Source organism: Hyla sarda, chromosome 1 (genome assembly GCF_029499605.1).
Source record: "Hyla sarda isolate aHylSar1 chromosome 1, aHylSar1.hap1, whole genome shotgun sequence".
NCBI classification, from domain to species: Eukaryota; Metazoa; Chordata; class Amphibia; order Anura; family Hylidae; genus Hyla; species Hyla sarda.
In genome coordinates, this window is record NC_079189.1 from 508,017,091 (window position 1) to 508,161,269 (window position 144,179).

Genomic DNA, 144,179 nt, shown 5'->3' on the forward strand with positions numbered 1-144,179 from the left:
AAAGAAAATGGTCCACATTTATGAAGCAAACAGTAGTTCAGGATGATCCTTTACAGATCAATTGGGTTATTACTGCCATGGAAAAAATGAATTAAGAAAAAAGCTTAACCCCTTAAGGACCAGGGGGGTTTCTGTTTTTGCATTTTAATTTTTTCCTCCTTACCTTTAAAAAATCATAACTCTTTAAATTTTGCACCTAAAAATCCATATGATGGCGTATTTTTGCGCCACCAATTCTACTTAGTAACGACATCAGTCATTTTACCCAAAAATCTATGGCGAAATGGGGAAAAAAATCGTGAGACAAAATTGAAAAAAAAATACCATTTTGTAAATTTTGGGGGCTTCTGTTTCTATGCAGTACATCTTTTTGCTAAAAATGACACTTTCTCTTTTTTCTGTAGGTCCATACGATTAAAATAATACCCTACTTATATAGGTTTGATTTTGTTGTACTTCTGAAAAAAATCATAACTGCATGCAGGAAAATGGATACGTTTAAAATTGTCATCTTCTGACCCCTATAACTTTTTATTTTTCTGCGTATGGGGGCTCTTTTTTGCACCGTGATCTGAAACTTTTAGCCTTACAATTTTTGTATTGATCGGACTTATTGATCGCTTTTTATTAATTTTTTCATGATCTAAAAAGAGACCAAAAATACACATATTTAGGACTTTGGAATTTTTTACGCGCACGCCATTGACCGTGTGGTTTAACCCCTTAAGGACGCAGCCCTTTTTCACCTTAAGGACTGAGCCCTTTTTCGCAATTCTGACCACCGTCGCTTTACGAATTAATAACTCAAACACTTTTACCGAATATTCTGATTCTGAGATTGTTTTTTCGTGACACATTCTACTTTATTTAGGTGGCAAATTTTTGGCATTAGTTTCATCCTTTTTTGGTGAAAAATCCCCAAATTTCATGAAAATTTAGAAAATTTTGAATTTTTCTAACTTTGAAGCTCTCTACTCATAAGGAAAATGGATATTCACAATACATTTTATTTTTATTCACAAATACAATATGTCCACTTTATGTTGGCATCATAAAATGGACATATTTTTGCTTTTTGAAAAAATTAGAGGGCTTCAAAGTAGAGCAGCAATTTTCAAAAATTTCACGAAAATTGCAAAATCTGAAGGGACAGATGTTACAGAACTACAACTCCCAGCATGCCTGGGCAGTCTAGGCATGCTGAGAGTTGTAGTTTGGCAACATCTGGAGGGCTACCGTTTGGGCACCACTGTAACAGGGGTCTCCAAACTGTGACCCTCCAGATGTTGCAAAACTACAACTCCCAGCATGCCCAGACAGCCTTTGGCTGTCTGGGCATGCTGGGAGTTGCAGTTTGGCCTTCCTAGTGGTTGCCACAGTAAAGATCACTTTATTTTCACTTTCATTACCCCCCCCCCCCCCCCCCCCCAACGTGGTTTCTCTACCTGCTCCTGTCTCAAGCGACGATCGTGGGTCCCCAGGCATCTTCTCCTCCAGGTACCGGCTTCCATCTTCTCCCCACAACGTCCAGGGGTGGGCAGAACGGGGGTTGCCATGGCAACCCACTGTCCTGCGCTGCCATTGGTCAGAATCAGTTCTGACCTATGGCAGGGGATAGGAGGAGATCGCAGCACTGCGACCTCGCTTCTAGCCCTCAGGATGATCGGGGCTGTCACTGACCACTCCGATCATCCCTATTTTCTGAGTGATCGGGTCACCAGAGACCCGATCAGCCCGTAATAGCAGAAAATCGCATGTCTGACCCCCCCCTGGGCGATGTGCTGGGATGCCTGCTGAATGATTTCAGCAGGCATCCCGGTCCGGTCCCCAACCGGCTAGCGGCGGGGACCGGAATTCCCACAGGCGTATGCATACGCCCCACATCCTTAAGGACTTGGGATGCAGTGCGTATGCATACGCCCTACGTCCTTAAGAGGTTGATTACTGATATATTTTTATTATTTGGACATTTACCACATATGTTTATTTTTATTTACACTTTTTTTTTATGGGAAAAGGGGAGTGATTCAAACTTTTATTAGGGGAGGGGTTAAATGATCTTTAACATTGCAAAAAAAAAGTGAATAAAGCCCCCTATGGGAGCAATAACACTGCACACACTGATCTTTTACATTGATCACTGGTTTCTCATAGGAAACCAGTGATCAATGATTCTGCTGCTTGACTGCTCATGCCTGGATCTCAGGCACTGAGCAGTCATTCGGCGATCAGACAGCATGGAGGCAGGTAGGGATCCTCTGGCTTTCTTGTAAGCTGTTCGGGATGCCGCGGCGATACCGAACAGCTCCCTGAGCTAACCAGTATTTTACTTTCACTTTAGACGCGGCGTTCAGCTTTGCGTGCTATTAGCCGCGGGCTATCACGGCGTGGCCCCACGTTATAGAAAGGGAAAGGACTCAGGATGTACCGGTACGTCCTTGGTCCTTGAGAGGTTAAAGGGGTACTCCGCCCCTAGCATCTTATCCCCTATCCAAAGGATAGGGGATAAGATGTCAGATCACGGGGGTCCCGCCACTGGGGACCCCCGGGATCTCCGCTGCAGCACCCCGCTATTATAACTGCACAGAGCAAACTCTCTCTGTGCGTAATGACCGGCGATAAAGGGGCCGGAGCATCGTGACATCACGAGGGGGCGGGCCGTCACAATGCTCCGGCCCCTTTATCGCCGGTCATTACGCACACAGCGAGTTTGCTCTGTGCAGTAATGATAGCGGGGTGCTGCAGCGGAGATCCCAGGGGTGCCCAGCTGCGGGATCCCAGTGATCAGACATCTTATCGCCTATCCTTTGGATAGGGGATAAGATACCAGGGGGCAGGGTACCCCTTTAAACCATTAAAATAAAAAAATAAAAAAAACACATCAGTATAGTGACAGCCACTGGAAACTTAGTGGTAAGCTAGTTAAATAACCTAAGCCGCTCCAGAATGAGTAACAAAACAATAATGCTATAAAAGTACAAAAATAATGACTAAAAGCGAACCTCTAAAACACAACTCTTAATGTGCTCATAAAAATACACAAAAATATGTAAAATGTTGGTCGCCATCATCCAGTCCACATACTCATATGTAGATATGTTACACAGAGGCCGCTCAGTCCATATACACACTGGGTATTTATCCTCTTATGAAATCACCAACAAATCCTTATATGCACCATTTGTCTCCTCTCTTCAAAAAGACGGTGACCTAACATTCTTCAAGGTGACATTCAAAACTTTGTCATGAGCTCCAGTCCATATAATATTGGCAAACATTGGTTAGGATGCATTAGGAGAATCTTTTATATTCTATGGATGGTAGCAATCGCTGGTTGGGATGTAGCACAAGATATTCAGTTGTGTCACAGTTCCCATATTATATATAGATGTATACGCAGTTAGTATATTCTGTCACAATTTACTGCAATATATCACTTTAAATCCAACAGTTCAAATCTCAGTTTTAGTTCAAGGCAAAAAAGTCTTGTGTTCGCGTAACAGATAACCCTATCAGTGATTCATAGTCCACCATTCACATTTGCAAGTATTGATATTGCGTTTTAAAACATATATACTCAGTGTGATGTTTGCAGTTGTGTATCGCCTTACTCCAGTGAGGATATAAAGCACATTATAGGTAGATGACTCGAGGACTATTCACAATCAAGGTGCTTTTATGCTTCAGTGACCGTTTCAGCACAGAGATGCTTGCACGATAATTCAACATAAAGTGATAGTCCGTTCCATAAGTCAGCAGTAATTTGGTGTAATTCACACTGGCAATGCGTTACTGTTTCCACAATTATATCAGCAAAAAAACACACTGCAGACCAGCACATAAATTAGTATGGCACACACGTTACTGTTTCCAAGGCTATACCGGCAAAACAATCTTGCATTAATTATTGGATGACTCCAGGACTAGTCACATTGTAAATGTCATTTTGCTTCAGTGACCGTTACAACACTGAGATATTTCACAGTAGTTAAAGGATTACTCCACTCCCCAGAGTCCGGAACATTGAGTTTCTAACGCTGTGTGCCGGCTTCCATGTTCACGCCCTCCCCCTCGTGATGTCACGCCCCGTCATGTGAGGTCACGTCCCGCCCCCTCAATGCAAGTCTATGGGAGGGGCGTGATGCCCCCTCCCATAGACTTGCATTGAGGGGACGGGGCGTGACGTCACGAGGGGGTGGGCATGAACACGGAAGTCCGCACACAGTGTTCGGAACTCAATGTTCTGGATGCTGGGTAGCAGAGTAAACCTTTAAAGGGGTACTCGGGCGCTTAGACATCTTATCCCCTATCCAAAGGATAGGGGATAAGATACCTGATCGCGGGGGTCCTGCCGCTGGGGACCCCCGTGATCTGTCACACTCCCTCCCATAGGCTTGCATTGAGGGGGGCGGAGTGTGACATCACACGGGGCGGAGCCTTGATGTCACAACGCTCCGGCCCCGTGATGGACAGTAATCGGACCCGGAGCAAACACGCTCCGGGGACTGATTTTAACGGGGTGCAGCGTGCAAGATCACGAAGGTCCCCAGTGGCGGGACCCCCGCGATCAGGCATCTTATCCCCTATCCTTTTGGATAGGGGATAAGATGTCTAAGGGCCGGAGTACCCCTTTAAACATGCAGTGATAGTCCAATCCACAAAAATCAGCAATTATTTGGTGTAGTTCACATTGGCAATGCGTTACTATTTCCACGATTGTATCGGCACAACAGTACTGCAGATCAGCCCATATATTCGTATGGCCCAAAGATTACTGTTATCAAGACTTTATCAGCAAAACAATCTTGCTTGTCGGCAGTATATATGTATTCACTTATGCTCTCCAGCATCCACTATAGTCCGTATTTCTATCCACTTTCTATCCATGTAGTTGCAGCAGGTGCATCCGGGTATTAGTGTATACAGCTCACAGACACTCCTCTGATATACAGACTGCAGTACTCTTAGGATGTAATCTTATGCTTCAGTGTCATCACTATTGTATCTATGCATTATCAATGTGACAAGTCCATATACAAGCATCCACATCCTGTAGTAATCTCTATATGCTGTGGTCACAGCTTTAATTCTTCCCAGTGCCGTCATCTGCGGCTTTTGGGGTCAGCGCTTCCAGTATGATGGCTCCATCTCTGAAGGGTCTAACGCATTTCATTAGCTCAATTCATCAGGGACCTGTTTTACAGCTTGGTCTCCAAATAAGTCTGACAGTGCAACGGCACTGATGGTGGCAGTCAGACCTATTAGGAAACTAAGAGTCATCTACCTATAATGTGCATTACTCACTGGAGTAAGGCGATACACAACTGCAAACAGCACACTGAGTATACATGTTTGAAACGCAATACCATTACTTGCAAATGTGAATGGTGGACTATGAATCACTGATAGGGTTATCTATTATGCGAACACAAGACTTTTTTTGCCTTGAACTAATCAACTGATATTTGAACTGTTGGATTTAAAGTGATATCTTGCAGTAAATTGTGACAAATCGTCCCTCAACATACGATGGTAATCCGTTCCAAATGAACCATCGTTTGTTGAAACCATCGTATGTTGAGGGATCCGTGCAATGTAAAGTATAGGAGGTAATACTCACCTGCCCCGCTGCTCCGGACCCATGACCGCTGCCCTAGATGTCGCCCTCCATCTCTGTCGCCGCATCCCCGGGGTGTCCCCGTCGCTCTGGAACGTCTCTGCTGCCCGGGATCCTCGCTCTCAGTCGCCGCCATCACGTTGCTATGCACGCCGCTCCTATTGGATGACGGGACAGTGTGCTTGACGACGCGATGACATTGAAGGAGAGTGCCGGCGTAGCAGGGGACCCAGAAGAGGACGTGCTGGACCCCCGAGGACATGTAAGTGATCGTCGGGGCACACGGCGCACCGTAAACGGCTATCCGGTGGCAGCTGAAGCTGTCTGCGCTGCCGGATAGCCGTTTATGCGATGGCTAATATAGATAAATGCAAAGATAATGCACCATGGGCATCAAAACACAAGGGTAGAGTATATAATTTGTGGTGGCTATCCCGCAGTGCTCTCACACTTACCCTCTGCTATGTGCACCAGGATCAGACAGTGCAGAGTTCAATGAGAGGTGATGTAATAGTTATTCCGCTGCTTTTACAGCAGCACTGCTTCAGTAAGGCTGCTGTATATGATTAGTGAGTGCTAAAAGAAGGCTAGACACATTTCGAAACCATCTAAAACCATATGTTTCTTTATTTTTCAAATCCAATTCTTTGAAAAAGAAACCTAGATGATTTTGAAACGCGTCTAGCCTTCTTTTAGGACTCCCTAATCATATACAGCAGCCTCACTGAAGCCGTGCTGCTGTAAAAGCAGCGGAATAACTATTACATCACCTCTCATTGAACTCTGCACTGTATGATCCTGGTGCACGAGCACGAGGACACTGCTTACAGCACAAGATTCAGATCCAGCACACAATGCCTAGTGCTGGCAAGTATATATATATATATATATATAATGTGTGTGTGTGCTTTGCCTCTAACAGGAACCCTGTTTAGATGATAAGCGGCATTGTATTTTGCAATCTATATATTTTTCAATGAGAACTTATATCACATCTGATATACCATAGTGCGTTTTATAGTAAGAAAGCATATACAAATGGTGACCTTATTCCTTTCGCTGCTATAGTGTGTATTATGTATATTTGAATTGCACTTTATTTATTTTATTTTTTTACTATTGTAACATTCTTTGAGAGTGACTGCAAGGACCCTGAAGTTGGCTCCATAACTATTTTATAGTAATCTTTTAACCCTATATAAATGGGAATCTAAATATATTCAGCAATTTAATAATAGTTTTATTTAAACTCTGTGATTGGACCTACATTCCATTATACCATCATACGATCACTCATGTTTCATTAGAGTCAGCAATAAGAAAACAATTAGATTGGTAAATTCCCCACTGTGGAAATCGAACAGGTCATAAGTTCACATAAACAGGATCATATCTTGAACCTCCAAGTGGAATGAACAGTGTACAAGAAAGAAAAGAGAGATCAGAAGGTATAATAACACTCGAAAGGGCCAAATGGTTCTTATCTGCTGACACATTCTATGTTTGAAAGATTTTCATGTACTAGTGTCACAGCAAAACCACTTCTCTTGTGGAATTTCTTATCCCCTCCACTACTGGCAGCAGAATTATCTACATTCTCATCCCTCCCTGATTTGACTGCAGCATTCTGTTCCTTCCCACACTTTCCCAACTAGCAGTTACATCAATGTGTACCTCCCTCCTTCACCGGCAGCATTATTTATTCCCTTGCCCTCAGACAGCAGTATTCTCTTCCTTCCCAGTTGCGCCCCACTGGCAACAGTGCAAGAATTATTACCCCTTCTCCCACGGCACATTTCCACTTGTGATTTTATCCCTAAATGACAGCAGCATTTTCATTTCACCCACATCTTCTTTACTAGCAACACATTTTCCGCCCAAGAACAGAGACTGCAGAAAGCAAAAATGGTGGTGATGGAGGTGAAGGGGAAAGTGTTTGGAGGGTTTATCTCACAGTCACATGTGCACTGACTCTGAAGTCGTCAGCCTGCCATTTTAGTAGAATCACACACTGGGTCCATGATCTCTACCCTCAATGTCATGTTACCCCCAATGTCACAGCTGATCTTCCACCCCTTCTATACATAGAACAGAATCCAGGGCTGGCATCACCTCCTACAGTCAAAGGTGTAAAGTGTCTGAAGTGCGCCCATGTTATTACTGATTGAGTCTATAACCATACAGCTATTTGGCTATACCTATACCCAGGTGATATGAATAATAACCATAACAAAGGAAAATAGGCAAGTGTAGGCATGGACTTGATTGACAGGTCCATCCCGATACATAAATAGGCTCCCTCATCAATGCACTATGGGTACTGCCTGTGTCTGCTTTATGGTGTTGGTGGTTCAGGTAGCATGAAACATTGATAGGTTCCCTTTAAAGGTGTTTTCTTGTCAAAGACAGCACCTATAATATGAAAGTTGAATAGCCATAAATATACTATCTGAGTTCCCTGGCAAACATTTTATTTTATTAGGAAAGGAGTAGCAGAGGGAATGTAGTATTGCACTCTGGACAATTAAAAGGGTACTCCGCCGCCCCAGCATTCGGAACATCTTTTTCCGAACGCTTGGAGCGTGCGGTGGGCTTTTGACGTCACGGGCACGCCACCGTGACATCAAACCACACCCCATCAATGAAATTCTATGGCAGCCCCTTTTTTTTTTTTTTTTTTTACCCATTTGTTCAAAAGAACATATCTGAGGTTGGACACTAGTATTGGACAGTTCTAGTTCATCCCAATGTTTAATGATATGAAGTTTCTTTGCCCATCAGTCAAATTGTTCTACCCCCAAACTCACCAACCATGCCTTTGTGCTGGAAAAAAAAGTGGCTTCCTCAAATTGTTCTGACATTGTTATCTTTGCGAAATACAGACCTAAGTAAGAAAATACCCTGCAAAGACAACTGCTGCCTAAGGAGAACTTATTTAATGTCCACATCAAAAATGAATAAAAAGCAGACATGTATGGATAAACGGATTTCCCTTTATGTCTTATGAGGTGGTTCCCTCTTCCTTGTTTTTGATTACAGAGAAAAGAGAACAGTTGGCCAACAAATCCCCACAAGCCTCAGACTATTTTCTTTCTTTTTTGTTGTTGTTGCACTTTTTGTTACCAGAGAAACCTTCATTAAAGGCTAAATATATTTCTGGAACTGATGTCATCTACTGCTGTTTGAAATTTTTCATTTTCATCATCCTCAAGAGCACTTCTGGAGAAAATGATTCTCTGGGGGGGGGGGGGGGGGAGAGGGGTCAAAGATACCAATAAAAACTCTTGAAGTGCATGGCATTTTTATGTGCATTTTAAAACGCAAAACATTGTGACTTGACGCACCATTCCCAAACGGCTTTAAAACTATGATTTCTATAAAAAAAATGCAGAGTGCTTCAAAGTAAGGGTGCATTCTCACTACATTTTGGGTATACAGCTGCTAGATCTGGCAAGGAGAATAAAAAAACGTCTGCTGCCGTATACCCGGCTGGACTGAAAACCAAGGCAGACCACTGTTTTTAGTCCGGCAACAAAACTGGATACAGTGCGGACACAGTGCAAAAATGAGCTGATCAGTGTCGCAATCTGACTCTGGCCGGCTCATTTAAATGAATGGGATGCGATGGGGATACGGCAGCGGATGGTTTTTAAATCCCCCCCCCCCCCCAAATCTGGCAACTGTATGCCCAAAATGTAGTGGGATTGTTGCCTTAAAGGGATACTCTGCCCCTAGACATCTTATCCCCTATCCAAAGTATAGGGGATAAGATGTCTGACCGTGGGGGTCCCACCACTGGGGACCCTCGCAATATCCCTGCTGCACCTGGCTTTTGTTTAGAGCGTTGGGTACAGTGCCAGAGGCTCGTGACGTCATGGCCCCGCTCGTGATGTCATGACCACACTCCCCTTAATGCAAGTCTATGGGAGGGAGCGTGACTGCCATCACGCCCCCTCCCATAGACTTGCATTGAGGGGACATGGCCATGACGTCATGAGCCTCCATCCAGCATCGCCAGTCATCCAACACAGAGTGAAGTTTGCTCTGTGCACCGGATGCCTGGGGTGGTGCAGCCAAGTTTCCGGGGGTCCCCAGCGGCGGGACCCCCATGATCAGACATTTTATCCTATCCTTTGGATAGAGGATAAGATGTCTAGGGGCGGGGTACCCTTTAATCATGGTTTATTAAAATAAAAGAGCCTGTCTCTGTTCCATGCCACTGTTGGTTCAGGCAACATGAAACAGGTTCCCCTTCATAATCTAAAAAAGTTTCATAACTTGTTATTCTTAAAGAAATTCTTTTACCTCTTTTCACCTTATCCTTGAAATGTCTAATCTTTAGATTCTGTGTAGAACCAAACCTACCCCTAGACTCCGTACTCCCACAGTACTTAAAAAGTGGGAAACTGAGGCCACTAATACCTCCATACGTTTCTTACAAATCTTATTAGAAGAAGAGAAAACCAATCTAGCTATAGCCGAAAATAAACTTAAAGATCAGAAAGATAAAGTATTAAAATTTAAGGACGATCCTGATTTTGCAGCCAAAGAAAGTATAGCTCAAGGAAACATAGAGAGATTCCAGTACCAGCTCAAAGAACGGAAACATTCCCAATTCGTCAGGGATCTGAACGAATTCAGGGAAAACCGGGCATATTCCGTTTTAGAAAAAAACTACACTACCAGAGATACAGAAACCGAGATTTCTTCCTCGGACACTGAGGCAGGTGAAAGTGACAGACCCCCAACTAGAGGAGGTAGAGGAAGAGGTCGAAGTAACTACAGAGGTAGGAGAAATAGGGGAGCAGGTAGAAACCGAGGTGACACCAGTAGGGGTCAATATAACAACACAGAATGGGCTCCAAATACCTCCTCTGTGCCACCCTCTTCTTCTTCCCCTTTTTTAGGGAACAGGGAGCCCTATCCGTTGCGACCAAAAGAGACACGACACAAATAGGATGCAATGAGAGAGGTGGCTCCCTTGAGGTCGTTAATTTATCCAAAGTGATACTTAGTGATACTCAGTTGAAGGTACTAAGTTGAGGTCTTTCCTATGTCCCAACTACTCCATTTGATGAATTTGTTTGGACAAAGGATTTACATCTATTTGTCAGGAAATTAAAATGGCACAAAATTTTCAAACAAAAAGATAGGAGGGAAGGCCTTGAGTTAGGTATTGGAATAGGCGAACTACCTGTGATTAGAGATCTTACTTCTCTTCTTGATGACAATGAACGTCCTCTGAATGAGGGTCCTTTCACTTCTCTCAAACCAAAAAGTAAACTATTTCCACCAGTATCAGACACATCTTGTATAGATGTATTTCTTGAGCTGACACTTCAGGAGCTAAGACATCTAAAAAATGATCCCCTTCCTTCCTCCACATTGAGGCACAATATGTCTAGGGTTGAAAGAACAGCTATTAAGCAACTACAGTCCAATGAGGAGCTTATTATTAAATGTGCTGATAAGGGGGGGAACATAGTATTGATGGATCGCCAACATTATATATCGATGTGCCGTCAATTATTGGATGATAAAACCACGTATGAGATTCTCTCTAGTGACCCTAATCAATACAAACAGGAACTTGTGCAGTTGATTATACAGGCAAAAAATGACAAACTTCTAGGTGAGGGTGAGGTTGAATTTCTAATTCCTAAGACACCGGTTTTGGCGACATTTTATGCCTTGCCGAAAATCCACAAAGGTACCACTCCCCTGAAGGGACGCCCTATAGTATCTGGGATAGGTAGTCTGGGACAAAACCTAGGTATATATGTGGATAAAATCTTACGGGAATTTGTACTAGCACTCCCCTCCTATACCAGAGACTCCATGGATCTACTACAAAAAATGGAGGGCATTACAATAGATGACACTACAACAATGACGAGTATAGACGTTGAAGCACTGTACTCATCTATCCCTCATCATGTAGGTCTACAGGCAGTAGAGTATTTTTTGTCTTTTCGGGGTACCCATATGGTGGCACATCATCGGCTGATTCTTAAACTCTTGGAATTCATACTCACAAGGAATTATTTTCTTTTCAATGGCAAGATCTTCCACCAGCTCAGGGGGACGGCAATGGGGAGCCCTTGTGCCCCCACATACGCCAATCTCCTCCTGGGCTGGTGGGAGACCACCATAGTTTTTGCCACTCCACGTGAAGAGTTCGGTGAGATGGCCCTTCTTTGGGCCAGATTCATCGACGATATCTTCATACTTTGGCAAGGGACCAAAGTAACCTTTGAGGCATTTGTGACATCTCTTAATTCCAACAATATCGGATTGCGTTTTACTTACGAGATTGGATTGAATCAACTGGCCTTTTTGGACATTTTGATTCGAAAAGAAACGGAAGGTACTTTAGCTACATCAATACATCGTAAGCCCACTTCCACCAATAGCCTCCTGAGGTGGGAAAGCTGCCACCCGGGCCCCCTTAAAAAGGGGATCCCGAGGGGGCAGTACCTCCGCCTCAGAAGGAATTGCTCAAGGCGAGATGAATTTGTAAGTGAGGCCAGGGACTTAAGGGCACGCTTCAGAGAGAGGGGATACCCCAATCATGTACTCAGCCATGCATACAAACAAGCTCTTGACACACCGAGGGAATCCCTTCTCACCCCGAGACCCCGAGAAATTGGACCAGACTGTACTAGAATTATAGCTACTTATGATCAATGTACAGACCAGATCAGAGGGATTCTTGATAAGTATTGGCCTATCCTCAAAATGGATCAAGACATTGGAATAACCTTCTCTGACAGACCACTTAGCACATTTAGAAGAGGACGTAACCTAGGTGATTTATTAATGCAAAGCCATCTGGGTCCCCCAAGGAGAATACAGCAGACCTGGTTGGGAAATATGTCTTAAATTCTTGGTAACTTCCCCTGTGGAAGATGCAAAGCCTGCCCACATCTACAAAAAAGTAATCAGTTCTACAACCCTATAACCTCCAAATGGATGAAAGTTCGTCATTTCATTAATTGTAATTCTAAATTTATCATCTACATGGCAACATGTGAATGCGACCTAACCTATATAGGCAAAACAAAGAGAGAACTGAAGAAGCGCATTCTTGAACATCTTGGTGACATCAGACACAAGCGAGACACTCCACTATCAAGACATGTCAATACGGTTCATGCAGGCAATACTAAGAATCTGAAATTTATTGGAATTGATAAGGTAATTCCTTCACCTAGAGGAGGGGACACTGATCGGTTATTGTTGCAGAGGGAGAGCCGTTGGATCCATCAGTTGAACACGGTATCCCCCTCTGGCCTCAATGAGCAACTAAATTTTGCTTGCTTCTTATAACCTGGCCTTATTCTGGTGACGGTTAGGTAGATAGTGGAGGTTGTAGCGGACCTCCTGAGGTAGTGTCACCACCCCTAGTTAGGGCATCTGTAGCCCCAGGAGGTTCGTGAGCGGGACCGCCCTTTTTAGGGCTGACCATTCCGCCTAGGAGTAGGGCTAAGAGCTAGAATAGGGTCGTATAGGTCCTTAGGCCCCGCTATCTCCACACTCATCTTCCCCTTTGGGACTCCCTCTTCACCACCCCTCACCTCAATATATATAGGGAGTCATCCCTATAGCCCTTTATCAGTGTCTCCTCCAGCTTGATTTCTTTGTCCCCTCTCCTCTGAGTGTGTCCTATTGAGAATTATCCTGTTCCTCATTTACTGACTAATAGAATATCTCCCTTGGGCAAAAGACTATCACTGATAGAAATATTTTAAGGATAAAATTTGGACAACCTCATCTGGTTATTATTTGCCACGATAAACAGTGGCCAAGTGTCCCATTTAGTGTAGGGATACGTTGCGATTCTAACCACCTCTTTGTATCCTTATATCAATACTTCTATTGGGCCCACTGAATAACTTTTTCCTCTTTGCTACCTAATTATTATTATTATTATTTATTTTTTCCAATCTGTATAAATCATCATATATACAATTTTTCTAACACCCTATCCACTTACCATTATGTTTATGACTGTGGGTTCGGTGCTTTGATACAATCAGATATGCTATGGGTGTTTCTAGTGACGGGACTCTATGTACTGAGTGCCAGAAATAACTGTTTTACTTTGCATCTTCTCTTGCTGGACCGAGTGCGGCTCGGAGCACAGAGCCACGCCCCTCCCTTACTGACGTCAGACGGGGGTGTGACCGCTCTGACGCGGCACAGCAAGGGAAGTGGATATTACATCAGACGCCGCTGACACGAGTTGACAGCGCTCTGAAGCCGAACAGTCCGGCTCCCTGCTAATGCAGGTACGCGCTGCACCGCATATGTGCCGAAAGATAGAGACCGTAAGTACCCCGCTGAGCGGTTTTCACCCCTATCCCTAGCCTTGCCTCCCCTACAGTAGGATCAATTGGCTGAATGGGATCTTTTTGCATTTTTTTTCCTTTTAGGTAATCTGACATGCCCATGGAAGGCTGTGAGTAAATGCATAAAATATGGGGAGGATTTTCTTTTGCAGGAACGAGTACTATGAAGTGCATACAATATATGTATCTTTCTTTTTCTCCTCTATAGGTTCCTGTGGTCTCGCGGCTGAAACATATATCCATCTGGCTGTTTTTTTTTTACCAAGATTTAAAAAGGCATGCCTGATATCATGGGCTGCCATCCCCCTTGGATATGCTATGATTGAGTAGTATTTTTCACATGTAATACTGAGTTCTTGGACCGAACATAAGTGTGCGGCTTTTTGCATTATAGCACCACACTAGTTCGGCCACTACATAAGCTTTACCCCTGATGACGTCACTACATTGTGACAGAAACGCGTTGGGAATTCTTATGTTGAGGTGTATAATTCTTGATACTATTTTTTAGAGTTATCAATGGCGAGGCTGGATCTATAGCCTCCGGATAACCATTGTCCACTAATTATATCCATGGAAGGACTGTTATAGCCTTCTTTTGAATATATTCGGCCATTTTAGACTTTGGTCTATACACTTGGTTACACTTGGTTTTGTTATTTGATTTTTTATCTATAATCAGTAAAAGCTAAGTTTTAGTCTCTCCCCATTCTTGCCTTATTATTAGTGCAAGACCTGTCTTTTCACTATTTTCTTTGGGAGTTTTGTTCACATTATTATTTTGGTCCTTACTGCTGGACCCATTATTGTAAAAGCAGCTATTAATATTATTCTACCCCCAAACTCACCAACCATGCCTTTGTGCTGGAAAAAAAAGTGGCTTCCTCAAATTGTTCTGACATTGTTATCTTTGCGAAATACAGACCTAAGTAAGAAAATACCCTGCAAAGACAACTGCTGCCTAAGGAGAACTTATTTAATGTCCACATCAAAAATGAATAAAAAGCAGACATGTATGGATAAACGGATTTCCCTTTATGTCTTACGAGGTGGTTCCCTCTTCCTTGTTTTTGATTACAGAGAAAAGAGAACAGTTGGCCAACAAATCCCCACAAGCCTCAGACTATTTTCTTTATTTTTTTTTTGTTGTTGCACTTTTTGTTACCAGAGAAACCATCATTAAAGGCTAAATATATTTCTGGAACTGATGTCATCTACTGCTGTTTGACATTTTTCAGTTTCATCATCCTCAAGAGCACTTCTGGAGAAAATTATTCTCTGGGGGGGGTGGGGGTCAAAGATACCAATAAAAACTCTTGAAGTGCATGGCATTTTTATGTGCATTTTAAAACGCAAAACATTGTGACTTGACGCACCATTCCCAAACGGCTTTAAAACTATGATTTCTATTAAAAAAAAATGCAGAGGTCTTCAAAGTAAGGGTGCATTCTCACTACATTTTGGGTATACAGCTGCTAGATCTGGCAAGGAGAATAAAAAAACGTCTGCTGCCGTATACCCGGCTGGACTGAAAACCAAGGCAGACCACTGTTTTTAGTCCGGCAACAAAACTGGATACAGTGCGGATACGGTGAAAAATGAGCTGATCAGTGTCGCAATCTGACTCTGGCCGGCTCATTTAAATGAATGGGATGCGATGGGGATACGGCAGCGGACGGTTTTTAAATCCCCCCCCCCCCCCAGATCTGGCAACTGTATGCCCAAAATGTAGTGGGATTGTTGCCTTAAAGGGATACTCTGCCCCTAGACATCTTATCCCCTATACAAAGTATAGGGGATAAAATGTCTGACCGTGGGGGTCCCACCACTGGGGACCCTCGCAATATCCCTGCTGCACCTGGCTTTTGTTTAGAGCGTTGGGTACAGTGCCAGAGGCTCGTGACGTCATGGCCCCGCTCGTGATGTCATGGCCCCGCTCATGACGTCATGACCACACTCCCCTTAATGCAAGTCTATGGGAGGGAGCGTGACTGCCATCATGCCCCCTCCCATAGACTTGCATTGAGGGGACATGGCCATGACGTCATGAGCCTCCATCCAGCATCGCCAGTCATCCAACACAGAGTGAAGTTTGCTCTGTGCACCGGATGCCTGGGGTGATGCAGCCTAGTTTCCGGGGGTCCCCAGCGACGGGACCCCCACGATCAGACATTTTATCCCCTATCCTTTGGATAGAGGATAAGATGTCTAGGGGCGGGGTACCCTTTAATCATGGTTTATTAAAATAAAAGAGCCTGTCTCTGTTCCATGCCACTGTTGGTTCAGGCAACATGAAACAGGTTCCCCTTCATAATCTAAAAAAGTTTCATAACTTGTTATTCTTAAAGGAATTATTTTACCTCTTTTCACCTTATCCTTGAAATGTCTAATCTTTAGATTCTATGTAGAACCAATCCTAATTCCCTCCCTGCTCAGAACTTATTTGGCTCATCTTCTCTGTGTAGCCATGTTGTTAGTTATCGGTTTCTTTTGCTGATGCAAATGTGACTTTAATTAAGATTTCAGTTAATTGAGCGTCCTTTGATCTAGGAGAATTCTATTTCTTCTCAAATAATGTCAATAAAGGAAATGAGCTGCAATAGAACTGTGTAATTTCTTGACAAAAGCCGTTGATACACTGTAGCTTATCTGCGGAGTTATTATCAATGAAAGACACTTGGCAGTATTTGTTTCTTCCCTTCAGACCGCTTGTTAAGACTACTTGTACTGTACTGTCTTTGTTGACATTTGATATTTGTGCAGTGTTCATTGATTGTAGAAAACAAGCCTTTTTCATCTGTCACTGCTTGCTGCGCCTTTTCAGATTTTCCTTTGAAAAAGGGAAACATTGATTACTTTAAGAAAGAAAAGCAAGTTGAGTGGTTCAAAATGTTTTTCGGTTTTCTTTGAAACTATTATATGTGTCACAATAAAAACCTAATGACGGAAAGAAATATATGACTTCTAGGAAAACGATCTGAGCAATAAAACCTTAATGAGTGTGTGATATTCTACAGAAATTGAAAAATGGCTAGCTTCATATTTGTCAATAGTATCCTCTGCTGGAATTTACATTATATATTGTATGAGACACCTTTAAAAAGAATCTTGATGACAAGATGACTTATGGTGTGTTCAGACAAGGTGGATGTCTTGTGGACCATCCAGAAAAATGTACAGATTGAAGAGCATAACATTTCCAAAGCAGCAATCTAATGTGGGTGAAAAGCTGCAGTTCTCATCATTTTCAGTGCAGCTTCAGGACTTTCTTCAATTACAATTCCCATGAGAAACTATCTCTCAAGAATCTGTCATATCCCTGCATTTCATTGATAAGGGATTAAAAGGGTATTCTAGGGTTCTAAACATGTTCAGATTCTGCAGGAATGATACAAATAAATGATAATTACCTACTTGGGTCCCTTGCAACTCCTGTTCCAGCTACTTCTAGTTCCTTGCTTTTAGCCTCTTTCTCCTGCTTGTGAGATGAGATGAGATGCAGGAGCAGGACCTGCTTGATCAACCAATTACAGACCAAAACGGGACTTTTCTGCAGCCTGTGATTGGCCCTGCTCATGCATCCCTACTAAGAAGTTTGAGCAAGGGAAGAGTAATAGAGAAACCGGAAAGGCACCAGAATGGGAGCTGTAGGGGACTGGGATAGGCAAGTATCACTTATTTTGCAGTGTCCTCAGCAGAGTATGAAAAAATGTATGACCCAAAATACCCCTTTAACCCTTTAAGGACTCAGCTCATTTTGGCCTTAAGGACTCAATTTAATTTTTACGTTTTCATTTTTTCCTCCTCGCCTTCTAAAAATCATAACTCTTTTATATTTTCATCCACAGACTAGTATGAGGGCTTGTTGTTTGCGTGACCAGTTGTCCTTTGTAATGACATCACTCATTATATCATAAAATGTATGACGCAACCAAAAAACACAATTTTTGTGGGGAAATTAAAACGAAAAACGCAATTTTGCTAATTTTGGAAGGTTTCGTTTTCACGCCGTACAATTTATGGTAAAAATGACGTGTGTTCTTTATTCTGAGGGTCAATACAATTAAAATGATACCATAATTACACTTTTTTTTTACTTTTACATTTTTTTACATTTTTTTTTACACTTGAATAGTCCCCATAGGGGACTATTCATAGCAATACCATGATTGCTAATACTGATCTGTTCTATGTATAGGACATAGAACAGATCAGTGTTTTCGGTGATCTTCTGCTCTGCTCTGCTCGATCACAGACCAGAGCAGGAGACGCCGGGAGCCGGACGGAGGAAGGAGAGGGGACCTCCGTGCGGCGTTATGAATGATCGGATCCCCGCAGATCGCGGGCGTCGGCCATTGCCGGCGGGTACCTGGCTGCGATCAGCAGCCGGGATCAGCCGCGCATGACACAGGCATCGCTCCGATGCCCGCGGTTATGCACAGGACGTAAATGTACTTCCTAGTGCGTTAAGTACCACCTCACCAGGACGTACATTTACGTCCTGCGTCCTTAAGGGGTTAAAGAGTACCTATCATCAACTAAACTTTCCCTAATCCCTCTCCCCATCTGTCCCTGACTCTAACTATCTCTATTCCTGTGATTATTTCTACTTAAAATCCCCTGTAAGTACCTTTTATTCCTCTATCTTCGGTAGCTCAGTTTTGAGCTGTGTACGAGGGGAGGAAGTGGGCGTGGCCTGGCAGGCGCTATGTCATCTGATGCCTGCCAGGGCCAGCTTCCACAATTCTTCCTGTATGCTGCGCTCCCTCTCAGGAGCGCGCATACAGGCTGAGTACAGGGCAGGGACAGCAGCTTCTGAGTCTCCTCCTCTCTGTTTGACTATACACGTGCCAAACAGAAAGGAGGAACGTTGGAGTACAGAGCTGCCGTGCCATGCAGGGATTTGCGCACAACGCTCACTCCCACCTGTATGTGATTTTGGACTCAGCAGCCAGGCCGGCGTGAGTCCAAAATCAATGAAACAGGGACTCCTAGGGAAACCCCTAGTGGCCAAAAGTTTAAAAAAAATAAAAAAACACATGAAAGGAATTTTTTTTATATACAATGCAATTACATAGTTAAAATATATATATATATATATATATATATAACTATAAAATATTTAAAAAAATTTTTTTGATGAGAGGTACTCTTTAAATTAGTGGTTCATTTCACATTATAATGGCACTGAAGAATAATAGGTTTCCCTGAAGACTGCAGCTGGGAGTCCAAGCAGCTAAGCAAACTGTGATCCTTGAATAATCATATATACATACAGTCATGGCCATAAATGTTGGCACCCCTGAATTTTTTCAAAAGGATTGCAGTAACACATGTTTTGCTATATACATGTTTATTCCTTTTGTGTGTATTGGAAGTAAACAAAAAAGGGAGGGAAAAAAAGGAAATTGGACATAATGTCACACCAAACTCCAAAAATGGGCTGGGCAAAATTATTGGCACACTTAACTTAATATTTGGTTGCACACTCTTTGGAAAAAATAATTGAAATCAGTTGCTTCCTATAACCATCAATAAGCTTCTTACACCTCTCAGCTGGAATGTTGGACCACTCTTCCTTTGCAAACTGCTCCAGGTCTCTCTTATTGGAAGGGCGCCTTTTCCCAACAGCAATTTTAAGATCTCTCCACAGGTGTTCAATGGGATTTATATCTGGACTCATTGCTGGCCACTTCAGAACTCTCCAGCGCTTTGTTGCCATCCATTTCTGGGTGCTTTTTGACATATGTTTAGGGTCATTGTCCTGCTGGAAGACCCAAGATCTCGGACGCAAACCCAGCTTTCTGACACTGGGCTGTACAGTGCAACCCAAAATCTATTGGTAATCCTCAGATTTCATGATGCCTTGCACACATTCAAGGCACCTAGTGCCAGAGTCAGCAAAAGAACCCCAAAACATCATTGAGCCTCCACCATATTTCACTGTAGGTACTGTGTTCTTTTCTTTGTAGGCCTCATTCTGTTTTCAGTAAACAGCAGAATGATGTGCTTTACCAAAAATCTCTATCTTGGTCTCATCTGTCCGCAAGCTGTTTTCTCAGAAGAATTTTGGCTTACTCAAGTTCATTTTGGCAAAATGTAGTCTTTCTTTTTTAGGTCTCTGTGTCAGCAGTGGGGGTTCTCCTGAGTCTCCTGCTATAACGTTTCATTTCATTTAAATGTCGACAAAGAGTTCGCGCTGACACTGATGCTCCCTGAGCCTGCAGGACAGCTTGAATATCTTTGGAACTTGTTTTGGGCTGCTTATCCACCATCCAGACTATCCTGCGTTGACACCTTTCATCAATTTTTCTCATCCATACAGTGCCGTGGGTTGCAAACTTCTTGATAATGCTGTGCACTGTGGACAAAGACAAATCTAGATCTCTGGAGATGGACTTGTAACCTTGAGATTTCTGATATTTTTTCAAAATTTTGGTTCTCAAGTCCTCAGACAGTTCTCTTCTCTTTCTGTTGTTCACAATGCAAAGACTAAGTAAACTTCCCTCCTTTTTATTTGCTTTTAGCTGTGATTTTTATATTGCCCACACCTGTTACTTTCCTCAGGTGAGTTTAAAGGAGCATCACATGCTTGAAACAATCTTATTTTTTCCCAATTTTGAAAGGGTGCCAACAATTTTGTCCAGCCCATTTTTGGAGTTTGGTATGACATTGTGTCCAATTTGCTTCTTTTGCTCCCTTTTTTGGTTTAGTTCTAACACACAATGGGAATAAACATGTGTATAGCAAAACATGTGTTACTACAATCCTTTTCTGTGAGAAATACTTAATTTTCTTGAAAAGTTTCAGGGGTGCCAACATTTACGGCCATGACTGTATATGTATATCGCAAAAGTAATAATTACTCCTTTGCATGCTGTTCCAAAGTTTCCACCACTAACAAAGAGTTGGGACACAGAAAATGTATAGTAAGATTTTTGTTCACATGGACACTTATTTAAACCAATGTATAACAGCCATCTTTTTCTAAAATTATGTCTGTTAAATACAGTGACCCCCCGACTTATGATGGCCCCGACATATGATCATTTCAACATATGATGGCCTCTCAGAGCCCATCGTATGTTGAAGGCAGCATCGACATATGATGCTGCTGTGTGTCAGGGCCATCGTACAAACAGCTATCTGACAGCACTGACAACTTCAGCAACTGACAGTTGTTTAATGTGCCCCGTGTGCCCCGTTCTGCCTCCTGTTACTCACATGCTGTCCTGCTAACTCACGCAGGCTTCCACTGTGAGCTCCGTGTAAGCCCCACCCCCCCAGTGCAGCCATAGCCAATAGCTGCAGCATCTTGCTGCAGGCATCCAATGAGCTGCTGGCTGCCCTCCCCTTCCTTTCCTATAGAGCTGTAGTCGGCAGGATCATAATGGAGGACATTCTGTCCCCCCTGAAGGTATTTAAAGAACTGTACAGTACTGTATGCGATGTCACACAACACATACAATACATATACACACTATACACCCCATACATCAATGTTTCCCTATCAGTGTGCCTCCAGCTGTTGCAAAACTATAACTCCCAGCATGCCCAGACAGTCAATGGCTGTACATGCATGCTCGGAGTTGTAGTTGTGCAACAGCTGGAGGCACCCTGGTTTGTTAAACACTCCCCATACACTCCACATACAATGGTCATCCCAGAACCAATTAGCAGTTTCCCATAGAGATATGTATTCAACATACAATGGTTCCAAGGCCCCAGAACCAATTACCATTTTTACATAGACATATGTACTCGACATATGATGGTTTCAACATATGATGGTTCTCCTGGAACCAATTAATATCATATTTTGAGGGACCACTGTAATACAATATGCACATTATCAGCAGTTTTTCTTAACTCAATAGCAGTTTCTTTTCACCTCTGTTTTTTTGTACTTTAAAACAGTCCAAAAATGTTGCTCTTGGTACAAAAGACAGCTGAAAAATGGTCTGTGAACATAGTCTTAGTGTTTTTTGTTATGGTGATTGATGGTAAATGATTAAGAAAATATACAGGCCTTGATTTGTCAATTCGTCCAAAACTTAAACTGGAGTGATTTGCCCACAGCAACCACATCAGAGCTACGGACTGTTCTCATAACTGTTTCAATATTACAAGCCTTTTCAAATTAATAAAAAAAATAAGGCATTTATAAAAATTGCATGTAGTATCTGATGCAGTGAAGAAAGCATACAAAATATATTTCATCTGGTATGTGAGAACACATTGTAAGTATACCAATTCTGACAGAATTTGAAACAATGGCCCAAAGCCTTAGTGGAAATTCACTTATTATGTATTTTATGTATGTATGCCCTTCTCTGACACACTCCAACAAATTGTTCAGTTGGCAGATAAAGGGTATGTTAGTTCAGAGTTAACACTACTGCAGCAATACACTGCGACTGACAACCAGGAGGGCATTTGCTCCAATAAGCAGGGGAGTAGGAGAGCAGGACAGGCCAGATAGTTGCTGATAGTGGGGTCTCAATTATTAGGGGGACAGACAGGGGGATCTTTCGCAAAGTTTGACATAATTGAACAGTGTCTTGTCTTCCTGGAGTTTGGCACATCGCGGATCGTGTGGAAAAATTACTGGGAGGGGCTGGAGATCATGGTGAACATTGGCACTGGCACTTAAGATGTAGGTGAAGTGTCCTTAAAACTTATTTCAGGGACTTGGGCAGCAAGCTAAAGCAAAGAACCTTCACGATAGTATTTTCCAAAATACTACCAGTTCCATACCAGAGGTAGCAGGGGATTAAGGAGATAAACAAGTGGCTCAGAAAATAGTGTAGAAAGAAAGCGTTTGGGTTCATGAAGAACTGGGCTGACTTCTCTGATGGATACCGGCTCTACAGAAGGGAGAGGCTGCACCTTAATGGGGAGGGTGCAGCTGTGCTTGGGGAGAAGATGGCCAAAAGGGTGGAGGAGTGTTTAAACTAGGGACTGGGTGAGACAAGACAGTGTAGATTGAGAACTGGGAATAAATGTACCTGGGGGTAATCGAGGAAGGGGGTTAGAATTGTTAGTTTTTGTGCTGAACAATGCCAGAAGCCTGACCAATAGAATTGACCAATTGGAGTTGATAATGTCTGAAAGAAATGATGACATAGAAATGACAGAGAATGGTTGGACGATAGCTATGATTAAGTGGTTAACTTACAGGGTTATAGTCTATTCAGGAAGAATCATAAAATTCATAAAGGGGAAGGAGTTTGCCTTTATGTGAAGTCCAGTCTGAAGGCCGCACTGTGGGAAGATGTGTGAGGCAAATTATAATGTGGAGCCATTATGGGTAGAAATATATGGGGAGAAAAATAATAAAACACTGATCTGTTTTTTTTTTTTATAAGTTACAAAATATAATGGAGACAGCAGAGAATCTGTTATTGAGGCAAATAAGGCAGCAAATCCTGATATAAACTGGGAAACTGGGAATCTCATAAAGGAAACTAATTTTTGTCTACAGCTAAAAATACATAAAAACTTGTCCTTCAATAAGGGAGCCTGAAAAGGAGCCAAAAGAACAATGAACTTTAGGAAGGCAAAGTTTGATCAGCTCAGAGAAGCATGGATCATGTCCTTAAAAACAGAAGAACAAACACTAAATGGAAGATGTTTTAAAATACCTTAAATTCTCACTGTGAGGGGTACATACAGTGGGGCAAAAAAGTATTTAGCCAGCCACCAAAATAGAGGCCTGAAATTTTCATCATAGGCAACTATGAGAGACATAATGAGAAAAAAAATCCATAAAACCACATTGTCTGATTTTTAAAGAAATTATTTGCAAATTATGGTGGAAAATAAGTATTTGGTCAATAACAAAAGTTCATCTCAATTCTTAGTTATATACCCTTTGTTGGCAATGACAGAGGTGAAACGTTTTCTGTAAGTCTTCACAAGGTTTTCACATACTGTTGTTGGTATTTTGGCACATTCCTTCATGCAGATCTCCTCTAGAGCATATTTTGGGGCAACACTGTCTTTCAACTCCCTCCAAAGGTTTTCTATGGGGTTGAGATGTGGAGACTGGCTAGGCAACTCCAGGGCCTTGAAATGCTTCTTACGAAGCCACTCCTTCGTTGCCCGGGCGGTGTGTTTGGGATCATTGTCATGCTGAAAGACCCAGCCACATTTCACCTTCAATGCCCTTGCTGATGGAAGGAGGTTTTCACTCAAAATCTCACGATACATGGTCCCATTCATTCTTTCCTTTTCATCTGACTATATGACATTCTCCCAATCCTATTCTGGATCATCCAAATGCTCTCTAGCAAACTTCAGATGGGCACAGACATGTACTGGCTTAAACAGGGGGACACGTCTGGCACTGCATGATTTGTTTCCCTGGAGGTGTAGTGTGTTACTGATTGTAGCCTTTGTTACTTTGGTCCCAGCTCTCTGCAGGTCCTATTACTAGGTCCCCCATGTGGTCCTGGGATTTTTGCTCACATTTTTTGTGATCATTTTGACACCACGGGGTGAGATCTTGCGTGTAGCCCCAGATCGAGGTAGATTATGAGTGGTCTTGTAAGTCTTCCATTTTCTAATAATTGCTCCCACGGTTGACTTCTTCACACAAATCTGCTTGCCTATTGCAGATTCAGTCTTCCCAGCCTGGTGCAGGGCTACAATTTTGTTTCTGGTGTCCTTCGACAGCTCTTTGGTCTTGACCATAGTAGAGTTTGTAGTGTGACTGTTTGAGGTTGTGGACAGGTGTCTTTTATACTGATAACAAGCTCAAACAGGTGTCATTAATACAGGTAACGAGGACAGAGGAGACTCTTAAAGAAGAAGTTACAGGTCTGTAAGAGCCAGAAATCTTGCATGTTTGTAGGTGACCAAATACTTATTTTCCACCATAATTTGCAAATAAATTTTCTCATTATGTCTCTCATAGTATACCTATGATGAAAATTGCAGGCCTATCTGATGTTTTTAAGTGGGAGTACTTGCAAAATTTGGTTTCTGACTAAATACTTATTTGCCCCACTATACCTTATGGGAATAAAAGGGACAGACATAGGAGAAAACCAATGTGGATTGATAAAAATGTAAAAGGACAATAAATGAAAAAAGAAAAGCATTTAACCATTTAAAGGAAATATGTCACCAGTGTCACTGCAGGTGACCAACAGGTAGTGCAGGTGACGTCACTAAGCTCTGCCTGTGCCCCAAGCCGGGCCTGAAGCTTAACCCCTTAAGGACTCAGCCCATTTTCACCTTAAGGACCTGGGTATTTTTTGCACATCTGACCGCTGTCACTTTAAGCATTAATAACTCTGGGATGTGTTTACTTTTCATTTTGATTCCGAGAATGTTTTTTCACAACATATTCTACTTTATATCAGTGGTAAATTTTTGTCGATACTTGCATAATTTCTTGGTAAAAAATTCCAACATTTGATGAAAATGGAAAAGGAAAATAGACATACCAAATAATTTATATATATTGATTCACATACAATATGTCTACTTTATGTTTGCAACATAAAGTTGCCATGTTTTTACTTTTGGAAGACATTAGAGGGCTTCAAAGTTCAGCATCAATTTTCCAATTTTTCTAAAATTTTCCAAATCGGAATTTTTCAGGGACCAGTTCAGTTTTGAAGTGGATTTGAAGGGCCTTCATATTAGAAATACCCCATAAATGACCCCATTATAAAAACTGCACCCCTCAAAGTATTCCAAATGGCAGTCAAAAAGTGTGTTAACCCTTTAGGTGTTTCACAGGAATAGCAGCAAAGTGAAGGAGAAAATGTACAATCTTATCTTAATTTTTTACACTCACGTGTTCTTGCAGATCCAGTTTTTGAAATTTCACAAGGGGTAAAAGGAGAAAATTCAATGTAATCCAATTTCTCATGAGTAAGGAAATACCTCAAATGTGTATGTAAAGTGTTCGGCGGGCGCAGGAGGGAAGGAGTGTCAATGGGATTTTGGAGAGTGAGTTTCTCTGAAATGGTTTTTGGGGGGCATGTCACATTTAGGAAGCCCCTATGATGCCGTTAAAGTCGGATGTGTAAATTAATTTTTTTTGTCACTAAAATGCTGGTGTTACTCCAAATTTGTCATTTTCACAAGGGGTAATAGGAGAAAAAAACTCCCAAAATGTGTAACCCCCTTTCTTCTGAGTATGGAAATACCCCTTATGTGGATGTAAAGTGCTCTGCGGGCGAACTTCAATGCTCAGAAGAGAAGCAGCGCCATTGAGCTTTTGGAGAGAGAATTTGGTTGGAATGGAAGTCACGGACCATGTGCGTTTACAAAGCCCCCCGTGGTGCCAGAACAGTGGACCCCCCACATGTGACCCCATTTTGGAAACTATACCCCTCACAGAATTTAATAAGGGGTGCAGTGAGCATTTACACCCTACTGGGGTTTGACAGATCTTTGAAACAGTGGGCTGTGCAAATGAGAAATTACATTTTTCATTTTCACTTATCACTGTTCCAAAATCTGTCAGACACCTGTGGGGTGTAAATGCTCACTGCACCCCTTATTTAATTCTATGAGGGGTGTAGTTTCCAAAATGGGGTCACATGTGGGGTCCACTGTTATGGCACTATGTGGGCTTTGTAAACACACATGGCCTTCAATTTTGAACACATTCTCTCTCCAAAAGCTCAATGGCGCTCTAGCATTGTAGTTCGCCCGCAGAGCACTTTACATCCACACATTAGGGTGTATGGGGTTGTATGGGGTTACAAATTTTGGGGGTCTTTTTTTCCTATTCTCCCTTGTGAAAATGAAAAATGTAGGGTAACACCAGCATTTTTGTAAAAAAAAACATATTTTTTTCTATTTTCAGATCCAACTTTTGGAAAATGTGTCAAACACCTGTGGGGTGTTAAGGCTCACTATACCCCTTGTCACATTCTGGGAGGTCTGTAGTTTCCAAAATGGGGTCACATGTGGGTATTTATTGTTTTTCGTTTATGTCAGAACCGCTGTAAAAATAGCCACCCCTGTGCAAATCAGCAATTTAGACCTCAAATGTACATGGTGTGCTCTCACAGCTGAGCCTTGTTGTGCGCCCGCAGAGCATTTTACGCCCACATATGGGGTATTTACGTACGTGGGGGTCTTTTTATGCTTTTACCGCTTGTGAAAATTAAAAGTATGGGGCAACACCATCATGATAGTGTAAAAAATAATTTTTTTTTACAATAACATGCTGGTGTAGACCCCAACTTTACCTTTTCATAAGGGGTAAAAGGAGAAAAAGCCCCCCAAAATTTGTAATGCAATTTCTCCCGAGTACGGAAATATCCCATATGTGGCACTAAACTGTTGCCACGCACATTTAAGGCCTATTTTGGGGATTTGCATCCGCCACCAAAATACCCTACAGCAGTGTTTCCCAAATAGGGTGCCTCCAGCTGTTGACTGCAACAGTCCCAGCATGCCTTGACAGTCAGTGTCTGCCCGGTAATACTGGGAGTTGTTGTTTTTCAACAGCTGGAGGCTCCGTTTTGGAAACAGTGCCGTGTAGTGTTTTACTTTTGTGAGTGTAGTTTGGTGTAGTGTGGTGTTTTAAGGGGACATTTACATGGGCGGGGGTTTACAGTGAGTCTCTCGCTGGGAGTTTGAGCTGCGGCGAAAAATTTGCCCCATCTCAAACTTGCTGCTGAAAACCAGCAGGGCAGTGATTAGTAGTGGCAGTGACTGATCAATCACGTGATCGTGAGGTGGCACTCCTGCTGGGTAAGGGTAAATGGGGCTGTATAAGGCAGCCGCCTTCACCCTTTTTTTCTGTGTCACCAAGTCACCTGAGACCCGATTGACCCAGAATTGTCGCAAATCTCCGGCTTGCGGCGATCACCGACAGCAGCCATCTTGGGCCAGTCCCCGCCCGGCGGTTGCCGAAATTCCCATGGGCGTACAGGTACGCCCTGGGTCCTTAAGTATTAGGGAGTGAGGTCGTACCTGTACGCCCTGGGTCCCTAAGTGATTAAGCTAACTGTAATGTCAGTTTATTTGTTTCTGTTTAAGTGTGTATTCACTCACTAGTTTGTTCAGAGCAGTTTGCTATTCTATCTTTATAGGGAATAGTTAATGCTCTGAATGAATAAGAGCTCGGGTGGAGTTATTTAACCAGAGTTCTCCTGCATTCTGGTGCTGGTTATTGAATGCAATACTACTATGTCTGTTTGTGCAATATTCTGACTATGTCTGCTTGAGCATTTACCTTGTATTTATCTTGTCATTTTATCTGGGTTTTTAGCTGTTGTTATATAGTAAGCTCCTTGTATTTTAGTCTGTGTTACAATAGTCAGTTTTAGGATTATGTTTGTTTGTTCTGCTCTCTGTGTTCACACTGTGTCTGAGCCTTGCTTGTACTCTGTGCTCTGTATTTTATATTCCTGTTTGGTATTCTGGAGTCTATTCAGACTCATCCGGTTATAGTGTTTCATGTATTATATTACTGTTTCCTACTGGGTCAGCATTTTGTCCAAACGGTGGAGTGTATCCGCTGGCCAGTAGCCTATTTGGCTTTATTATTAATGGCTACTCCTTTTATGGAGTAGGGTGTCCAGTTTGTTTGTTCTGTGTCCCAGTGTGAACAGTGTCCTATATTGTATCCTGTTTGGTTGATCTGATCTTTGTCCTTTGTACTTGTACCTGTTTGTGAACAGTTATTTTCCTTATCAGTTTGCCTGTTTATATTCTGCCTGGTTAGTATTTGTATCCTGTTTGGTATATCTGGTTGTCTAGTAGTTCTCTGTTCTGGCCTGTGACCGACTATGTATATTATGTCTTTTTACACCACTGCACTTTAGCGCAGGAAGGGATCGGCGCCCAGTTGTCGATCCATTGTTTAGGATGGATGGGCAAGTGGGCAGGGAGAGATGTTTTAGGGTCAGTTTAGGGCTCACTCTCCCTGTCCACCCAGTCCACACAAATGGAGAAGATTACAGAAGATCCACTGCACGGAACGGGGCAAGGTAAGTACCATTGTCATCAGTGTTACCTGCACTACCTGTAGGTACCGACAGGTTAGTGCAGGTAACACTGGTGACAGATTTTATTTAAAGAGAAACTGACAGCTAGTTCACCCACACTTTACACAATATACTTGTAAAGTGCGGGTGAATAGCTGTAAAAAGAGGGGTTATTCAGATATTTAGGTGCAGTATTTCCGGAGTTGTGCCTGTTTCTATTTCGTTAGCTATTGTACTACTCTGCTTATCGGAGACGGGGAGCTGGCACACAGACCTCCCTTGCATCCTCCATATTTACTGCCTGGCTCGCCTGAATATGCTAATATCTTCACTCTTACACCCGTGACGTGAGAGGCTGCAAGAGTGAAGGGGATGAACTCTCTGCTCTCTTTTGCTAGGAGGGGGACTCCTGTCAGCATGGTGATGAGAGTCCTGGCTCCTGTATAGTATAAAGTGGTGCACTGTGCACCTCTGTATACTATATTACCGGCGGATGTAAGCAGTGATGCATCATTATTTACCTCCTTACGCTCAGTAGGCCAAAAGCTCTGCACCGACCCATGGATAACTGCCACAGGGTAAAAAAAATTGGCATTTCCACACAAATAAAAAAAAAACGGCAGAAGAAAATGCAAACACTAGTGTTTCTGGTGTGTTCCTGTCTTCCTTCCTCTCTCTCTCTCTCTCTCTCTCTCTCTCTCTCTCTTTTTCCCTGTGTCTTTTTCTCACTCTCTTTTTCTACATAAAGAGAGAGATACTAACTACATACTAACTTTCTCATGAAAGTGTATCCTCAAGCAACCATTAATTACTATGCCAATATGTAGTCAATCGTTTTAAGCCAGATGTTACCCCGTCAGTCTTCCCTCATGTGAATGTTCATTTACATGAATAGTAATGAAGATGCATGCAGCAGTAGAACATGTATTATTTTTCCAGTCACATTATAATTCTGCATAGTAGAAATGACTATGGGAATTCTAAAAGTAATGTCAAATAACAAGGTTACAATGCACGCACTATATAACAGTATTGGAGTGGCGTCTTCACCTCCATCTCTCTGACTTTTGTGTTCCTTCATATTGGCTTGTATGGCTTACTGTCATGAATCCAATTGTCTCTAAACTTCAGGTTGCCATGCTCTGAATCTCTACACCTATGTGATAATTTGTAGACATTTCACATTGTAGTGGTTAGAGATGAGCGAATCTTTGAAAAATTATATTCGGCCGATTCCCCGAATTTTCCGAAATGTTTGCTTCGAATCGCTATTCAAAACCGGCTAATTCTGGCCTACAGAGAGGCTCAATCGGGGTGTATAACACTTTGCCTTGCCATAACACGCATATGGAGTATGCTGTGTTAGTGAAATAATACTGTTATTCAGTATGACATTCAGATTAGAGGCATTGTTATTAGAAATGTCGCTGTCGCAGAGTGGCACAATGACAGAGCCTGGAGGTGGCATCAGTATGAGGAGACCATATAGTGCCTGAATGACACAGCGTGGAGGTGTTGGCAGCATGAGGAGACCATATAGTGGCTGTATGACCCAGCCTGGAGGTGGAACAGCTTGACGAGACCATAGGGCCTCACAATTGAAAAGATTAAAGATATTTTTTTTAACATTTAAATTTCAAATAGATGAACCTAAAAAGTTTTATTTAATTTACCAGCAGCATGAGCGGACCACATGACGGCACAGTGACACAGCGTGAATCTGGCACCAGCATGAGGAGAACATATGGTGGCAGTATGAGACAGCCTGGAGCTAGCATCAACATGAGGAGAACATATGGTGGCTGAATGAGACAGCCTGGAGCTGGCATCATCATGAGGAGAACATATGGTGGCAGAATGAGACAGCCTGGAGGTGGCATTAGCATGAGGAGATCAAATGGTGGCAGTATGAGACAGCATGGAGCTGGCATCAGCATGAGGAGGACATTTGGTGGCAGAATGAGACAGCCTGGAGGTAGCCTCAGCATGAGGAGAACATATGGTGGCAGAATGAGACAGCCTGGAGGTGGCATCAGCAGCAATAGGAGTCCTGAAAGTGACCCGGAGACAGAATGGGGCAGTGGGTGGCAATATCAGTACCTGGTGGCGAAGGTGGGTAAAAAAAGGAGAACTTGGCATCAGATGTGTGGCATCAGGCGGGTGGCAGGATCAGAACAGTAGCTGAGGCAGGTAGGCAGAAGAAAATGGTCACTTTTTTAAAAAGTGTTAAATATGTTTTGCACTATCCATATTTGTGAAGTGTTGGGATGGCACCATGGTCAATCTACTCTGATGCATCAGGCATTGGTCGGTGGAAATCCTGGCTGATCCATGCAGTCTCTCCACAGATGAGTTCTCCTTGGCGTGATTATGGCCCCCACTGCACTAAACACCTGCTCTGATAGCACACTACTGGCCAGGAAGGGCAGCTTTTCCAGGGCAAACTCTGCTAGTTGCAGCCACAAATCAAGTTTGGTTGCCCAGAAGTCCAGCAGATTTTCATATTGAGTTGGCTAGTCATGTCAAGGTATGCCACCACCTGCTGGTTTAGGTCCTACTCCAGGTCTACCTGCTGCTGATGAGTTCCCTATGAGGGCAAAGAAAGCTACTCATCAGCGACTGTAGACTCAGGCTACTGCTGAGGGAGCTGGTACTGCTCCTGCCACCGCACCCCTCCCCAGCAGCCATGGCCGTGGAAGGTGAGCGCAGAGGGCCCCCCGGGTGAGACTTGCGAGAGGATGGACGATGGCGCAGATAGGCATAGGCCAATTGACTACGAAGGACGTCTCTGTAGTAGGTCAGTTTGTCCTCCCTCTCAGTGGGTGTAAAAATGGCCCCCATTTTTTGCCAGTAGCAAGGGTCCAATAAGATGGAGAGCCAGAAGTCATCCCGCTGCTGAATGGGGACAATTCGGCGGTCACTACGCAAGCAAGTGAGCATGCATCGTGCCATTTGTGCAAATGACTCAGAGGGACTCCCTGCCTTCATCTCCACTGCATACTGCCACGATGTGTCTGGGTCCTCTGTTCCTCATAACCCTCTAGCTCCTCTGGCTGCTCCTACTCCTCCTTTCCTGTCAGATGACTAAAAACCGCCCATTTCACAAAACCTAAACTGTGCTCCACTGTCCCGCTCCCCCTCCTCTTCCAGTTCAGCCCCCACAGGGCTCATGTGGCCGTGAGAGGTAGGTGCCACGTCTCCAGTGCCCTGACCAGCCATCGTTTCCATCATGTGTTGCAAGAAATGAAGCAGTGGAATGACGTTGTTCATCCTGTAATCCTGGCGACTGACTAATAATGTGGCTTCCTTAAAGGGCCTGAGCAAACGGCAGGTGTCAAGTATGAGCTGCCACTGGTTGACATTAAAGTTACACAGGGGAGTCCCCCTATCCGCTTGGATCATCAAGAAATCGGTGATGGCTTTTCTCTGTTCATATAGTTGGTAGAACATATGGAAGGTGGAATTCCAATGTGTGGAAATGCCGCAAATCAGACTATGTTGAGGGATGCCATTCTGACACTGCAGCTCAAGGAGGGTGTGTTTTTGTGGGGTACGAGTGGCTGAAGTGCATGCAAAGTTTCCTTCCCATTGTTAGGATGTCTTGCAGATGGGGGGAACACTTCAGGAACTGCTTGACAACCAGATTGATCATGTGTGCAATGCAGGGCACATGGCTCAGGCTTCATTGTCGCATGGCACAGACAAGTTGTTCTTTCCGTTGTTGGTTACCATGGTTCCCATTTCCAGTTTTCGTGGAGTAAGCCATGATTCGATTTCTTGATGAATGACTTTTAGCAGTTCCTCCCCTGTGTGACACCGCTGTGCCCTGCACACATGGTATGCTGGAGGGGCACTGAGAGTTGTTCGTGCAGTGGAGGCACACTGTCACCGGACCAACTGCTTGAGAGCATGGAGGCGGAAGCGGCACGAACTGTCCAAGTTGCTGTTGTGGCTGTGCAGGAACTGCATTTACCCAGTGGGCCCTAAAAAACATATATTGTCCCTGACCGTAGTTACAGCTCTACACTTCAGTGCTGCCTTGCACTTTGGTACACCAACAGGCTCAATGACTGGCCCACCTTCTCTTACACAAAATTGTGCAGGGCTGGTCCTGCCTTTTTCGCAAAGAAATTACAGCTTGGGACCCTCCACCTCAGCACAAGCCATCAGTTCTCTGAAAGGTGCAAAGTCCCCCTCTTGAAAAGAGAGGGACTGCAGCACCAGCAACTTGGGCAGGAGCACATTCAGCTTCTGCACCATTGGATGAGTGGGCGCATACTGTTGTCTCTTGGATATGGCTTCGCCGATGGATTTCTGGCGGAATGACTGACTCGAAGTAGGAGGAGCAGGAGCAGGAGCATCTGGAGCGACAGAAGATGGGTATGACACACAGCTCCCCTCGGCTGAGGTGGTGGAGCCTTGGCTGGCTGAAACAGGGAGCGGCATGCCACTGGGTGATGCAGCAGGCTGGACCACCACATAGGAGCCACGTTTCTCCCAAGCCGCTTTATGGTGACGCTGCATGTATTGACGCAGGGCCGTGGTGCCAACATTGGGACCCTGGCCACACTTCACCTTCTGCTGACACATCTTGCATGTGACCAGGTTGACATCCTCCGGATGCTTGATGAAAAACTGCCACACTGCAGAGTAGCTGGTTCCCCCCCCCCCCCCCAACTGATTGATTGCTACTGCCGCCGACTGCAGGAACCCCTGTTCCACTACCCCCATGGAAGGCAGGCTGCCGCAAAGCAGGTGGTCTACCCCAGGCACGTTTGGCTCCAGACTTCCCACTTCTGCCAACATGCTGACTGTCAACCATGCTACCACCTTGCTGGTTCAGCTGCTGCCTATGGGCAACCTGCAACCCTCTTCTCCTGATGATGATGTAGCCCCAAAGCAGGTGGTCTACCCCGGGAATGTTTGGCTTCAGACTTCTCACTTCTGCCACCATGCTGACTGCCAACCATGCTACCACCTTGCTGGCACAGTTGCTGCCTCATGGGCAACCTGCAACCCTCTTCTCCTGATGATGATGAAGCCCCTTCTGCACCCGGCTCCCAAGTGCGATCGGCTTCATCATCATCAAGTCTGAGAAACCCACCGACTGTTGACTGGGGTTGTCAGATGTCACTTGTGATGAAGTGGATGACAGAGTTAATCAATCGATGAGGGCAGATGGGTTGCTGGTGGAGACACAACCGCTAGCTGATACCGGGAGATCAGGCCTCTTGCTGCGACTCCTGCTGCCACTCGCCCATAGTCTGCTGCGACATCTGCCTGCACCTGATTAATTTAGGCCTCTGCCACTCCTCTGTGCACGTCCTGGCACTTCTCTGCCTGAGATAATTAGTGCGTATATGAGGTGAAGACAATACGCTCCACTACGCTTAAAACTGTATTTGTCTAGAACAGCAGCAGGTGTGTATTTTGGCTGGCCTTTCACAGTAACTAGGCCCTTAAAATTTTGACAGGAACAAAATGGTACACCATGTAGTACGTGGTATGCACTTGTGAAGGGAGTACAATAACTCCACTACACTTAAAACAGTATTTGTCTAGAACAGCAGCAGGTGTGTATTTTAGCTGGCCTTTCACAGTATCTAGGCTCTTAAATGGGCACTGTCAGATATAAAAACTTTTGATATGTGGTAAAGCATGCAAAAACAATAGGTTCTGCAATTGCTTTCAATAAAAAATGTCAGTATTTCATACTGAAAAAGCCAGTCAAAAAACTGCCTCTCTTCGTCCTGGGATACATACCAGCCTGGCTGTGTCCACTCGTCATCACCTATGTCATGGTCCCACTTCATGATTGCCAGGTCTGCAGATCAAAAGCTGCAGTGATCGGCCCCCTCACTGTCTGTGTTTACTTCACAGTCTCCTGTGTGAGGAGAAGGGGGGAGGGGAGGGAGTACACTGCTGCCTGTGAGCAGATGATGAAAGAAGCTGGTAACTGAAGATGGGGACTGAATGGAGGATTTTTTGTTTAAAAAGTAAGTGTCCCTACATGTATATATGTGTGTCTGGATATATATGTATGTGTGTAAATCTGTGTTGTCTAGGTAATGTGCATGTGTATGAATAAATTAAGTCAATGTGTGTGTGTGTATCTAATTCATGGGGACTACAATCATATGCCTCCAGCTGTTGCCAAACTACAACTCCCTGCATGCCTGCACAGCCAAATGATTTGTGGGCATGCTGAGAGTTGTAGTTTTGCAACAGTAGGAGGAACACAGCCTGCAGCAACACTGCTGTAAATCTGAGTTTTACCAATCATATGCCTCCAGCTGACGCATAACTACAACTCAAAGGATGTGTGGGCATGCTGGGAGTTGTAGTTTTGCAAAAGCTGAAAGCACACAGTGTGTTTATAGCATAAAACCAGAATCGAAAGGATTACAGATGCTCACTCTCCAGACCAGTGAGGAGAGTGAGGGAGAGGGAGTGGTTATTACCTGAGGAGAAGAAAGGGACCCGCCTCCTGCTTCTAGTCGACAACATTAAAGTAATTCAGAAATAAAGCTAATTCTGAGAGAAATATAGGTCATAGATACATAAAAATGATATGTACATGATCAGGATGAGATACTTAGCAACATATAACAGTTTTGTTTTTTTGGGTGATCTGACAGGTACGCTTTAAGACTTTAACAGGAAAAAAATGGTACACCACGTAGATGTAGGTACGTGGTATGCACTTATGAGGGTAGTACAATACGCTCCACTACGCTTAAAACAGTATTTGTCTACAATACCAGCAGGTGTGTACTTTTGCCTGGCCTTTCACTGTAACTAGGCCCTTAAGACTTTACCCGGGACTAAATGGTACACCGTGTAGATGTACGTACGTGGTATGCACTTATGAGGGGATTACAATATTCTCCACATTTATCTAGAACAGCAGCAGGTGTCTTTTTTTTTCTGGTTGGCCTTTCACAGTAACTAGGCCCTTAAGACTTTAACAGGAACAAAATCGTACACCACCTATGTATGCAAAGGTTACACTTAATAGAGGACAATATGCTCCGCTATGCAAGCTGTTTTACGCACTAATAGCAGGTGATTTTGACTTTTAGTGCTCTGCTCACCCTTACTGGCTGGCTACTATTAGCTTTTCAGTTGTTGTATACACCAGTGCTGCAGCACATAGTCACTGTGTAGTGCACCCAAAATTGTACTCTCTCTCAATCTCACTCCCTCCCTATCAGTGCTTCCTGGCTGGATTTGGGCTTGAGGGGAAACGCCGCTGTAAAAACATCACAGGGGTGGCTGCTTATAGGCTGCATGCTGGATGTGATTCAAGGTCATCCCGCCTACCCGTCCTCCTGCCTTTCCAGCATTCCTTTCCCCATGTGCTGACATGTGGAGCTGCCATCTTAGATGCCCTGGAGCCTGGACAGCACTAAAGGGAGTTTAATGAAGCAATTTGTGCGATCATTGGATTCGTTACAAAGCAAATTTTTTGGATTCATAGCAAAGCAAATTTTTCCTGAAATTTGTAAATAATTCGGATTCGATTCGTTCATCCCTTGTAGTGTTATATGTTTAGTATTTCTTCACATAAACTAAAGGTTCAGCGGAGTAGATACTCTGTGAAGGATTACTTCAGGCCTTGCTCTAGGTCAGTGGTTCTTAACCTTGTTGGAGGAACTGAACCCCACCAGTTTCATATGCGCATTCACCGAACCCCTCTTAATTGGACAAATAAAATATGATTTTTTTCAAATTCAAAACATAGGAGGTATATATTTAGGTATATATGTATACATAGGTGCACAAAATGAACAACACCATTAAGAACAAAGAACAAAACCATGAAAACATGATGTTCACACAAAAACATAATTAATATTTACTGCAAATCAGTGTGACTTCTGCTGTTGTCTTTCAGAGACCAGTTCAGAAATGCACGGCTTTACCTTGGCAGCTGCCACGTTGTCATTTTCGCAACAAAGTCTGTTCCTTTTCTTTGTTTTTATGTCCAGCACCCTGGAAAAGGATTGCTCGCAAAGATATGTTGTAACAAACGGTCTGAAAATCTCCAGCGCTTTCTTACCAATAATAGGGTACGTTAACATTTGTTGACACCAAAACGTTAGGCACAGGCAGTGTTCACCCACACATTAGGCCCTAATGCAGGGGTCCTCAAACTTTTTAAACAGGGGGCCAGTTCACGGTCCCTCAGACCGTTGGAGGGCCGGTCTATAGTTTAAAAAAAATATATGAACAAATTCCTATGCACACTTATATCTTATTAGTGGACTACCGCTTTAAGAACGCAGCACAGCTCCCCCCACATTAGGTAGGCAGCACAGTTCCCCCCACATTAGGTTGGCAGCATAGTTCCCCCCACATTAGGTTGGCAGTATAAATCCCCCACATTAGGTTGTAGTTCCCCCACATTAGGGTTGTCAGTATAGTTCCCCCACATTAGGTTGGCAGTATAGTTCCCCCACATTAGGTGCAATATAGTCCCACACATTAAGCTGGCAGTATGTTCCCCCACATTAGGTGCAATATAGTCCCCCACATTAGGTGTAATATAGTCCCCCACATTAAGCTGGCAGTATGTTCCTCCACATTAGGTTGGCAGTATAGTTCCCCCACATTAGCCCGGCAGTATGTTCCCCCCCACATTAGGTGCAATATAGTCCCCCCATATTAGGTGCAATATAGTACCCCACATTAAGCTGGCAGTATGTTCCCCCACATTAGGTGCAATATAGTCCCCCACATTAATCTGGCAGTATGTTCCCCCACATTAGGTGCAATATAGTCCCCCCACATTAGGCCGGCAGTATGTTCCCCCACATTAGGTGCAATATAGTCCCCCACATTAGGTGCAATATAGTCCCCCACATTAGGTGCAATATAGTCCCCCACATTAGGTGTAATATAGTCCCCCACATTAAGCTGGCAGTATGTTCCTCCACATTAGGTTGGCAGTATAGTTCCCCCACATTAGCCCGGCAGTATGTTCCCCCACATTAGGTGCAATATAGTCCCCCACATTAAGCTGGCAGTATGTTCCCTCACATTAGGTGCAATATAGTCCCCCCACATTAGGCCGGCAGTATGTTCCCCCACATTAGGTGCAATATAGTCCCCCACATTAGGTGCAATATAGTCAGTCCCCCACATTAGGCCGGCAGTATGTTCCCCCACATTAGGTGCAATATAGTCCCCCACATTAGGCTGGCAGTATGTTCCCCCACATTAGGTTGGCAGTATAGCCCCCCACATTAGGCCAGCAGTATGTTCCCCCACATTAGGTGCAATATTGTCCCCCACATTACGTTGGCAGTATAGTCCCCCACATTTGGTGCAGTATATTCCCCCACAGACATACAGCCTTCAGCCATACAGTATGGCTGGAGGCTGTATGCCTGTGTACTGCCCCACTTCAGTGTTCCGACCACCGCTCCGGCCATAGCAGGACCGGAGGATCGGTGGTCGGAACACCGAAGCTGACGCGCCACTGATAAACACTTACCAACTGCCAGTTCGCGTCCTTCTTGCTTCTTCTCCGGACTCCGTTGCCATGGGCGCACGCATGGATGTGAAGTCCCTGCGTGCGCTAGTTCCCTGCGTGCGCTAGTTCCATGGATGTGAAGTCCCTGCGTGTGCTAGTAAATGCGGGGCCGCAGGGACTTAACAGAGGCGTCCCTGTGTTCCGAAAGCATCTTTCGGAACACAGGGATGTCCCGAGGCAAAAACACCCGGTGGGCCTCCCCGCCAAACCCCAGAGACTGCCTCACCGAACCCCCGGTTCAGAACCACTGCTCTAGGTGGTCTGTACAGGAGGGATCATTCCTCAGAGGTGAGAGCTGGTTTGCATTCGTGCCTATACATGTTATAACTTATGTGTACAATATCTCACATTCCACCCTTACATTTTTGTAAGTATATTAGTATAGCTTTTCATGTAGCAACACTGAAGAAATGACCCTCTGCTACAATGTAAAGTAGCGAGTGCACAGCCTTTATAACAGTGTTTAATGTTGTGCCCTCTCAAAATAATTCAACACACAACCATTAATGTCTATACCTTGTCAAGAAAAGAGAGTACACCCCTAAGTGGAAATACGCCCCCGTTTCCGAGTCCTTAAGGACCGAGGACGTAGGAGTACGTCCTGTCCTTTCCCGGACCCCCGCCGCTAGCCGGAGGGGAGCCGGTGCCCGATGCCTGCTGAAATCGTTCAGCAGGCATTGCGGCATATCACCCAGGGGGGTCATGATGACCCCCCATGTCGGCGATGGCCGCAGATCGCTGGACAATTCAGCCCAGCGATCTGCAGCAATTTCGGGTCAATCGGGTCTCCAGTGATCTGGTCTCTGATGGCCCCAAACAGCCATAGCCAGCAGGGGTGAGGTGGCACTGGTGCCACCTCATGATCGCCCTGATTTGTCGGCCGGTTTACCGGCCGACCAATCAGGGCACCTGCTGCGGGTGTCACTCCTGCAACCCGCTCCGCCCCTCTTCCGGAGGACGTGAGCAGGTGCGGGAAGAAGACCCCGGGAGCTGGGGACCCCGATCCCCGGCGTCAATGTTGGGATCGGGGCCCCAGGAGCTGCGGTGGTGGCGGCGAGGGACTGACCTGTGTCCCGGAGCAGCAGTAGGAGGTGAGTGACAGCCTCCTGCTGTTGCTTAGAAACAGTTCCCAGCATGCAAAAAGGGCATGCTGGGAGCTGTAGTTATGCAACAGCAGGAGGCAGACCACCACAACTCCCAGCATTCCCTTATGGGCATGCTGGGACTTATAGTTTTGCAACAGCTGGAGGTACATTTTTTCTATGGAAAAGTGTACCTTCAGCTGTTGTATAACTACAACTCCCAGCTTGCACAATCAGCTAAAGTGCATGATGGGAGTTGTAGTGGTGCATCTTCTGGTTGCATAACCACAACTCCCAGCATGCCTGTTGGCTGTCGGTGACTGCTGAGAGTTGTAGTTTTGCAACAGCTGAAGGCATACTGGTTGTGAAACACTGAGATAAGTAGCAAACCAGTGTGTCTCCAGCTGTTGCATAACTACAATCCCCAGCATCCCCAGCCAAAGTAGTATGCCTCCAGCTGTTGCATAACTACAAGACCCAGCATGCCCTTCCGCTGTCCGTACATGCTGGGGGTTGTAGCTTTTGCAACAGCTGAAGGCACACTGGTTGAAAAACACTGAGTTTGTTACCAAACTCGGTGTTTCACAACCAGTGTGCCTCCAGCTGTTGCAAAACTACATCTCCCAGCAGGCACTTATAGACCGTACATGCTGGGAGTTGTAGTTTTGCAACAGCTGGATGTCCCCCCCCCCCAATGTGAACGTACAGGGTACACTCACATGGGCGGTGGTTTACAGTAAGTATCCGGCTGCCGCAGCTCAAACTGCCAGCGAGAAACTACTGTGAGCCCCCGCCCGTGCGACTGTACCCTAAAAACACTACACTACACTAACACAAAATAAAATAAAAAGTAAAAAACACTACATATACACATACCCCTACACAGCCCCCTTCCCCTCCCCAATAAAAATGAAAAACGTCTGGTACGCCACTGTTTCCAAAACGGAGCCTCCAGCTGTTGCAAAACAACTACTCCCAGTATTGCCAGATAGCCACTGACTGTCCAGGCATGCTGGGAGTTTTACAACAGCTGGAGGCACCCTGTTTGGGAATCACTGGTGTAGAATACTCCTATGTCCACCCCTATGCAAGTCCCTAATTTAGGCCTCAAATGCGCATGGCGCTCTCACTTTGGAGCCCTGTCGTATTTCAAGGCAACAGTTTAGGGCCACATATGGGGTATTGCCGTACTCGGGAGAAATTGTGTTACAAATTTTGGGGGGTATTTTCTGCTATTACCCTTTTTAAAAATGTAAAATTTTTGGGAAAGCAAGCATTTTAGGTAAAAAATTTTTTTTTTTTTTTTTACATATGCAAAAGTCGTGAAACACCTGTGGGGTGTAAAGGTTCACATTACCCCTTGTTACGTTCCACGAGGGGTCTAGTTTCCAAAATGGTATGCCATGTGTTTTTTTTTTGCTATTCTGGCCCCATAGGGGCTTCCTAAATGCGGCATGCCCCCAGAGCAAAATTTGCTTTCAAAAAGCCAAATGTGACTCCTTCTCTTCCGAGACCTGTAGTGCGCCAGCAGAGCAATTTTGACCCCCATATGGGGTGTTTTCTGAATCGGGAGAAATTGGGCTTCAAATTTTGGGGGGTATTTTCTGCTATTACCCTTTTTAAAAATGTAAAATTTTGGGGAAACCAAGCATTTTAGGTAAAATTATTATTTTTTTTTACATATGCAAAAGTCGTAAATCACCTGTGGGGTATTAGGGTTCACTTTACCCCTTGTTACGTTCCCCGAGGGGTCTAGTTTCCAAAATGGTATGCCATGTGTTTTTTTGCTGTCCTGGCACCATAGGGGCTTCCTAAAGGTGACATGCCCCTTAAAAACCATTTGTCGCTCCTTCCCTTCTGAGCCCTCTATTGTGCCCGCTGAACAATTAACATAGACATATGAGGTATGTCCTTACTCGAAAGAAATTGGGTTTCAAATACAAGTAAAAGTTTTCTCCTTTTTACCCCTTGCAAAAATTCAAAAATTGGGTCTACAAGAACATGCGAGTGTAAAAAATGAAGATTTTGAATTTTCTCCTTCACTTTGCTGCTATTCCTGTGAAACACCTAAAGGGTTAAAACACTTACTGAATGTCATTTTGAATACTTTGGGGGGTGCAGTTTTTATAATGGGGTCATTTATGGGGTATTTCTAAGATGAAGACCCTTCAAATCCACTTCAAAACCGAACTGGTCCCTGAAAAATAGGGAGTTTGAAAATTTTGTGAAAAATTTCAAAATTGCTGCTGAACTTTGAAGCCCTCTGGTGTCTTCCAAAAGTAAAAACTCATAAATTTTATGATTCAAACATAAAGTAGACATATTGTATATGTGAAACAAAAAAAATTATTTTGAATATCCATTTTCCTTACAAGCAGAGAGCTTCAAAGTTAGAAAAATGCTAAATTTTCATTTTTTTCATCAAATTTGGAGATTTTTCACCAAGAAAGGATGCAAGTTACCATAAAATTTTACCACTATGTTGAAGTAGAATATGTCACGAAAAAACATTCTCGGAATCAGAATGATAACTAAAAGCATTCCAGAGTTATTAATGTTTAAAGTGACAGTGGTCAGATTTGCAAAAAACGCTCTGGTCCTTAAGGTGTAAAATGGCCTGGTCCTTAAGGGGTTAAATTTGGCCCAAAGTGTCAATTTTTGGTGTGGCCATAATTATTTTCCACCATTGCCTTTAGTCTCTTGGACATGGAGTTCACCAGAACTTCACAGGTTGCCATTAGAGTCCTCTTCCATAACGACATTACGGAGTTGGTGGTTGTTAGAAACCTTGCATTCCCCCACCTTCCATTTGAGGATGCCCCAAAGTTACTCAATAGGATTTATATTTGGAGACATGTTTGGCCAGTCCATCACCTTTACCCTCAGCTTTTTTAACAAGGCAGTGGTCATCTTGGAGAAATGTTTGGGGTCTTGTTGGAATACTACCCTGCAGCCGATTCTCCTAAGGGAGGGGATCATGCTGTGCTTTAGTATCTCACAGTACTTGTTGGCATTTATGGTTCCATCAATGAACTGTAGCTCCCCAGTGCCAGTAGCACTTTTGCAGGCCAAGACCATGACTGTAGGCAAGACACATGTACTCCTCACCTGGTTGCCATCACACACACCTGACCATCTCAAGTTTATCATTCCAGTAATCCATGTCCTCAGTCTGCTTGTCTTTAGCAAACTGTTTGTTGTACTTTCTTGTACATCCTCTTTAGAAGAGGTCTGTTCTGAGTGAAATCTGTCCTGTGAAACCTCTGTATGGTCCTGCCCACCATGCTGCAGCTTAGTTTAATGGATTTGCAATCTTCTTATAGCCTAGACAATCTTTATGTAGAGCAACAATTCTTTTTTTCAGATCCTCAGAGAGTTCTTTGCCATGGGGTACCATGTTAAACTTCCAGTGACCTGTAATAGAGAGTGTAAGAGCGATAACACTAAATTTAAGATACTTGCTGCCATTCATACCTGAGACCTTGTTACACTAACGAGTCACTCAGTCACTCACTTCAGCAGCTCCCACCCCCTTAATGAAAGGAAAGGTATTCTGTACAGTCAATTCCTATGCTTGAAAAGAATTAATAGTGATACTGGGACATACTATTTGCAAGCACAGGGATTAAAGAATAGACTATATAAAGGAGCTTATCCCCTGCAGGTAATAGAAGAAAGCTTCCAAACGGCAGAAAGAAAAAAAGTAGCGAAGAACTGTTAATGGGCAGACATAAGAAAAAGATAGAAGTTTCACTTTTGTGTTTGCGAATAGTAACATAAATAGGGCTTATAATACTGTGATTAAATAGAATTAATATTGATAGAAGTTAGCTCATTGTTAAGAGATAGCAAAAAAGCAACTGTTAATTACACATTGCAGAAATAAAACCTGAGGCGATATGTTAAAAAGAAAAAATTATAAAATGAAATTTGTTGGCAGTAACTGGTTAACTGATAATATTCCCATTGGGTATTATCCTTGCAAAAACTATTCATTCTTTAAACATAATTTAGCCTCTAAAGTCATTAACATAGGAGGGGTAATGCATAAGGTACAACAATTTCTTACCTGCAAAATGATATTCGTAATGTACACAGTGTTTTGCCAATGTGGCTTCTTTTACATTAGGAAGACTGCTGTTTGTCCGGATATGTGAGCATTTTAGATATATTAGGACAGGAGTGAGAGAGACGATGGGAGCAGCACTTAGGCACTGAAGTTTGCTGGGCTTAAAAGAACAGAATTCCCAGTGAATGGCATAACATGTTGCTTTAATGTGAAGCACATTGAATAATAAGAACAAATTACTAGGTCCAATCGGTCTTAAAGGGGTACTACACTGAAAACGCCTTAAGATGTTATATCAGTGTGGACCCCCGCGATATCTGCGCCAGCAGCCGCGGCATCTGGAACACGGAAGCTTGTAGCTTTCACATTTGTGACATCACTCCACGCACAGTTCGCTCTGTGCACCGAATGACAGGGGTTCAGCAGCGGATATTGCGGGGGTCTTATCCCTGGGGACCCCTGCGATCCCAGTTGCGGCACCCCTGTCATGATAGGGGATAAGATGTTTTCAGCAGAGTACCCCTTCAATGACTGCAACAATCTGAGTCCATTTTTATAACGTTATAACAGTTTTAATGCATTTTGCTGGTTTTGTACAAGCTCTATATAGCTTGCACCAGAACGTAGTAGTGTGATCTGCCCACCCGAAGAAGTGCGTGATGATGCAAGAAGCGACTGTAGCTGTCAGGTCTGCTTTCAATTTCCCCAGCTGAACTTATATGCACTATTAGAAATAAAGTTATTACAATTTCTATGTTTTTTTTTTTTACCTTTTATCCTGGACCAAATAAACTGAAAAGTACAAGGAAGAACCCCCCCAAAAAAGGAGCAGTGTTTTCCACTTGCTATACCTAGTTTGGGTTTGAGGTAAGGCACTACCAAAACTAATATCTTCATGGCGGGATTGGACAATAAAGAGTAACATGACACTGGGAAGGGAAAAGGCCTAATTGGGCCAGATTGTACTCTTTATATGGTTTTTAATAAAATAATTTCATATCATTTTACAATATTTAGTGTTTTTCTACATACCATATAACAAATACAGAAAACCACTAGGAATTAGAAAAGTAAAGATTATACAGTCTTCAAATTTTACTTATTTGCGAATGACCTATATCCAGAAATAAGTATAGCTGAGATGTGTATTGTCTTTCAAAGTCATTTGTATTGCCTTCATTAAAGTCTTCTACTGTTAAAGGGGTATTCCGGGCAAAAAACATTTTATCCCCTATCCAAAGGATAGGGGATAAGATGTCTGATTGTGGGGGGCCCGCCACTGGGACCCCCCGTGATCTCCCTGCAGCACTTGCATTCTATGCAGGAGCTGCGTCTCCAGTTTCAGAAACCTCCGGGTTTCCAGGACTGGGGACGTGGCGTTACGCCACACCCCCTCCATTCATGTCTGAGTGGGGGCATGGCATACTTTTTAATAAAAAAAATTAATAAAAAGTAAAATATAAGCAAAAGTGGTACCAATAAAATCTACAGATAACGGCGCAAAATTTTAGCCCCCATATTGCCCCATATATGGAAAAATGAGAAAGTTATAAGTGGTCAAAATAGAGCAATTTCAAACATACTAATTTTGTCAAAATTATTTGAGATTTTTTTTAAAGCGGTATCATGGGGATTCTTTATTCTTTACCCACAGAATAAAGAAAACATTTAATTTTTACCATAAAGTGTACAGCTTGAAACAAAACCTTTAAAAATTTGCTAAATTGCGGTTTCCTTTTCAATTTTCCCACATAAATAATATTTGTTTGGTTGCACCATACATTTTATGGTTAAATAAGTGATGCCATTACAAAGTAAAATTGGTGACACAAAAAACAAGCCCTCATATGGGTCTGTGGATGGAAATATAAAAGAGTTATGATTTTAGAAGGCGAAAATAAAAATTGGCCTGGTCCTTAAGGCCAAAATGGACCTGGCCCTTAAGGAGTTAAGGTCTTTAGCATGGAAATTATGGGTTTTGGGTGGCCTGGGGCACTGTCCAGAAGCAATAACACATCTTGACTGCTGAATGTCATCTAAGATGTTTTTTCAGCATGTCTCCCTCTTAAGGACTCAGGGCGTACCTGTACGCCCTGAGCCCGGTCCCGGCTGCTAATCATAGCCGGGACCCTGGGCTAACAGCGTGCGGCATCGATCGTTGTGCGCGCGCTGTTAACCCTTCAGGCGCGGCGATCAAAGTTGACCGCCGCGTCTGAAAACGAAAGTAAACGCTTCCCGGCAGCTCATTCGGGCTGATCGGGACATCGCGATACGGCCACAGAAACGGCCCTAACCAAAGTCACTAACGATCTTCTGACGGCCAAATCAAATGGCAATTTCTCTTTACTGATTGTCTTGGACCTTTCTGCGGCTTTTGACACTGTGGATCACCAACTCCTCCTCAGTAGTCTCTGCTCCATTGGTCTCAAGGACTCTGCTCTCGCCTGGTTTTCCTCCTATCTCTCTGGCCGCTTTTTTAGCGTTTCATTTTCTGGCTCTACTTCTTCTCCTCTTCCCCTTGCTGTCGGGGTTCCCCAGGGATTGGTCCTGGGTCCTCTACTCTTTTCACTCTACACATCCCCCATTGGAAAAACAATCAGTAGATTTGGTTTCCAGTACCACCTCTACGCTGATGACACCCAACTCTATACCTCCTCCGCCAACATCACCCCTGCACTCCTACAGAATACCAGTGACGGTCTCTCTGCCATCGCAGACATCATGTCCTCTTTATATCTGAAACTAAATCTTTCTAAAACAGAACTTCTTGTCTTTTCTCCATCAACTGATACTGTACCTAACCCTGACATTTCCATCTCAGTATGTGGTACTACCATAACTCCCGGGCAGCAGGCTCGCTGTCTTGGAGTTATACTTCACTCTGATCTGTCTTTCACTCCCCATATTCAGTCTCTTTCACGTTCTTGTCACCTGCATCTCAAAAACATTTCAAGAATCCGCCCGTTTCTCACTACTGAAACTGCTAAAACTCTCATTATTGCTTTGATTCACTCCCGCCTCAACTACTGTAACTCTTTACTAATAGGCCTTCCTTTCTCCAAACTCTCTCCTCTCCAGTCCATCCTTAATGCCGCAGCCAGACTCATCTTCCTCTCCAGCCGTTACACCGACACCTCCTCCCTGTGCCAGTCACTACACTGGTTACCAATTCAGTCCAGAATACAGTACAAAATCCTCAGTCTCACACACAAAGCTCTCTACAATGCTGCACCTCCCTACATCTCCTCTCTCATCTCCGTCTACCATCCTACACGTTCTCTCCGATCTCTCTATAATCTGAACTTCTCACTCCCGTCTCCAAGATTTCACTCATGCTGCACCGGTTCTCTGGAATGCTATCCCTCAATCCCTCAGACTCAACAACAACATCCATAGTTTCAAACGTGGCCTAAAAACACATCTCTTCAGACAGGCCTACAACAGTCTCCAATTGGCCTCAACATATCCTCTACATATCCCCAACCTATCCCCAACATATCCTCAACATATCCCCAACATATCCCCAACATATCCCCAATATATCCCTACACCTCTTGTTTGAATAGTTATTGTGTAATTTTATGTCTGATACTTGTCTTTGTTTGTACCCCATAATTGTAAGCGCTGCGGAATCTGTAGGCGCTATATAAATAAATAAATAAATGTCTGCAGGCCTTCACATGATCTCTGCTGGCCTTTACGTGATGTCTGCTGGTCTTCTCATGATCTCTGCTGGCCTTCACGTAACGTCTGCTGGTCTTCACGTGATGTCTGCTGGCCTTCACGTGATGTCTGCTGGCCTTCACATGATGTCTGCTGGCCTTCACATGATGTCTGCTGGTCTTCACATGATGCCTATTGGTCTTCACATGATGTCTGCTGGCCTTCACATGATGTCTGCTGGTCTTCACATGATGCCTATTGGTCTTCACATGATGTCTGCTGGCCTTCACATGATGTCTGCTGGCCTTCACATGATATCTGCTGCTCTTCACATGATGTCTGCTGGCCTTCACATGATGTCTGCTGGTCTTCACATAATACCTGCTGGTCTTCACATGATGCCTATTGGTCTTCACATGATGTCTGCTGGCCTTCACATGATGTCTGCTGGTCTTCACATGATACCTGCTGGCCTTCACATGATGTCTGCTGGTCTTCACATGATACCTACTGGTCTTCATATGATGTCTGCTGGCCTTCACATGATGTCTGCTGGTCTTCACATGATGTCTGCTGGCCTTCACATGATGTCTGCTGGTCTTCACATGATGCCTATTGGTCTTCACTAGTGTTGAGCGGCATAGGCCATATTCGAATTCGCGAATATTCGCGAATATATGGACGAATATTCGTCATATATTCGCGAATATTCGCATATTCGTTATATTCTCGTTTTATTTTCGCGTATGCGAAAATACGCGCATGTGAAAATTATCATATGCGGAAATTCGCATATGCGAAAATTAGCATATGCGAATTTTCGCATATGCGAATTTTCGCACGCCAGTCTCACACAGTAGTATTACAGCCTTCTTTACACCACACAAGCTGGAAGCAGAGAGGGGTGATCACTGTGATGTGTACTGTGAAGAAAAAAAAAAAAAAAAAAAACGAATATTCGTAATTACGAATATATAGCGCTATATTCGCAAAATTCGCGAATTCGCGAATATGCGATATTCGCGAATAATATTCGAATTGCGAATATTCGCGAGCAACACTAGTCTTCACATGATGTCTGCTGGCCTTCACGTGATGTCTGCTGGTCTTCACATAATACCTGCTGGTCTTCACATGATTTCTGCTGGTCTTAACATGATGTCTGCTGGTCTTCACATGATGTCTGCTGCCCTTCATGTGTCATCTGCAGCTTCTGAAAAACTTCAAAGTAAATCCCTTATACCTTTCTTATACTGATATATCGAAGTTGGGATATGGAAGGGGTATGTATAAATTCAAGGAAAGGTAAGGGTGAACAAATCGGTTCAGTCTTAGTATATGTTTATAGTAGAGTCCAATTTTTATATACAAACCCCCTGAATAGACATTATATAGCAATATTCTTGCTGCCAGCCTATTCCACTAGCAGATGCTTAGTAGCATAATGTTTAGTATGCTTTCAGCATGCTTGTGACATTTCTCTCATACCATGTGGACAAATTTTTTTATTTTTTACAGTCACTAATTTTAATAATGGTCTATAACAGGGCCGGACTGGCCATTGGGCAGACTAGTGGGCTGGGCCGTCCGCCTGCCCTGTCGCGATACACCTGTTGTGACCTCCCTGAGGAAGTTGCTCATAGCAACGGTACGCGAGGGGTCTGGTGGAGCATGGATTCTTCAGAATATGTTTCATCCCTATCTTGTTATTGCCATTGGGATATCAGGTTTTTCCATATTTTGGACGCACTTTATTCACACTCTGCTAGTATCTGCTGATTACTAATTTATTACATAAAGATTCTATACCTATAGGCAGTTGGGGGATACTTTAGCGTTATGATTGTGTAGGGATTCATGTTTACAGTGTTGTGTTCCTTGACCTATGGCGAATTATATTTTTGTGTTTTTTGTACTGTTTTAATCCATGCTCCAGGAGGGAGAGCATCTGGCCCCCTCAAGTGTTTGTCTTGGTGTTCCTTTTTTAGGACATCTTTTATGTGATTTTAGATTGTTTCTGTTTATATGTGAAGATAAATTAATAAACTTGATATTTCTATGACATTATTGACTTCTATTTATTCTTTTTGGGTCTGCAGTACATTACAGTGGTAGCCTCTGTTTTCGTTTCTTTTTCACACCTGTTTTCTGCACTACATCGGCCACTGCTTTCAAAGTCTCGGCCACCTCTTTGAAAGTAGAGGCCAGTGTAGTGAAGAAAACAGCCCACTCTGCCTGCTCACTGACACAGCCTACCCCATACCCTAAAAGGGGCCTCCGGCCCCAAGTGCAGTGAGCCAGGGCAGGGACACTGCTGCTTTAAGAGCAGCAGACGTCCGTGCATAGCCACGCCCCTGACATCACGGGCATCCCTGCCCCGGCTGCTCTGCTCCGAGTCTGGGGGTGCAAAAAGGTTATGGAGGATGACTAAGGGGTCTGGGGCAGACAAATGTTAAGGAGGATGACTGGGGGGTCTTGGGAGGTTGAGTCTGGGGGGGCAGAAAAGTGTGAAGGAGGATGACTGAGGGGTCTTGGGGAGGATGAGTCTGGGGGCAGAAAAGTGTGAAGAAGGCTGACTGAGGGGTCTTGGGGGGGGGGGGTCTGGGGGGAGGTCAGAAAAGTGTTAAGGAGGATGACAGGGGGCAGAGGAGTCTGGGGGACTTAGCAGTCTAAAAGAAGAGGGGAAAGATGGGCTGCATAGTCTAATATGTCCGGGCCTCGTTTTGGTCCCAGTCCAGCCCTGGTCTACAAAATCTATTTTAAATTTAAATGGAAAAAAAAAGAAGATATCAAATAAACCAATTTATTCTTGTTGGAAAATCCCTCTCTAACCATTTGTATAGATTGGATGACAGTTAACAAAATAAACGTTCAAGGACTATTTACTTGATTTCTTTATGTTGCAGCTTTTGAAAAAGCAAAGCAGTTTAATAGTGAAAAATACTACAACTACAATAATTTAAAATGTATAAAAAAAAAAAGAAAAATTATTCAGCTTTGTCCTGTAAACCAGAGAGAAGAGAAGTCCCATTTCAGGTGAAAGTATTCAAATAGGTTATAAAATGCATAAGATAAAGGAGTCATTGAGGCTTTCAAAATGGTAATTAAAATAGTTGATGTGTGTCTAATGCATTTATTGAATACTGCCTGCAAGAGCTGAGTGGATGTTTGCAACTTTATTTTAGTAGTGTTATTGTTAAGAATGATTCCTAGAATTCGGGATGATGTGGGAGTTGTCAGTTTAATTGTGTGCCATGTCATTGACTAGGTAATATTTATATGCCGATTTAGTTATGCCAATAGAACTACGGCACATCTTTTTCTGCTCACCAACCACTGCTAAACATATTTCAACATTAAACAATGATCCATCTCAATTGTGGGACTGAGAAAGCTCCAGTAAAAAAATGATATTCACTTTACATACAAACTTGAGCCTGCACCAAAAGAAAGGATTTTCCAACCTCGGTAAAATGATCCCAGGAGCGGAGTAAAATTTTTTAAAACTATACTCGCCCTTCTGCACCCTGTCAGTTTAAAGGGGTACTCCACTGCCCCATCGTTCAAATCATTTTGTTAAAAATGCTGGGTGCGGGCGGCGAGGGTTGTGATGTCATGGCCACACCCCTCGTTACATCATGCCATGCCCCCTCAATGCAAGTCCAAATGCTGGGGCAGTGGAGTACCCCTTTAATGCTGCTACACCGGAGTCCCCTATGGAAGTGTTTTGTACTGACATCCCTGTACACTGAGTGTAGGGTGCGACAGCCTTGGTATCCCATGTTCAGTGTACAAGGATATCATCACAGCACTTATGCTAGGGACTCGTAGCAATGCTGAAGTGGTGTGTGTGTGTGTGTGTGGGGGGGGGGGTTAAGTTGATGAGCAATTTTGTTTTGATCACCATTCACTGCCTCTCAGTTTTTTTAAGGCTTTACCCAAGTGCAGGATCGTAGAGGGTCCCAGAGGTTGTATCTCCTGCAATCAGACATTTATCCCCTATCCTGTGGGCCCTGGGGATACATTTTTTCAAATGCTGGTGTAACCTTTTTTAACAGATAAGAAAAAAAAAATGAAGAATAAAATCCACCATACAAATTTACAATGGTGCATTATTAACCCGTTAAGGCGTTATCTATTATCAATTATCTACCTAAAAATCCATATTATGGCTTATATTTTGCGCCAAAAATTAAACTTTGCAGTGACATTAGTAATTTTACCCAAACATCCATGGCGAAACGGAAATAAAAAATCATTGTGCGACAAAATTGAAGAAAAAATGCAACTTTGTAACTTTTGGGGGCTTCCGTTTCTATGCAGTGCATTTGTTTGTAAAAATGACACCTTAACATTATTCTGTAGGTCCATACGGTTAAAATGATACCCTACTTATATAGCTTTGATTTTGTCCTTCTTCGGGAAAAAATTATAACTACATGCGGGAAAATGTATATGTTTAAAAATGTCCTCTTCTGACCTCTATAACATTTTTATTTTTCTGCATATGGGGATGTATGAGGGCAAATTTTTTGCGCCATGATCTAAAGTTTTTATTGGTACCATTTTTGTTTTGAGCGGACTTTTTGATCACTTTTTATTAATTTTTTAATGGTACAAAAAGGGACCAAAAATACGTTATTTTGGAGTTTTGATTTTTTTTTACATGTGCGCCATTGACCGTGCGGTTTAATTAACGATATAGTTTGGACATTTACGCATGCGGCGATACCACATGTTTATATTTATTTTTATTTACATTTATTAATTTTTTTTATGCTAAAAGGGGGGTGATTCTGACTTTTATTAAGGAAGGGGTTAAATCACGTTTATTAACACTTTTTTTTCCACTTTCTTTTTGCAATGTTATAGCTCCCATAGGGGACTATGACATTGCACACACAGATTTCCTACACTGATCACTGCCATGCATTAACATGGCATTGATCAGTGTTAATGCTGCTCGACTGCTCCTGCCTGGATCTCAGGCACGGAGCAGTCATTCAGTGATCAGACATGTAGGAGGCAGGTAGGGATCCTCCTGGTGTCCTGCAAGCTGTTGGAGATGCCACAATTTCACTGCGGAGGTCCCAAACAGCCTGACTGAGCTGCCGGGATGCTTTCGGTTTCACTTCAGAGGAGGCAGTCAACTTTGATCGCCACGTCTGAAGGGTTAATACCGGGCATTACCATGATGTCCGCAAAGAATAGTAAATGAGGAAAAAAACACATGGATTATTAACCTGTTAAGGACCATGGGTATACCCGGCCTCTAACAACGGCCAGGACCCGTTGCTAATAGCACGCGGCACTGATTGCAGTGCTGCTAGTTATTAACCCTTTAGACGCGGCGTTCAAAGTTGATCGCTGCATCTAAGGTGAAACAAAACTACCCCGGGTTAGCTCAGTGGGCTGTTCGGGACCGCCGTGGTGAAATCGCAGCATTCCGAACAGCTGTACGACACGAGGAGGGTCCCCTTACCTTCCTCCTGGTGTCCGATCGCCAAATGACTGCTCAGTGCCTGAGATCCAGGCATGAGCAGTCAAGTGGCAGAATCATCGATCAATGGTTTCCTATGAAACAACATTGGAAAAAAAGTGGAAAAAAAAGTTAATAAATGTGATTTAATCCCTTCCCTAATAAAAATCTGAATCACCCCCTTTTCCCATTTACAAAAAAAAGTGTAAATAAAAATAAACATATGAGGTATCTGCACCTGTGTAAATGTCCAAATTATAAAAATATATTGTTAATTAAACTGCACGGTCAATGTCGTACGCGCAAACAAATTTCAAAGTCATAAATAGTGTATTTTTGGTTACTTTTTATATAATGAAAACATTTATAAAAAGCAATCAAAGAGTCCGATCAATAAATGAAACTGCTAAAAACTTCAAAAATGAGCCCTCATACTGCCTCGTACGGGGAAAAATAAAAAGTTATAGGGGTCAGAAGATGACAATTTTAAACGTACAAACTTTCCTGCATGTAGTTATGATTTTTTCCAGAAGTACGAAAAAATCAAACCTATATAAGTAGGGTGTCATTTTAATCATATGGACCTACAGAATAAAGATAAGGTGTCATTTTTTTTTTACCAGAATTGTAATGCGTAGAAACGGAAGCCCCAAAAGTTACAAAATTGTGTTTTTTCTTCAATTTTGTTGCACCATGATTTTTTTTCCTGTTTTTTCGTAGCTTTTTGGGTAAAATTACTGATGTCATTACAAAGCAGAATTGGTGGCACAAAAAATAAGCCATCATATGGATTTTAAGGTGCAAAATTGAAAGAGTTATGATTTTTTAAAGGTAAAGGAAAAAATGAAAGTGCAAAAATGGAAAAAACCCTGGTCCTTAAGGGGTTAAACCTACAACAAATACAAGAGTATTCTGGATTGCCTGGTGAAAAGCCTGTCACCTAGGCAAAGGGGTAATTGCTCTTCATTTCTGATGTGGGGAGATTCAAAGGCCATTAACACTCCACTGGCATTCTGGGAAAAGGAATACGCAAAGCAGCTTGTATCTATATATATATTTCTTATGATTTCTTATGATTCCCTTTACTGACTCGTGGATCATATGGCACTGGAAGGCATGACCTGATGCAGAGGGAAATGGGGGTGGGGGGCTTGTCCAGGGTCCAATCAAAATTAAAGATTGTTCTCTGTCTGCAGTGGAAAACAGAGCTGATCCTAATTAGTGTTGCTCGCGAATATTCGCAATACGAATTTTATTGGCGAATATCGCATATTCACGAATATTCGTGCATATAGTGCTATATATTCGTAATTACGAATATTCGTATTTTTTTTTTCACAGTACACATCACAGTGATCACCCCTCTCTGCTTCCAGCTTGTGTGGTATAAAGAAGGCTCTAATACTACTGTGTGAGACTGCGAATTTCCATTTATGTTAATTTTTGTATATGCAAATTTTAGCATATGTAAATTTTCGCATGCGCGAATGTTCGCATATGCGAAAATAAAACGAGAATATTACGAATATGCGAATATTCGCGAATATATGACGAATATTCGCAAATTCGAATATGGCCTATGCCGCTCAACACTAATCCTAATCTGACATTATTGGCTCTTCTATGACACTTCCCTGCTCCACCATCTAAACGCTTCCCGCTCATACAGGGAGATTTATATAGTAGATGTTAGGGAATGGCATTTACAGTAAAATCTCTCCAAAAGACCACCTCTTTGAGAAGACAATCCACTTTTTTGAACCAGATTTTACATACATACACACACACACACACACACACATTTGGGGACATTTATCATTATTTGCTTTGGTAAGCCAGTTCTGTAGGCATTTTTTTTTGCTTTAGTTTTGCTTATGTGTGACTTATTTATCATACTATCACAGGGGGTTGATAAATTTGGCTCACATAAGCAAAAAACAATAAATCACTTTTGAATACCATTTATTTAGCACACATAAGTGATGACTGCAAAATAACACTTTGTAACACTACCTCCTCTCCTCTATGACTTTTCTGCTCTAAAATCGCAGTTGTGAAAAAAATTTGCTAAATATAAATATTTTTAACCCCTTTTGAACACAGCTTTTTTTTTATTTTTGCATTTTCTTTTTTTTCTCCTCACCTTCTAAAAATAATAACAATTTCAATTTTCCACCTTACATATAAAGCCTTGTTTTTTGCACCACCAATTTTACTTTGCAATGACATTAATAATTTCACCACAAGATCTACGTCAAAACAAAAAATATATATTTGTGGGACAAAATTGGGCAAAAAAAAGCGCCATTTTAGTAACTTTTAGGACCTTTTGTTTCTACCCAGTGCACTTTTCTGTAAAAATGACACACTGGCCCTCATTTACTTAGAAAATCGGGTTGTAAGTTTATCTTGCTTTCTTACCCGACTGCTTTTTTCCCCTGGTATTTATTATTATGTTGCATCCTGTTTCTCGCACGTAGGTTTTTTAGGTTTTGGTTTCCAACTCCTCTGAGTTGTCGGGAAAAAATCCACACCAATTCAACAAATTCGGGTTGGAAACCTTTATAAATATGTGGGAAAGCTCAGAAATGTCGGGTTACGCCCCTTTTTTGGGTTTGGGAGAATACACATCGGGTCCGTAGGGAAAAAATGTTGCATCGTGTCGCAGACTGGCGCACGATGTCTGCGACATGTCGCAGACAAAGATGCACCAAAAAACCCCGACAAAACAAGTCTGGTTTAGAATAGTAAATGAGGGCCATTCTGTGTATTCTGTAGGTCCATACAATTGAAATGATATCCAACTAGGCTTCTTTCACACTGCCTTTGTGACACGGCAGTGTGACGTCTGCCGGGGAGCCCGGGGAGAATAGCGGGGGGAAAAATATATCATGCAATGTTTTTTCCTCCCGCTACTCCCATCAAAAAACAACATTGCCTGACAGACCCCATAATAGTGAATGGCATCTGTCAGGACCCATTGTTTCCTGTTGAGGCCGGAAAAAAATTATGTCCATTAAGGCCCCAAAAAAAAGTGCCTGACGGATGTTTGTGGCAGTGTGAAAGGGGCCTTATATAGGTTTATTTTTAATTTTTAATTTTTTTCAAAAAATTATATCTATATGAAAATTAGCATGTTTAACCCCTTAAGGATGCAGCTCTTTTTCACCTTAAGGACTGAGCCCTTTTTCGCAATTCCGACAACCATCGCTTTACAAATTAATAATGCGAAAACGCTTTTACCAAATATTCTGATTCTGAGAGAGTTTTTTCATGACATATTCTACTTAATTTTGGTGGTAAATTTTCGGCGTTACTTGCATCTTTTTTTGGTGAAAAATCCCACAATTTCCTGAAAATTTAGAAAATTTTGCATTTTTCTAACTTTGAAGCTCTCTACTTGTAAGGAAAATGGATATTCCCAATAAATTTTATTTTTATTCACAAATACAATATGTCCACTTTATGTTGGCATCATAAAATGGACATATTTTTGCTTTTTGAAAAAATTTGAGGGCTTCAAAGTAGAGCAGCAATTTCCAAAAATTCTATGAAAATTGCTAAATCTGAAGGGACAGATATTACAGAACTACAACTCCCAGCATGCCTGGGCAGTCTAGGCATGCTGAGAGTTGTAGTTTGGCAACATCTGGAGGGCTACCATTTGGGCACCACTGTAACAGTGGTCTCCAAACTGTGACCCTCCAGATGTTGCAAAACTACAACTTCCAGCATGCCCAGACAGCCTTTAGTTGTCTGGGCATGCTGGTAGTTGCAGTTTGGCCTTCCTAGTGGTTGCCAAGGTAAAGATCATTTTACTTTCACTTTCATCCCCCCCCCCACCCCACACCGTCATTTCCCCACCTGAGCCAGGATCTTCGCAGTCTCCAGCGATGATCAGCGGTTCCCAAGCATCTTCTCCTCCAGGTACCGGCCTCCATCTTCTACCCATGTTCCCCTCGACATCCAGGGGTGGGCAACCCACTGTCCTGCTCTGCCATTGGTCAGAATCAGTTCTGACCAATGGCAGGGGATAGGAGGAGATCGCAGCACTGCGACCTCACTCCTAGCCCTCAGGATGATCGGGGCTGTCACTGACAGCTCCGATCATCCCTATTTTCCGGGTGATCGGGTCACCAGAGACCCGATCAGCCCGGAATAGCAGAAAATCGCATGTCTGAACTGACATGCGATTTTCTGCGATCGCCGACATGGGGGGTCTCAGGCGATGTGCCGGGATGCCTGCTGAATGGATTCCGTCTATAAGACAGCTTCCACTACTAAGCCTGTAAAGTAAATTTAAACTAAAAAAAACCACAACACTTTTTAAAAACTTTTATTCCAAAAAACACTCCCCCACAAGCCCTCGGTAGCCATTTTATTAATACTAAATAAAAAAACATTGGACAACGACGTAGTCCACCAAATCCAAAGAAGTCCTCTGCATATACGGATCTGAAATGATAAGAAAAAAACATGAAAAAATAGGTTAGTACATTTATAGTGCCCTCCCTTACAGATAACGCCCATAAACCAGCATTTCCTAACAGGGAGCCTCCAGCTGTTGCTAAACTACAACCCCATCATTTCCAGACAGCCTTTGGTTGTCTAGGAAAGATATAAGTTATATCTTAGTAACAGCTGGAGTCTCGCTGTTTCTAAACTACAACTCCCGTCATGGAGTTCTTAACTGACGAACAAAGAATACGTTTTGAGAAACTAAAGCAGTTGGAAGGAGTTATTTTTAAACCGGCTGATAAAGGCGGAAATATTGTTGTGTGGCCAAGAGATATTTACAAGGCTGAAGCACGTGGACAGGTACATGATAATACATGTTATAAAAATGTAACATTTAACTCATTGATTTCCTAATCAATAATAGCAATAGCAATAATACAAAAATAGCCTGGAAAAAATCCTTGAACAAGCAGAATCTGAACTCATCATTTCACTCAAACTTCATTGTCCTTTGACTGTACCACATCCCAGAATACCAACACTGTATTTATTACCAAAGGTGCACAAGAACGTCACTAAACCACCCGGAAGACCAATCATCTCAGGTAATGGCAACCTAACAGAAAATATCTCAAGGTTTATTGATCAAAAATTAAAACTATTAGTTGAATGCCTTCCCTCCTTTGTGAGGGATACAAATGATTTATCGGGTCGCATTGAGGGACTCCATCTTGGATAACACACACTACTGATGGCAATTGATACCGAATCTTTATATATGTGTATATGACATGATGATGGACTGGCTGCAACAGAGTTTTTCCTGAGAAGAAGTGACATCAAACCTAATATGTCTATTTTTTTTGTGCCAACTACTCAAATTTGTGTTAACGCATAATTTTTTCATCTTTCATGGATCCCTCTACCTGCAGCTCCAGGGCATGGCCTTGTGCGCCCTCATATGCCAATCTGTTCCTGGGGCTGTGGGAGAGGGATCTATTCCTGTCAGATCATAGGGACATCTTAATGGAACGTATCTTTTTTTGGGCACGATACATCGATGGCGTCCTCATGATCTGGCAGGGAACGGCTGTTGAAGTGGAGACCTTCATGTCTAAATCAAATCATAATAACAAAAACATTAAAGTCACATTCATTTGACAAATTCTCCATTCCATTTTTATGTCACTCTGTTCAGGGATCAAGATGGATTTATTCAAACCATTGTTCACCGTAAACCTACAGTCACCAATACTGACCTTTATACGACATTAGCCCACCCAAAACATGTGATAAATGCAGTCCCTATTGGAATTGAGAATTCGAAGGATCTGTTCTTCGTACGAGATGTTTGAAAAGCAGGCAAAAATTCTGCAAAGAAGATTCAGGGAAAGGGGGTATAGCCAAAGATGCCTGAAGAAAGCATATAAACGTGCAAAAGAAACATCAAGACACCAACTTCTACACAGGAAAAATGAAAAAAACAAAAAACAAACAGATAACACTGTGAGATATATTTCGGATTATAATGCCCATTGGGATGACATCAGCAAGTGCATTGAAAAACATCTTCCCATTCTGAAGACTGACCCTATCCTTCAACACTACGTACCATCCAGACTACAGATGACAGCAAGACGATCAAGAAATTTTAAGGATATCTTGGTAAAAAAATTTTGTACACTACTTCTACTACCACTAATGTTTTTGGTTCTGTTGGCCCTAAAAATGGCTGCTTCCTTTGCAGGAAATGATGTAGTAATTTGCATTGAAAGATGTAGTAATTTTGTGGACTCTACTTGACAAAAAACTTTTGAAATTAGAGTGCAATTTTAAAGCAGTTATATATTATTTATTGTCCATGTCCGAAGATTTATATCAGTTATCATCAAGAGCCCTAAAAATCAGAGTTCGGGAACAAATGCGAGACATTGGACAAGCTTCCACATGTCTGAACACTGACGAATTAAAACCGATTGCCCGACACTTTTTGACTGAACAGGGATGTGACCCCAAATTTTTGAAAGTGAAGGGCATTGATCAAGGGGATTTGTGGGGATATGTGGATATATTTGGGGATATGTGGAGGAGATGTATCAAAAGTTCTTGCTCAACATGAAAGTAGATGGATATGGCGGCTTCATACGTTACAACCTCATGGACTTAATGAGGTATTACCATTCGCCTCATTTCTCTGATCACCTGACATTTTTTCAGCAGCTTTGCTTTTTCTGTCGTTTATATTGCTTTTAATCTCTATGTATATTAATGTATTTCTCTGTAGTTTTTGCTTCATAGAACCAGACTGTGCCCTTCTTGTATCTCCCTTGGATTGACAGCTTATATCCAGATCTTGGAGTGAGAGACTTCTCAATAATTTGACCACTATTATCTAAAGTATAGGATCGACTGTTACCTGGTGGCTAATTATACTCGCTTTTTCCCTACCTCTCCCTCCCATCTTTTCCTGCCCCCATTTGCCTTTCCTCCTGTGTTTCCCTTTCCCTGTTCTCCTCCCCCTTCCTCCCTCCCCTCCCTTCCCCCCCTTCATTTCCAGAGTTTGTTTTCCAACACTATTTATCATTATCCACATAGTTAATCATTTGCACATATAATATAAATTTTCCCATAATAATCACATATGTTTTTGTGTTTTCTTACGCATTTTTTTAAATATGTATATATATATATATATATATATATATATTTTTTTTTTTCCCCCATATAAATCACACATTTGCACCTTATTTAGCACATTTTATTCTTGAGTATATAAATGTTTGCATAATAATCTCATGAATTGCACATTTTTACTTATTTATATTTATTCATTATCTTGTATCAGCACTTTTTTTTTAATTAGGTTGCACTTTATATACACACAATGAATTATATTTATAGGTAAACACTATCATATGTATACATATAAAACAATCCACTACACATACATATAATATATGATGGGTTATGAATATTATTGAGTATATATATGAAATGGGTTATTACACATGCACATAGTAATCATTGGTCCATGAATTATTATTAATAAAATCACCCCAGGTTCACTCAATAATTTTATATGCACTACTTTGTTTTTTAAACAAATTGCTATCATGTTATTTTCCATTTAATAATGTGTTTCTATTGGCGGTTCCTGGCCAAAAGCTCAATGGAGTCCTGAAGTTCGCCCGCAGAGCACTTTACATCCACATAGGGGATTTTTTTTTATGCTAACATGCTGGTGTAGACCCCAACATTACCCTTTCATAAGGGGTAAAAGAAAAAAAATCCGCCAAAAATTTGTAACTCAATTTCTCCCGAGTACGGAATACCTGTTGCCTTGAAATAGTTCATAAAGTTGAAGAAAGACCAGAGTCCATCAAGTTCAACCTATTACCCTAATGAGTTCCTACGGAGTTGATTCAGAGGAAGGCAAAAAAAAAAAAAACATACTGGAGGTAAAAATTCCTTCCCGACTCCAAATATGGCAGTCAGAATAAATCCTGTGATCAACGTTCGGTCCCTATAAATCTAGTATACATAACCAGCAATGTAATTATTCTCCAAAAATGCATCCAGACCCCTTTTAAATTATTTTACAGAGTTCACCATGACCACATCCTCAGGCAGAGAATTCCACAGTCTCACTGCTCTTACAGTAAAGAACCCCCGTCTGTGCTTGTGTAGAAACCTTCTTCCCTCTAAACGTAGAGGATGCCCCCTTGTTATAGATACAGTCCTGGGTATAAATAGATCATCTGTACGGTCCCCTGATATATTTATACATAGTTATTAGGTCACCCCTAAGCCTTCTTTTTTGGAAACTAAATAACCCCAAATTCTGATAATCTTTCTGGGTACTGTAGTCCTCCTATTACTTTGGTTGCCCCTCTTTGAACCCTCTCCAGCTCCACTATATATTTCTTGTACACTGGTGCCCAGTACTGTACACAGTATTCTATGTGTGGTCTGACTAGTGATTTGTACAGCGGTAGAATTATTTCCTTGTCGTGGGCATCTATGCTCCTATTGAGTCACCCCATAATTTTATTTGCCTTGGCAGCAGCTGCCCGATATTGCACACAATACTCCAATTGAGGTCTCACCAGTGTTCTGTACAGCGGCATGAGCACTTCTCTCTTTCTTCTGCTTATACCTCTCCCTATACATCCAAGTATTCTGCTAGCGTTCCCTGCTGCTCTATTACATTGTCTTCCTACCTTTAAGTCTTCTGAAATAATTACTCCTAAATCCCTCTCCTTGGATACTGAGGTCAGGGCTGTGTCAAATAATCTATATTCTGCCTGAGGGTTTTTATGCCCCAGTTGCATTATCTTGCACTTATCCACATTAAATTTCAGTTGCCAGAGTTTTGACCATTCTTCTAGTTTGCCTAAATCCTTTTCCATTTGGCGGATCCCTCCAGGAACATCAACCCTGTTACATATCTTTGTGTCATCTGCAAAAAGACATACCTTACCATCGAGACCTTCTGTAATATCGCTAATGAAGATATTAAACAATATTGGTCCCAGTACAGATCCCTGAGGTATCCCACTGGTGACAAGACCTTGCTCTGAATATTCTCCATTCACTACAACCCTCTGTTGTCTGTTACTCAGTCACTGCCTAATCCACTCAACAATATTGGAGTCCAAGCTCAATGACTTTATTGATAAGTCTATGTGGGACAGTGTCAAAAGCCTTACTAAAATCTAGATAAGCGATGTCTACTGCCCCTCCGCCATCTATTATTTTAGTCACCCAGTTAAAAAAAAATCAATAAGATTTGTTTGACATGATCTCCCTGAAGTAAACCCATGTTGTTTTTCATCTTGCAATCCATGGGATTTTAGATGTTCCACAATCCTTTACTTTAGTAGGGTTTCCATTAATTTCCCCACTATTGATGTCAGACTTACTGGCCTATAGTTGCTTGATTCCTCCTTACTACCTTTCTTGTGAATGGGCACAACATTTGCTAATTTCCAATCTTCCGGGACGGCTTTTGTTACCATTGATTGGTTAAATAAATCTGTTAACGTTTTTGCTAGCTCACCACTAAACTCTTTTAATAATTTTGGGTGTATCCCATCAGGCCCCTGTGATTTATTTGTCTTCACTTTAGAAAGCAAACGTAGAACCTCTTCCTCTGTAAAGACACATGCATCAAATGATTCCTTAGTTTTCCTCTCTAATGGAGGTCCTTTTCCTTCTTTTTCTTCTGTAAAAACTGAACAGAAGTATTCATTAAGGCAGTCGGCTAGCCCCTTATCCTCTTCTACATACCTTCCTTCCTTTGTTTTTAATTTAGATATTCCTTGTTTTGATTTCCTTTTTTCATTTATATATCTGAAGAATGTCTTATCCCCTTTTTTCACAGACTGAGCTAGTTTTTCTTCTGCCTGTGCTTTAGAAGTTCTTATAACTTGCTTGGCCTCTTTCTGCCTAGTCTTGTAGATTTCCCTTTCTTCATTGCTCTGGGTTGTTTTATAATTACTAAATGCTAGTTTTTTGTTTTTAATGATTTTGGCCACTTCTGCTGAGTACTACAGTGGTCTCTTCCTTTTTCTGCTTTTACTGACAAGCCTAGTGCAATTTTCTGTTGACTTCAATAAAGCGTCTTTTAAGTAGTCCCATTTCTCCTGAACTCCATGTAATTTGTACCAGTCTGATAGGGACTAATTTATGACTAATCTCATTTTTGAAAAGTCTGTTTTTCTAAAATCTAAAACTTTAGTTTTTTTGTGGTGTGACTCCTTCACTGTTCTTATATTAAACCACACTGACTTTTGCCTACAATAACATCATATACCAAATCCCCATTAGTGAATACCAAATTCAAAATGGCTTCCTTCCACGTTGGCTCCTCAACCACTTGTTGTAGAGATAATCCCAGTAGGGAATTTAGAATATCTGTACTCCTGGCTGAACTTGCTATTTTGGTTTTCCAGTTTATATCCGGAAGATTGAAGTCTCCCATAATGATAACTTCTCCTTTCATTGTCATTTTAGATATTTCTTCAACTAGTAGATCATCTACTTCTTTAACTTGGCCAGGTGGTCTATATATCACACCTACATGAGTTACTGCATGATTACCAAACTGCAACGTAACCCAAACTGACTCTGTGGTTGCCTCACTAACTTGTATTAGGTTAGATTTTATGCTATCTTTCACATATAGGGCCACTCCTCCTCCTTTATTGCCTTCTCTGTCTCTTCTGTATAAAGAGTACCCTGGTATGGATATGTCCCAGTCATTCCTTTCATTAAACCATGTCTCAGTAACTAAATCTACATTCTCAGATGCCATTATTGACCCAAGTTAATAGATTTTATTACCTAGACTGCGGGCATTTGTAGACAGGACTCTGAGCTTGTCATTTCTTAACCTCTGGGCTACTGACATGTTCTGGCACTGTTTCTGGGGGCAATTGGACTCATGGATTTTCACTTTTTGCTCCCCCCCCCTTCCTAGTTTAAATACTCCTTAGCAAATTCTTGGAATTGTTCACTGAGTACATTTGTTCCTTTGAGAGAAAGATGCAAACCATCTATTTTGTACAGTTCCTTTCTATTCCAAGTAGAGCTATCATGAGACACTAAGCCAAATCCTTGCTCTTGACACCATTTACTAAGCCATAAGTTGAACTCTTTAATGTACTGGAGGCCGTATCTCAAGAAGGATATAGATACTCTAGAGAGAGTTCAAAGAAGAGCTACTAAACTAGTACATGGATTGCAGGATAAAACTTGCCAGGAAAGGTTAAAGGACCTTAACATGTATAGCTTGGAAGAAAGAAGAGACAGAGGGGATATGATAGAGACTTTTAAATACATAAAGGGAATCAACACGGTAAAGGAGGAGAGCAGATTTAAAAGAAGAAAAACTACCACAAGAGGACATAGTTTTATATTAGGGGGGCAAAGGTTTAAAAGTAATATCAGGAAGTATTACTTTACTGAGAGAGTAGTGGATGCATGGAATAGCCTTCCTGCAGAAGTGGTCGCTGCAAATACAGTGAAGGAGTTTAGCCCCTTAAGGACGCAGGACGTAAATGTACGTCCTGGTGTGGTGGTACTTAACGCACCAGGACGTACATTTACGTCCTAAGCATAACCGCGGGCATCCGAGCGATGCCCGTGTCATGCGCGGCTGATCCCGGCTGCTGATCACAGCCAGGGACCCGCCGGCAATGGCCGACGCCCGCGATCTCGCGGGCGTCCGCCATTAACCCCTCAGGTGCCGGGATCAATACAGATCCCGGCATCTGCGGCAGTGCGCGATTTGAATGAATGATCGGATCGCCCGCAGCGCTGCTGCGGAGATCCGATCATTCATAACGCCGCACGGAGGTCCCCTCTCCTTCCTCCGGGCGGCTCCCGGCGTCTCCTGCTCTGGTCTGTGATCGAGCAGACCAGAGCAGAAGATGACCGATAACACTGATCTGTTCTATGTCCTATACATAGAACAGATCAGTATTAGCAATCATGGTATTGCTATGAATAGTCCCTATGGGGACTATTCAAGTGTAAAAAAAAAGTAAAAAAATGTAAAAGTAAAAGTAAAAAAAAAGTGAAAAATCCCCTCCCCCAATAAAAAAGTAAAACGTCCGTTTTTTCCTATTTTACCCCCAAAAAGCGTAAAAAATTTTTTTGATAGACATATTTGGTATCGCCGCGTGCGTAAATGTCCGAAATATTAAAATAAAATGTTAATGATCCCGTACGGTTAACGGCGTGAACGGAAAAAGAAAATCCAAAATTCCTACTTTTTTAATACATTTTATTTAAAAAAAAAATTATAAAAAATGTATTAAAAGTTTTTTATATGCAAATGTGGTATCAAAAAAGTACAGATCATGGCGCAAAAAATGAGCTCCCATACCGCCGCTTATACGGAAAAATAAAAAAGTTATAGGTCATCAAAATAAAGGGATTATAAACGTACTAATTTGGTTAAAAAGTTTGTGATTTTTTTTTAAGCGCAACAATAATATAAAAGTATGTAATAATGGTTATCATTTTAATCGTATTGACCCTCAGAATAAAGAACACGTCATTTTTACCATAAATTGTACGACGTGAAAACGAAACCTTCCAAAATTAGCAAAATTGCGTTTTTCGTTTTAATTTCCCCACAAAAATAGTGTTTTTTGGTTGCGCCATACATTTTATGATATAATGAGTGATGTCATTACAAAGGACAACTGGTCGCGCAAAAAACAAGCCCTCATACTAGTCTGTGGATGAAAATATAAAAGAGTTATGATTTTTAGAAGGCGAGGAGGAAAAAATGAAAACGTAAAAATTAAATTGTCTGAGTCCTTAAGGCCAAAATGGGCTGAGTCCTTAAGGGGTTAAACATGCATGGGATAAGCATAAGGCTATCCTTCATATAAGATAGGGCCAGGGACTATTCATAGTGTTCAGATTATTGGGCAGACTAGATGGGCCAAATGGTTCTTATCTGCCGACACTTTCTATGTTTCTATGTTTCACTAGAGCTAAATTTACTATTAACTAAGACTCCCAAATCCTTTTCCACCTCAGTCATCCCAAGTGTTCTCCCATATCATACATAATCCCAGCCCAGATTTTTCTTCCCCATGTGCATTACCTTATATTTATCAGTGTTGAACCTCATCGCCATTTCCCAGCCCAAACCTCCAACCTATCCAGATCCATTTGTAACAGTGCACTATCCTCTATTGTGCTTACCGCTTTACAGAGTTTAGTATCGTTTGCAAAGATTGCCACTTTTACTATTCAACCCCTCTACAAGGTCATTAATAAATATATTAAATAGGAAAGGACCCAAGGTGGACCCCTGTGGTACCCCACTAGTAACCGTCACCCAATCAGAATAAGTACCATTAATAACAACCCTCTGTTTCCTATCACTGACCTAGTTACTTACCCACTTACACACATTCTCCCCCAGCCCCATAATTCTCATTTTATACACCAACCTTTTATGTGGAACTGTATCAAATGCTTTGGAAAAATCCAGATATACGACATCCAGCAATTGCCCCTGGTCCAGTCTGGAGCTCACCTCCTCATAAAAGCTGATCAGGTTAGTTTGACAGGACCGATCCTTCCTAAAGCCATGCTGATATGGGGTCATACATTTATTTTGATCAAAATACTCCAAAATAGTATCCCTTGGAAAACACTCAAACAAATTACTTACAACAGAGGTTAAACTAACAGGTCTATAATTCCCAGGGTCACCTTTTGACCCCTTTTTAAATATTGGCACCACATTTGCCATGCGCCAGTCCTGGGGAACAGTCCCTGTCACTATAGAGTCCCTGAATATTAAATAGGGGTCTGTCTATTGCATTACTTAATTACTTTAGAACACGGGGGGTGAATGCCATCTGGACCTGGTGATTTGTCTATTTTGATTTTTTGTAGGCGGCACTGTACTTCTTCCTGGGTTCCTGGGCTTTTATCTGTTTTTTATTTTATTTATTTTTTTACATACTTTACATTTTTCTCTGCCGTCCTTTTTTAGTAGTATTGGGTGGTAGTTTTATATACAGTGTGTGGTAGTATTATATTCAGAGGGTACAGTGTGTGCTAGTATTATATTCAAAGAGCGCAGTGTGTGACAGTATTATATTATTTGACTACAGTGTAGCATAATTATATTCAGAGGGTACGGTGTCTGGCAATATTTTATTAATTATTGTTTTCATATAGAGGATCAGAATGCGCTGAAAAAGTGAGGAGCCATCTGGGCGTCAAGTTCTGCAGTCTGAGAGAAGATTTACGGTAGCTGGGGCAAGTCCTGGCAATATGTGACATCTGAATTAGATAAGGAAAGACTATAGGGAAGATGTCACCTGTAGTCACTGATATCATTGTGTATTCTCCTCACTATGTCCTATTAGAGCTGGAGTCACTTGTAAGTTCTGCAGTTATGATGGATGAAACAACTCCCAGCATCCTGTTACCACTGCTAAGGTCATACAGGGAGCTGTAGTTTTACTTGGTAAAAACATCTTTAGCACTTTCCCTTTATGGGCAATTGGTATATTTGATTATTATACTGGAAATAATTTTCTGCAACACACTACACCACTGGTGTCCATCACAACAGGCTATAAAATTGCTTTGGGAGGGTTGTATGGGGTAACACCATTTTCTATCGCACCGGGTGACATCAACCCTAGCATCATCACTGAATAGATGTCCTACAAACTACACCGCTCCAAAGTATGCTACCAAACAAAAAATCCTACTGAAAAAATAGGAAGACTTCCCAACAACAGTCTAAAAAAAAAAAAATACATGATTTTATTAAATACTCATAAACAAAACATAAAATGCACAGGAAAAACAACAGAAAATCCCAAAGGGCAGTGGTTGAATAATCTGATGCTAAGAGGTGTAACTTGTAGCTTCTGGACCCTAATGCAAAATCTACGACAGGACCCCATGTGTCAATTATAATACTGGTCACTTATGGGGCAGATGTGCTCTGGGGCCCCCTTAGGCAGCAGGGCTCTGGTAGGACTTTGCACCCCCTATAACTTTGCCTTTGCTGGTGCTAAGTAAAAATGTTTTGCTCTGAAAAAAAAAAAAAAAAGTATTATGGGGAAGAAAACCACCCAGATCTATACACTGGCAATAATTTTACAAGGCTTAAACCAGCATAAACATAATCATAACATGATAAAACAAAGTGAGCCAAGAAAAGTACAACTTGTCTCGCAAAAAAATAAGCCCTAATACAACTTTGTCATTAGAATGTGAGGAGGAAAAAAGCATGAGTCAAAAAAAATTGTTGGGTCATTGAGGGGTTAAAATTCCCTTTCTTTCCCATTCTAATGCTCGGTTTGAAGTTCTCTTGACCACATCTACATGCCTAAATGCATTGAGTTGCTGCCAGGTAATTGACCGATTAGATATTTGTGCTAAAGGTGATACCAGATCTTCTAGGTATGAGGTCTTTTAAATAGGAGTCCTTCATGAAGGATGTACCAATAGTTGAGGAAGACTTTTCTGAGAGTTTTGCAGGGATTAAGTACTGTGTTAGACAGACCCTTATTCCTTATATTTAAAGCATTACTAACAACTTTTTTCATTTAATACTTCCTAAAAAATTAAGCAATTTCTAAATATACTTCATAAAAAAAAAAATTATAATATTGCTAAAGATGTGAAAAAAGGGTTTAAAAAATGACCACTAGGGTGTCTCTGTAATTTTTAAACAAACCCTGGTATCCTGGGCTCTTTGGTCTTGACTACTACCAAGAAAAGGACCAATATTCTGGAGGGAGGGGAGTGGGGGTGTGGTTTTCTCTCCTCTGCTCACTCAGTACAGTGTATAATCCTGTTTTCAACTGTGAGGAGAACACCTCTGTGATCCAGACAGCTTGCAGCCTCTTCTGATGAGAAGCATTCACAGCAAGCATGAACAGTGACAAGCAATACAAGGTGCTAAACTATTATTTATATGCAAAATGGTTTTTCTTTGGTCATTTTATTTCTTGTGTATTTCCACCATATAGGTTCAGGGCTGGGCTGCTGTTGGGTTATAAAAAGCATGTACCTTGGTTAAAAATCTGTGAAAATGTAAAAATCTAAATTTTTGGGCACAAAATGCTGTTTTGTTTTCTGTCCTTGCACCATATAGTTTCACATAGCTGCATTAGAGTTATATAGAGCATTCATTTAGGCAGAAAGCTGTGCAAATGTAAAAATGTTTTTCCAGACCTCATGACAGGGGAGGGGAGGAGGCGGGAAGGGGGGGAGGAGCTCATCATACTCCAGGGTAAATGCCCCCAGCCTCTGAGAGAAATTCAGAAAAACTGATCACAGTAATACATAGATCAAAAGGTATTTCACATATTAACACATTAATATTATTATGCATACAGGTCTTAGGGCACATTAGTACACTGATTTAAGCATTTCTTTTAAATTTTCTTATTAATGACAGTGATGCTTTAAAGATTCTATATAGACTAGAAAGTATTGTTCCAAAGGACTGGCACATGTGGTACCAATATTCAAAAAGGGTCAAGAAGGATTGTGGAAACTATAGGCCTTTAAGTTGAACATCTGCTGAGGGTAAGATTTTTGAGTTTTTTTTTAGAGATGCTATTCTGGGGTATATTAATGAAAATTACCTAATAACAAAGCAACAACATATGTTTATGCATGATTGGTCCTGTCAGACTAATCTGATCAGCTTCTATGAGGAGGTCAGTTATACAGTGGGGCAAAAAAAGTATTTAGTCAACCAACAATTGTCCCATAGAAAACCTTTGGGGGGAGTTGAAAGTCCGTGTTGCCCAACTACAGCCCCAAAACATCGCTGCTCTAGAGGAGATCTGCATGGAGGAATGGGCCAAAATACCAGCAAGTGTGTGAAAACCTTGTGAAGACTTACAGAAAACGTTTGACCTCTGTCATTGCCAACAAAGGGTATATAACAAAATATTTAGATGAACTTTTGTTATTGACCAAATACTTATTTTTCACCATAATTTGCAAATAAATTCTTTAAAAATCAGACAATGTGATTTTATGGATTTTTTTTGCATAGTTGAGGAAAACTGGGACTAGGGGAGGATATAAGTAAATGGGTTAGCAATTAGTTCAGTGATAGGAAGCAGTGGGTGGATATCAATGGAACGTACTCTGGTGTGGTGACAGTTAAAAGTGGGGTACCACAGGGGTCACTACATGGAAAATTTTATTTATAGTGGATAAATGTATGGGGATGCGCTTAGGCTATAAAAACAACATGTACAATTATGTGCTAAATAATAAAACATTAGATAAAATTTCTACCCCAAAAAATGTGGGGGTACTGGTTGACAGTACTTTAGTGACCATTGCCAGGCAGGTGCTGCCTAGGCTAATAAAGTAATGGGATATATCAAGAAAGGTATAGAGGCTTGAGACAAGGACATAGTTTTGCTTCTGTTTAAATCATTAGTCAGACCACATATTGAATATTGTGTCCAGTTTTGGGCACCTGTGTATATATAGGAGGGAAATGGCTGAATTGGAGAGGGTGCAGAGGAGAGTGATAAAGATAATTATTGGTATGGGAGGATTATAGGACCAAGACAGGTTATCAAGCTCGGGGTTATTTCATTTAGAGAAAATACATCTTAGGGGCGATTTGATCACAATGTCCAAATATTTGAATGGACAGTCCAGAGATCTTTCTAGTGATCTTTTTATACCTAGGCTGGTAACCATGATAAGGTGGCATCCTCTACGTCTAGAGGAAAGAAGGTTTCACCATCACAGACAGAGATTCTTTACTGTAAGAGCAGTGAGACTATGGAACTCTCTGCCACATGATGTTGTGATGTCTGATTCAATAAATAAGTTCAAGGGACTCTGGATGTTTCTTGGAAAATTATAATATTACAGGTTATGGATAGTAGATTTATGTGGATAGAATGTTGATCCAGGGATCCAGCGAGTCAGGAAGGAATTTTTACTCTCATGGGGCAGTTAGCATCAGCCTCATGTTTATTTTTAATTTTTTTTGCCTTCTTCTGGATCAACACAGCAGGGCTTTAATTTGAACTTGATGGACTCTTGTCTTTTTTCAACCTTATAAACCTTATATAACTATGTATTCTGATTGGTGGGAGTTACAATTTCTTTACATATCCCCTAAACCCCCATTTAGGGATCCTGCTCATTTGTAAGGATCTCACTTTATGCTTTCTTCCTGTTCCTACTACCTTGAACCTCCTCCCTTTCCTGACTAGCAGCAGCAATATACAACTTACAGGCCATTATGACCTTGTGTAATATGGCCAGCAATCAGCCAACGCAAGTCAATGAGAGGGGATATGACGGCCTTCATGTCCCCTCCCATAGACTTGCATTGAGGGGGCACGGCTGTGACGTCACGAGCCTATGGCGTTGCACCCGATGTTCTAAACGAACGCTGGGTGCAGCAGGGGTGTCGTGGGGGGTCTGCGCCAGGGTTAGCTGCTCCTGTGGACACCATGTGGGGGCGGCTCCATTTTACTTTTTTAGGGCACTGTGACCGAGCGGGGCATGCCCGTGATGTCACAAACCTCCACCCCGCATCACCAGTCATCCGGTGAAGTTCACTCCGTGCACCGGATGTCTGGGTTGCTGCAGCCGAGATCGCGACATCCTTTGGATAGGGGATAAGATGTCTAGGGGCAGAGTACCCCTTTAAGGACTAGGAGTCTATAGACTATTACGAACAACACATGCCTGTGACATCATTGAGGACAATTAGCTAACCCAGGATTGGTTACAACTGAGAGGGTGTGTCTGCTATATCAGAAAAATGTTTTCAAAACCTTTAGTACTCACAAAGCCTTGATGTAAAAAGACACAGAGTTACAGCAAAACATGTTGGTAGGCTAGTGCTTACTGTGACTTCTCTGGTCACCATAAAATATTGTCATCTATCATTATTGACCAATTCAAATTAATAACATATAAATAGCAAGAGAGTTACAAATCATATATAGACTGATACTGCTGTCATGTTTTTATCGGTGCCATCATCTCACTCAATAATAATTTAAATGTGTGTAATAAAGTTTAATTTTAAGGGTAGGAAACATAAAGTGTGTTTGTTGCCTATAGAATACTGGAATTGATTGTTAGTTACCTTGCATTCATCTAGAGGCAATTTGTAAGTGCAATGTATAAATGGAACTCCAAATCTGTTATAGGAAGACAACACAATGACCACCTATGTCGTGACAAGGGAGTTATATGAGCTCCTACCCCCCAGGGACAGTACATTAGGTACACCAAAATGCATATGTATAGTGTTTCATTACTGATTCTTACATAAGCAAAATAAGTATAGTCTCATCATTTACGTCTGCTAAATCTATTCATTTATTCCCCTCTTGAGAATGCTTTGGCAGATTGTTTACAACATTCTAATAAACCATTTAAGCTGTTCCCCAATTAAAAAAAAAATCTTTCTTGATATTTTTGAAACATATCACTTCCTTTCTTATAACAAAAGAACAGCAAGAATTGTATTTTAGGGCTGGAGAAAAAGGGACACAATGTTTAGCTTACTAGAAGATAAAGGTTAGGTTTGATTATAGAAGTCACAGAGGGATTATTTGTCGGCATTGACTGATAACTAAATGTTTGCCCTAGCAGCAGCAAGGGAATTGTTTAAGGTGTCACCAAGATATTCATAGATGTCAAGGTGGTCAAAACTAGGAAAAAAAACAAAAAAAACAGCTCATCGAATATGTCTTGTTGAATGGGATAAGCTTCGTAGCAGGGAGCAGTGGAGGAAATGCTGAGCCATATTCTCAGTTGAAACAGCAGGTAACGATGCAGGGTACTCCAGCTCCACAAAATGTAGTTAAAATGTATATATTTATTAAGGTTTCATCTTAAAATCCCAAAAATAGTGACAGGTGCAGTAAAAGACCTAACGCCAACGTGTTTCAAACCCTTAGTGTTCTTCATCATCGCTCAAATGCTACTGCTATACAGGACACTTATGAACAAATGAAAAGCTTCTTGGACTTCAACTTAAGCTCCATCCCTCACACCGGAAACAAAATCAATCATGGAGGACTGGGAAAAGAACTACCAGGTGGCTAATGCAATGGGTGTTGGCTGAAAACCTGGACACATAAAAAAAAGCAAATTGAACACTCTCATATGGTGCCATGATGGTGTATACACAAGATTACATCAATTAAGGAGCGATCTATATTGACATATATAAAATGTTAATATACAATATTCATTTAATAAATAAATGATAGGACGCTCTATAATTCATGCCCACCGGATAGCGGGTATCAAGGCACAGAATCTATAACGCCTCCCTCAGAAAGAGGGCATGAGACCAATCCCCTCCTCTTTGTGGTGGATGCACACGTTCAATCCCAATTACTTCAATGTTAGGAGCATCACTATCATGCAGCTCCTTAATGTGTCTTGTCAAGCCGGAAACAGAACGAGAAGAAACAAACGCACTGAATGATGCAAGTGCTCGTGGATCAGTCTTTTCAATTTTAGGGGGGTGCACTCAATATATTGGATATCAAATGTTTTGCAAGTTGCAAGATATATTACGTGAATAGTATCACAGTTAATAAAAGATTTAATGGAAAAACTTTTATGGTTAACAGAAGATTCAAATGTGCTAGTTTTTGCCATTAATGTACATTAGTTGCACCTCGATCTAGAGCACTTATACCATCCTATAGTTATAACCACATGTCCTTTTTGCATTCTTTCTGGAAGTCACTTGGGGATAGCTTATTACGTAACGATTGTTCCTTTCTACAATATTGATGACATCATGTAGTATGTCATTTAGGATTTTGTTTTCATATAAAACTGGAAGGTGTTTTTTTATGATTGACTTGATTTGTGTGAATTCCAGACAATATGCAGTGGAAAATTCGACTTTTGAAAATCTACCATTATAATTATCTTTAGATGTATGCTCATTAAGGAGAATTTTACGATGCTTTGAATCAACAATATTCTTGGCCCTGTTTAAAAATTGATTAGAATAGCCTCTACTACGTAATCTCTTATCAATATCCAATACAGTATTATTGTGCATTACATTGTTCGAAGAGGCTCTTTTTGCTCTTATGTATTTACCAATGGCGAGATTCCGTACAACATGGACAGGATGACAGATGTCAGCACATAATATTGTGGTGTCCCGGAACAGGACCTTGTCCTGTCCCTGTCTAAAGTCCCCTCAGCTAGAGCTCCTCCATTTCCATAGGTCTCTTCTGCAGGGCTTACCCCTGGTCGCCTCATATAAATTATGTGAATATATTATTTGATGTATAGGAAATATAAATGTATAGGACCTTCCCAGGTCATGTGATCCACCCATTGTGAAGGTACATATGTTCAAGGACCTTTCTGGGTCATGTGATGTACCCAGAGTTCACAGGGTTCAGGACTTACAGGTTTGCTGGCCAATGAGCTTTGTCCAGCCCCCTTTTATATAAGGGCTATAGTCACTAAATTTTCTCTCTTAGTTCCTGCTCTTGTTCCTGCACTCTCTCTTGAGACCTGGACACTAAAGATCAACTTCTTACCGATGGAAATTTTCTTTAACGTTGTGCCCCCCTCAGAATAACTCAACACACAGCCATTAATGTCTAATCCCTGGGAATAAAGGTAAGTAGATCCCTAAATGGGCCCTTTTAGCCATTTTCCCTGCCTGGTGTCGTGTTACTCATTAGTATTACAAAGTCTTAGGTGAGAATGGGAAGCAGTTGTCTTAAACTTTGCGTTATCACTCTCACACACTCTAATACTGGTCACTGGAAGTTGAACATGAACATAGCAAGAACTGTCTGAGGATCAGAAAAAAAGAATTCAATAATAAAAGGAGCACTACCCGTGAGTAAAGAACATAATAAAGGTACATCAATCATGGCAATGGTGCATTGCTGGGAATTATACAGTTTATAGTTCAGGGATGCACTTTGCAGGAAGTAGGTGATTCAGGGCTCTGAAAGTCTTCATCAGTATAGCTCCCCAAATACTATACAGAGGTTCATACAGAGTCTGACACAGAATCTGCTAGCGCAGGCCATACTTTATTTTCTATTAAGAATAATTTCCTAATACAGCTTTTAAAGGGGTATTCCGGCCTTATACATCTTATCCCCATCCAAAGAATAGATAAGATGTATGATCGCAGCTGTTGAAAAACTACGGCCTTTGGTTGTCTGGGCATTGTAGTTTTGCAACAGCTGGAGGCACGCTGGTTTGGAAAACCTATTTAATGAACAAGCCCATTCCATTCATTTTTTAGCCGTCGTACACTGAAAAATAGGAGCTGAGGATTGTTGCATTATAGAGAAAATAAATGACCTGGATTTGCAGTAATAATATATTGGAAGTATTTCACACTTAATTGGCTTTATTTCTGCCTCATTTAGTAGGTGAGCACATACTTCACCTCAAACAAAATAAAACACAGCGGATAGCACAAAAGTACCTCATTTTACTTATAATAAAATGCAGTGAGCTGAGAAACACATGTCTTTTCTCCCCAGAATAAATAGCACAATAAAAACAAGCAATTAATATGTGCACTAAAACCAACTATGCTATTAAATAAACCATCTTACTGCCACAAATATTCCCATTCGCTTGTAAGCATGCTTAGTAACCTGACATAATGACTGCTAAGTGCACAATACTTTACAGGGAAATTATGTATTAACACAATGGCACAATGGTTGGTAGTGTTGGCAAGCACCATGGGGCAGCATCTGTGTGGGTTGCATTTTTCCCCTGTATTTTGTAAATTATGAAACCAGCATAGTGCAAGGCACCTCTGGCACTTCTTCTGCCAGACAGGTGGTGTGTGCAGAGCCACAGATTCCAGCTATCGAGGAGATGCCCCAACTCTCTGCTAAATCTTATGCACAGGTACTACTGCAGGACCACAGCTTGGTAATAGAGCCCTGCATGGGACTGTTTTTTTTTTTTTTTTTAAATCCTGCCCGCTCTCTATGAATTTCTGACCATTCCCACCAGCTCCCGCAAGGTGTTTTTTTCCACTCATGCCCACTCCCACCACAACATGTGTGTCCGCTTCATGCAGGGGTCAACGCACTCCATTCCCAGGAAATTTGGGGCACAGAAGATCGTGGGGGATCCCTAGCAATCTAAAACTTATCCCCTATGCTGAGGATAGGGGATACATTTTTGGGCATGATGCTTCTCCTTTAAAGGGGTATTCTGGCTTTAAAGGGGTATTCCGGATGTATAATGCCGGAATACCCTCAAAACTAAGGCCCAGATTTTGTTTTTCAAATGCGCCAAAAGAGTGTCTTACATAACTCACATCGCATCTATTGTAAATTTCAGACACATTTTAGACGCTTTTTCACTGTGAAAAGGTGTGACATCAGTAAAAGAGGTGTGGCCTACATATGCCAAAATTTTGTTGCACAATTCTGGTTTAAAGTAAGCCAAATATTAGTTGGCCTAAACTTAGCCTAGACAGTCTTCAGATTTGTCAAATTTATTTATCCGCCTTATACAATTTGAGGAACTTGAAAACTGTCACACTAAGCTAGAACGTTTTAGTTTAAAAAAAAAAAAACAATAAACAAAAACTACATAGATATAAAAGTGAAATTATTTTATTAGATGTATATTATGCATGTCAGGTAAACACAGTTTTTCATCATATATTTATGATAAATTCTTGCACTAATTGGGCACATAGGCAGGGTTATCTCTGATGAGTAATACCTATTTGAATACCATCACAATAAACCAATGAAGAACCAGAAGAAAAGTAAAAAGATATTCTACTTACAATAAAGAATTGTAGGATATTTTTGTGAATATTTTATCCTTCTCTTTATTTCAGAAGGTACTTTAAATGTATTTTTATACAGCTTTTGGTTCACATTCCATGCCTAAATCCATGTAAAATAGAAAATATAAAAAATAAATTAGTAGTGTGTCGCTTACTGAAATGCGGATTCTAGAAAAGTTTGTCAGGATGCACATTAAATTCATTGTTTGGGTCCAATGTAGTGGTCCCCAACCATTTTTTTTTTTTCCCCAAGTACCACTTGGAGAATTTTTTTTTACCTCCATATAGTTGTACGGCCACATACCTCCCCATATAGTTGTAGGCCCCCATACTGTTGAATGCCCCTCTGTGTCCCCATATAGTTGCAGGCCCCTACGCTGCCACCATACATATATGTAGTCCCACACACTGCCCCAATATAGTTGTAAGCTCCCACACTACCCTCATATAACTTCCCCTCTGGTCCAGCGACCTACTGCTATGTCCCATAGCAGTAGATCCCTGGTCTGGAGGAGCAGTCAGTGGAGCGCTGAAGCTGACACTGGCGTTACCGTCCACAGAAGCCCGTACTTCTCTGTTGTCCTCCTGCTCTGCTCCTCAGGGCAGCGGTGCTAGATAGTAACAGAAGCCACAGCTCATTTCTCTTACAAGCGGCCCTTTTTTCAAATCAGACAGCATGGGTCCCAGCCACTTTAGAAGCAGTGACCAGTGGCTGCAGCCACCATTACATTTTCTATGTATGATTATACTGTATGATATATTTTTTTTAACCTCTAAATAAAACTCCTACAGCTACTAAATAATAGCAGTTTGGGAAAAATATCGCCACATTGTTAATGACCAAGCCAGAGTAATTGATTGCGAACCCAACAGGGAGCTGCTTTGGTATTCTATTAGTAAGGAGCCTCTCAATGACTTCAGCCTAGTGGATGACCTTGTCTTATTGGCACAATGCTTTGCTGACATGCAGAAAAAGATTGGTGACCTTGCCAGCCACTCCACAGAAGTAGTTCTATTCATCAAATAAGCCAAATATCTATAAAAATCAACATGGATAATCCCCCCATCTTTATTGTAGCAGGTAAACCAGTTGAGAAAGGTAAAACTTTCCAGTGTCTTGGAACTCAAATTGCGCTAGATGGTGGTTCTAAAACTGATATATCTACCAGCATCTCAAAGGCAAGGGGCACTTTTGCAAAACATTTGGTAATCAAACCAGCTATGCAAGTGTACCAACTTGAACATAAAATTTGTCTTCCTCTACGGGAGAAAGAAGTAATACATATCAGCTGAAAGTACACAAACTAACAAAAAAAGTCCAACCACTGCTTGCTCTACATAATCTGAACCTGGCGGCCGAACTGCACCTGCTTTACAGGCAGTGAAAAAGAGAATACCAGATTTGTGAGGACAAATGTAGATGGATCAGATACACCCTGAGATTTGCAGACAGGATTGTTTTACTGACCAAATCTATTATACCAAGACAAACATTACCAATAATACCAGTATACTATGGCCAAATAATAAAGCCACACGAGGACCACAACATCCTACTAGCATATGGTTACTGAACAAAAATCAGTATATCAAAGCTAACATTACCAATAATACCAGTATGAAAAGGACAAAACCCTCCACACAAAGCTTCTGGTTTGATAATCTGGGGACCCATCACATACAACAGTCGGTTACCCCTAGTAGTAAGGATCTCCCATCCTTACTACTAGGGGTAACCGACTGTTGTATGTGATGGGTCCCCAGATTATAGCTCAGTGATATGTGTAGGACATTCTGTAGCCATATGTTACCTCTCATGGAAGCTTTCAAGTGGTATTATTCAGAAGGATAATGCTCGGACACACACAGCAAGGGTATCCCAAGAATGTCTCTGCCAGATTGCAAAACAAGGATCTACAGGCTCAGCTACAACATTTGTAGGTAAATGTGCTGCAGGGTGTCATAGGAATCTGTATGCCTCCATGCCCAATTGTATCTCATCTTTTATCCAAGTTAGCATCGGCACAACAGGGTACTAGAGCCTACTTTCCATTATACAGTTTTCCCCAGTTAACTTGTCCTATAATATTGTTGTATTATTGTAATCACTTACATATCCCACCATCACATTCACACATAAAGTTAAATTGGATCCCAACAACTCCTCTTTGGTGCATTATTTTTTTTTTGCCAGTTTGAGTTTGAGTTTACATGAGTAGTGATGGTTATTCCGGTAACAGGTTAATAACATAAGCCTGAAATTTACACAAATAAAAAAATACCCACATAAAGTTCTGCAATGTCTAAGGTCTATTCCATTCCTGTGCTAGGAAACTATATAAAATGCAAATATACATCTACCATCCAAAGTTGTAAAAGGTTATTATAAGCAGAAAAAAAAACACAGATTCCGTATATTCTCTCATACTAGAGAAATATTGTACTTGAGTTTTATGTGCAGGGTACAATATTTTTAGCAGAGCGACAACACAGAATATGTTATTTCCTGTGTTTTTTCATCCAAATGGTATCAGCTATGGCCAAGAACAGGATTGAATGTTCCAGAGACATATGGTTCAGCACTAATAGGGTTATTTAAACAGGTGCTCAAGCATTTAGCCAAAGAATAGGTTGAAAGTCAGCTACAAGAAAGATGTTCAAAGAGAACATTGGCCAGATTAATCTGACATACATATGGTAACTTTAACAACTTTAATTATATTAATGGACAAATATTTTCTTCTATCATGAAAAATCACACCATTTTTCTAAGAAGCCAGTATACATTTGCCATTTGTCATTTATTGCCTGAATTGGCCATTAATAAACTTTCATGGCTTACTAAAAGCCAATACTACCTATTTTTGATTGACCCCCAGTGCATTTAGTTCTATATACATAAAGAAAAGGGAGATACAAATTATTAAAGTAAAAGTAGAGCTCTAGGGTGGGTTTGATTAGTTGTAGAAGCTGTCAGTGAATGGTGGTAGTATGGAAAATAAAAGGGGCAGTCTTTCTGATACTATGGCATGGTGTAAACCTACAATCTTAGGTGGCATAAGGCTTGGTGGAAAAGACAGGTTTCCAATGATCTATATCAAGGAGCCTGTGGATTATTGAAAATGGCAAATTTGGTTTTGAGATAGCAAGATATAGTTAGAATGGTCACCGTTTAAAAAGAGTTGTCTTAGAAAACTTTGGGGCTTATCAGTCCATGCAAATGCATCCCGAAACAGATGTCGGTTTTCTTATACAAAGTTCCAAATACTCAAGGAAGTCAATGATCTTCCTCCATACTGTTTAATGTGAAAACAGTGGGTAGAAAACCTTGAGCCTCCTGCATTGATACTAATAGAGTATTGTAATCGTGTCTCTCTTACTTCAATAAAGATATAGGAAGACACTAGTGCGGGATTTTATACTATTTAAATAAAAATTATACTCAAGGGTGGATACAAGTAAAAGGAATCTTTCTGTTATGTTGATTAGTTTATGCAACCAAACCTGAATATTCATTAATAAGCCTTTCTAAGATTCAGGGTCATTGCATTTTGTGCGAATTAAAGCATTTGCAATGTTTGCATTGGTCGAAGTGTTTCTAGTATCACTCTAACTCCAAATTCTTGACCTAGTTCCTTGTCTATTTCTTAATTACTGTTTGTGTTATCCTGACATTTGTATTTAGAAGGTATTGTATTCTGGTTCAATGTGTTTACTGTGCTTTCCTCAAGTGTTTTAGGAGTCTTAGTACCTTCTTGTTTTCAAGGCACAGTTTTAGTCTAGAACTATTGACAGCATTTGCAGAGGTAAAGGTAGTGAAATTTATTTATTTATTTATTTTTATTGTATTATTTTCTAATTTAGGGTACAATCTTGGAAAAGATTAGGGAGTGTTAGTCCTTGTTATGTCCTGTTCTATTCCATTACTGGCTAGTGTTATATCATTGGTTGAGATTATGGGAAAGGTGAACCCAGTTTTGCAGCCTTGTGGACAGTTGTTACATTTATTTTTTATAAGTTAATAATTACAACAAAATCTAGATAATGAATTGTGCAGTTTACTGGTGTGGAGATTACATAATCCACTGCATATCAAGTATATATATATATATATATATATATATATATACATATATATTTATACGTCAAAGAGGGAAGACAGCACTAGTCCCTGCTCTTATGCCCGTGACCATCCGGATAACCAGTCCAGATACAGAACATCCAAATGGTATAGGTCACAGCAAAAAGTATGCAGACTCCAAATTTCAAAAAGGCTGTGGTCTTTATTTAGGTCATCAGCAGTGCAACGTTTCGGCTATAGTGTAGCCTTTATCAAGCATGATAAAGGCTACACTATTGCCGAAACGTTGCACTGCTGATGACCTAAATAAAGACCCCAACCTTTTTGAAATTGGGAGTCTGCATACTTTTTGCTGTGACCTATACCATTTGGATATATATATATATATATATATATATATTTATTTATATATACCCTGACTTTAACAATAACCCATAAATCTTGAATTTGGGATTATTCATTTGTTTCCTTAAAAATCCATGAACCACTGTCTTTTGCTGTTCCATAATGTACCTGTTTGTCATGGAGATCTCATGGGGGCTATAAGTATACCTGAAAGTTTTAGTAGCAGGACTGGAGCTGTATTAGACAGCCTTCTGCTGATAAAACTGCCTGTACCTGGGTTATCTACAAAATGAATGGGGCATCTTGGTGACTAGATACAGGAACAGGGCTTTCTCTGTCATACCATTGACAACGTGACCCCTGGGTGCTGAAAGTGACTTATAGGCGTTTTCCCACACAGGACACTCATTACCTATCTGCATGATAGGTGTGCAGTCTCCAACTAATGGGGGTCCCAGCATTGTGACACCCAGTGATCACAAGAACAAAGATCATGTGTCCCCCTGGGTGAATGAAGCAACAGTTGGACATACGCGCTGCCACTCTATTCAACTCTGGCCAAGAAAGCTAAGCAAAATGCTTATCTTTCTTTGTCAACCTCATGTAGCTGAGGGGAGTGGAAATTTGCATGTCTGACCACTGCTCCATTCAAATGGGGGAACAAAAAATCCTCATCATAATCGGTGGGGGTTCCAGCAGTCATACCCACACCAAAAAGACACCCATCTCTTATCATGTTAAAGGGGTACTCCTGTGGAAAACTTTTTTTTTTCTTTAAATCAACTGGTGCCAGAAAGTTGAACAGATTTGTAAATTACCTCTATTAAAATGATATGAAATGATATGAATCCCTCCAGTACTTATTAGCTGCTGAATACTACTGAGGAAATCCTTTTCTTTTTGGAACACAGTGTTCTCTGCTGACATCACGAGCATAGTGCTCTCTGCTGACATATCTGTCCATTTTAGGAACTGTCCAGAGCAGCATATGTTTGTTATGGGGATTTTCTCCTACTCTGGACAGTTCTTAAAATGGACAGATATGTCAGCAGAGAGCACTGTGCTCGTGATTCAGCAGAGAGCTCTGTGTTCCAAAAAGAAAATAATTTCCTCTATAGCATTCAGCAGCTAATAAGTACTGGGAGGATTAAGATTTTTTAATAGAAGTAATTTACAAATCTAATTAAAAAAAAGCGCACCCGGCACTGCCCGGCTCAAGCACCTATGCTCTTAAGACGCTCACCTTATAGCAGATCTTAATAAAGTTTCGCTGGTTTTGCTCACTGCAGTATAGTCACCGACATATATACAACTTCATCCACAACGAGGAAAGAAGTGCAGGGCACTCACCATTTGATGCTTAAGTGTTCTTTATTCAGTAGATCTTATTACATCAGTGCGGTCAGACACTCAACAGGGGTTTATTTCGGGGCTACGGTCCGTTTCTCACGATAATTGCGCTTCAACAGACCAACGTCATCACGCTTGCTAGCACGTCTTAAATAGTCTCACCCGACGTTGCCATGGGAACCCCACAACAAACGGTACAAAAGTGATTTAAAACATTCTAAAAACAAATGTGATTCGAAGGGAAATTGTTACAATAATGCATTAAGTTCGGTCTTATCATTAAGACCTATACAGCCTATAGCTTCCAGACGGAGAATCCATCTGGTTTCTTTTCTTATCAGCAGATCGTCTTTGTTCCAGCCTTCTTTGCATACTCCACCCTTTCAATCCCGGTAAACATGAATGGCTCTGTTTCTCCACTATGTGCTTCATTGATGTGTTCAATGAAGCGCAGAGCTCCTGTGCTGGTTTTCAAAGAGCGGGCATGCTCGCGAATGCGATGGAACAAAGGTCTTTTTGTTTTACCGATATAAAATTGGTTACATTTACAGGTTAACGCATACACAATAAATGGAGACCTACAAGTTATCAATAGTTTCACTTGCACATTGTATCCGTTCAGATTTATGTTCTTTGCCCTCGAATTAAGGTGGCAAAATGAACAGGAGCCGCAGGCATAATTGCCCTTTGGCCTCTGTTCAGACAGCCAATCCCTATTTTTTTCAAATGTCTTTTGTTTTTGTTTTTTCAATAACCCACCAATAGTTTGATTCTTCTTATATGTTATTAATGGTCTTTCTTTAGTGAATTTAGCTAGATCCTCATCATTTTGCATGAAATGGTGAGTGCCCTGCACTTCTTTTCTCGTTGTGGATGAAGTTGTATATATGCCGGTGACTATATTGCAGTGAGCACAACCACAAGAAACATGGACTTTGTCCGTGAATGGAATGAATTACACATCCAACACTTGCTAAACATACAGAAATTGGTTCTGGACAGAAACACTAAGGAATATGAAATGGTGACCGAAGAGTTATGTAAAACGAAACACGAATTGCGAACAAGGTTATCTGAAACTCGGTATAATAAATTTCTGCAAAATATGGAGAAAAAAATAACAACTTTGCAAGATTCCATAAAGACAGTAAAGAGAGATAAATTCGCCAGAGATAGAAAGGATTTTGAAATGAATCAAGTTTTTTCGTGGGGAAAGAAAGGTGAAGGAAACTATAGAAAAAAAAAAACCTGCTAACATTAACAGAAAAAATCCCCAGAAAAGAAAAGCCAAAAGTACAGATTTCATGACCACAGAGTTGGACTCTACAAGATCATCTGAGTCTGAACTGGGACCAATGAGAGCAGGAATACCTAGTGGCCCTTTAGGAAGAGAATCAGGAGAGGAGGGGGGAGGGAAAAGAACAGCAAAGAAAAAGAACCCAAAAAGGAAGAATGTGACTTGGAACCAGTGAATAACATTATAGTAAATTTAACAGACTTAATACTGCATGAAGAGACAATTTCACTCCTTAATAAGGGACTAAATTTTAGACTTGTTGAGAAATTTGATTATACTAGGTTTCAATAGGATTGGGGGAAGGGCATGCACAAACTTAATTTGAAAAAGCATTTTTCGAAAAATACAAATAAAAATGTTGGTGTAAGCAGTGTAAATATGAGAGATGGAGAATCTGCATGTAAAATTAGTTCTATTGGTTTTAATATCCCAGAAGAATTTGACAATAGGGATATAGAAAGCTTATTTGATCTTTGTGAGTTGGCAGAAATACAAATAACCCCTGCGCCAGGAGAGGATAGGGATGTATTTATGGGTGGCAATCCGTCCACCTTTAACCCCCCAATAGCGCCAGGAAGTGTGTTAGATGTATTTAGTAAAACAGTATTAAAAGACATCAAAGCTTTGATCTACCCTCTGCCAAACCTCAACCTGTCTGACGGAGAGAGGAAAGCATTGGATAGATTGAAGAATCGGGAAGATTTAATTGTTACCAAAGCCGACAAGGGCGGAGCAATTTTTCTCTGGCCCAAAAAAGACCACGATATTGAAGCATTGAACCAATTAGGAAATATAAACGTGTAAGAGAAATTAAAGGCAGATCCCACCAAAAAAATTCTTGACAGATTAAGAACTTTTTTTTACGCAAATATGTAGAGAAGGGGTTGATATCAGAAAAAAACGGCTGAACGGTTGTTCCCTAAAAAACCTAAGCAGCCATTCTGGTATATATTGCCCAAGATTCATGAGGCGGAGAGCCAACCCCCGGGACGTTCTATCGTCTCGGGGATTGGCTCTCCTACCCAATTTCTGTCAAGTTATGTCGAATGGTTAATTTCTCCTCTGTAAAACAGCATCCCGTCATTCTTAAAGGACACTGGGGAATTAATTAAAATTCTCAGTGACTTTCAATGGCAACCTACTTATAGTCTTGCGGCAATAGACGTTGAGAGTCTCTATACCCGCATCCCACATGATGCGGGTATAGAGGCAATCCGTCTATTCCTGTCCCAATCTGAAAAATCATCTGAGTTCATTTAGTTTGTCTCTGAAGCTATTCTTTTCATTTTGTCCAATAATTCTTTCCAGTATGGCGAGGATTGGTATAAGCAGATACTTGGCACGGCCATGGGGTCACTGACCTCATGTGCCTATGCAAATATTTTCCTCGCCATACTGGAAAGAAAATATATTTTCTCATCCCAAAATCCCTTCATAGGAAAATTGAAATTATATCTATGATTTGTAGATGATTTGTTTATCATCTGGGATGGTACAGAAGCAGAATTTGATAAATTCGTGGAATTCATGAACAACAGTAATGATATGAATATGTGCTTCACATCTCAGTATGGTGACAAACATCTGGAATTTTTAGATGTACAGATAGATATCCAAGAAGAGAAAATTATAACATCGGGGTTCAGGAAAAGTATTTCAAGAAATTCATTGCTCCATTATAAGTCCTCCCATCCTCCCCATGTAAAATTATATAACACAAGTTGACGAATTAGAAAAATGTTTTTTACAGAGGGGCTACCCGGGGAAGCTATTAGCACAAGCAAGAGAAAAAGCTAACAAAATTCCAAGATATGAGTTATTAAAAGAGAAACAAAAGAATAAAATAAAAAAATGAAAGATTAGTGTTTTTCTTTGAAAATTCACCCCTAATAAAAAACACCATCCTGAATAATTGGAATTTATTGCAAAATGATGAGGATCTGGCTAAATTCACTAAAGAAAGACCATTAATAACATATAAGAAGAATCAAACTCTTGGTGGGTTATTGAAAAAACAAATACAAAAGAAATTTGAAAAAAATAGGGATCGGCTATCTGAACAGAGGCCAAAGGGCAATTATGCCTGCGGCTCCTGTTCATTTTGCCACCTTAATTCGAGGGCAAAGAACATAAATCTGAACGGATACAATGAGCAAGTGAAACTATTGATAACTTGTAGGTCTCCATTTATTGTGTATGCGTTAACCTGTAAATGTAACCGATTTTATATCGGTAAAACAAAAAGACCTTTGTTCCATCGCATTTGCGAGCATGCCCGCTCTTTGAAAACCGGCACAGGAGCTCTGCGCTTCATTGAACACATCAATGAAGCACATAGTGAAGAAACAGAGCCATTCAAGTTTACCGGGATTGAAAGGGTGGAGTATGCAAACAAAGGCTGGAACAAAGACGATCTCCTGTTAAGAAAAGAAACCAGGTGGATTCTTCGTCTGGAAGCTATGGGCTGTATAAGTCTTAATGATAAGACCGAACTTAATGCATTAATGTAACAATTTCCATTTGAATCACATTTGTTTTTAGAATGTTTTAAATCACTTTTATACTGTTTGCTGTGGGGTTCCCATGGCAACATCGGGTGGGACTATTTAAGACATGCTAGCAAGCGTGATGACGTGGGCCTGTTGAAGCGCAATTATCGCGAGAAACGGACCGTAGCCCCAAAATACACCCCTGTTGAGCGTCTGACCGCACTGATGTAATAAGATCTACTGAATAAAGAACACTTAAGCATCAAATGGTGAGTGCCCTGCACTTCTTTTCTCGTGGATGAAGTAATTTACAAATCTGCTTAACTTTCTGGCACCAGTTGATTTAACAAAAAAAAAAAGTTTTCCACCAGAGTACCCTTTAGCAGGTGATATTTCCTTAAGAAAACTTCTCTTTAAAAAAAATATATACATACATAACTGATATCACTGTGTCAGTAACAACTGTGATGACTCGCCCTTGCAAATAGGTGCGGTTGCAGTATAGAGGCAAGGAAGCAGTATTTTCCAAATCAAAGTTTAGTGTTTTATTCACAGAACAAAGGAAAACGTAAAAAAAAGTCCACCTGTATTCCTTAGGTGCTTGTTCACACTTCAGAACATGCCATACGACATCAAGCAAGTCTTTTTTAGGCCTCCAGGCAGGCTGCTCACCAGCTTCCAACCTTGGAGCAGACGTAGGGAAGAACTCCACTCTCAGCTCTCTTTGGCAGTGTGAGCTGCAACTAGCAAATCCCCCTCAGCTGGTGAAACAGGTTGCCTTTAAGGCCAACAAAAGGTGGCCTGGATTGTGGGGAATGACCCCCACCCTACACTTGGTCATTCCCAGTAAGAGCCATCCCAGATTGGCCTTCCAGCCATACTACGGCCATAGTGTCAGTCTGCATCGCAGCACAGACACTGAATGAATACCGGCTCTTACTTCCCCAAAGCCAGGAGCTTTGGTGACTAGGGATCAACCGATTATTGGTTTGGCCGATATTATCCGCCGATATTCATGATTTTCTAAGTTATCGGTATCAGCAATTACCTTGCCGATAATGCCGATAATGCGGGCACTTTAAATCAATGAACTGCAGTGGCTTCTGCGGGGCCAGAGACTGCCGCCACCCGCTTCTCTCCCCTGCCTGTCCTGAGTCCAACCACCCCCACTGCCCGATTGCCTCCCTCTGCCTATCCTCTGGCCAGAGATCGCCGCCGCCACCCCATTGCCTCCCCCATGCTCAGTTTTATAATTACCTGTTCCCGGGGTCCGCGCTACTTCTGGCTCCTGTGGCGTCCTGCTCTGTTGCTGTGCACTGCGCAATGATGAGTGACGTCCTCAAGCGACGTCACCGTCAGTGGCCCGGCGCACAGTGACAGCTCAGGACGCCGCCGGAGTCAGAAGTAGCGCGGACCCCAGGAACAGGTAATTATAAAACCGGGGATGGGGGAGGCAATGGGGCAGCAGTGGCGGTCTCTGGACAGAGGATAGGCAGGGGGAGGCAACCGGAAACAGCGGTGGTTAGACTCAGGACCCAAGGACAGGCATGGGGAGAGAAGCAAGTGGCGGCGGCGGCCTCTAGCCCCGCAAAAGCCGCTGCAGTTCATTTATTTAAAGCGCCCGCTTTAAATCATTGATCTGCAGCGGCTTCTGCGGGGGCAGAAACAGTTTATCAGGGTATACCCGCACACACACACTCATTTTACCAAGGATATTTTTTTTTGGGGGGGGGGGGGGGGGGGAATTAAAATGCACAGAATATTGGTATTAGTTGTCGACTATTGGCCTGAAAGTTCACAGGTTATCGGTATCGGCTCTAAAAAATCAATATCGGTTGATCCCTATTGGTGACACATATCGCCCATCCACCACGATACCTTTCACCTTCTCACACAACCCAAACTCTAAATTTATCACATTATCCATCTGTGCAATTAATTCCTCATCTCTTAGAAAAAACTTCAAGCAATGCCAGAATTTTAGTTTTTTGGTCACCATGGAATTAAAAAGTTGTCTGTACTGCAGAAAGGTATCAATGAAAACAGCAACTAATCCAGTAAAAAACAAGCCTTTAAGCATTTTGAAAAAAAATTTTTACTCTATAATATGGTGACACAAAATCAAATGCTTTTTTACTATTAAAGTTTTTAATAAGCAGAAAGGGTAAAACATAAAAAATATAAACTACTAAAAAAGTTAAGACATCATTTTACTGCACTGTGAAAATGATCAAAATGTTTTTCTTTAATTCCCCACCAAAAACAATAAAACATAATCAACAAATCAGGTTCACCCAAACAACAAGTCCCCCCCAAACCCCCCCCCCCCCCCGACCCCCACCAAAAAATAAATAAAAATTCCCGATACAGCTGCAGTGGTGGAAAAATTAAAGAGATAAGGCTCTTGGAATGTGTGGCTGAAAACATTTTAAAATGTTCTTATGCGGGTACTTCTCCCCTAGACACCTTATCCCCTATCCAAAGGATAGGGGATAAGATGTCTAATCGGCCCGGCACTTGAACATTTCAAAACGTCGGCTGTGATAGACTTTGGCCAGACATGGTCATCACAGCCCATTCATTAATGTCATTTGAAGATATATGGACAGGGCGTGACAGCTGTGGTCACTCATAATCTGGCACAAAGGGGAATTTGCTCCATGCATGCGGATTACTAGAGTGCCAGGCTGGAGATCATGGGGGTCCCAGCAGTCGGACCCCTGGGACCAGACATCTTATCCCTTTTCCAAAGGACATGAGATGTCTAAGGGCAGAGCACCCTTTTAACACCCAAACGAGGTGGGGTGTAAAAGAGTTGAACAAGTCAATAGGTATCATGTTCAGTGGTAGTGTTCTGGAGAGTTTATAGAAAAATTTATACTTTTCCTCCCTTTAGGATTTACTCCTGGATTTAAAATAAATTTGAAATAATTTAGAAAAATCTTGAAAATGGTTTTATGGAGCCGAGATTAGCCTTTAGGTTTCAATAGTGTTTTCAATTATGCACCAAGTTACTAGCACAAGATAGACTGCTCTCAGAATAATTCTTCTGTATGTTTATGCTGTAAGTCGCTGGTTATTTGTAGACTTAATTTGTAGAGCAATCATAAAGACGTATAAATTTGTATCTTAATGGTACATTTCATTTTTACAGCTTCTACTTGTGTCCTTATAAAACTGAATTAATGACATTGATATCTCCCTGAAAAAATATCTAGAGTTTATTCAAGTTTTGATCCATCTGGCAACATTTCAGCTACAAACTCCACCATGAATTACTGTAATTTAACATTTTATCCTATCTTGTTTACTTTTACTTTTTTTTTTTTGCATTCAACGCTGCACAAGAAAGACTAAAAAATCCTTTTTATGTATATTCATTTGAACTCTGCAAAATGCAAAGTCTAACTTGAATCTTAAATCCTTGAGTTGTAGAATATTATTTGCTAACATATTCTAGGTAAGTAATCAGCCATTCTTTATAAATAAATGATAGTTGAACACAGAATCACGTATTATACAACATCTGCTCAAAAATCTTTATCCTTTTCATTACAGAATTTAATATTGACTATAAATTATTCCATCTGCCTGATGTTAGTAGCAAATAAAATTTTAGTTTATTTGATATATTTGGTATGGATAAGACAAATGTGCTTTAGAATTTTACTTTATGTATACACTTTTAAATCTGAAGTCACTTGTAACACCTGTATTACTACCTCTGCCTACATTTATTAGTTTATATTTAATGTTACACAATTCAGCATACAGTATGTCAACCTGTGAATATTTTACAGTTTCTCCATATAAATATTACAGTATATAAAATAAATGTTAATTCAGGACAAGGATTGTAAAAATTTTACATCTGTCATGCATATCTGTATAACATAGGAAAACAGTAGTTACAGTAATGAGTCTTTTTGAGTCACATTGACTAGCAGTAAAGCCCATTTAGTATTAAAGTAAAAACAAATATTATTCCCTTAAAGGGGTACTCCAGCGCTAAGACATCTTATCCCCTATCCAAAGGATAGGGGATAAGATGCCTGATCGTGGGGGTCCCACTGCTGGGGACCCCCGTGATCTTCCACGCTGAACCCCGTTAGAATCAGCCCCTGGAGGGTGCTCACTCCGGGTCTAATTACTGGCGATCACGGGGACGGAGCATAGTGATGTCATGGCTCATCCCCAGTGTGATGTCCCACTCTGCTCCCTCAATGCAAGCCTATGGGAGGGGGCGTGACAGCTGTCACGCCCCCTCCATAGGCTTGCATTGAAGGGGCGGAGCGTGACATCACACGGGGCGGAGCCGCGACGTCACTATGCTCCGTCCCCGTGATCGCCAGTAATCAGACCCTGAGGGAGCACGCTCCGGAGGCTGATTCTAACGGGGTGTGGCGTGGAAGATCACGGGGGTCCCCAGCGGCGGGACACCCGCGATCAGACATCTTATCCCGTATTCTTTGGATAGGGGATAAGATGTCTTAGCGCCGGAGTACCCCTTTAAGCTAGGTTTCCACTTATTTATTTATTTTTTGGCCTTTTTTTGTTAAAAATGCCAGAAAAACACCACACAAAAACTGCCACTAGATTTTTCTGCATCTCCATGTTTTTGGGGGCGTTTTTACCTTTGTGTGGAAATTGCATTTTAGGCCCCTTTGGCAGTTTCACTGCGGGCATCTTTTCCGAATTTTGTTGGGCACAAAAAAAAAATACAATAATAATAATAATAATACAATGGGCATGGGAGAATTTGTAGGGAACAATTTTTTTTCTTATCAAATGTTTTTTTTATTTTCCGAAGCGAGGCTACATGCCGGCACTGTTACAACTCTCAGCGGCAAATGTGAATCAGTGATGTGAAGTTCTATTCAGAGGGATGCGAAGCGGTGCGGCATGCTGCCCGCTTCTCAGGATTATAAGTTCCGATCACAATAGGTCTCAAGAGTGAGACCCAGGACGATATGTCCCTTAACGATATGTCCCAGAATCTCAACATGCTGCAATTTTGAAAAACTGGAGGAGCAGGAAAACACCAAAGAAGAGTGAAAAAATACCAAGAAGAAAAACGCCCAGTGGAAATAGCATTTTGCATTTTCCTATTGATTTACAACTAATATCTGGACACTGCATTTTTTTCACTGAAAAAATGCTGTGCGGAAGATTTGGCGTTTTTATTGGCATTTTTTGCAACAAAAAAAAACCCTAGCCTTAAAGTTATCTTAATTTATTACAACTATTAAATGCAAAATAATTAAATTCAATATTTATCACACCACCATTACCATATAACATTTGAAACATGAGATAAAATGAAAACACAGTTATCGTGTTTACATATTGCAGACTTCCATAGTGGTTTGGTGTAGAAGTAATGTCACTTTCCCTTGTTGTGTAGGCCAATGGAGAGCTTAAAGGGATTATCCGGCCAAAGACATCTTATCCCCTATACAAAGGAGAGTGGATATGATGTCTGATCACGGGGGGGCCATCACGCCCACTCCCATAGACATGAATGGAGGGGGCTTGGCGTGACGTCACGAGGGGCGTGGGGTTACGTCACGTCTCCTGTCCCAGAAACACAAAGCTTTCCTGAGACTGGAAACACAAAGCTTTCCGAGACTGCTCTTTCACTGGATAACTCCTTTAATACATTTATCCCTTGTGGTCTAGGCTAGTAGGGTCCTTGGTAGTCTATAGTAGTGGAGGATTTCAGGCCTATTTCACTGTTGGTCTAGCTTGGTCTAGAGGATAAAATGACTTTTCAAAGACTTTAATGGTCTATAGTTGAATAGGAACTCAGAGAACTGCAGTACCAAAAACAAAATGAACAGCGTTATCCCTAATGAACAATGAAGGACCACTGCTATCACTGGAGTGATGCAGTTCCTTCAGTTAGTTGATCAGGGGGTTCTGAGTGTCATATGGGCCATCATCAGCAAAGTCCTGATGATCATTCATGTTTACTTGGTGGTCTAGGGGATTAATGCTTGTGTACATAGTGGTCTAAGTTAGTGGAGAGGTTTAATATATGTATACATGCTGATCTAGGGTAGTTGAGGGATTACATTTATGTATACATGCTGATCTAGGGTAGTTGAGGTGTTCATATCTGCTGTTCAATAGTTTATTCCTGGGCTAATGTGATGTCTCCTGTGCCCCCTCTGACAGCCACTTCAACGTGATGCACTTATTGAGTGTAGCTTCCCTTTTCTGCCCTTCACTGCTCAAGCAGATGGTTAAGGTCTTTCAGGAAAAAGTATGAAGGGTCAATCACAACTTTCATAGGATATGCGTAAATGTAGATGCTGGTTCCACCAATGGGATCCACACCTATGTTGGCTGTTTCTGAGAATTCCATATACGTAAATAAAGAAACCTGTGCACATGCACAACAGGGTCACAGGAAGGGACCTTTATTCTCCACAAAGGTGCGGGTCTCAGAGTTGGATATTCCCTGAGATAGGAATAACCCTTTAAAGGGGTACTCCGGCCCGCCACGCCCCCTCTCATAGACTTGCATAGCAGGGGCGGGGGGTGACATCACAGGGGGGCGGAGTCGTGACGTCACGATACTCCGGCCCCGTGGTTGCCACCCAGCTGTTTGTGAGCTGGCACCGTGGCGTGCAGCTCAAACAGGTTGGTGGTGAATACAAGATTGCGAGAGTCCCCAGCGGCGGGACACCTGCGGTGAGACATCTTATCCCCTATCCTTTTGATAGGGGATAAGATGTCTCAGGGCCGGAGTACCCCTTAAGGACCCTTGACGTACGCCTACGTCAGGGGACCCTGGTAGTTAAGGACCCATGACGTACGCGTACGTCCTTGGGAATTCCGGTACCCTCCGCACGCCAGGCGGGGATCGGACCGGGATGCCTGCTGAAGTCATTCAGCAGGCATCCCGTGCAAATGCCCAGGGCGATTTGTGGCGATTCCGGTGATGCACGTCACATGTGACCCGGAGATACATGGTGATTGTGGGTGTCGGATACACCCCCAATCCCCCACTGTATCTATGGGCCGCAGCGCTCCCCCCCCCCCCCATACAGTTACAGTCACACCAACCACACACACTACATACTCCCCCACACACACAAACAAACCCTCCCCACCACCCCCACCCCCCCACCCCGCCACTGTAGAAAAAAGGCGATGGCCCGCCGGGCATTTTCAGCAGCAGAGGCATACGTTTTACTTGCCTCCAAATCTGCCAGTGAGGACAAGGAAGATCCTACATTCCTGTGTTCTTCCTCATCCTCCTCATCATCTAGTACTGATGATGAGCCCCCTGCTAGGCCGCGAGGCGACGCCCTGTACCCCCCATGAAAGTGACCCAGTTGCCGGCACTAGTACGAGTGACAATGCCACTCGTACTAGGAGTCCGACCCCCCAGACAAGTGTACCGGAGCCCCCTTCCGGTGAACCTGTCTGGAGACCCCCAGAGGCTTATCAGCCACGGATTACGGAGTTTGTTGGCGACTCCGGAATGCTGAATGACACAGCCGGGTTCACTGAATTTGACTATTTCTGTTATTTTTTCAGTGACGGCTTTGTTAATCACATGGTGGAGCAGACAAATCTGTATGCCCAGCAGTTCATCGCCCACCACCCTGATTCTTTATTGGTAAGGTCCAATGAATGGTACGCCATTGATGCAGCAGAAATGAGGACATTTTGGGGCCTCTTGCTGCATATGGGCCTGGTCAAAAAGCCAAGTGTCAGGCAGTACTGGAGTAGGGACATCCTATACCAGACCCCGCTTTACAGTATGGCCATGACACGGAAGTGGTTCGAGGCCATTTGGAAATGCCTCCATCATGCAGATAATGAGGCATGTCCACCCCGAGGTGAACCCGCCTATGACCGGCTTTACAAAGTGAGGCCGGTCATCAATCACTTTGGGGCCAAATCTTTGGAGGCCTATGTACCGCTCAGGGAGCTCTCGGTAGATGAATCTCTTATCAGTTTTAAGGGGAGACTCAGATTCCGCCAGTATATTCCCTCAAAGCGGGCACAGTATGGCGTGAAGCTCTATAAACTTTGTGAGAGTACCTCCGGGTACACTTACAAGTAGAGATGTGCGAACTTTTAAAAAATTCGATTCAGCCGATTCGCCGAATTTTCCGAAAAAGTTTGTTTTGATCCGAATTTGTTCGTGGCGAATCGATGTTAAAAAACGCTATTTCTATCCTACATACAGCCTCTATAGGGGTATAGAACACTTTGCTGTGTCCTAAAACGCATATGGAGTGTGCTGGGGTAGTGAAATAATATTGTTATTCAGAATAGCATGTAGATTACCGGCATCGCTCTTAGAATCACTGCCGCACAGCAGCACACTGACAGAGCCTGGTGGTGGCATCAGTGTCAGGAGACCATATAGTGACTGAATGACATAGCGTGGAGGTGTTGGCAGCATGAGGACACCATGTAGTGGCAGAATGACACAGCGTGGAGGTGTTGGCAGCATGAGGAGACCATATAGTGGCTGAATGGCACAGCGTGGAGGTGTTGGCAGCATGAGGACACCATATAGTGGCAGAATGGCACAGCGTGGAGGTGTTGGCAGCATGAGAACACCCTATAGTGGCTGAATGGCACAGCGTGGAGTTGTTGGCAGCATGAGGACACCATATAGTGCCAGAATGGCCCAGCGTGGAGGTGTTGGCAGCATGAGGACACCATATAGTGGCTGAATGGAACAGCATGGAGGTGTTGGCAGCATGAGGGCACCATATAGTGGCTGAATGGCACAGCATGGAGGTGTTGGCAGCATGAGGACAACATATAGTGGCTGAATGACACAGCGTGGACATGTTGGCAGCAAGAGGAGACCATTTAGTGGCTGAATGGCACAGCGTGGAGTTGGCTGATGCACTAGTACACTACACACCAGGGCTTCACAATCCCCCCCCCCCCCCAAAAAAAAAAAAGAAAAACACAATATGAGAAGTTTTTGACAAAGATTTCTCATAGGTAGCACCCGCTATCCAAAAATTTGAAATTCCCAGACCCAGGCCCCACCTCTGCGGCATCAGTAACCCATATATTGCCTGAAGGACACAGCCTGGAGTTGGCTGATGCACCAGTAAACACCAGGGTTTCACAATCCCCCCCAAAAAACAAGACATTGATACATTTTTCACAAAGATTTCTCATAGGTAGCACCCGCTATCCAAAATTTTTAAATTAACAGACCCAGGCCCCACCTCTGCGGCATCAGTAACCCATATATTGCCTGAAGGACACAGCCTGGAGTTGGCTGATGCAAGAGTACACACCAGGGATTCACAATCCCCACCAAAAAACAACACAATGAGAAATTTATGACAAAGATTTCTCATAGGTAGCACCCGCTATCCCAAAAAATTGAAATTCACAGACCCAGGCCCCACCACAGCGGCATCAGTAACCCATATATTGCCTAAAGGACACAGACTGGAGTTGACTGATGCAACAGTACACACCCATCACCCGGGCTTCACAATACCCCCCCCCCCCCCAAATCAACAAAATTGAATAATAAAAAAAAAAAAATGTATAATATACAACAGTTCAGAAGACTCTATAATGCAGGACGGTGGACCACCCAAAGTCACTCTTCTCAAAAATAATAAACCACACAATGTTTGAAATTTATTTAAAAAAATGATTACATATGTGTGTAAGCGCATTTGTCTCCAAAAGATCACGAAAAGATTTTTTTCGCAAAAAATGATTAAGCAGAGTTAATCCCTCTCTGTATTAAATTTTCATTAAAAAAATCACACGCAACAAGTGTTCCGTTGTGTAACGGTTAGCATTCTTCAAAATTCAATTTTATTACTGATAAAATTATCACTAAATTTAAAAATAACACTACCCAAGAGTGTTTAATTACCCCATACATTGCACCAAAAACAGTCAGGAGTAGGCCTCAGCAGTAGCCAAGAGGCTTTAATAACCCCTTACATTGCACGATCAATTGCGAGATCGAGCAATAACAGGTGTGTTATGCCCTCAGATGTCCGGGCCGCAAAAGCGCTCCACTGAACGGACTAGCGTGTCTCTATCTTTCACCGACAGGTGCGGGTAACCCACTACCTCACTGAAAGGTAAGCTGCCTCGAAGCAGGTGGTCTCCCCCGGGCACGTTTGTCTACTGAATTTCCACTACTGCCACACCACGCTGCTGCCAACCGTGCTAACGCCTTGCTGACTCAAGGGCAACCTGCAACTCTCTTCTCCTGATGATGATTAAGCCCCTTCTGCACCCGCCTCCCGTTCGCGATAGGGATCATTTTTGCCACCCCTCCCCTCCCCAGCAGCCGTGGCAGTGGAAAGTGAGCGCAGAGGGCCCCCCGAGTCAGACCTGCGAGTGGATGGACCATGTGGCCGATAGGCATCGGCCAACCGACTACGTAGAAGCTCTCTGTAGTAGGTCAGTTTGTCCTCCCTCTCAATGGGTGTAAAAAAGGCCCCCATTCTGGGCCATTAGCGAGGGTCTAATAAGGTGGAGATCCAGAAGTCATCACACTGACGAATTTTGACAATTCGGGGGTCACTACGCAAGCAACTGAGCATGCATCGTGCCATTTGTGCCAGTGACTCGCTGGGACTACCTGCCTCCATCTCCACTGCATACTGCCACGGTGTGTCTGGGTCCTCTGTCTCGCCTCCCTCGTAATAACCCTCCAGCTCCTCTGGCTGCTCCTGCTCCTCCTCTCCTGTCCAATGACTAGAAACACCGGCCATCTCATCCACCGTAAACTGTGCTCCGCTCTGCCCCTCATCATCCTCCTCCTCCAGTTCATCCCCCACAGAACTCATGTAGCCTTCTGATGTAGGCGCAACGTCTCCATTGCCGTGACCAGCCATGTTTTCAATCACTTTTTGGAGTAAATGTAGGAGTATAATTACGTCGTTCATGGCATAATTCGAGCGACTAACAAAAAATGTGGCTTCCTCAAAGGGCCTCAGCAAATGGCAGGTGTCACGTATGAGCTGCCACTCGTTCACATTTAAGTTACACAGGGGAGTACTCCAATCTGCTTGGATCATCAAGAAATCGATGATGGCTTTTCTTTGTTAGTATAGTCTGTCCAACATATGGAGGGTGGAATTCCAACGTGTGGCAACGTCACAAATGAGACTATGTTGTGGGATACCGTTCTGACGATGCAGCTCAAGCAAAGCGTGCTTGGCGGTGTACGAGTGGCTGAAGTGCATGCACAGTTTCCTTGCCATTGTCAGGATGTCTTGCAAATGGGGTGAAGACTTGATGAACTTCTTGACAGCCAGATTCAACACGTGTGCTATGCAGGGCGAATGGTTCACACTTCCTTGTTGCAGCACGGCCACGATGTTCTTCCCATTGTCGGTCACCATGGTTCCCATTTCCAGATTTCGTGGAGTAAGCCATACTCGGATTTCTTCACGAATGAACTTTAGCAGTTCCTCCCCTGTGTGACTCCGTTCGCCAAGGCAAACCATGTGAAGGACGGCTTGACACCGCTCTGCCCTACACACATGGTACGATGAAGGGCCATCGAGATTTGGACGTGCAGTGGAGGCCAAGGACAGGGGGGAAGAGGAGGAGGAGGAGGCGCACACTGTAAAAGGACCAACTGCCTGGGAGCGAGAGCATGGAGGAGGAAGCGGTGTGACCTGCTCAAGTTGCTGTTGTGGCTGTGCAGGAACAACATTTACCCAGTGGGCCATAAAAGACATGTATTGTCCCTGACCGTAGTTACAGCTCCACACGTCGGCGCTTCCGTGCACTTTTGAACACACCGACATGCTCAAGGACTGGCCCACCTTCTCTTGTACAAACTTATGCAGGGCTGGTACTGCCTTCTTCGCAAAGAAATGACGGCTTGGGACTCTCCACCTCGGCTCGGCACAAGCCATCAATTCCCTGAAAACTGCAGAGTCCACCAGTTGAAACACCAGCAACTTGGACAGGAGCACATTCAACTTCTGCGCCATTGGATGAGTGGGTGCATACTGTTGTCTCTTGGACATGGCTTCGCCGATCGATTGTTGGCGGAATGGCTGACTAAAAGCAGAAGAAGCCGAAGCGCCTGAAGGAGGATTTGACACAATGCTCCCTTCGGCTTAAGTGGTGGAGCCTTGGCTGGATGACGGAGGGAGCGGATGGCCACTGGGTGATGCGGCAGGCTGGACCACTACATCGGAGCCACGGTTATCCCAGGCCGCTTTATGGTGGCAAATCATGTGTTGACGCAGGGCCGTGGTGCCCACATTGGGACCCTGGCCACGCTTCACTTTCTGCCGACAGATCTTGCATGTGGCTACGCTAAGGTCCTCCGGATTCTTTATGAAGAACAACCACACCGCAGAGTAGCTGATTTTCCCACCCGCAGTCCGCACTATTTCACTGCTATTGGCGCCGTCTCCAGGAACCCCTGTCCCACTACCTCCCAGAATGGTAGGTTGCCGCGAAGCAGGTGGTCTCCCTCTGGCACGTCTGGCTCCTGAATTTCCACTACTGCCACCACCACGCTGACTGCCAACCGTGCTACCGCCTTGCTGCCTCATTGGCAAACAGCAAATCCCTTCTCCTGATGAAGCCCCGGCTTCTGCACCCGGCTCCCAATTGCGATCGGCTTCATCATCATCAAAAGATGTGTGCATGTCACTGATGCCCTCCTCAGGTTCCACAACAGTGTCTGCTTCAGGACCTGAACAATTGCAACACCGCCTCCCATGTCACTCTCCGCATCACTACTTGGCCGCCATGCGGAGCAAGCGCCGCATGTCTCCTCACATTCTTGGCTGCCCAGTAGCTGCTGACTGTCCTCGATTACATCGTTCTCACTAAATAGTGGAGCTGAACCCAAAGCATGAGATACTTCTTTGGGAGAGGGAACTGCTCCTGGGACATGCCAACTGAGGGTTGTGTCTGAGGAACCCATCGATTCTTGACTGGGGTTGTCAGATGTCGCTTGTGATGATGGGGATGAGTGTGCAAACCAATTGACGAGGAGAGATGGGTCGACGACACGACCGCTGGGTGTTAACGGGAGCTCAGGCCTATTGCTGCGACTCCTGCTGCCACATGCCCCAAGTCTGCTGCCAACTCTGCCTGACGTATGTAGGCCTCTTCCCCTTCTCTGTGCACGTCCTGGCACTTCCCTGCCTGACATACTTAGTGCATTTATGAGGGTATTACAATACGCCCCACTACTCTTTAAACAGTTGTTGTATAGAACAGCAGCAGGCGATTACTTACAGCTGTCCTTTCACAGTATGTAGGCCCTAGACAGAATAACAGGTACTAAATAGTACACTACTTGGTTCTATGTATGCCCTTTACAATGATGAGCGCACTGGTATGCGTATTTATACGCAGAAAAAACTATTTTTTTTGTTGTATACACCAGCCGATGCATACTAATGTGTGGAATAGCACTGAATTTAGCACAGAGACAGAAATAAAGGTAGTATATACTACACTATTTGGTTGTATGTACGCCCTTTGCAATGATGAGGGGACTGTTAAGCGTATTTCTAGGCAGAAAAAAACTTTTTTTTTTCTTTCATACACCAGCAGGTGTATACTGTTTGGTATAGCACTGAATTGAGCACAGAGGCAGAAAAAAAGGTAGTATATAGTACACTACTCTGTTATATGTATGCCCTTTGCAATGATAAGGGCACTGTTAAGCGTATTTCTACGCAGAATTTTTTTTTTCTTTCATACACCGGCAGGTGTATACTGTGTGGCATAGCACTGAATTTAGCACAGAGACAGAAAAAAATGTAGTATATAGTACACTATTTGGTTGTATGTAGGCCCTTTGCAATGATGAGGGGACTGTTAAGCGTATTTCTACGCAGAAAAAACTTTTTTTTTTCTTTCATACACCAGCAGGTGTATACTGTTTGGTATAGTGGTGTGGATACTGGATGACCTCGGCAAGGTGCTTATCCAGTCCTGGTGAAAAAACGGCGATGCTTCTCTGGGGCGCCTCCGGATGCGTAGATGGTTCAGCTCCCAACCCAGGTGGGGGTTGAGGAAGGAGGAAGATACGGGAGCGATTTGAAAGTTTTAAAAGCTTTATTCAGACGACGCGTTTCGCAAGGGGTCCCTTGCTTCATCAGGTCATAGATAACAGGGGTACAGACAGTCTTTATATACAGTGTGTACTTCAAAAAGTGCGGGAGTTTGTGACAGGTGTGGTGCGTCACCTGGGTGCCGGATGTGACGTGCCGGCTGAGAACGGGAGTATTCATTCATAAAATGTGCTGTTTGTATACAATGTACCGAGTGTAACTTTGTGGTTGGATGTAGAGAGAGCTGCTGGGTGTATCATGTTCGGCTTAGAGGATGTTCTCAATGTGTTGGTAAGTGGGAAACTGCGATTTGGTTCGCTTGAGGAAAAAATGTCAGTAGACTGCGGGAATACTAGGAAGTATTTTTAGGAAATATTTTACTAATATATTGGAATATAATACATTATAATATTGTGAGTAGAATATTCCATAAATTATGTTTCTGTGTAATGAATCTCGTATATCAATTGTAATTGATGAAGATACCAGGTGATTACTGGTGTATTAGTGTGTAAAAAAGATTATTTTATTTCTTTTACACTAAAAGTTATGCTGCTGCATACTATGAGATTGTGTCTATCGTATGGGACGATATGTACATTATGATAATAATAATCTTTATGGTTAAGCTTGCTATTCAGATATAATCGTGTTAATGAAAAGGGTTTTTGTTTATATTTATATATATACTTATTGTCATATTATGTTTTTTGGTTATTGACAAATGTATATTGGATACACAGAAAAATGCTGGTATCAGCCTATTTATTTAGTAATTGGTGGTTAATATTTGTTGGTTCGTGCGCTTTTGGCTGTCTATAGATGAGTACGGAGGTACAAGGCGGAAAAATGCCTTGGATGGAGAGTGTATGGATGTAGGATAGGTGCAAAATGATTGGTAGTGATTGTCACACTGTGGTGAGATCTCATAATTATGTGTATAGTATATTGAGATCACAGTATTCCGCTGTCTTTCTCATGGGTGGTGAACATATAATATCACAGTTGGCAGAATAATCAATAATACATGGATGCAAACATATAGGTGGGGAAAAGAACATATAAAAAACCATGTATAAAACCATGTATAACAATTATATATATAAAAACATACACATGTGGGAGTGACCTATAGAGGTACACTCTAAAATTGGACATATGATACTTGATAAAAACAATAATAAAAATATTGAGGTGTATGTATAAAAAAGTAATGGTGTAGAGGACACAAATTGAAATGCGTCATTTGGATGGTGATTTGATGTAAGTATACTTATGGAAATAATGGTGGTGGACCCTGTGGATGTTGGATGTATTGGATGGAATAAGCCTAAAGTTGTTAACGTATAAGTTCCACTGCTTCATTCAGACCTCTTGGGACTAAGGTGCCAAGGCGGAATATCCAGAACATCTCTCGTTTGGATAGTTCTTCGAATCTATTGTGGACAGTATCTTCAATGTGATCTATTGGATATATACAGATCGGATTTTTGATCAGAGGGTGTTTTTCCCGACAGTGACGGGAGACACTATGTAGGGTATATCCTTTCTTGATATTTGTTCTATGGTTATTTAACCTAAGGTGTAATTCTTGTGTCGTGCGGCCCACGTATTGTTGTCCACAGCAGCATTCGATTACATAGATTACATAGTTGGAACAACAGTTCAAACGGTGTTTCATGGTGAATATTTCACCGGAGGTGAAGCTCGTATGTGTTTTTATGTCTGCTTTGAGGGTGTTGCAGCACAGGCACCGTTTTTTGTGACACCTATATGCCCCATATTCATATCTTGGGTCTTTGTTCTTATTGTTCCGTTTGTTTTGCTGTCTTAATTTACTTGGGGCTAAGATGGATTTCAAGGTTGGTGCTCTCCTAAAAGTGACATTCGGTGCTATTGGTATAGTTTCTTTCAGAATCTGATCGGTTTGTAGGATATGCCAGTGTCTCTTGAGTATGGATTTGATATGACCATGTGCATGATTATATGTGGTGATAAAATTTAATCTAATTGGTTCTTTTTCAGTATCTGATGATTTCTTTTTTGCAATTAGACATTCCTCTTGGGATAGTTGGTTTGCCTTATTGAATGCCTCCTTGATCAATTTGTTAGGATATCCTTTTGCTTGGAACCGTTTTTTTAGAAGTGATGCTTGTTGGTGGAATGTACGTGTTTGAGTGCAATTTTTCCGGATCCTTTTGAACTGGCTGAATGGAATATTTGTCTTCCATTTTTTGAAATGAGCGCTATTGAAGGAGAGGTAGCTATTGGCGTCTACTCTTTTAAAATATGTGGCGGTATGGATACTGGATTGGTCATGTGAGATAATGAGATCCAGATATTCGATTTTTTCTGATGATGATTGTGCAGTGAGAGTGAGTCCCCAAGGATTGCTGTTGATGTTTTCCAAGAATTCAGGAATATATTCTTGCGGTCCCTTCCAGACTAAGAAAAGGTCATCAATATACCTCTTATATATGATGACATAGTCCTTGAACAATTTTTGTGAGGTGATGAAGAGGTCTTCATCACCTCACAAAAATTGTTCAAGGACTATGTCATCATATATAAGAGGTATATTGATGACCTTTTCTTAGTCTGGAAGGGACCGCAAGAATATATTCCTGAATTCTTGGAAAACATCAACAGCAATCCTTGGGGACTCACTCTCACTGCACAATCATCATCAGAAAAAATCGAATATCTGGATCTCATTATCTCACATGACCAATCCAGTATCCATACCGCCACATATTTTAAAAGAGTAGACGCCAATAGCTACCTCTCCTTCAATAGCGCTCATTTCAAAAAATGGAAGACAAATATTCCATTCAGCCAGTTCAAAAGGATCCGGAAAAATTGCACTCAAACACGTACATTCCACCAACAAGCATCACTTCTAAAAAAACGGTTCCAAGCAAAAGGATATCCTAACAAATTGATCAAGGAGGCATTCAATAAGGCAAACCAACTATCCCAAGAGGAATGTCTAATTGCAAAAAAGAAATCATCAGATACTGAAAAAGAACCAATTAGATTAAATTTTATCACCACATATAATCATGCACATGGTCATATCAAATCCATACTCAAGAGACACTGGCATATCCTACAAACCGATCAGATTCTGAAAGAAACTATACCAATAGCACCGAATGTCACTTTTAGGAGAGCACCAACCTTGAAATCCATCTTAGCCCCAAGTAAATTAAGACAGCAAAACAAACGGAACAATAAGAACAAAGACCCAAGATATGAATATGGGGTATATAGGTGTCACAAAAAACGGTGCCTGTGCTGCAACACCCTCAAAGCAGACATAAAAACACATACGAGCTTCACCTCCGGTGAAATATTCACCATAAAACACCGTTTGAACTGTTGTTCCAACTATGTAATCTATGTAATCGAATGCTGCTGTGGACAACAATACGTGGGCCGCACGACACAAGAATTACACCTTAGGTTAAATAACCATAGAACAAATATCAAGAAAGGATATACCCTACATAGTGTCTCCCGTCACTGTCGGGAAAAACACCCTCTGATCAAAAATCCGATCTGTATATATCCAATAGATCACATTGAAGATACTGTCCACAATAGATTCGAAGAACTATCCAAACGAGAGATGTTCTGGATATTCCGCCTTGGCACCTTAGTCCCAAGAGGTCTGAATGAAGCAGTGGAACTTATACGTTAACAACTTTAGGCTTATTCCATCCAATACATCCAACATCCACAGGGTCCACCACCATTATTTCCATAAGTATACTTACATCAAATCACCATCCAAATGACGCATTTCAATTTGTGTCCTCTACACCATTACTTTTTTATACATACACCTCAATATTTTTATTATTGTTTTTATCAAGTATCATATGTCCAATTTTAGAGTGTACCTCTATAGGTCACTCCCACATGTGTATGTTTTTATATATATAATTGTTATACATGGTTTTATACATGGTTTTTTATATGTTCTTTTCCCCACCTATATGTTTGCATCCATGTATTATTGATTATTCTGCCAACTGTGATATTATATGTTCACCACCCATGAGAAAGACAGCGGAATACTGTGATCTCAATATACTATACACATAATTATGAGATCTCACCACAGTGTGACAATCACTACCAATCATTTTGCACCTATCCTACATCCATACACTCTCCATCCAAGGCATTTTTCCGCCTTGTACCTCCGTACTCATCTATAGACAGCCAAAAGCGCACGAACCAACAAATATTAACCACCAATTACTAAATAAATAGGCTGATACCAGCATTTTTCTGTGTATCCAATATACATTTGTCAATAACCAAAAAACATAATATGACAATAAGTATATATATAAATATAAACAAAAACCCTTTTCATTAACACGATTATATCTGAATAGCAAGCTTAACCATAAAGATTATTATTATCATAATGTACATATCGTCCCATACGATAGACACAATCTCATAGTATGCAGCAGCATAACTTTTAGTGTAAAAGAAATAAAATAATCTTTTTTACACACTAATACACCAGTAATCACCTGGTATCTTCATCAATTACAATTGATATACGAGATTCATTACACAGAAACATAATTTATGGAATATTCTACTCACAATATTATAATGTATTATATTCCAATATATTAGTAAAATATTTCCTAAAAATACTTCCTAGTATTCCCGCAGTCTACTGACATTTTTTCCTCAAGCGAACCAAATCGCAGTTTCCCACTTACCAACACATTGAGAACATCCTCTAAGCCGAACATGATACACCCAGCAGCTCTCTCTACATCCAACCACAAAGTTACACTCGGTACATTGTATACAAACAGCACATTTTATGAATGAATACTCCCGTTCTCAGCCGGCACGTCACATCCGGCACCCAGGTGACGCACCACACCTGTCACAAACTCCCGCACTTTTTGAAGTACACACTGTATATAAAGACTGTCTGTACCCCTGTTATCTATGACCTGATGAAGCAAGGGACCCCTTGCGAAACGCGTCGTCTGAATAAAGCTTTTAAAACTTTCAAATCGCTCCCGTATCTTCCTCCTTCCTCAACCCCCACCTGGGTTGGGAGCTGAACCATCTACGCATCCGGAGGCGCCCCAGAGAAGCATCGCCGTTTTTTCACCAGGACTGGATAAGCACCTTGCCGAGGTCATCCAGTATCCACACCACTATCCGCCAGACCGACACCACGGAGTATCGGGATAGATGCTTGGCAGCCCGGAGGAGAACGTCTAGAGTGCATGCACTCAGAAAGCCTACATCAGTGTTGTGCCTGAGCTTGCACAACACTAGAAGGTGAGTGTGTTAACACACACTTTAATTTGGCTCCACTATTCCTGTATGCGCTAATTTTCAACCTTTGCGATTACCACCATTTACGGCACTTAGATAGCGCCCCCTTTGTTTCCTTTCTTCCTTTTTCCCTTTTCTGCACTGTTTGGTATAGCACTGAATTTAGCACAGAGACAGAAAAAAAGGTAGTATATAGTACACTATTTGGTTCTATGTATGCTCTTTGCAATGATTTTTTTTCTTTCATACACCAGCAGGTGTAAACAAATGTGTTAAATAGCACTGAATTTAGCACAGAGACAGATTAACAGGTGAAAAATGGTAAAAAGGCACTAAAGTCCACACACATATGACTTATTTCTGAACAGCAGCAGGACCCAACTGGGCAGCACCACATAAATTTGTTTTTTTACAGGGATTAAACCCTAAATTGAATTCTGTCACACAATTGTGAGAATCAGATTTGTGGAGCAGCAGAAAAAACTCAATTGGGCTAAAAAAAGAGGAGACAAAGAGAAATCTATGACGCAGGTGACTGCTATGGAGCACCTCTCTGCTTGCTATATTGAGTAACGAGAATACGAGGTTTTGCTAGAATCAATGATCCTTCTCGGTCAGAACTGCAGAAACACTGTGCCCTGTGTCTTTCCCTAATGCTGATGTCACCGCTACTCGTAGCGGTCGGATGTTGTATAACGCCGTTGTATGCGATCAGTACACAGACGTGCAGTCACTTCCTTTCCCTATCTCATGCATAGAAGAAATGAACATAGGGAAGATGGCCTCTGATTATATAGGGCTGTGACATCACAGTGGTCAGTGAACACTGATAGGCAGCATCCGACATGTGATTCAGGATCAGCCCGCCTACCTTGATTCCCGCGCCAGCTTCCCGCCCTCCCATGGTGCCTTGCCCCATGTACTGTGGAGCCACCATCTTAGGTCTAAAACAGCCTAGAACGCAGGAAAATGGAGTTTAATGAAGCGATTCGTGCGATCGAATCGCGGCGAAATTCGTATTCGATCAGAATCAAATTTTTCCTGAAATTCGTAACTAATTCGGGTTCGTCAGATTCGATTCGCTCATCTCCACTTACAAGTTTAGAGTTCATGAGGGACGAGATTCCCGTATTGAACCTCCAGATTGTTATCCCACTCTGGGTGTTAGCGGGAAACTCGTTTGGGACCTTGTGCACCCATTGCTGGTTAAGGGTTACCACGTGTACGTGGACAACTTTTATACCAGCATCCCTCTGTTCACATCCCTTGCCGCCAGATCCATGTCCGCTTGTGGGACCGTGCGGAAAAACCAGAGAGGCCTCCCTCTAAATTTTATCCCGACACCTATTCCCAAGGGTGAGTCCCGTGCCCTTACCCATGAAAACCTGTTGTTGGTCAAGTGTAAGGATAAGAGGGATGTCCTTATGCTGACCACAATTCATGGTAATGGAAGCTCACCTGTCCCTGTGCGAGGTACCACAACACCGGTCCTCAAGCCCAATTGTATTCTGGACTACCATTGGTATATGGGGGGAGTTGATCTTTCTGATCAAGTCCTCAAGCCATACATGGCCATGCGGAAAACACGGGTATGGTACAAATAAGTTGCGGTCTACATGGTGCAGGTTGCCATGTACAACTCTTTTGTACTGTCCCAGTACGCTGGCAACACAGGGACATTCCTCCAGTTCCAAGAAGAAGTCCTAAAGGCCCTGATCTTTGGCGACCGGGAAAGATCAGGCCGGACTTCCCAAGGAACTGAAGTTATAGAAGCCATGATCACTTTCCAGGTGAGGTCCCCAACACTGGAAAGAAGGGACAAACCCAGAAAAGATGCAGCATGTGTTACAAGAGGGGGATACGGAAGGATACCAACTCTCAATGTGACACTTGCCACGATCATGCGGGCCTCTGCATTAAAAACAGCTTCAGGGAGTATCACACTTCCATGGAGTACTACATTTTCCCTTCTCATTAAAATTTTTCATAATTTGAACCCAATGTACCAAGTCCAGAGTACATTCCAAGTTTTAACCCCATAAACCACTAAATTGCCCCAAAAAATGTTTCATAAAAAAAAAAAGAATTTATAAGACCTCTGGGGGTATTTTTTCCAAAAATGGGTCATGGGTCACTGAGTCACTATCATCGGGGACTTTTTATGTTGCCTCAAATGCGCAGCGCATCCACCTGCATTTGAGGCAACAGGTTAGGGACGGCCACACACATCACATTCCCAGAATGATGATTCAGAGCATAGGGTTTGGGGCGGGCATATTTTTTTATTTTGGCTATGCTCTGGGTCATCATTCTGGGAACATAACTTGTTTTATAATTTTATGTCCCACTGTACCCCATTTTAGTTATTTAGTGTACCCCAGTTATTTACCCCATGTAATGCCCCTTGAGGGGGGTCCCGCTCTTCTGGCTCCATAGGCAGCAATGCAGAAGCTCAAGGCCCAGATATGAGGTATGTCCTTACTCCAAAGAAATGTATTTACAAATTTACAATGACATTTTCTCCTAATACCACTTGTGAAAATGAAAAATTTGGGGTAACCCCGAATTTTTGTGTAAAAAAATCAAATTTTTCCTTTTCACATCCCACTTAATTGTCAGGAACCGGACTGATATGCGGATAGTGGAACCTCTGTGTCAGTGAGGCGATGATGTGGGCCATACCAGGGGAACGGTTCTAAGAAGCTACTGGTTTTCACCAGAGCCCGCCGCAAGCCGGGATGGACTTACCGCGGCGGTAACTCCCAGGTCATATCCTCTGATAGCAACTCGACCTCACTGACAGCTGAGACAGGTGTGGTACACAAGGATAAGGCGAAGGCAAGGTCGGACGTAGCAAAAGGTCAAGGCAGGCGGCAATGGTTCGTAGTCAGGGGTAACGGCAAGGGTCTGGATACACAGGCTAGGGATACACACAAAATGCTTTCTCAGGGCACTAGGGCAACAATATCCGGCAAGGATAGGAAGGGGAAGTGGGTTTATATGTGTAGGGAGTAGTGTTGAGCAGCATAGGCCATATTCGATTTTGCAATATTTCGCGAATATATGGACGAATATTCATAATATTCACGTTTTATTTTCGCATATGGGAAAATCGCGTATGCGAAAAATATCATATAAAAAATTACCATAAGCAAAAATTCGCATATGCAAAAATTAACATATGCAAATTTTCGCATATGCAAATTTTCGCATGTGCGAAAATTCGCTCGCCAGTCTCACAGAGCCTTCTTTACACCACACAAGCTGGAAGCAGAGAGGGACGATCACTGTGATGTGTACTGTGAAAAAATAACTAAAAACGAATATTCGTAATTACGAATTTATAGTGCTATATTCGCGAATATTCGACCCTTGATGTCCTAACATGGGGTATTTCCATACTCAGAAGAGATGGGAAACAGATTAGATCAGCTCACTCCCTCCTTCTGAGCACACCTGTGCCACGGACCCGCCGGCACCGCCCCGGCTTCACTGATACAATCCAGGTAAAAATGCAATGTCCGGCACCAGGAGTTCAGATGAAAAACTTTCGTTTATTAAAGACAAGACATACAGTCGCAATAGTCACTCTGACGCATTTCGCGCCTACAGCGCTTTGACAAAGCGCAGCACAGCGCGAAACACGTCAGAGTGACTATTGCGACTGTATGTCTTGTCTTTAATAAACGCAAGTTTTTCATCTGAACTCCTGGTGCCGGACATTGCATTTTTACCCAGAAGAGATGGGGTTACAAATTTTGTGGGGAATTTTCTCCTATTACCCCTTGTAAAAATTACAAATTTGGGGGAAAACTAGCATTTAATTAAAAAAATAAAAAATAATTTACACATCCAACTTTTACGAAAAGTTGTCAAACACCTGTGGGGTGTTAAGGCTCACTGTACCCCTTGTTACATTCCTTGAGGGGTGTAGTTTCCAAAACAGTATGCCATGTGTTTTTAATTCTGTTCTGGCACCATAGGGGCTTCCTAAATGCGACATACCCCCCAAAAACCATTTCAGAAAAACTCATTCTCCAAAATCCCACTGTCGCTCCTTCCCTTCTGAGCCCTCTTGTGCACCCACAGAGCACTTGACATCCACATATGTGGTATTTCCTTACTCGAGAGAAATTGGGTTACACATTTTAGGAAGATTTCTCTCCTTTTACCCCTTGTAAAAATTCAAAAACTGGGTCTACAAGAACATGCTAGTGTAAAAAATGAAGATTTTGGATTTTCTCCTAAAATTTGCTGCTATTTCTGTGATTTTGAATACTTTGAGGGGTGCAGTTTTTATAATGGGGTCATTTATGGGGTATTTCTAATATGAAGGCCCTTCAAATTCACTTCAAAACTGAACTGGTCCCTAAAAAATTCCGATTTTGAAAATTTGGTGAAAAATTTGAAAATTGCTGCTATACTTTGAAGCCCTCTGATGTCTTCCAAAAGTAAAAACATGTCAACTTTATGATGCAAACATAAAGTAGACATATTGTATTTGTGAATCAATATATAATTTATCTGGAATGTCTATTTTCCTTACAAGCAGAGCGCTTCAAAGTAAAAAAAAATGCTAAATTTTCAATTTTTTCATCAAATTTTGGAATTTTTCACCAAGAAATGATGCAAGTATCGACAACATTTTACCACTAATATAAAGTAGAATATGTCATGAAAAAACAATCTCGGAATCAGAATGAAAGGTAAAAGCATCCCAGAGTTATTCATGCTTAACCCCTTAAGGACCGGGGGGTTTTCCGTTTTTGCATTTTCGTTTTTTGCTCCTTGCCTTTAAAAAATCATAACTCTTTCAATTTTGCACCTAAAAATCCATGTGATGGCTTATTTTTTGCGCCACCAATTCTACTTTGTAATGACGTCAGTCATTTTGCCCAACAATCTACGGTAAAATGGAGAAAAAAATCATTGTGCGACAAAATTGAAAAAAAAAACGCTGTTTTGTAATTTTGAGGGCTTCCGTTTCTACGTAATACATTTTTTGGTAAAAATGACACCTTATCTTTATTCTGTAGGTCCATACGATTAAAATGATAACCTACTTATATAGGTTTGATTTTGTCAGACTTCTGGAAAAAATCATAACTACATGCAGGAAAATTAATACGTTTAAATTGTCATCTTCTGACCCCTATAACTTTTTTATTTTTCCGTGTATGGGGTGGTATGAGGGCTAATTTTTTGCGCCGTGATCTGAAGTTTTTAACTGTACAATTTTTGCATTGATAGGACTTATTGATCGCTTTTTATTCATTTTTAAATTATATAAAAATTGACCAAAAATGCACTATTTTTTGCGCGCACGCCATTGACCGAGCGGTTTAATTAATGATATATTTTTATAATTTGGACATTTCTGCATGCGGTGATACCATATATGTTTATTTTTATTTTTATTTACACTGTGTTTTTTTTTTTATTGGAAAAGGGGGGTGATTCAAACTTTTAATAGGGGAGGAGTTAAATGATCTTTATTCACTTTTTTTTCCCACTTTTTTCTTGCAGTGTTATAGGTCCCATAGGGACCTATAACACTGCACACACTGATCTTTATCATTGATCACTGGTTTCTCATAGGAAACCAGTGATCGACGATTCTGCCGCGAGCAGGCACTGAGCAGTCATTTGGCGATTGGACAGCGAGGAGGCAGGTAGGGGCCCTCCCGCTGTCCTGTAAGCTGTTCAGGATGCCGCGATTTCTCTGCGGCTATCCGGAACAGCCCACTGAGCTAGCCGGCAACTTTCGCTTTTAGCCTCAGCTCTGAGCGCGCGGCGCCGCGATCAGCGCTGCACGCTATTAGAGGCGGGTCCCGGCTTCACTGTGACGCCGGGCCCGCCGTGATATGATGCGGGGTTACTGTGTAACCCCGCGTTATATCAGGAGAGCAGGACCAAGGACGTACCGGTACGTCCTTGGTCCTTAAGGGGTTAAAGTGACAGTGGTCAGATGGGCAAAAAATGGCCAGGCCCTACATTGAAAATTGGCTGGGTCCTTAATGGGTTAAGGTTAATTCTATAGAATGGCAAGTAACCTCAGCTGATCTATGGATTCTTTTAAACCTAGCTAGACAGGTTTAGTTTGTTGCAAAATATAAAAATTTGTGATAAGCAGCTACAGTACATCAGCAAACGTATCATCTTCTTTCATCAATTACTTCAGGAAGTTTAGCATATTGTTATTTATTAGATGTAGAGCGCTAACTATACAGCTCTTCTAGAAGTCAGTTTTTAAGAAAAGGTTAAGATAATTTAAACATTTCAACTAGGAATTTTATTAAACATATTATAACTAGAGATGAGCGAACTTTTCAAAACTTCGATTCGGCCGATTCGCCAAATTTTCCGAAAAAGTTTGTTTTGATCCGAATTTTTTCGCAGTGAATCTATATTAAAAAAAGGCTATTTCTAGCCTACATACAGCCTCTATAGGGGTATAGAACACTTTGCTGTGTCCTAAAACGCATATGGAGTGTGCTGGGGTAGTGAAATAATACTGTTATTCAGAATAACATGCAGATTACCGGCATCACTTTTAGAATCACTGCGCACAGCAGCACAATGACAGAGCCTGGTGGTGGCATCAGTGTCAAGAGACCATATAGTGACTGAATAACATAGCGTGGAGGTGTTGGCAGCATGAGGAGACCATTTAGTGGCTGAATGGCACAGCGTGGAGGTGTTGGCAGCATGAGGACACCATATAGTGGCTGAATGACACAGAATGGAGCTGTTGGCAGCATGAGGACACCATATAGTGGCTGAATGACACAGAATGGAGGTGTTGGCAGCATGAGGACACCATATAGTGGCTGAATGGCACAGTGTGGAGGTGTTGGCAGCATGAGGACACCATATAGTGGCTGAATGACACAGCTTGGATGAAGCTGAAGCATGAGGACACCATATAGTGGCTGAATGACACCGCATGGAGGTGTTGGAAGCATGAGGACACTATATAGTGGCTGAATGGCACAGTGTGGAGGTGTTGGCAGCATGAGGACACCATATAGTGGCTGAATGACACAGCTTGGATGAAGCTAAAGCATGAGGACACCATATAGTGGCTGAATGACACAGCTTGGAGGTGTTGGCAGCATGAGGACACCTTATAGTGGCTGAATGACACAGCATGGACATGTTGTCAGCATGAGGAGACCATATAGTGGCTGAATGACACAGAATGAAGGTGTTGGCAGCATGAGGACACCATATAGTGGCTGAATGGCACAGCGTGGAGGTGTTGGCAGCATGAAGACACCATATAGTCGCTGAATGACACAGCATGGACATGTTGTCAGCATGAGGACACCATATAGTGCCTAGAAGACACCGAAAGACCAGCGCTGGAGCCGGAGGGCACCCCGGAGCATCGTGGAGGGGTAAGTAATACTCACCGCACCACACGGGGAACATTAAGCTGCCATCCGGCAGCAGCTTAAGCATTTTGCGCTGCCGGATAGCACTTAATGCGATGGCCCCGACATAAAAAAGCATCGTATGTCGATGCCGACATCGACATGCGATGGCCTCTGAGAGGCCATCTTATGTCGATTTGATCATATGTCGGGGCCATCGTAGGTCGGGGGGTCACTGTATTGCCTGAATGACCAACCTGTAGTTGGCTGATGCACGAGTACACACCAGGGCTTCACAATCCTCCCCCAAAAAACACCACAATTTTAGAAATTTTTGGAAAAGATTTTGGATAGCAGGTGCTACCGATGAGAAAATTTGAAATTACCAGACCCAGGCCCCACAGCGGCATCAGTAACCCATATATTGCCTGAATGACACAGCCTGGAGTTGGCTGATGCACGAGTTCACACCAGGGCTTCACAATCCCCCCCAAAAAACACCACAATTTTAGAAATTTTTGGAAAAGATTTTGGATAGCAGGTGCTACCTATGAGAAAATTTGAAATGACCAGACCCAGGCCCCACAGCGGCATCAGTAACCCATATATTGCCTGAATGACACAGCTTGGAGTTAGCTGATGCACGAGTACACACCAGGGCTTCACAATCCCCCCCAAAAAACACCACAATTTTAGAAATTTTTGAAAAAGATTTTGGATAGCGGGTGCTACCTATGAGAAAATTTGAAATTACCAGACCAAGGGCCCACAGCGGCATCAGTAACCCATATATTTCCTGAATGACACAGCCTGGAGTTGGCTGATGCACGAGTTCACACCAGGGCTTCACAATCCCCCCCAAAAAACACCACAATTTTAGAATTTTTTTAAAAAGATTTTGGTAGAGTGGATGCTACCTATGAGAAAATTTGAAATTCCCAGACCCAGGCCCAGCAGCGCCATCATTTTTGGATTCAAAATTTAAAACAACCTTTGCATGTCCCGGACCCCAGCGTGTGGGTACGAAGGACCAAATCCAACAAGCCCCCACAGGGCTCATGTGGCCATGAGATTTAGGCGAAACATCTCAATTGCCCTGACCGGCCATTGTTTCCAAGACTTCTCGCCAAGGCAAACCATGTGAAGAACAGCGTGACACCGCCGTGACCTGCACACATGGAAGGGCCACTGAGACTTGTCCGGGCAGTGGAGGCTTAAGACACAGAGGAGGATGTGGAGGCGGAGTAGCACACTGTCGCAGGACCAACGGGCTGACAGAGTGTAGCAGGAAGCAGCATTGAGTACACACCAGGGCTTCAGAATCCCAAAGGAAAAACAACCATTTTTTAAAATAATTTTAAGAATATTTAGGACAGCGGGTGCTACCTATATGTTGCATGAATGACACACCCTGGAGTTGGCTGATGCATGAGTACACACTAGGGCTCCCAATCCCTCCCAAAAAAACACAACAATTGTAGAAATTTATGAAGAAAACTTATGGATAGCGGGTGCTACCTATGAGAAAATTTGAAATTCCCAGACCCAGGCCCAGCAGCTCCATCAGTAAACCATATATTGCCTGAATGACACAGGCTAGTGTTGGCTGATGCATGAGTACGCACCAAAGCTTCACAATCCCTAATAAAAAAGACAAACATTGTTGATGAAAATTTTTTAAGAAAATTTAGGACAGTGAGTGCTCTCTATATATTGCCAGAATGACGCAGCCTGGAGTTGCTGAAGCATGAGGAGACCATTGAAATGTGTGATTTTTGTATTTGAAATTTAAATCAAAATTTGTGTCCCGAACCCCACCGTGTGGGTACAAAGGACCTAATCTCACAAGCACCCACAGGGCTCATGTGGCCGTAAGATGTAGGCGCAACGTCTCCATAGCCCTGACTGGCCATTTTGGTTCTTGTACCTTTGTTTAAGAACAAGCGCATTTCCAAGAGTCCAGAAGACTCTATAATGCAGGATGGTGTACCACCAAATGGCATTCTTCTATAAAATAATTTTTTATGAAATAAAGAAGCAGAGTTCATCCCTCTGCGTATTTTTTTTTTAAATGTTACTTAAAAAATCAGATGCAACAATCGTTCAATGGTGTAATGGTTATTATTGTGGAAAATTCACGTTTATTACTGTGATAATTATCAGAAAATTTGAAAAAAACACTACCCATACATTGCACCATAAATGTTGAAATTTAAGTTAAGCATGTATGTATGTATGTATTTCAAAAATCCTAAAATTAAAGGCCCAAGCACAGAAGCATCATGAAGTCAAGCAGTTCCTGAAAGACACAGGAGCAGTCAGGAGTAGGCATCAGCAGTACCCAAGAGGCTTTAATAACCCCTTACATTGCACGATCACTCGCGAGATCGAGCAATAACAGGTGTGTCTGCCCTCAGATGTCCGGGGCTGCACGTGCGCTACACTGAACGGACCAGCGTGTGTCTATCTTTCACCGACAGGTGCTAGTTACCCGCTGAACCCCCTTCGCAATAGGGATCAGGGATTGCAATTATTTGCCAGGAAAGAAGAATGACAACTAAGCGCCGGTCATAAGCTCAGGTTCATTAAGTCCCTGCCTTTTGTACACACCGCATGTCTCTACTACCGATTGGATGGTTTAATGAGGTCCTCGGATCGGCCCCGGAGGAGTAGGAGAAGGCCCTTAAAGATCATTGTTGAAATTAGCATTAATCATGTATTAGCTACTGCTAAACTTCCAAAAATTTAAGGCCCAAGGCCTGAGGCATCAGGGAGGCAATTATTTCCTGAAAGACACAGAATGAGTCAGGAGCAGTCATTTGCAGTACCCAAGAGGGTTTCATAACCAACCCCTTACATTTAAAGATCAATGTTGAAATTTGCATTAAGCATGTATTTAGTTACTGCTAAACATCCAAAAATTGAAGGCCCAATGCCTGAGGGCAGGGAGGCAAGTAGTTCCTGAAAGACACAGAATGAGTATGGAGCAGGCATTCGCAGTACCCAAGAGGGTTTCATAACCTCTTACATTAAAAGATCAATTATACCAAAAGAAAGCAAAATGGCTAACAGCCACAGCTGGTCCACATTACATATATCCACCAACAAAGCAGAACCAGACTGTGTTTAATATATGAATACAATTTATTAACATATATGCAAAAGATGACATACATTTAAAATGAGATACCAAAAGAAAAAATTCCCACACAGTAGGTCCTACGCCACAAGACATAGATTAAATTCAAAAAGAAAAAGGCGTTAAACAGGACATAAATATCACAAAGTATACTTTATTAACATGAATCCAAAATGACAAGACATTTAAAATAATTTAAAAGAATACATATATAGTAGTAAACATGAATCCAAAAAGTGCTGAGAGAAAAACGGGGGCTATGCTTGTCTGCCAGGGAAAGGGTTAAATAAATAGTGCACAATAAGTATTGACTCCCGTGGATTAATGAGGGAGGCTACTGCTCATAGGTTGTGGATTAAATATGAGAGTCGGATCCAGCAAATATGCTCGGATCGCAAGTAGGTACAAAAAATCAAAGAGCAGATGAGGAAGCCTCAGGGGATCAATAACACATTATGGGTAGGGCAAAACCTGAACTAGACAGAAATAACGAAATACTTTACCAAGTGGAGCAAGGAGTACAGCGCTACAGCCACCCGCCACCCAACGTTTCACCAATGAAGGCTTCTTCCGGGGTGTGGTCAATAGAGTGTGGGGTATGTATATATGCAGAGACTTAGCCAATTAAAACCAGGGACTAAAACACGTGGTATAATTAGAGCATCATAGTCGCCCATAGATCACTGCTACCAAGCCTCGCACTCATAGCGAGGTCCGGGAGCAGATACACCTGTCAGCGCGCATCACGTGACATCGGGAAGCCGCGCCAGAGGGCTCCACAGCGTCACGAAACAACCAAGCCTCGCTTCCAGAGCGAGGCTCGGATGCAAGGGCCAATCGTATACCAGAGTTGTCCCACTATCAGGTAGAGGGCCAAGCCTCGCTATCAAAGCGAGGCCTGGAGGTAACTCAAGTGCGGAAATCCCGACTATTGCGGGAGTTCGTAATGCTAGATAGTTAGTTATAGTTATATACAGGCACGGTTTATAAATCAATTCAAACATAAATATAATATATTCATTTCTATATCAAATCACCATATTATAAATTACGTATCGGGGACTAAATACAATAAATCATAATGGGTACACATTTGAGGTAAATACATAATAACTGCACAATTGAGGTAAGTACATATATTGCCCATACTAGGGTCACATGTTATGTAGATGCAAGTGCATATTTTAAGATATTCATGCTGCTGCACTGCACAATGGCAGTACAACAACATGAAAATCAAAAGTAAAATGCATAACGTGCAGAAGAAAAAGGAAAAGGGGGAGGGGAAGGGGGAGGGAGAAAGGAAAGGAGAGGAAGGGGAGGGGGGGGGGGAAGGAAAAGGGGGAGGGGGGGGGGGAAAGGGAAAAGGGGGGGAGAAGTTAGTTGTTAGTGTGTGATAAGATAATGTGAAGTAAAATGAATATAGTCATTCATAAAAAACATTAAATACATAAAGTGAGAGTAAAATGTCATGTCAAGAGATATATATTAACAATTAAAAATTAAAAATAAATAAATATTAAAAAAAATATATATAGAATTGTGACCCTGTATGTGTACATAAAAAATATTAGAGTTGATAGGAAAAGAGAGTCCCAGAAATGATTCCAATGGTAGGGTCGCTCCAACGATGGAAAGAGGCTAGGAATAATCACGTGATGGCCCTGGATGATAAGTCTCATAACACATCTAAATAGACAACCAGATAAAAAAGAGGAAATAGATTAATAAACATATAGTTAAAACAAGTAGAAACTGCTAAAAATCACTTAAAACCCATTAAATTACACACACTAATAAAAATCCGAGCTCAGAAGCCAACCAATACTCCTCACAAAAATGGGGCATAGCTGTTTACCTCATTTAAGCCGTGAGGTACAAGTGTGTCCAACCTGAAGATCCATCGCGTTTCTCTTTGTGCGACCAATTTCTTCCATTGGCCGCCTCTGATACCCACCGGAAAGTGGTCGATACCTATAAATTTGAGGAGAGTGGCATCACTGTTATGTTTAAGTTTAAAGTGTCTTGGTAGAGTTTTCAAAGACTGAAAGTTTGTTTCATTGGCTGCCGCATTAATGTCCAAAACATGCTCTCTGACCCGTCGGCGGAGCTCCCTGGTGGTCATGCCCACGTATAGCAATTCGCATGGACATTGTGCAACATATACCACCCCTTTAGTTACACAGTTTATTTTCTGCCTGATTTCGTATGATTTAGTACAGGATGAATTGCGAAACACATCAGTCCGTAATATATTACTGCATGCGAGGCATTTACCACATGGGGAGCAGCCGTTTTTGGGGCCCTTGGAGCCAAATAAGTATGGCTCCTCAGTCTCATAATGGCTCCTCACCAAAAGATCCTTCAAATTTCTATTCCTTCTATATGCAATCGCTGGTCTTGAAGGTATCATACCATTTAGTGTCTCATCCACCTGTAAAACGGGCCAGTGCTGTTCAAGTATCTGTCTAATCTCATGGCTACGAGAGTTGTAATCTAAGATGCACCTCACCTGGTTGTCAGTTGTCTTGTTGGTCCATGTTCTATGTAGGGATGAGGCGCGATCCGTTTTTTTCACTCTCCAATACGCCCTTTTGATGCTCCGATTGCTGTAGCCCCTTTCACGGAATCTTTTCTCCAGATCACGGGCCTGTATTTCAAAATCCTGTTCCGTGGAGCACAGGCGTCTTGCACGTAGGAATTGACCTACGGGGATATTTCTAATCAAATGTGTGGGGTGGGCAGAGCTGGCGTGTAGCACGGTGTTGGCTGAAGTAGATTTACGGTGTAGATTCGTCTGGATAAATCCATTGGCATCCGCCTTTATCTGGATATCCAAAAACTCAATATTAGTTTTATTTACCTTATGCGTTAGATGGATATTTAAGTCATTATTGTTGAGGGCATCCATAAACTGTTCCAATTCGTCAAGTGTACCCTGCCAAATAAACAGGATATCATCGATATATCTGCCCCATGACAGTACTTTTTCAGCCAAGGGGCAGGTATCCGACGTAAAGAGGGTCCTCTCCCACAACCCAAGGAACAAATTGGCATATGAGGGCGCACAAGCCGCCCCCATAGCCGTTCCCTGCAGTTGTAGGTAGAAGACCCCTTTAAAGATAAAGAAATTCCTCGTTAGGATAGAGGACAACAGTTCCAGAATTAGAGCGCATAGATCTCCCTCCAAGTTGCTGGACTCCAAAAAAAAATTTAGTAGCTGCTATACCGTCATTGTGTCTTATCGACGTATATAGTGATTCTACATCACATGTCACAAGGTAAGAGTTATCATCTAATTGAACACCATCGAGTCTACGTAAGACATCATTTGAATCCTAAATATAGGAAGGTAGCAGTTCAACTAGAGGCTTCAAGAAAAAGTCAATCCACTTACATATTGGTTCAGTCAAGGAATTACACCCAGACACAATAGGTCTTCCAGGAGGTATCAGCGCGTTCTTGTGGATCTTCGGCAGTAAATATATTGTAGGGATGGTCGGGTATTGTATGGTTAATCCTTGTTTCTGTTTCAAATTCAAGATGTTTTCCTCCACAGCGTTGTCCAGAATATGTGCTAGTTCGCTTATAGCAATTGGAGTCACGTAGTTGTCTAAACATTTCCTTCTCATACATATGAGATGGCCATAGGACAACATTACCCCCCTTGTCTGATGGTTTTATAACCACGTTTTTCAAAGACCTCAATTCCTGAATAGCCTTACGCTGAGGGTATGTTAGGTTGTCCCTAGCTCTTGTTTCTGCCAGGCGTCTCAAATCCCTAGTTACCAATTTGATGAACATATCCACCTCAGGAACCAAAGTCATAGGAGGAAAGGTGACGCTCTTAGGTAAAAGATAGTGTGGGTACTCACCTATTCCTAATTGTGGCATAAGATCCTGTTCGTCCAGTAATGATTGTAAGTTTAAAATAGCCTCCTGTTCTATCGTGGAACCCAACAAGTTTTCAGTGTTCGGGTCAGAGTGTCTTGTATGCAGTTTTTTTGAGGATCAGGCGTCGTGCAAATAGTTGAATGTCTTTTACTGTACAGAAAAAATTAAAGTTAGCCTGAGGACAAAAAGATAGACCCAGGCTAAGCACAGATTCCTGTTCATTAGTTAGGATCACATCTGTAAGGTTAATTACCTTAAGGGACGGTCCAGGTGCTGGTGTGTCTCCTCTCTGTCTGGTAAAGCGTCTTTCATTGGAGCGTTGGTTATATCCAGGTTTGCGTCGTGATTTCTTAAATTTATTGCGTTGGGAGCTAGATGAGGATGCACTTGAAGAGGCTACAATCGAAGAGATAGAGGATATTGAAGATGTTCTTACCAGGTTCGTTTGGGGGGTCCTCCAGCGATATATCCGGTTTAGTTGGAGATCTGTCAGATCTCTCTGATATTTTTTCACCTTAACAGTTTCGATTTTCTCCTCCCAGTCTTTAAACCAGGAGTCCACTTCTTGGTTCCATATCGCCAATTCTTCTGTAGATAGATCTAAGCGGATCTCTCTAGATAGTTCCTCTATCTCAATTTCCAGTTTGTATATTATGACTTACCAATAATTCCAAAAAAGTTTTAGAGCACGTGGAGCATGCTGCTTCCCACTGGTCCTTAAAGTTGTCGCTGTCTATAGGGAAGGAGGGGAACACCTGAATCCTAAGTCCCCGAGGAATTAAACCTTGGGCCAAGTATTTTTCAAGAGTGGTTTTGTTCCACCATGTGCGTGAACGCCTCTGGAGGAGATGTTTTAGTTGGCGTCTGAGCTCGGATTTCTGACTGCTCTCAGCAGGATTGGATGTACCACGTGAGAAGACTGTATTGGCACGTGCCGTCCACGTGATATCGCGGTTTCTAAAGTCCATGATTAAATAGGAATAATCTGTAAAATACAGAAAAAGCAATGAGATACCAAAAGAAAAAATTCCCACACAGTAGGTCCTACGCCACAAGACATAGATTAAATTCATAAAGAAAAAGGCGTTAAACAGGACATAAATATCACAAAGTATACTTTATTAACATGAATCCAAAATGACAAGACATTTAAAATAATTTAAAAGAATACATATATAGTAGTAAACATGAATCCAAAAAGTGCTGAGAGAAAAACGGGGGCTATGCTTGTCTGCCAGGGTAAGGGTTAAATAAATAGTGCACAATAAGTATTGACTCCCGTGGATTAATGAGGGAGGCTACTGCTCATAGGTTGTGGATTAAATATGAGAGTCGGATCCAGCAAATATGCTCGGATCGCAAGTAGGTACACTGAAAACTTGTTGGGTTCCACGATAGAACAGGAGGCTATTTTAAACTTACAATCATTACTGGACGAACAGGATCTTATGCCACAATTAGGAATAGGTGAGTACCCGCGCTATCTTTTACCTAAGAGCGTCACCTTTCCTCCTATGACTTTGGTTCCTGAGGTGGATATGTTCATCAAATTGGTAACTAGGGATTTGAGACGCCTGGCAGAAACAAGAGCTAGGGACAACCTAACATACCCTCAGCGTAAGGCTATTCAGGAATTGAGGTCTTTGAAAAACGTGGTTATAAAACCATCAGACAAGGGGGGTAATGTTGTCCTATGGCCATCTCATATGTATGAGAAGGAAATGTTTAGACAACTACGTGACTCCAATTGCTATAAGCGACTCACTTTTAACCCCCTGATGTCTTACCAACAGGAACTAGCACATATTCTGGACAACGCTGTGGAGGAAAACATCTTGAATTTGAAACAGAAACAAGGATTAACCATACAATACCCGACCATCCCTACAATATATTTACTGCCGAAGATCCACAAGAACGCGCTGATACCTCCTGGAAGACCTATTGTGTCTGGGTGTAATTCCTCGACTGAACCAATATGTAAGTGGATTGACTTTTTCTTGAAGCCTCTAGTTGAACTGCTACCTTCCTATATTTAGGATTCAAATGATGTCTTACGTAGACTCGATGGTGTTCAATTAGATGATAACTCTTACCTTGTGACATGTGATGTAGAATCACTATACACGTCGATAAGACACAATGACGGTATAGCAGCTACTAAATTTTTTTTTGGAGTCCAGCAACTTGGAGGGAGATCTATGCGCTCTAATTCTGGAACTGTTGTCCTTTATCCTAACGAGGAATTTCTTTATCTTTGAAGGGGTCTTCTACCTACAACTTCAGGGAACGGCTATGGGGGCGGCTTGTGCGCCCTCATATGCCAATTTGTTCCTTGGGTTGTGGGAGAGGACCCTCTTTACGTCGGATACCTGCCCCTTGGCTGAGAAAGTACTGTCATGGGGCAGATATATCGATGATATCCTGTTTATTTGGCAGGGTACACTTGACGAATTGGAACAGTTTATGGATGCCCTCAACAATAATGACTTAAATATCCATCTAACGCATAAGGTAAATAAAACTAATATTGAGTTTTTGGATATCCAGATACAGGCGGATGCCAATGGATTTATCCAGACGAATCTACACCGTAAATCTACTTCAGCCAACACCGTGCTACACGCCAGCTCTGCCCACCCCACGCATTTGATTAGAAATATCCCCGTAGGTCAATTCCTACGTGCAAGACGCCTGTGCTCCACGGAACAGGATTTTGAAATACAGGCCCGTGATCTGGAGAAAAGATTCCGTAAAAGGGGCTACAGCAATCGGAGCATCAAAAGGGCGTATTGGAGAGCGAAAAAAACGGATCGCGCCTCATCCCTACATAGAACACGGACCAACAAGACAACTGACAACCAGGTGAGGTGCATCTTAGATTACAACTCTCGTAGCCATGAGATTAGACAGATACTTGAACAGCACTGGCCCGTTTTACAGGTGGATGAGACACTAAATGGTATGATACCTTCAAGACCAGCGATTGCATATAGACGGAATAGAAATTTGAAGGATCTTTTGGTGAGGAGCCATTATGAGACTGAGGAGCCATACTTATTTGGCTCCAAGGGCCCCAAAAACGGCTGCTCCCCATGTGGTAAATGCCTCGCATGCAGTAATATATTACGGACTGATGTGTTTCGCAATTCATCCTGTACTAAATCATACGAAATCAGGCAGAAAATAAACTGTGTAACTAAAGGGGTGGTATATGTTGCACAATGTCCATGCGAATTGCTATACGTGGGCATGACCACCAGGGAGCTCCGCCGACGGGTCAGAGAGCATGTTTTGGACATTAATGCGGCAGCCAATGAAACAAACTTTCAGTCTTTGAAAACTCTACCAAGACACTTTAAACTTAAACATAACAGTGATGCCACTCTCCTCAAAGTTATAGGTATTGACCACGTTCCGGTGAGTATCAGAGGCGGCCAATGGAAGAAATTGGTCGCACAAAGAGAAACGCGATGGATCTTCAGGTTGGACACACTTGTACCTCACGGCTTAAATGAGGTAAACAGCTATGCCCCATTTTTGTGAGGAGTATTGGTTGGCTTCTGAGCTCGGATTTTTATTAGTGTGTGTAATTTAATGGGTTTTAAGTGATTTTTAGCAGTTTCTACTTGTTTTAACTATATGTTTATTAATCTATTTCCTCTTTTTTATCTGGTTGTCTATTTAGATGTGTTATGAGACTTATCATCCAGGGCCATCACGTGATTATTCCTAGCCTCTTTCCATCGTTGGAGCGACCCTACCATTGGAATCATTTCTGGGACTCTCTTTTCCTATCAGCTCTAATATTTTTTATGTACACACACAGGGTCACAATTCTATATATATTTTTTTAATATTTATTTATTTTTAATTGTTAATATATATCTCTTGACATGACATTTTACTCTCACTTTACGTATTTAATGTTTTTTATGAATGACTATATTCCTTTTACTTCACATTATCTTATCACACACTAACAAAGTTTTTTTTTTTTTTAACCCGTACACATGTTCACACTCACATCACCAACCTTTTTTTATCCCATCATACACCTCATACACCAATCACACTGTTACGCCGAGCGCTCCGGGTCCCCGCTCCTCCCCGGAGCGCTCGCTTCACTCTCCCCGCGGCAGCGCTCCGGTCACGTCCTCTGACCCGGGGCGCTGCGATTCCGCTGCCAGCCGGGATGTGATTCGCGATGCGGGTAGCGCCCGCTCGCGATGCGCACCCCGGCTCCCCTACCTGACTCGCTCTCCGTCTGTTCTGTCCCGGCGCGCGCGGCCCCGCTCCCTAGGGCGCGCGCGCGCCGGGTCTCTGCGATTTAAAGGGCCACTGCGCCGCTGATTGGCGCAGTGGTTCCAATCAGTGTGTTCACCTGTGCACTTCCCTATATCACCTCACTTCCCCTGCACTCCCTTGCCGGATCTTGTTGCCTTAGTGCCAGTGAAAGCGTTCCTTGTGTGTTCCTTGCCTGTGTTTCCAGACCTTCTGCCGTTGCCCCTGACTACGATCCTTGCTGCCTGCCCCGACCTTCTGCTACGTCCGACCTTGCTTTTGCCTACTCCCTTGTACCGCGCCTATCTTCAGCAGCCAGAGAGGTGAGCCGTTGCTAGTGGATACGACCTGGTCACTACCGCCGCAGCAAGACCATCCCGCTTTGCGGCGGGCTCTGGTGAAAACCAGTAGTGGCTTAGAACCGGTCCACTAGCACGGTCCACGCCAATCCCTCTCTGGCACAGAGGATCCACTACCTGCCAGCCGGCATCGTGACAGTAGATCCGGCCATGGATCCCGCTGAAGTTCCTCTGCCAGTTGTCGCTGACCTCACCACGGTGGTCGCCCAGCAGTCACAACAGATAGCGCAACAAGGCCAACAGCTGTCTCAACTGACCGTTATGCTACAACAGTTACTACCACAGCTTCAGCAGTCATCTCCTCCGCCAGCTCCTGCACCTCCTCCGCAGCGAGTGGCCGCTCCTGGGATACGCTTATCCTTGCCGGATAAATTTGATGGGGACTCTAAGTTTTGCCGTGGCTTTCTTTCCCAATGTTCCCTGCATCTGGAGATGATGTCGGACCTGTTTCCCACTGAAAGGTCTAAGGTGGCTTTCGTAGTCAGCCTTCTGTCCGGAAAAGCCCTGTCATGGGCCACACCGCTCTGGGACCGCAATGACCCCGTCACTGCCTCTGTACACTCCTTCTTCTCGGAAATCCGAAGTGTCTTTGAGGAACCTGCCCGAGCCTCTTCTGCTGAGACTGCCCTGTTGAACCTGGTCCAGGGTAATTCTTCCGTTGGCGAGTATGCCGTACAATTCCGTACTCTTGCTTCAGAATTGTCCTGGAATAATGAGGCCCTCTGCGCGACCTTCAAAAAAGGCCTATCCAGCAACATTAAAGATGTTCTGGCCGCACGAGAAATTCCTGCTAATCTACATGAACTTATTCACCTAGCCACTCGCATTGACATGCGTTTTTCCGAAAGGCGTCAGGAACTCCGCCAAGATATGGACTCTGTTCGCACGAGGCGTTTCTTCTCCTCGGCTCCTCTCTCCTCTGGTCCCCTGCAATCTGTTCCTGTGCCTCCCGCCGTGGAGGCTATGCAGGTCGACCGGTCTCGCCTGACACCTCAAGAGAGGACACGACGCCGTATGGAGAACCTCTGCCTGTACTGTGCTAGTACCGAACACTTCCTGAGAGATTGTCCTATCCGTCCTCCCCGCCTGGAAAGACGTACGCTGACTCCGCACAAAGAAGAGACAGTCCTTGATGTCTACTCTGCTTCTCCACGTCTTACTGTGCCTGTGCGGATGTCTGCCTCTGCCTTCTCCTTCTCTACAGTGGCCTTCTTGGACTCTGGATCTGCAGGAAATTTTATTTTGGCCTCTCTCGTCAACAGGTTCAACATCCCGGTGACCAGTCTCGCCAGACCCCTCTACATCAATTGTGTAAATAATGAAAGATTGGACTGTACCATACGTTTCCGCACGGAGCCCCTTCTTATGAGCATCGGATCTCATCATGAGAGGATTGAACTTTTGGTCCTCCCCAATTGCACCTCGGAAATTCTCCTTGGACTTCCCTGGCTTCAACTTCATTCCCCTACCCTGGATTGGTCCACTGGGGAGATCAAGAGTTGGGGGTCCTCTTGTTCCAAGAACTGTCTAAAACCGGTTCCCAGTAACCCTTGCCGTAACTCTGTGGTTCCTCCAGTAACCGGTCTCCCTAAGGCCTATATGGACTTCGCGGATGTTTTCTGCAAAAAACAAGCTGAGACTCTACCTCCTCACAGGCCTTATGATTGCCCTATCGACCTCCTCCCGGGCACTACTCCACCCCGGGGCAGAATTTATCCTCTCTCTGCCCCAGAGACTCTTGCCATGTCCGAATATGTCCAGGAGAATCTAAAAAAGGGCTTTATCCGTAAATCCTCCTCTCCTGCCGGAGCCGGATTTTTCTTTGTGTCCAAAAAAGATGGCTCCCTACGTCCATGCATTGACTACCGCGGTCTTAATAAAATCACGGTTAAGAACCGCTACCCCTTACCCCTCATCTCTGAACTCTTTGATCGCCTCCAAGGTGCCCACATCTTCACTAAATTGGACTTAAGAGGCGCCTATAACCTCATCCGCATCAGAGAGGGGGACGAGTGGAAAACGGCATTTAACACCAGAGATGGACACTTTGAGTATCTGGTCATGCCCTTTGGACTGTGCAACGCCCCTGCCGTCTTCCAAGACTTTGTCAATGAAATTTTTCGTGATCTGTTATACTCCTGTGTTGTTGTATATCTGGACGATATCCTAATTTTTTCTGCCAATCTAGAAGAACACCGCCAGCATGTCCGTATGGTTCTTCAGAGACTTCGTGACAACCAACTCTATGCCAAAATTGAGAAATGTCTGTTTGAATGCCAATCTCTTCCTTTTCTAGGATATTTGGTCTCTGGCCAGGGACTACAGATGGATCCAGACAAACTCTCTGCCGTCTTAGATTGGCCACGCCCCTCCGGACTCCGTGCTATCCAACGCTTTTTGGGGTTCGCCAATTATTACAGGCAATTTATTCCACATTTTTCTACCATTGTGGCTCCTATCGTGGCTTTAACCAAAAAAAATGCTGATCCCAAGTCCTGGCCCCCTCAAGCAGAAGACGCCTTTAAACGACTCAAGTCTACCTTTTCTTCGGCTCCCGTCCTCTCCAGACCTGACCCTTCCAAACCCTTCCTATTGGAGGTTGATGTCTCCTCAGTGGGAGCTGGAGCTGTTCTTCTACAAAAAAATTCTTCCGGGCATGCTGTCACTTGTGGTTTTTTCTCTAGGACCTTCTCTCCAGCGGAGAGGAACTACTCCATCGGGGATCGAGAGCTTCTAGCCATTAAATTAGCACTTGAGGAATGGAGGCATCTGCTGGAGGGATCAAGTTCTCCTGTTATTATCTACACCGACCACAAGAACCTCTCCTACCTCCAGTCTGCCCAACGGCTGAATCCTCGCCAGGCCCGGTGGTCTCTGTTCTTTGCCCGATTTAATTTTGAGTTTCACTTTCGTCCTGCCGATAAGAACATTAGGGCCGATGCTCTCTCTCGTTCCTCGGATGCCTCAGAAGTTGAACTCTCTCCGCAACACATCATTCCACCTGACTGCCTGATCTCCACTTCTCCTGCCTCCATCAGGCAGACTCCTCCAGGAAAGACCTTTGTTTCTCCTCGCCAACGCCTCGGAATCCTCAAATGGGGTCACTCCTCCCATCTCGCAGGTCATGCGGGTATCAAGAAATCTGTGCAACTCATCTCCCGCTTCTATTGGTGGCCGACTCTGGAGACGGATGTTGTGGACTTTGTGCGAGCCTGCACTATCTGTGCCCGGGATAAGACTCCTCGCCAGAAGCCCGCTGGTTTTCTTCATCCTCTGCCTGTCCCCGAACAGCCTTGGTCTCTGATTGGTATGGATTTTATTACTGACTTACCCCCATCCCATGGCAACACTGTTATTTGGGTGGTCGTTGATCGATTCTCCAAAATGGCACATTTCATCCCTCTTCCTGGTCTTCCTTCTGCGCCTCAGTTGGCTAAACAATTTTTTGTACACATTTTTCGTCTTCACGGGTTGCCTACGCAGATTGTCTCGGATAGAGGCGTCCAATTCGTGTCTAAATTCTGGAGGGCTCTCTGTAAACAACTCAAGATTAAATTAAATTTTTCTTCTGCATATCATCCCCAGTCCAATGGACAAGTAGAAAGGATTAACCAGATCTTGGGTGATTATTTGCGACATTTTGTTTCCTCCCGCCAGGATGACTGGGCAGATCTCCTCCCATGGGCCGAATTCTCGTATAACTTCAGGGTCTCTGAGTCTTCCTCCAAATCCCCATTTTTCGTGGTGTACGGCCGTCACCCTCTTCCCCCCCTCCCTACTCCCTTGCCCTCTGGTCTGCCCGCTGTGGATGAAATTTCTCGTGACCTTTCCATCATATGGAGAGAGACCCAAAATTCTCTCTTACAGGCTTCATCACGCATGAAGAGGTTCGCGGATAAGAAAAGAAGAGCTCCCCCCGTTTTTTCCCCTGGAGACAAGGTATGGCTCTCCGCTAAATATGTCCGCTTCCGTGTCCCTAGCTACAAGTTGGGACCACGCTATCTTGGTCCTTTCAAAATTTTGTGTCAAATTAATCCTGTCTCTTATAAACTTCTTCTTCCTCCCTCTCTTCGTATCCCTAATGCCTTTCACGTCTCTCTTCTCAAACCACTCATCCTCAACCGTTTTTCTCCCAAATCTGTTCCTCCCACTCCTGTTTCCGGCTCCTCGGACATCTTCTCGGTCAAAGAAATTTTAGCTGCCAAAAAGGTCAGAGGGAAAAATTTTTTTTTAGTGGACTGGGAGGGTTGTGGTCCTGAAGAGAGATCCTGGGAACCTGAGGACAACATCCTAGACAAAAGTCTGCTCCTCAGGTTCTCAGGCTCTAAGAAGAGGGGGAGACCCAAGGGGGGGGGTACTGTTACGCCGAGCGCTCCGGGTCCCCGCTCCTCCCCGGAGCGCTCGCTTCACTCTCCCCGCGGCAGCGCTCCGGTCACGTCCTCTGACCCGGGGCGCTGCGATTCCGCTGCCAGCCGGGATGCGATTCGCGATGCGGGTAGCGCCCGCTCGCGATGCGCACCCCGGCTCCCCTACCTGACTCGCTCTCCGTCTGTTCTGTCCCGGCGCGCGCGGCCCCGCTCCCTAGGGCGCGCGCGCGCCGGGTCTCTGCGATTTAAAGGGCCACTGCGCCGCTGATTGGCGCAGTGGTTCCAATCAGTGTGTTCACCTGTGCACTTCCCTATATCACCTCACTTCCCCTGCACTCCCTTGCCGGATCTTGTTGCCTTAGTGCCAGTGAAAGCGTTCCTTGTGTGTTCCTTGCCTGTGTTTCCAGACCTTCTGCCGTTGCCCCTGACTACGATCCTTGCTGCCTGCCCCGACCTTCTGCTACGTCCGACCTTGCTTTTGCCTACTCCCTTGTACCGCGCCTATCTTCAGCAGCCAGAGAGGTGAGCCGTTGCTAGTGGATACGACCTGGTCACTACCGCCGCAGCAAGACCATCCCGCTTTGCGGCGGGCTCTGGTGAAAACCAGTAGTGGCTTAGAACCGGTCCACTAGCACGGTCCACGCCAATCCCTCTCTGGCACAGAGGATCCACTACCTGCCAGCCGGCATCGTGACACACACACTACACTCCCTTACCCTATTATTAATACCCACTTTTTTATGCCCCTCCTTTTTTTACTGATACTACTTTTGGGGTTTTAATAAATTTGCTTAAACCATATTTAACACTAATAGCTACTTATTTACTTATTTAACTATGAGAGTGGCATCAATTATTAAGCTATACTTTATATTTTCCCACTTTCTACATCTCCACACATTTAATTGACACTACGGTCCCCTCTGCTCACTAGGTAGACATTTACATATGCTCCTTTTTCCCTCCCCTCTTTTGCATGTCACTTTCACTTTGGCACTGTGTGTTCACTTTGCACTTGCACGTTTTTTCACAGTTTTTTTCCGTAATATTTTATTCCCCCCCTCCTTTTTCCCTTCTTTTTCTTCTCCCCCTCCCCTTTTCCCTTCCCCCCCCTCCCCTTCCTCTCCTTTCCTTTCTCCCTCCCCCTTCCCCTCCCCCTTTTCCTTTTTCTTCTGCACGTTATGCATTTTACTTTTGATTTTCATGTTGTTGTACTGCCATTGTGCAGTGCAGCAGCATGAATATCTTAAAATATGCACTTGCATCTACATAACATGTGACCCTAGTATGGGCAATATATGTACTTACCTCAATTGTGCACTTATTATGTATTAACCTCAAATGTGTACCCATTATGATTTATTGTATTTAGTCCCCGATACGTAATTTATAATATGGTGATTTGATATAGAAATGAATATATTATATTTATGTTTGAATTGATTTATAAACCGTGCCTGTATATAACTATAACTAACTATCTAGCATTACGAACTCCCGCAATAGTCGGGATTTCCGCACTTGAGTTACCTCCAGGCCTCGCTTTGATAGCGAGGCTTGGCCCTCTACCTGATAGTGGGACAACTCTGGTATACGATTGGCCCTTACATCCGAGCCTCGCTCTGGAAGTGAGGCTTGGTTGTTTCGTGACGCTGTGGAGCCCTCTGGCGCGGCTTCCCGATGTCACGTGATGCGCGCTGACAGGTGTATCTGCTCCCGGACCTCGCTATGAGTGCGAGGCTTGGTAGCAGTGATCTATGGGCGACTATGATGCTCTAATTATACCACGTGTTTTAGTCCCTGGTTTTAATTGGCTAAGTCTCTGCATATATACATACCCCACACTCTATTGACCACACCCCGGAAGAAGCCTTCATTGGTGAAACGTTGGGTGGCGGGTGGCTGTAGCGCTGTACTCCTTGCTCCACTTGGTAAAGTATTTCGTTATTTCTGTCTAGTTCAGGTTTTGCCCTACCCATAATGTGTTATTGATCCCCTGAGGCTTCCTCATCTGCTCTTTGATTTTTTGTACCTACTTGCGATCCGAGCATATTTGCTGGATCCGACTCTCATATTTAATCCACAACCTATGAGCAGTAGCCTCCCTCATTAATCCATGGGAGTCAATACTTATTGTGCACTATTTATTTAACCCTTTCCCTGGCAGACAAGCATAGCCCCCGTTTTTCTCTCAGCACTTTTTGGATTCATGTTTACTACTATATATGTATTCTTTTAAATTATTTTAAATGTCTTGTCATTTTGGATTCATGTTAATAAAGTATACTTTGTGATATTTATGTCCTGTTTAACGCCTTTTTCTTTATGAATTTAATACATTTAAAATGAGAAAGCTAACAATGTTAGACAAACCACACAAAAGGTCCTCCTGCCATGCAGACACACACCTGCCAGCTCCTACCCCAACGTACGTTTCGCCTGACGAAGCACAGGCGAAACGTACGTTGGGGTAGGAGCTGGCAGGTGTGTGTCTGCATGGCAGGAGGACCTTTTGTGCGGTTTGTCTAACATTGTTAGCTTTTCCATGTCTTTTCACAGGTTATATCATTACTTTTGTGGTATATTGGTTTCACTTCTTGAAATGTAAAGATTATTTATTCTTTGACTGTCCTTGTCAACCAGTCCCACGTTTTGTACCATTAAGATACCGTGCTTATTCCCCCTGTATATTATGCACTCCATGTATTGACTTCCATCCTGCCGTCTCCCATCTTCTGCGGTTGTGACTCTAGTGCCGTTTTTTATTCTTTCTCATTTTAAATGTATGTCATCTTTTGCATATATGTTAATAAATTGTATTCATATATTAAACACAGTCTGGTTCTATTAAAAGATCAATGTTGACATTTGCATTAAGCATATATTTAGCTACTGCTAAACATCCAAAAATTAAAGGCCCAAGGCCAGAAGCATCAGTGAGGCAAGTAGTTCCTGAAAGACACAAGATGAGCCAGGAGCAGGCAATCGCAGTACCCAAGAGGGTTTCATAACCAACCCCTTACATTTAAAGATGAATGTTGAAATTTGCATTAAGCATGTATTTAGCTACTGCTAAGCATCCAAAAATTGAAGGCCTGAGGGCAGGGAGGCAAGTAGTTCCTGAAAGACACAGAATGAGTATGGAGCAGACATTCACAGTACCCAAGAGGGTTTCATAACCCCTTACATTTAAAGATCAATGTTGACATTTGCATTAAGCATATATTTAGCTACTGCTAAACATCCAAAAATTAAAGGCCCAAGGCCAGAAGCATCAGTGAGGCAGGTAGTTCCTGAAAGACACAGAATGAGTATGGAGCAGGCATTCGCAGTACCCAAGAGGGTTTCATAACCCCTTATATTTAAAGATCAATGTTGACATTTGCATTAAGCATATATTTAGCTACTGCTAAACATCCAAAAATTAAAGGCAGGTATGGAGCAGGCATTCGCAGTACCAAAGAGGGTTTCATAACCCTAATTGATAACCCAAGAGGGTTTCATAACCAACCATAATTGGGAAATGTTGGTGTAGCAGCATGGTCAATCTACTCTGAGGCATCTGGCATTGGTGGCTGGAAATCCTGGTTGATCCTTCCCTGATTCATCTTGACAAACGTCAGTCTCTCTACATTTTTGGTGGACAGACGAGTTCGCCTTGGGGTGACTATGGCCCCGGCCGCACTAAACACCCACTCTGATGGCACACTTCTGGCCGGGCAGGACAGCTTTTCCAGGGCAAATTCTGCTAGTTGTGGCCATAAATCAAGTTTGGCTGCCAGAAGTCCAGCGGATCTTCAATGGTTGTTGACATGGCCATGTCAAGGTATGCCACCGCCTGCTGGTTCAGGTCCTGCTCCATGTATACCTGCTGCTGATGAGTTGCTTCACTGGGTGAAGAAAGCTACTCATCAGCGACTGTAGACTCAGGCTGCTGCTGATTGAGCTGGTACTGCTCCTCCCACCCCTCCCCTCCCCAGCAGCCATGGCAGTGGAAGGTGAGCGCAGAGGGCCCCCCGAGTCAGACCTGCGAGTGGACGGACCATGTGGCCGATAGGCATCAGCCAACTGACTACGTAGAATCTCTCTGTAGTAGGTCAGTTTGTCCTCCCTCTCAGTGGGTGTAAAAAAGGCCCCCATTTTGGGACGGTAGCGAGGGTCTAATAAGGTGGAGATCCAGAAGTCATCCCGCTGACGAATTTTGACAATTCGGGGGTCACTACGCAAGCAACTGAGCATGCATCGTGCCATTTGCGCCAGTGACTCGCTGGGACTACCTGCCTCCATATCCACTGCATACTGCCACGGTGTGTCTGGGTCCTCTGTCTCAACTTCCTCATAATCCTCCAGCTCCTCTGGCTGCACCTGCTCCTTCTCTCCTGTCCGAAGACTAGAAACACCGGCCATCTCATCCAATCTAAACTGTGCTCCGTTCTGCCCCTCATCATCCTCCTCCTCCAGTTCAGGCCCCACAGGGCTCATGTAGCCTTGAGATGTAGGCGCAACGTCTCCATGGCCGTGACCAGCCATGGTTTCAATCATTTGTTGTAGGAAATGTAGGAGTGGAATTACGTCGTTCATGGCGTAATCCAGGCAACTCACAAATAATGTGGCTTCCTCAAAGGGCCTCAGCAAACGGCAGGTGTCATGTATGACCTGCCACTGGTTCACATTGAAGTTACACAGGGGAGTACTTCTATCTGCTTGGATCATCAAGAAATCGGTGATGGCTTTTCTTTGTTCGTATAGTCTGTCCAACATATGGAGGGTGGAATTCCAATGTGTGGCAACGTCACAAATAAGACTATGTTGTGGGATACCGTTCTGACGCTGCAGCTCAAGGAAGGTGTGCTTGGCAGTGTACGAGTGGCTGAAGTGCATGCACAGTTTCCTTGCCATTTTCAGGATGTTTTGCAAATGGGGTGAAGACTTGAGGAAGTGCTTGACAACCAGATTCAACACGTGTGCCATGCAGGGCGCATGTTTCCCACTTACTTGTCGCAGCGCGGACACGATGTTCTTCCCATTGTCAGTCACCATGGTTCCCATTTCCAGATTTCGTGGAGTAAGCCACACTCGGATTTCTTTACGAATGAACTTTAGCAGTTCCTCCCCTGTGTGACTCCGTTTGCCAAGGCAAACCATATGAAGAACAGCTTGACACCGCCGTGCCCTACACACATGGTACGATGAAGGGCCACCGAGATTTGGACGTGCAGTGGAGGCCGAGGACATGGTGGAGGATGAGGAGGTGGAGTTGCACATTGTAACAGGACCAACTGCCTGGGAGCGAGAGCGTGGAGGAGGAAGCGGTGTGACCTGTCCAAGTTGCTGTTGTGGCTGTGCAGGAACCACATTTACCCAGTGGGCCGTAAAAGACAAGAAATGTCCCTGCCCGTAGTTACAGCTCCACACGTCGGCGCTGCCATGCACTTTTGAACACACCGACAGGCTCAAGGACTGGCCCACCTTCTCTTGTACAAACTTATGCAGGGCTGGTACTGCCTTCTTCGCAAAGAAATGGCGGCTTGGGACTCTCCACCTTGGCTCGGCACAAGCCATCAATTCTCTGAAAGGTGCAGAGTCCACCACTTGAAAAGGGAGGGACTGCAACACCAGCAACTTGGACAGGAGCACATTCAACTTCTGCGCTGTTGAATGAGTGGGCGCATACTGTTGTCTCTTGGACATGGCTTCGCCGATGGATTGTTGCCGGAATGGCTGACTAAAAGCGGGAAAAGCAGGAGCGACAGAAGGAGGGTTTGACAAACAGCTCCCTTCAGCTGAGGTGGTGGAGCCTTGGCTGGATGAAGGAGGAAGCGGATGGCCACTGGGTGATGCAGCAGGCTGGACCACTACATCGGAGCCACTGTTCTCCCAGGCCGCTTTATGGTGGCGAAGCATGTGTTAACGCAGGGCCGTGGTGCCGACATTCGGACCCTGGCCACGCTTCACTTTCTGCCGACAGATCTTGCATGTGGCTACGTGAAATTCCTCCGGATGCCTTATGAAAAACTTCCACACCACCGAGTAGCTAATTTTCCGACCCGCAGTCTGCACTAATTGACTGCTACTGGCGCCATCTCCAGGCACCCCTGTTCCACTACTTCCCGGAAAGGTAGGCTGCCGCTAAGCAGGTGGTCTGCCCCGGGCACGTTTGGCTCCTGAATTTCCACTACTGCCACCACGCTGATTGCCAACCGTGCTACCGCCTTTCTGCCTCAAGGGCAACCTGCCTCTCTCTTCTCCTGATGATGATGAAGCCCCTTCTGCACCCGGCTCCCAATTGCGATTGGCTTCATCATCATCAACAGTTGTGTGCACGTCACTGATGTCCTCCTCAGGTTCCCCAACAGTGTCTGCTTCAGGACCCTGAACACTTACAACACTGCCTCCCACGTGACTCTTCGCATCACTACTTGGCCGCCTAGCGGAGCAAGTGGTGCATGTCTCCTCCCGTTCTTGGCTGTCCAGTAGCTGCTGACTGTCCTCTATTAGATCGTCCTCAGTAAATAGTGGAGCTGAACCCACAGCAGAAGATACTTCTATAGGAGAGGGAACAGCATAGGACAAAGGCAATGGGAGGACACGGACTGCTCCCGGGCCATGCCAACTGAGGGTTTTGTCTGAGGAACCCACTGACTGTTGACTGGGGGTGTCAGATGTCACTTGTGATGATGTGGATGAGCGTGTTAACCAATCCACGACGGCAGATGGGTTGCTGGTGGAGACACGACCGCTGGCTGATAACGGGAGCTCAGGCCTCTCGCTGCGACTCCTGCTGCCACTCGCCCCAAGTCTGCTGCCAACTCTGCCTGAAGTATTTAGGCCTCTGCCACTACTCTGTGCACGTCCTGGCACTTCTCTGCCTGAAATACTTAGTGCCTTTATGAGGGTATTACAATACGCTACACTACTCTTTAAACAGTATTTGTCTAGAACAGCAGCAGGTGATTATTTACGGCTGTCCTTGAACAGTATGTAGGCCCTTGACAGATTAACAGGTACTAGATGGTACAATACTTGGATGTACTTATGCGGTATGCACTGAGGAGGGCAGTAATATTCCTAATTATTAGCAGAAAAAACTCAATATTTTTGTAAAACACCAGCCGGTGGATACAATTGTTTGGACTTTGACGGTATGGAGCACCTTGACAGCTTAACAGGTACTAAATGGTACAATACTTGGATGTACCTATGCGGTATGCACTGATGAGGGCAGTAATATGCCAATTAGCAGGAAAAAAAACTCTGTATTTTTGTAAAACACCAGCCGGTGGATACTATTGGTTGGACTTTGACGGTTTGGAGCACCTTGACAGATTAACAGGTACTAAATGGTACAATACTTGGATGTACGTATGCGGTATGCACTGATGAGAGCAGTAATATGCATGACTTTTAGCAGAAAAAACTCTGTATTTTTGTAAAACACCAGCTGGTGGATACTATTGTTTGGACTTTGACGGTATGGAGCACCTTGACAGCTTAACAGGTACTAAATGGTACAATATTTGGATGTACCTATGCGGTATGCCTTGATGAGGACAGTAATATGCCAATTAGCAGAAAAAACTCTGTATTTTTGTAAAACACCAGCTGGTGGATACTATTGTTTGGACTTTGACGGTATGGAGCACCTTGACAGCTTAACAGGTACTAAATGGTACAATACTTGGATTTACCTATGCGATATGCACTGATGAGGGCAGTAATATGCCTAACTATTAGCAGAAAATACTCTGTATTTTTGTAAAACACCAGCCGGTGGATACTATTGGTTGGACTTTGACGGTATGGAGCACCTTGACAGATTAACAGGTACTAAATGGTACATTACTTGGATGTACGTATGCGGTATGCACTGATGAGGGCAGTAATATGCATGACTTTTAGCAGAAAAAACTCTGTATTTTTGTAAAACACCAGCTGGTGGATACTATTGTTTGGACTTTGATGGTATGGAGCACCTTGACAGCTTAACAGGTACTAAATGGTACAATATTTGCATGTACCTATGCGGTATGCACTGATGAGGGCAGTTATATATGCGTAACTATACGCAGAAAAAAAAATATTTAAAAAAAAAAAAAACAGCCGGTGAATAGTATTGTTTGGACTTGCACAGTATGTAGCCAGCCCCTTGACAGATTAACAGGTACAAAATGGTACAAAATGTACTACAGTCCACTGAACAATCACGTATTACTGAACAGCAGCACGACCCAACAGTGCAGCACCACAAAAAAAAAAATCCAGGGATTAAACCCTAAATTGCACTCTGTCACACAATTCTGAGCAGCAGAAGATTTGTGGAGCAAATAAAAATAAACTCAATTGGGCTGAACAATGAGGAGATAAGATGCTTCAGAAAGTTCAGGCAGCTTGGAGATCTGTATGAGGCAGCTGACAGCTATCTGCCCCTCTCTCTGCTGCAATGCTCAATAACGTGAATAGGAGGTTTAGCTATCAATGATCCTTCTCAGTGTAACAGCACAGCACTCTGCACTCCTGTCTTTCCCTAATGCTGATGTGACTAGCAGTTGCAGTGTAACGCTGTGGTATGAGATATTGACACACACGCAGTCCCATCCTCTCCATCTGAGTGCATAGATGAAATGAAGAGAGGCAAGATGGCCGCCGATTATATAGGGGCTGTGACATCACAGGGGTCAGTGAACACTGATAAGCTGCATCTCACATGTGATTCAGGGTCAGCCCGCCTACCTTCATTCCCGCCTCTGTTTCCCGCCCTCCCATAATCCCCTGGCCCATGTACTCACATGTGGATCCGCCATCTTAGGTCTCCAATAGCCTGGAACGCTGTAAAATGGAGTTTAATGAAGCGATTCACTCGGCGATATTTGTATTCGTTGCAAATCGAAATTTTCATGAAATTCGTAACGAATTCGGGTTCGTCAACTTCGATTCGCTCATCATCTCTAATTATAACATCTATTTGCATTACAATGTCATATCTGTTACATAACAGTGAAGAAAGCTTGATGTATTTTGTATTACAGAATTTCAATATTCTCCATATTAAAAGAGAATGGGAAAATTGTAGTATATTACATGCAAATTTTTATTCACGTCTCATGTGTGTATCATTTTTACCAATTGCAGAGATCATTTGGCAGACTTCTTTTCTAATCTCAGTACTCTAGACTGGAAAATAAAGAAATTGGAATTAGCTGCTAGGCAATTTTAGATTTCTCATTTGTTTTGCGCTTTTTATATTTAGGCGGGTTGTTTTCTCATCGACTTTAATACAACTTTAAAGAAAAGATCTGGATGTCCTACTTTTCAAATTGTCAATTCTGCCTCACCTACTATAACTGGATGATAATTATATTTACTAATGTTTTCAGCAAGAAACCACAAAGCAAAATTGCTAAAAGAACAGTGATAAAGCTTTGGCAAGACAGTGATGGAGAGCCTGAAAAAAAATGACAATAGAGATGATAATGTTTATAAAGAAATGTTCCAAAAAAGAGAAAATGGCTTTCACTGTGTAATACGCATCAATCACTTAGTAATAACCTATTTGGTATGTCATTAGTTCAATTTAGCTGGGTGCTAGAAGAGCCCTTTTAATAGTGTTGTAATAGCTATGTTAATTAAGGTCAGCCTTAAAAAAACATATCGCACAGTCATAATTGAATTACATTCACTGCTCATCGCTGCTCACATCATTTTACTTTTATGCCGTTAATCAGTCTTGATTTTAAACTGCTACCTGTCTCCACGGAAATAATGGGCCTCATTTACTAAGAGTGTCAGGTTTTTACTAGTGGGAAATGTTATTTCAGACTTGCAGGATTCCTCTCTATTTACTATAGGGAAAAGTTGGGAACATTTTCTGACCAGCTTTTTCTAAGTGGAAATTTCCAGTCATTTATCCACAGGTTTTTCTGTGAATTCAATGTTAAATTGGTCTAGTTGTGAAACCCTGCCGCGTTTTAGGCCAGTAACGCCCCCTTTGCAACAGACCGCGCCCCTTTTCGGCTTTTCACAATGCAATGTCGGGTTTGTCGGATTTTCCAGGCGCAGACTGTCGCACACTAGAGCAGACTGGCGCAGACACTCTGCACCAAAATAACCCAACAAAAACTGGTCAGTTTCAGCTTAGTAAATGAGGCCCAATATGTCATCTATTTTAGTGGAGGTTTATTCTATTAGGAATAGATGGGGCTTGTGGAAAAACTGGAACACCAAAAGGGAAAGAAAATGAATTAATAATTCTACATTTAAAGAGTCAATGTTACCGATCATGCAACCAATCATTTTCCAGGCTTTTTCTTCCCAAAATTCATTGTAAATAAAAGGGAATGATTTGACTGACACTGACACTCTTTTTAACCTTTTGGGGACGCAGGGCATACGCGTACCCCCTGCATCCCTGATCCTGAAGGACTCAGGGCATACCTGTACACCCTGGTCCAGTTTAACAAGTTTAAACCGTTCTTACAAGCGGAGAATAGGTTAAACCCGGTGGATCCCTGTTGCTACGGGCAGCCAGGACCCACGGCTAATGCCGGGCACGGCCGATTGCAGCATCTAAAGCGAAAGTAAAAGAATCCCGGCAGCTTAGCTGAGCTCATCGGGACCATCACAACAAAATGGGGATGTCCCGATCAGCTTACCGGACGACGGGAAGGTCCTCACCAGCCTCTCTGTCGTCCGATCAGTGATCTACAGGGTGGGCCATTTATATGGATACACCTTAATAAAATGGGAATGGTTGGTGATATTAACTTCCTGTTTGTGGCACATTAGTATATGTGAGGGGGGAAACTTTTCAAGATGGATGGTGACCATGGTGGCCATTTTGAAGTCGGTCATTTTGAATCCAACTTTTGTTTTTTCAATAGGAAGAGGGTCATGTGACACATCAAACTTATTGGGAATTTCACATGAAAAACAATGATGTGCTTGGTTTTAACATAACTTGATTCTCTCATGAGTTATTTACAAGTTTCTGACCACTTATAAAATGTGTTCAATGTGCTTCCCATTGTGTTGGATTGTCAATGCAACCCTCTTCTCCCACTCTTCACACACTGATAGCAACACCGCAGGAGAAATGCTAGCACAGGCTTCCAGTATCCGTAGTTTCAGGTGCTGCACATCTCGTATCTTCACAGCATAGACAATTGCCTTCAGATAACCCCAAAGATAAAAGTCTAAGGGGGTCAGATCGGGAGACCTTGGGGGCCATTCAACTGGCCCACAACAACCAATCCACTTTCCAGGAAACTGTTCATCTAGGAAGGCTCGGACCTGACACCTATAATGTGGTGGTGCACCATCTTGCTGGAAAAACTCAGGGAACGTGCCAGCTTCAGTGCATAAAGAGGGAAACACATCATCATGTAGGCCACTGGATATGTGAAATTGCTACATGATGATGTGTTTCCCTCTTTATGCACTGAAGCTGACACGTTCCCTGAGTTTTTCCAGCAAGATGGTTATTAGGCAAAGTGTCAAAGTTCTCCAGCTCCACAAGGATAAAAAAAAAAAAAATATATATATATATATATATATATATATATATATATATATATATATAACTTTTATTGAGTCATCCATTAAATATTAGTTGTGTGAATCCATAAGGGATTTCACAACTAACATGTTTCAAATTACTCACACTGACGCTTTCCTTTGTTTGCACCTGGGAATGGGCCAAGCACTACATCTCCATAAATTGGGTTCAAATATGTCGGGGCTATATAAAAAAAGAAAATGTTATATTCAAATAAATTATTATTATTATAAGGATTCCTCTGCCCCCACACTTGCTGATGCATTGACTATTATCTTTTGTTTTATTTGTATTATTATTTTATCTAAAACATTTGATTATTATTATTATTGCTAATAACATTTGTTGCTGTCTGCGCCAGATTGTGCACCAGAATTGAAAAACCCTGACTAACTCTCCATTTTGCTAAGAAAACCCGAAAAGGGGCTTGTTCCCGACATTTTCTCAAAAAACTCACATATTTACTAAGGTTTCCACATAAAATGTGGTGGATTTGAACTGAGGAAAACCTTACAGATCAGAGCATGTGTAAAGAAAGCAAAATGTAGGGAAAGTGGAAAATGTAGGGAAACCTTAGTAAATACCGTGGAAAATAAATTGTAGGCAATTAAAACCCACAAAGAAACCTAAACAACACTCTTAGTAAATAAGGGCCAGTGACCAAATACATTACCTAATAAACACAATTGGTCCTGATTTATAAAATCTGCCTGAGACAGAAACTGGAGTGATTTTCCTAAGCAACCAATCCCAACTCATGTTTTATATCTTAAAGGGGTACACCGCCCCTAGACATCTTATCCCCTATCCAAAGTATAGGGGATAAGATTTCAGATCACGGGGTCCCGCCACTGTGCAGCACCTGGCGTTAGTTTAGAATGCCGGGTGCGGCGCCGAGGGCTCATGACGTTACGGCCACACACCCCAGCATGCAAGGTCTGTGCATGCTGGAAGTTGTAGTTATGCAACAGCTGGAGGCACACTGGTGGGGAAACACTGAGTTAGGTCCTGTTACCTCACTGAGTTTCCTCACCTGTGTGCCTCCAGCTGTGGCAAAACTACAACTCCCAGCATGCACTGACAGGCCGTGCATGCTGGGAGTTGTAGGTATTCAACAGCTGGAGCATGCAACTACAACTCCCAGAATGCTGAGACAGCAGTTTGCTGTTTGTGCATGCTGGGAGTTGTTGCTATGTAACATCTGGAGGGCCACAGTTTAGAGACCACTGCACAGTGATCTCCAAACTGTGGCCCTCCAGATGTTGCAAAACACAGCAAATGGCTGTGTGGGCATACTGGGAGTTGTAGTTTTGCAAGATCTGAAGGGCAACAGTTTAGACACCACTGCACAGTGATCTCCAAACTGTGGCCCTCCAAATCATTCAAAACTACAAATCCCAGCATGCCGACAGCCATTTTCTGTCTGGGCATGCTGGGATTTGTAGTTTTGCAAGATCTGAAGGACCACAGCTTAGAGACTCTAAACTGTGGTCCTCCAGACCTCCAGGCCACTTACCCAGATCGCCGCCGCTGAAGTTCTGCGCCGCCGTTGCCATGACATCAGGAAAGCCGTCGCCAGATGACGTCATTGCAGCCGTCGCCTACACCTGGATCTGGTGAGCTCCACCGTTCCCCCACTCTGCCTGGACACCCATGGGTGGGCAGAGTGGGGGAACTGAACTTTAACCCCCTCACCCCTCTTCTGCGATTGGTCGGTCGCTTATGACCAATCAATTGCAGGGATTCCTATCCCTTCAGGGCGACCAGGGCTGTGTCAGACAGCCCTGATCCCCCTTATTTTCCCTTATGACCCGGAATCACAGAAAATATCTGGTCTGGATTGACCAGCGATTTGCAGCAGTCGCCGATATGGGGGTCTCAGGACCCCCCTCGGCGATGTGCCAGAATGCCTGCTGAATGATTTCTAGAGATGAGCGAACTTTTGAAACATTTTATTTGGCCGATTTGACTAATTTTCTGGAAAAAAAGTGGTTCGGTCCGAATTTATTCGTGGTGAATCGCTATTAAAAATGGCTATTTATGACCTACAGAGAGCCTCAATAGGGGTGTAGAGCACTTTGCCTTGTCCTAACACACATAGGCTCTGATTTATCAATCTGTCTGAGACAGAAACTGGAGTGATATTCCCAAGAAACCAATCACTGCTCAGCTTTCATTTTACCAGAGCTCCCTAAAATATAAAACATGAGCTGTGATTGGTTGCTTGGAAAAATCACTCCAGTTTCTGTCTCAGACAGATTGATAAATCAGGGCCATAGAGTGTTATGTTTTAATGAAATAATACTGTTATTCAGTATGACATGCAGATTACAGGCATTGCTATTAGAATCACTGCTGCAGAGCGTCGTGGCAGCACGGAGACCATATGGTGTCAAACTTGAAGAGAATAAAGAAGAGAATAAAAAATGTAATTTGAATTAAAAAAATTTTTTTTTACCCATTCTGGTGAGCATTGAGCAGTCATTTCTCCGCCAGGCGAGATACCACATGTTCCAGCCCCTGCCTCTCAGCGTCCCCCTGACTATGAAAGTGCGAATGTTTCATTTAATCAGTTATGGTTCATTGTTATCGCTCCAAGCTGTTTCATTGGATTCTTGTGGTAATTCCACAGGTAAAATGATGTAGACGACCATAGGGCCTCAGTCTTGAAAAGATTACATTGATTTTTTTTAAATTTAAATTAAAAATGTATATTATATTCCCAAGTTTAACCCCTTAAGGACGCAGCCCTTTTCACCTTAAGGACTGGGCCCTTTTTTGCAATTCTGACCACCGTCACTTTACGAATTAATAACGCGAAAACGCTTTTACTGAATATTCTGATTCTGAGATAGTTTTTTTGTGACATATTCTACTTTATTTTGGTGGTAATTTTTCGGCGTTACTTGCATCCTTTTTTGGTGAAAAATCCCCAAATTTCATGAAAATGTTGAAAATTTGGTATTTTTCTAAATTTGAAGCTCTCTACTTGTAAGGAAAATGGATATTCCAAATAAATTTTATTTTTCTTCACAAATACAATATGTCCACTTTATGTTGGCATCATAAAATGGACATATTTTTGCTTTTTGAAAAAATTAGAGGGCTTCAAAGTAGAGCAGCAAATTTCAAAAATTTCGTGAAAATTGCTAAATCTGAAGGGACAGATGTTACAGAACTACAACTCCCAGCATGACTGGGCAGTCGAGGCATGCTGAGAGTTGTAGTTTGGCAACATCTGGAGGGCTACCATTTGGGCACCACTGTAACAGTGGTCTCCAAACTGTGACCCTCCAGATGTTGCAAAACTACAACTCCCAGCATGCCCAGACAGCCTTTGGCTGTCTGGGCATGCTGGGAGTTGCAGTTTGGCCTTCCTAGTGGTTGCCACAGTAAAGATCGTTTTACTTTCAATTCCCCCCCACCGTCGATTCCCTACCTGATCCAGCAGGCTCCAGCAAAGATCCCCAGGCATCTTCTCCTGCAGGTACGGCCTCCATCTTCTTCCCAGTTCCCCTCGACATCTAGGGGCGATCAGAACGGGGGGGATGCCATGGCAACCCCCTGTCCTGCGCTGTCATTGGTCAGAACTCTGTTCTGACTAATGGCAGGGGATAGGAGGAGATCGCAGCTCTGCGACCCCACTCCTATCCCTTAGGCTGATCGGGGCTGTTGCTGACAACTCCGATCAGCCCTATTTTCC